Source organism: Megalobrama amblycephala, linkage group LG4 (assembly GCF_018812025.1).
Source record: "Megalobrama amblycephala isolate DHTTF-2021 linkage group LG4, ASM1881202v1, whole genome shotgun sequence".
Taxonomy (NCBI): domain Eukaryota; kingdom Metazoa; phylum Chordata; class Actinopteri; order Cypriniformes; family Xenocyprididae; genus Megalobrama; species Megalobrama amblycephala.
Genome location: NC_063047.1, coordinates 17,443,023 through 17,571,911, shown reverse-complemented (window position 1 = coordinate 17,571,911; position 128,889 = coordinate 17,443,023). Strand labels below are relative to the sequence as shown.

Genomic DNA, 128,889 nt, shown 5'->3' with positions numbered 1-128,889 from the left:
CTATGGATGTTAAAGTTCCTCAAAGAACCATCGATGCCAATAACCTTTAAGAGTGTATTAAGGCAAATACAGTTTCATGGCTGAGAGAGAAATATTTCTGGCATCAGCTGCCAATGGCAGGTGTGGCAACACGTTAATTTTAGGCCCTGGTTCTGCCGTTACAGATCTTTACCAGCCCACAAAAACATCACAGAGGAAATTCTCCTCCTTTCTCGTTGTCTCTCTCTGCGTCTAGCTGTGCGCCGCTGAAAGCTGTCAGCAGATATTTGAGCATATGAACTTCAGCTGAGAGACGCGATAATGGATTTAAGAATTACCTGCTGTACAGAACACCGATATTTCTGTCTTTAACTGCGATACACACTCACACACATGCACAAATATTATCCTACACGCCGTCTGTGTTTGCTTTGCTCTGCGAGAGTGTGAGACGCAGGTTACGTGAATAAAATATTACGAGTCTCGGGGCTGAATGGAGCTTTGTTGTATTAAAACGGTAAGACGTTTCCGGTTCAGTCGTCGCCTTCATATTGAACTGTGGGTTCAGATTTGTGCGCAGCTATTTTTAGGGCTGAACTATGTGAGATGGTCTGTCTGTGCCGAGACTTTAACGTGTCTAAACTCTCGCTCATGATCTATATTCACACACTGACAGAGCCCAAATAGTGAACCCAAAATGACCCTTTTACAAACTTCTGTGCTTTGATATTAGTATTATGAGAGATCAAGATGTCCTTGCCCTTTTGAGTTCACTGTAAATTTACCATTTGTTCTTACTTAAATTGGGATGTAAAATCCACTTACTAACTACAAAATGTCTGTACTTCATTTGGTTGCACCATTTGTTTTTAATGCAGACCTTTCTGTAATAGCATTAGGATTTTCTGTTGATCAGTGCCAAAAAAGCCATGTTAAATCCTCTTTGATTCACACATGCATAATCACAAAATCACAAACTCTCCTTGAATGCATGAAGTTGAATGAATGCATGAATGTTTTGAGGAAAAAGCTCTATCTCTCAGGGTCACAGATCAACAGCACACGCTTTTGATTAAAGCGTTTCAGTGATTGAACATACAACATGTGACTACAAAATACACGTGATCACCATCAATGAACAAAACGCCAAAATATCGTAATGATGAAACACTCACAAACCTCATTCTGTGTTTGTTGGGTTCAATCCAGTAGTAATGTTTTCTGATTTTGTTTTCATATATTTCACAAACACAAACATCAGTATGTTCCAGAAACTCTGAGATCAGTGATGGATGATGCACATTTTGAGATATTGTTCTTGATTGTGCGCGAGCTAAAAGGAGGTGTTTACAGGTGAGGGACAGTCAATATATGATACACATCTACAAAAAATATTACACACACAAGTTTGTGTACTTTGTTTCCAAACAACTTTGTTTGTGAAACTACGCTGATTTTCCTCAAACATTCGGCTCAGGGTTTGATCTAAACCTCCAACATGAACTTCTGCAATTAATTAAATGTCAACACTTATTATCTGAGCACACTCAGGCTGGTAAACACCTTCGAACTACCATGTCTGTGGTGATGATGTAATAGGTGGGTGTGGCTCTGAGGCTCCGCCTTCTTTAAGGTGTTGAGGCCCGTTCACACCAAGAACGATAACTATAAAGATAACGATAAAGATATAGTTCTAAAAATCATTCTAAATATAAAAGAATAGCAGCGTCCACACCACAGCTATAATGATAACTATATAGAGAAATAATAATATTCATTCTAATTTAAAGGCTCGAGCATTTAAAATGGCAGACGACATCGCGGAGAAATTAATCGCAGAAAAATCCTGTTTGACAAGTCAAACCCCCTTTTCAATGATACTTTAAAGAAAATGGATATATGGAAAAGAATCAGTCATACTCTGGGAATAAATGGTGAGAAGTATTAACGATGAGATCATTATGCCAGGCTAGCAAACAGCGTAACATAAAATGACCTCAGGTATCCAGCGCTAGATTCGACAACATTGTCTTGCTTTCTTTGAAGTTGCAGTGAAAAAGACTAGGTGTTGTTTTTATTCCACTATATTGATGTCGTCAGCTAAATTCACTGTAAGATCAGATCGATTACACTAGCTATTCACTCGAAACATAGCCTGCTGAGGACATCTGCTGGTTAAAGCCGTGTAAATGCAACAAGAACAGCAAAAACATGTTGTACACACTTTGAAACCGCAGCGCGAACTTAGAATAAACAGACTGTTATCGTTCATTGATGACGACGCAAATATAGTTATCGTTACAGTTATCGTTATAGTTATCATTCTTGGTGTGAACGGGCCTTTAATTTTCTCCAGTTCATTTCTTCTGTCCTCTGCTTGATTTTAAGCAATCTATTGTGTAAAGTGCTATTTAAATAAACTTGACGAGTGACTGGAGTGCTGATGCTGCCTTCACGAGTTATCGGAAATTTCCTACTTCCCACTTCTGAAGTTGTGATTACGAGCTCGTTGTGTTCAAGTGCTTTGATGTCAGAAAGAACAGGATTCATGGAGGACACCAGGTTTATTCTTGCCTATTTATTGTGAAAATCTTATTAAAGTTAAAATAATATATGCGTCCCATTCATTGACAACCGTATAAACATTCGCTGGACTATCGATTCTGGAATTAAAGTAAAATTCATAAATATTACACCATTTAAACATTATTTAAAGTACATACGGAGTGACTGAACCAATCTAAGTCATAGAATACACTTCTTTGTTCGCAATGTTTTTATTTTCAAGATCTGAGGTGAATTAGCCAGTGTTGTTTTCATTACAACTAAAAAGCTGGGAACACAGAATGATATTCAAACTCACATTAGACGCTTTTAACATTAAAGGTACAATATGTAATAATTTTGGCCCCTAGAGGTCGCTAGAAGCCTATTAAAAACAAAGGCGTAGCTTGATGACGCCAAGTTTTAGAGCGGATCATGGGACATGTGGACTCATTGGACGGTGCAAAAGAATTGGGATTGGACTCAGGAAGAAATCATGTTCATGGATGTGATTATTAACGTTACTGTAGTATGAAGCAGAGCAGGAGCGAGTGTTGTGGAGCTGAACGAGGAGCTGGAGCGATTGATCAACACACGCCTCACGAGCAGCGGGACTTTTATTATGTCACAGTCGCCGGCGCCGCTTCCGCTTTTCCGGTCATGAGTATGAGGTAACGCAGCTCTGTTTATCATATTAGATACATTTGAGAGTGTTGAAATTGATGTTATAACGTTACTCTGTGCGTTCGCTCGGCGGCTGCTGTGAGACACTGTTACACACTGCAGTAAGATAGATCGATTTTACCATATCATATTAAATGCTGGATGATTGTGTTGATAAATAGCATGCAATTATTTTAAAAACGTATTGTATGATGGAGAAAATGTTGTATTACTGTTACTAAAAATAAAGCTGCATCTGATTATGCTATGTTAGCTACTTCACAAAATAGTGTTTTTCTCTGAGGCATGGTAAAGCATGGTACTCGCAAAAAATCAAGAAATTTAGATTTAAACAATAAGACTAAACGTGTTGAGCTATATAACAACAATTCGTTTTCTGTCGATAAATATATCAAAACAGTTGTTCCCTTGTCTATTAAAACATGTAAATATTAAAGCGTCTTTGGTGTTTCCATGGTTTCTACAAAATAAACCGGAAACCGAGGGTAACGCGGGTATGACGCCATTGACAGGCGACTCCTCACACGTCCCGGAGGTAAAATTGCAATTTTCTCACGATTTACAAATAGTTGCAAACATTTGGGATGTTATAAGTACTCAAGTGAACAAAATATATAACACTGGCCTAGTGGTTTTTGGATATTTTACTGCAAAATTCTTACATATTACACCTTTAACATGGAAAAGATACCTTTTATCACGTGTCGCGTCGCGTGTAGTTAGGACATTGGTGTTAGAAGCTCCGGTTCCAATAGAAACAGTCAGACGCACGCTTTCTATAAAGACGCGCTTAGGATTGCCCATGCGCATTAGCTTAATCCAGCCTGAAAAATGCTGTTTTTGTCACAATTTGAGCATTTAGAAACAAAATCTATGACCAGATTTCACTGGTGATTTCAAATATGAAATTTAATCGAAAGCTTGGCAAACAGCTTTGAAGAATTTGATGTTTCCTCATTCAAAGAGATAGGAGCTGCACTTGCATGCCCGAGAGGCGTTTCAAAGATGGCCGCAGATTCAAACGACTTTTGGACTTTGCTTCAAACTTATCGCTGCCTCACCGTGTATTGCAGGGTTTCATGTGTGGTTTCAGTACTTTAGAGCGACTGAGACATGAGCTGTGTGTCATCTGAAGGTTCTGGATCCAGTCACTGTTCTCCGCCGGAGCTGCTCCTGTCAGTTTTGCTGTTTGAAAGGGACTTTTCAAGACTCACACCTGTTGGTAAATGAGGTTACTCAAGATGCAGTTCCAACATCCACCAGCAGAGAGCGGGAGTGACGTCTCTATGACAACATCATAACAGTCCGACACATTGATTGGATCGAAGGAATCGCTCCAAACATCTGTTTGAGATGGCAGCTTTATTATTGATATAAGCGTGTGGAAGCAGCTCTCCATAATAATATTTTTGAATCATATACAACAGTCCTGTTCCCTAAACACAAGAGACTTTGAAAATCCCTGACATCACCGGGGAAATCAGTCTTACAAGACATGTCTGTTTTTCTACGTAATGAAGGTACAAGGCATCCAGACTCCCTGCCTCTCTTAACCCTTACAGTCCTGGACTCTATTCACATCTATACTATTACAGATTCACAGATGGAGAGGACAGCAAAATTAATAAAATGTATATGTAAAGAGGTTTCAGCACATAATTTGTCAAATAAATTGCCTTTGGAGAGCATTTTGTAGTAAATATAATTCCACATAAACAAAAATAAATGATTGAAACTGATTATCCTAGGCCAGCGTAAAGGACCCGTTCACACAGAACACGTTTTTCCATTTCACTGCGCTGCACTTCCAATGTTTTTCTAAGTAAACATGAGCTAGTCGGTAATGGTGTTGAAGCAAATGTTTCACATAACCCTCTAGTGTTGTTCGGTCATTTTAGAACAAAAAAAAAATAATGTTTTGACTTCATCGGAATGGTACGAAACTCGATGACTTTTATGGAAAGAAAATCAATAATTCAGCCACAATGCAGTAAAAACACAGACACCAAGGAAGGGGTTACACTCTAAAACAGACAAACACACTCACACACACAAATGAACTGGTGTGGCTGTAACAATATGGCAAAATTGAGCCAGAAGACTCAAATAAGAGGCTGAAATCAGGTTGATTAACCTCTGATTAACCTAAAGCATTCCTGTTCATTTTAATGTTATGTGTAACAAAATGTCCTTGTGTGATTGACTAGTAAAATTAATGCAAAAACTGACACTTCAAATCAACATTCCAAACAAAAAAATCTAAACCTTTACAAAAAGTTGTCTTTGAGAATGTCTAAATATATATTCAAATCTATAACTTAAAATAAGAATTTATGTCTAAAAACAACTAGAGAATTTATAAGCCTTTTCATGTAAAGCTATATAGGAATCCAGTGGCATTACAGATGTTTTTCTTTTTTTACTCCCACCAGATGGCACTAATCTGCCTCAAAAATTGGATTTTAAAGGCATTGTCTCTACTTTAAAGGTATAATATGTAAGATTTTTGCAGTAAATATCCAAAAACAACTAGGCCAGTGTTATATATTTTGTTCACTTGAGTACTTATAACATCCCAAATGTTTCCAACTATTTGCAAATCGTGAGAAAATTGCAATTTTAACCAAGGCTCCGGGACGTGTGAGGAGTCGCCTGTCAATGGCGTCATACCCGCGTTACCCCCGATTTCCGGTTTTATTTTGTAGAAACCATGGAAACACCAAAGACGCTTTAATATTTACATGTTTTAATAGACAAGGGAACAACTGTTTTGATATATTTATCGACAGAAAACTAATTGTTGTTATATAGCTTAACACGTTTAGTCTCATTGTTTAAATCTAATTTTCTTGATTTTTTGCGAGTACCATGCTTTACCATGCCTCAGAGAAAAACACTATTGAAGTAGCTAACATAGCATAATCAGATGCAGCTTTATTTTTAGTAACAGTAATACAGCATTTTCTCCATCATACAATACGTTTTAAAATTAACTGCATGCCATTTATCAACACAAGCCATCCAGCATTTAATATGATATTGTAAAATCGATCTATCTTACTGCAGTGTGTAACTGAGTAACGTTATAACATCATTTTCAACATTCTCAAATGTATCTAATATGATAAACAGAGCTGCGTTACCTCATACTCATGACCGGAAAAGCGGAAGCGGCGCCGGCGACTGTGACATAATAAAAGTCCCGCTGCTCGTAATGCGTGTGTTGATCAATCGCTCCAGCTCCTCGTTCAGCTCCACAACACTCGCTCCTGCTCTGCTTCACACTGCAGTAACATTAATAATCGCATCCATGAACATGAAATTAGTACCATGAAATTCTCTCAAAATACAAAATTAAAAAAAAAATACAAAATGAACAAAAATATATTACATTGATTTTACTGACAATTTCAGGTGTTTGGTCACTTTTGACCATGAACAAGTGTGATCCCTAAACGAACAATGGCAGAGGGTTAATCAGAATGCTACAAAAGCAATTAATTATGTCTGAAAATACTTTTATAAAAAAAAAATAGAGAAAACACAGCACTTTTTGCATATAGGCTATACAGGCATCTAGTGGTTGCACAGTGGTATTACACCTGGTTTTCTTTGTCTTTCATGCATTGGATTTTAATAACTTTAACACGGTATTAAATAATATGAACTTCCCAGTAAAAGTGTATTGGAGACTGTGTGATGTTAGTGTTGCACGATGAGTTTGTGCTGTGCTTTATGGATCATTGAGAAACACATTCCTGCTGTCAGACACAGATGACGAGACAGTACGAGTCGAGATGGATCAGAGGTGACTTAAGGACAATGACATCTGCTTCAGTCAGGAGCTCCAGCACTATGATGACTCTGTCTAGATGTGCTCATATTTGGAAAGATGTGAAATACATTACAGTTCTTGAGCTGCTGCTTGAGGTTTGGTGTGACTGTCAGTGGAGGAACATCACCCTCTAGTGTCTGAACACTCTCACAACCACTGATAACTGTGTGTGCATGTGATGGAGACTTCATATAATCTATTTAACAAACTGACACACACACTGTTCAAAAGTTTGGGATCGATCAAATTTATCATAATTTATCAGAATGATTTCTGAAGGATCATGTGACACTGAAGACTGGAGTAATGATGCTGAAAATTCAGCTTTGATCACTGGATATAAATTACATTTTACTATATATTCACATAGAAAACAGATATTTTACATTGCAATAATATTTCACTATTTTTACAGTATTTTTGATCAAATAAACGCAGCCTTAGTGAGCAGAAGAGACTCTTTCATAAACATCATTATTCCAAACTTTTGTATCACAGCTAAACAGCTCCAACCTTACACTGGTCACTTGCATAAAATTAATAATCCTGATTTATCATTTAGGGTTTATAGTAATTCTGGTGACTTTAAAGTGTTAATGAATCAGAGAACAAACAGAACAGAACAGAACAGAACAGAACTACTGACCGGATCATGACAGACTGCGACGGACACACAATAACAGGGCGAATAACTCAATCTGAACATCTCCCTTTTTTCATAAACCCCATAACGATGATTTAAACCGAACTACAGATGGGTCAGTGTGTGATGTGAAGCTGTCGTCTGTGTTTGGATCCTCACGGGGGTTTGAGGTGTCCATCTGCTGCCCGCTGGCCCTGACAAAACCACATAAATATTATAAAACTATGATGTGTATTTATTCAGACAGGGTTTGTGAATGTGTGTGTGTGTGTGTGTGTGTGTGTGTACCTGCTGTGTGGTGAGTTTAAGCAGGTCTTCATACAGTCTTTTCCATTGGTCCACTTCAGCCTGGAGGTCAGATATCCTCTCATCATCCCATCTGTGAGAAAAAGAGAAAAATCATAGCACATTTATAATATTATAAATTAAAAAATAAAATAAAAAGTGACCTTCTGAGGGGTTCTGAGGGACAGTCGGAGTTCACAGTCTTCCTGACAGCATCCAACTCCACCTGCAACCTGTTCACCTGCAGCTCCAGGGACTCCTTCTCACCTGACAGACAGTCCTTAAACCTGCACACACACACACACACACACACACACACCTGCTCACCTGCAGAAAACAGCTTGATTTCCCTTTTTAGGGGGCTGTTCACAGTTCACATGCATCCTAGCATTCAAAAACAACTGGATGAAACGTAATGAAACGTTTGTGCTGCTAAAAACACGAGATGCAGGTCAGCGGAATGAAAAAATTGCAAGGTCTAGAGATGTGTTTTTTTTAAATTGAGTGGCATGTTTTTAGAAAGCTGAGACGACGCAAAAGATGCGAGTGCAACAGTTAAAAATGTCCGTCTAGCACGTTTACATTGAAAAACAATGGAAAAGAAGTGCATTGGAATCTAAAAACGTGTTTCGTGTGACATATGCTCATTTTCAGCAGTTTACAAATGAGTGAATAGTTATGGTTTCTGCCAGGGAATAAAACATTTTAAAAGATAATTGCTACTTTTATCTCACAATTCTAACTTTTTTTCTTATAATTGCAAGTTTATATCTCGTAATTCTGTGTTGTGCGATTAGACATGTGCCGATATTCAGTAATGCGACATATCACGATAATGAATATGCACGATATTGTTATCATAGACAAAATATCGTAAATAATGATTACCAGTTATTAAAATTTTTATAATGCATTTAAGAATACTTTCCCTATCAACCGTTTAAAATGCATAACACCGCTGTATTCTGCGTCAAAGGGACACGCGCTCAGATGTAAACAAGCCCAACGTGCATGAGAAGCACATGGCGGAACGAGTGAAGGAGACGCGCTGAATGAAAGTGCACGTTCACAGCAGAGGGCGCTGATGGAACAGCAGAAATGCAGCGGTTACCCCGGAAACCCCACAAACAAAGCAGCTGCTAGTGAACAGTTTTTAAAGGTGCCCTAGAACTTTTTTTTAAAAGATGTAATATAAGTCTAAGGTGTCCCCTGAATGTGTCTGTGAAGTTTCAGCTCAAAATACCCCATAGATTTTTTTTTATTCATTTTTTTAACTGCCTATTTTGGGGCATAATTAGAAATGCACCGATTCAGGGTGTGTGGCCCTTTAAATCTCGTGCTCCACGCCCCAAGAGCTCGCGCTTGCCTTAAACAACATAAAAAAAGTTCAAACAGCTAATATAACCCTCAAAATGGATCTTTACAAAGTGTTCGTCATGCAGCATGTCTAATCGCGTAAGTACAGTGTTTATTTTGATGTTTACATTGATTCTGAATGAGTTTGATGGTGCTCCGTGGCTAACGGCTAATGCTACACTGTTGGAGAGATTTATAAAGAATGAAGTTGTGTTTATGAATTATACAGACTGCAAGTGTTTAAAAATGAAAATAGCGACGGCTCTTGTCTCCGTGAATACAGTAAGAAACGATGGTAACTTTAACCACATTTAACAGTACATTAGCAACATGCTAATGAAACATTTAGAAAGACAATTTACAAATATCACTAAAAATATAATGTTATCGTGAATCATGTCAGTTATTATTGCTCCATCTGCCATTTTTTGCTAATTGTCCTTGCTTGCTTACCTAGTCTGTTGATTCAGCTCTGCACACACAGACGTTAATACTGGCTGCCCTTGTCTAATGCCTTGAACATGGGCTGGCATATGCAAATATTGGGGGCGTACATATTAATGATCCCGACTGTTACGTAACAGTCAGTGTTATGTTGAGATTCGCCTGTTCTTCGGAGGTCTTTTAAACAAATGAGATTTATATAAGAAGGAGGAAACAATGGAGTTTGAGACTCACTGTATATCATTTCCATGTACTGAACTCTTGTTATTTAACTATGCCAAGATAAATTCAATTTTTGAATCTAGGGCACCTTTAAAAAGCCTCAAACAGCCGTTCATTTTTTTGTAAACTCAATGTTGTTCATCACAGCTAGCACCAAAGACTTATTAGGCTATTTATTTTCAAACTTAAACATTTTTATATTTTAATCTGGACTACAGCATGCTCTAATGATTAGAAATGTTGTGATTATTTGTTATTGTTCAGTAAAACTTTGAGACACAGGGCTTCATTAGTTAACATGTTAATTCATTATTACCAAACTAACAATGACAAATACTTATAAACCATTGATCATTCTTGGTTAATGTGAGTTTCTTAGTTACTGTTTAATAACATTATTATAATCAAAAGAACTTATTTATTGGACCTGAGATAAAACCAATGATCAGTTGTATTTCTTAACTAACATTAACAAAAAATAATACTTTCTGTAACAAATGTAGCTATTGCTCAATCTTAGTTAATGCATGAAATAATGAGACCTTATTGTAAAGCCTAATTCTTTTGCACTTTAATCTGTTTGAAAATTTTACTTTATATATTTTTTGTGTATTGTATTTAAACATTCAGAGTTCTTTTTGTTATTATAAAAAGAGTTCTTAAACCTGTTATACTATGACAACACTTTTTTTGGCAACTTATTTCAATTTCGTGGTAATACCGTAAGCTTCAGCAATTAATTGAAAAAAATGAAAATTTGATACTGTCACATGCCTATGTGCGATAAAAAGTCGCAATTACCTTTTTTATTTTTATTCAGTGGCAGAAAACAAGCTTCCATAAATAGTGGTGGGAGAAACAAAGCTTTGCGAAACTTTGAATCAATTGAACCAACTGCTTCGCAAAATGATTCACTGTTTTGAAACTGTCAAAACGCCAAACGCTGGTCAGAACGGTGTAAATGCAGCGAAAACTCAGCCCAAACATGCATAAAAACACCTTTTATAAACCAATTACAAATGTTTTATTGAAGGTATAATCTATTATTAAATTAATAAATCATATAATATGATTAAAGATTAAGCGTCCTTATAATGTGTGATATTTTATTAAATTATAGATTGGTTAATCAGACCAATAAGTGACTTTTAACTACAACTCTTCCTTTATATTATACAAATGTGTCATGAAATTTCTACAAAATGATCCGAGATCAGGTAAAATCATTTAGAGTCGCTGGTTCGTGGGTTCACGAAGATCATCGCCCCCTAGTGGCGAACCATTGAAATTTTGTAACAGTTATGATGTAACGAAGCCTCGTTTATTGAAATCACACTACTTTGGCAATCGATACGTGCTCCGAATCCCTGGTTTGAAACAAACGATTCGCAAAGGTTTCGAAGCTTCACGAAGGATTTTCCGAAATAGAGCAAACAGAACCTCTTCACACAGCTCATCCACCTCCGCTGCTGCTCGCACAGCCACTCGAACTGTTCGGCCGTTTCACGGAGTTTGCCGAGACTCTCTGAATTCTCTCGCCGCAGTTCCTCCACCGCCCTCTGGTGGGCGCTGTGCTGATCACACAGATCCTGCCGCAGGGCTTCATGCGACATCTGCAGCTCCACCAGCTCCAGGGATTTACTGATCAAGCAAAAATACAATGTGTCTGTCATACGGTCTGTGAAGATCATGTTTGATATACAATAGCTGTGTGTAAAAGAATCATGTTTTTTACACGTTTCATGCAGTGAGATACCTTTTTAGCTGCATCTCTAAGTCTTCTACTAGCTGTGCCTTTGACTGAGTTTCCTCGTGGAGCCGCGTCTCCAGAACCTCAGCTTGCTGGGCTCTGAGCTGGGCCTCCTGGTGCAGCTCGTCCACCAGGCCCATCAGCTGCGTCTCTGAGCCCTGCAGCTGCTGTAAATCACAGCTCACCTGCTCCAGCTGCAGACACAGCAGTGACGAGTCTCTCCGCCTGTCCTCCGTCACAGAGAGCACACGCTGCTGCAGGACATCAGCCTGTTCCTACACACACACAGGTTATATATGGACTGCTGCCATACTGCACATTATTTACTGTACACTGCATACGTTTTTAATAGTATTGAACTGTGTGTAATATTGCTACAATAAGCTTTTAAACAAAATAACTTCCCCTCCCACTTGCAGCAACATCTCTTCTCTGATGACATGTTTACTGGCACGAGGGCGGGGCAACCTGTCACTCACATGTGCACCAATAGCAAACCATCTAATCAATGGACTATATGCACGGTTACTTCCTGGTTGTCGTTAAGCCAGCTCGGGCATTCTATATATCGACCCACAAAACCATCAATGTTTGACTTTTTAATGTTGCATTCATATTTAAATGCAGTTATCGCATTTACCTAATTTGCCAATAAACCAGTTTTATTGATTGCGATAAAGATGAAGCTAATGGGACCGTTTAAAAACGCTGTGTCTGTAATTAGACACACACACGCATTAATTCCACACTGCAAAAAATGCTGTTCTTACTTTGAATTTTTGTCTTGTTTCTAGTGATCGACCAATATTGATTTTTTTATAACCGATACCGATTATTTGCATGTTTATGTACCTGATAACCGATATGCAGAACCGATATTTATTTACTGTTATACTTATGTTTTTGACAATTATTACAACATAAATGAGCTGAACAAACCATTTTATTTATAACAATCACTCCCTCCTTGCATACAAAAAAAAAACTTTATATTTATACACAAATAAATAGAGGGGTCTGAGTCCAAAAATTAAAGTGCACTTAACAAATTTAATCTAACGTTAAATCATGAAATGCCAACTGACAAAGTGCTGTTTGACTATAACTTAATCAACCGCGATCGCGCATGGAGATAATAAATAATTAATTTCCACAAAGCGGTAGGCTATATTTATATGTGTATTAGCGAAATAATTGTTATGTAGTAAATGATAATATAATCTAGGGTGTTTAAACAAGATAATCTTGTCAAAAGTTTCATTCAGTGGCCGTGCTTAAGCCTCCTGATCATCCGTCAGTTGCTAAGCAATATGAACGAACTTTTTCTTCTAGACTAATGGTGAGCAAATACAACAGATAGAGAATTAAATTCAGCGCTTTTATTTTCAACATGCACTCAATATCGGTAAAATATCGAAAAATATCGGTAAACAGATACATCGGTCGATCACTACTTGTTTCTAGTCAAAATATCGTAAAGTTCTTAAATCAAGAAGCATTTTCTTGACAAATACAAATTATTTTCTTGTTTTCAGGAAAAATAAGTCAAAATTAAGTACGTTTTTCCTTAAAACAAGCAAAATAATCTGCCAATGAGGTAAGCAAAATAATCTTATTTCAAACCAAGAATAAGATATATAATCTTGTTTTCAGTTTGGACTAAGATTATTTTGCTTACCCCATTGGCAGATTATTTTGGCAGATTATTTTGCTTGTTTTCAGGAAAAACGTACTTAATTTTGACTTATTTTTCCTGAAAACAAGAAAATAACTTGTACTTGTCAAGAAAATGCTTTTCGAGCTGGCTTATATTAATGCGGAAGTTCTAAAGAATGCTCAGTGCATATAGTCAATTCCCCAAGGACAAAATCAAGCCCCGCCCTACATTTGTTCTTGTTCGAGAGGCCGTTTCACTCGATATACGTCACAACATGGAAGTAAAAACGAGTGCAACTTTTGTTTCATGAATTTATAAGTTCATATTTTGTAAGTAACTACTTTTTTTACAGTGTACAGTCTCACATATTAATATGGTTTGTGTTCGGCTGTACCTGCTGCTGCTGAAATCGCTCCAGCAGTTGCTCGTATTTGATGCTCAGCTCAACGCAGATCTGCTCCTTATGACACACTCGCACTGACAGAGCCTCCATCTCCGCCTGCAGAGCCTGCTGCCGCTCTCGAGACACCAGCAGCTCGCGCTGGAGCACTGCTGCAACACACACACGCATGCGCACTGCATTACTGATCAGCGATCGCTGCGAATCCGGGGGGGAAAAACTGCAAAATCAACTGAAATCACAAACTAACCCTAACTAGTCATTTTAGTTGTGTGCATAACAAAAATTGCTTAAGCATTTCAAGCACAGCTGCGCATAATGAGAAATTGTGTAAAAATAGTCAAGTAAAGAATGTTCAATAATGCAAATAAACGCCTAGCCTAATTCTAACAAAATGCTAACACTTTACAATAAGGTCCCAAAATATGAATTAACAATAAAAATACTTATAAAGCATATATTAGCATTAGTTAATGTTAATTTCAATAACTTATTTGTTAATATTATTTAAAGGACCTGAGCTAACATTAACACAAACTATCCCTTTAACACAGTTGTGTTTGTATTAAAGGGATAGTTCATGCAAAAATTAAATTTAGTCACTCTTCAGTTGTTCTAAACCTGTATGAGTTTCTTTCTTCTGTTGAACAAAGAAGAAGATATTTTGAAGAATGTTGGTAACAGTTGCTGGCCCCCATTGACTTCTATAGTATGAAAAAAAAAAAAGAAAAGAATACTATGGAAGTCAATGGGGACCAGCAACTGTTACCAACATTCTTCAAAATATCTTCTTTTGTGTCCAATAGAAGAAAGAAACTCATAACGGCTTGGAACAACTTGTGGGCGAGTAAATGATGACAGAATTTTCATTTTCTGGTGAACTATCCCTTTAAGAAATTGCTGTAACAAAAGTTTTGCTCATTGTTATTGTTAGTTAATGCATTGATGAAAGTTAACAAATGGAACCTTACTGTAAATTGCCGCCAACAAAATATAAAATCGCAAAATAAGCCAAATAAAGATTGCTACAGAATTGTAGCAATTAATACATTTAAACAAAAATTAATATTGCTGTTTTCAGCTCACTCATTAAGCTGATCTACGTGCATCATCTTAACTGGTTTGTGTCAGTCTAAAACTTGGTTTCCATCTTTGAATTTGATCATTTGGACTCTTACCTTTCTCCTGAGACAGTCGGATGCATTTTGCAGTGAGATATTGAATCTGTCCGTAATCTTCATCTCTGTCAACTCTGAAAAATCTCCTCATAACCTCCAGTGTGTTCTGATCTGATCTGTTCGTCTCTCAGTCCTTCACTACAGCTCTGAAACATGTTGATGGATCTCTTTTGCTTCAGGGGGAAGAAAATGCTCTTTCTTTCTCTCCAAATATTCAAATGCACACACACATTCACACACAAACTCTCATGAAACCTGTCAGGAATGTGTCCCACTCATATTTCAGTGCAAAATCATTTAAAATAATATAGCTGCAAGCAACAATTAAGGGGCCAAACATAAAAAAGCATGTTGAGTTATGCAAGCATGGCTGGGAGCTTCACAGCAAAACAATGAGTAATTAAAGACATTTTTATATTATATTAGTCAAAATGGCACAAATACAATCACTTGTAATATGATTAAATTGCTTATCACTTTTGACCATTAGGTGGCGCTGTTACCAAATTGATGATGTGTGGTCAGCGTAAGGAGACAATAGCTGCATTTCCATTACCCTTTAAATTGAGCAAATTGTAATTTCAAATTGAAATTATGCTCAATGGAAACACGTGAATTTCGCAAAAAGGTTTTTATGCTCGCATGAGGTGGTTTTTCAGGCAATTCGAAAAATAAATATTTTGCAAAAACTGCAATGGAAACAGGCTTTTTTTTTTGCATTTACAGGTCACCTGACATACAGTCACATCATCATTCTGTAAAGATAGCAAATAAAGCTCTCAGAAAGAAGTATCTTTTAGAAAATTACTTATCGCAAGAGGAAAATGACTCTTCGCGAGAGTTTTAGTCGCATAACATCAGTTAATGGAAACGCCATCATTTTGCAATAGTTTTTTATCAACATTTAGAAGATATCGCAAAAATTTTGCACAAATCTGTAATGGAAACGCAGCTACTGACAAATGCAAAGTTCGGTGTCAATATGGCAAAGTGTTGCTGAGTTACAGTCCCAGAATAAGCTTGGCATCATGCCAAGCTGATTTTAGTGAAAATCATACCAACGGTCTAGGAGGAGTTCGAAAAAATAGTTTTTTTTTAAAAAAATCAACATGGTGGACAGAAAGTTTGACTGAGTATAGCATAATTGGTATCATTGTTCTCAGTATGACTCAATGGATATACCAAGACCATTTCATTCAAATGAATCAAAAGCTAACATTTATTGAAATTTCATTATAAATTGACCAGAAAGTGGTGCTGTTCTGAAACTTTTTGAGTCCCTTCAGGGCGTGGTTCTGATGACACATACCAATTTTCGTAATAATACGCTAATGCGTTTGTAAAATACAGCATTTTATTACAAAATTCAAAATGGCTGTTATGGGAAAATTGAGTATCATTCATCTCACTGAATTAAATGTTCATGATTTTTGGGCAAACGGTCCAGAAGTTATAAGCAAAAATAGACAGTTTTCATATCTCTTGATCAGTAGGTGGCGCTGCACTGAAATGCTGCCTCAGGTCATGCTTGTGATGACGTACCAAGACTCGTCTCAATATGCTAAAGCATTGCGAAGATTTGCCCTGCGTTCCATTCTGAAGGGCTCATCCATATGCCCTAATCCCTTCAAAGGGTTTACCCTCCGGAGTGAGAGCTTCAAAGGCATGAAGGGTGTAGGGGTCAAAAAAAAAAAAAAAAAAACTCTTTTTTTGTAACACACTTCTGCATCTTCTTAACAAGACAATCAAGGAGGAGTAGATTATGCAAGCTGCACCTTTTGTTTAACATTAGTTTATTCATTTATTTATTTTTGGTTTATCGCACCATATTGTATATTTGAAACATTTGAATGGACTAATAAAGGGAGCTGTAAAGTATTTTTGTTGAAGTAAATTATCGTTTTGACCATAATAATGTACCAAATCTAACTCGTATAAATATTACAGTAGGCCTAGTATAGAAAAATACATTTGTAGGTAAAATCGAACTCCGAGCCTCCTGTACCCATTCTGTGACGCCAAACAACTTCCCTGTGCAAAGGATTATGAGGGCCCGAAGTGTCCATCAGTTGTACCCTTCGAAATCCTTCATTCCGAAGGGCCCTTTGAAGTGGCCAGTTTTGTGGCACTTCGGTTTGGAACGACCCTTCAATATGGCGGCCATGATTATTTACACTCTGAAGTGCCCTTCGGAGGGCGATATATCCCGTTTGGAACGCACCGATAGCCTTACATCCAATTTGGCGTTCTCTTCATCAAATTTGTTTGTGTGTTATTCAAGAATGGTTGGGTTAATTAAAAAGCTTTTAATAACTTTTTGCCAGCATGGTTTAAAGATCATCTGATCCAATTTTGGTGAAAATGGACAAACCGTCCAGGAGTTTGAAAAAGTAGGTCAAAATTCAAAATGGCAGAAAATTTATTGAATAAAGACAGCTACAAAATTAAAGTAAATCATAAGTAAGTAAGAATCATAAGTATTGTACAAAATAAGTAAATCATCCAGGTACAGTTATCAGAATTTTGGGTGAAACTGGCATGCAAGTCTTTGCATGTTTTATATTAGATTAATGCAAATGTGAATTATTCTTGAAATCTGAGGTAAATCTCGCAGGTGTTTCTGTAACGCAGGCGTGTTGCAGCGACTCTCCCTCATTCCACACTGACAAACCCATACCATACTGACAGAAGAGAAAACCTGCCTAAGGCCTTTGTGTTTCAAAATTGTATATATTATTATTTGTGTGATTATTAAAGGATGAGGTCGCCAGCAAAATCTGAACAGGAACAGTGAGCAAAGGTCAGAGGTTGTGTACAACAAAAGTAAAATTCTTTTTTTTTTTTTTTCAAAAATGGCATTTATTTAAAAAAAGAACAAGAGGGGGAGAAAGTCACAATGTTACTTGTGCCGTTTCTGCACAAACAGTGAGATATAAAATAACAGAACATCTCATCAAAGCGTTAAAGTCAACATGAAACTGCATTTACAACCCATTCAAACTCTGACAACAGATTTTGTGGAAAAGTATACTTGATTTTATCCATGAGGAATCAGGTAGTGGAGAAAAGTATCTCTACATCAGTTTAAAAACATTACATTTTGATTAAAGATTACGAAGGCCAACTTTTTTTTGGAATAGTGTGCCCTGATGAATCATTGACAATATGAGCAGAAATGAGTGAAAGTCAGTTGGGTCCATGTTGATTTCATGTTGACTTTAAACCCTCGGCATCTGGAAACACAGACCAACTGCTTCTTCATTAGTTTCGGGGGGATTTATAGAAACTCGCATGATTTTGTGTTTATTTTTGAATTTACACCTTAAATGATGAATATAAGCTAGTCTACATGCTTTTAAATCAATCATGATCTCAATTTCATAGTTAGCTGATAAAGTTACTGATTTTTTTGTTTGTTTTGTTTTTTAAAGAAACGTGTCTGGGAAATCTGGAAACCTCACAATGCCTAAAGCATCACTATGCAATAAAAACAAACTAACAGAATCATTCAAATCAACATGAACATAATGAGCTTCATTCTACAATCTCATGTTTAATGCGCCATCAAAGAGAAAACAAGAGTGACAGGAACAAATAAATAAGTTCTGAATAAAAAAAAGCAAAGCTGGTAACAGAAAAGACATCAGAGTCATAAAGCTGAAGACGGATGAGACGCTGAAATGTTTCCGGTTTCAGACAGAAGGAGCGCGTGCGTACAATGAAATGCTCGGACGAAACAATCTGACGTCACCAGTGTTTGTTTGACCACCTGAATTCAGTCGTGCATGAAAAAAAATAAAAAAATAAAATAAAACAATCTGATGTCAGACAAATCTAAAATCAAACAAAATTATTGCACTGATTTCTTGCATCTATCAATGGGCGGCAGTTATAAATAAAAACAATAATGTCAGAGTAAAACAAACTGCTGTAACAGTATCATAGTGACGCTGCATCGAGGAGAAACAGTCCAGACGCGGCGCCGCGCTTCACCACTGCTGCCAACTGAAGTCATCGTTCGACCCAAAGACCAGGAAGAAGCCCAGGATGGTGGCGAAGATGACGATGTTTCCCGTCAGGACGAGCGCACAGGCTCCCCACTCGATCTGCAGACAATCACATTAAATATTCAGGCAACCATCTGGAAATCAATCTCATCAATCCATGCTTTCACATTTAAAGAGTCAAGGTGACATCAAACGGCCTGAGATCACTGCTTGATATTTATAGGGCTGGATTGACAATATCCATTAACTGATCATGAATGAATGCTCCGTGTGTGGTTTGTTTCACATGCTGCGACAGACTTTTCTTTGTGTCAGGTCAGGGCCACAATTTAATAAACAATAAGTTTATATTAAGTGACTTAAAATGTAGAGACAGAGTCTTTGTTTTGCTCGGTTTCGCCAACGAAAATAGTTCCAAAAAATAGTCTCTGCAGCAACGCACAGGTATTTTGTTACCGAATTAATCTGTATGTTTGAACAAACTGGGTGAGTCAATGATTCAATGACTCATTTTTTAAGACAGCGACTTTCTGCCACTGATTTGCGGTTTTTGGTTCATTTTTAAAATATTCAATTTTTTCCTATCATTCCTATATTCCAAATTTTAGATTTAAAACGGTAATGACATTTTTTACGCAATTTTAATTGCAGTGTAAATGCATGCACAAAATATAAATCACCCCCAATATCCTTAAACAGGAGGGAACAGCCATTTGTAGTGGTGTCCGAAACCATAGTGGACATTATCAAATGCACTCATTCAATCCCATAATGCACCGCAATAACAAGCGTACAACTGATGTACCCACAACGACTAGATAATACCCATAATGCACTGTGAGAGTCAAATTAATTGCCATGTCTGACCAGAAGATGGCGCCCGCAGCTGAATCATCCATCCTTTCGTTCATTTTCCAAACCGCTGGTCCAATGTGGGTACAGCGTAAATTCATTTTTAATTGATTATTAAAGGGGACCTATTATGCAAAATTCACTTTTGAACATAAATGTGTGTTGGCAGTGTGTGTACACAACCACCCTATAATGATAAAAAAAATTTAAATCCCCATAAATCATAAGCAGCGTCTCAGAACAAGCCGTTTCCAGATCCCTGGCAGTGTGACGTCACATTAGCCACAGGCCCCGCCCACAAATGTTGACAGACACTGTCGTTTTAACATAGAACCGCCCTGAGCGAGTTCACAGCCAGTTGTACAGTCCGCCATTGCTGCACTGACGAGAACGTCTCCCAAGCGTTTTAGGTGTTCTGTAGCTGGATGGATTAATCCACATAGCTCTCTCCATTTACTCCCTAAATCTGAGCCGCTGAAGACGAGGTGGATTCATTTTGTTTCTGAAGAAAATGCTCCCTCAAGTCTACTGAAATTTGTTTATGTCTGCGCAAATCATTTCATACCAGACTTTGTGAACGAATGTCAATACAAAGGGACAATACAAAACAGAGGTTGTGCTAAAAAATTGTTACTCAAGGATAGATCAGTACAAACTGTTTGTGATCCAGCTTACAGCCTCCAGAGTGATACTGGATACGGCAGTAATGAAGGTGAGAGCACTTTATTACAGTTCATCGGAGTTGATTTACGGATATAAAGTTTACCAGTTTATTAAGCACCACCCGAAAAAGCATAAGGTCTTTATATATTTGTTTACTGTTAGTTGTAACAAGTGTTTGTGTTCTTCGCTGTGTATGTTGATGATAATGCAAGGGAGAGAGAGAGTTTTTGCTCAACTCCAAAAAGTGGCAATTTTAACATGCTATAAAAAATTATCTGTGGGTTATTTTGAACTAAAACTTCACATACACACTCTGTGGACATCAGAGACTTATTTTACATATTGTAAAATGGGGCATAATAGGTCCCCTTTAAAGGGTTAGTTCACCCAAAAAGGAAAATTCTGTATCAATTCTGTATTAATTACTCATTATTTACTCACCCTCATGTCATTCTACACCTGTAAGACCTTCATTCATCTTTGGAACACAAATTAAGATCTTTTTGATGAAATCCGATGGCTCAGTGAGGCCTGCAACGCCAGCAATGGTACTTCCTCTCTCAAGATCCATTAATGTACTAAAAACATATTTAAAACAGTTCATGCGAATACAGTGGTTCTACCTTAATATTATGAAGTGACGAGAATACTTTTTGTGCACAAAAAAAAACAAAACTAATGACTTTTTAACAATATTTAGTGATGGCCGATTTCAAAACACTGCTTCATGAAGCTTCAGAGCGTTACGAATCTTTTGTGTCAAATCAGTGATTCGGATCCTGTATCAACCCGTCAAACTGCTGAAATCACGTGACTCTGGCGCTCCGAACCGCTGTTTCGATTCGTAAAGCTCCGAATCTTCCTGAAGCGGTGTTTTGAAATCGGCCATCACTAAATAAAACGTTATTTTGTTTTTTTGCCGCACCAAAAATATTCAACACTTTATAATATTAATATTGAACCGCTGTACTCACATGACCTGATTTAAATATGTTTTTAGTACATTAATGGATCTTGAGAGAGGAAATGTCATTGCTGGCTATGCAGGCCTCACTGAGCCATCGGATTTCATCAAAAATATCTTAATTTGTGTTCTGAAGATGAACGAAGGTCTTACGGGTGTGGAACGACATGAGGCTAAGTAATAAATGACATTATTTTCATTTTTGGGTGAACTAACCCTTTAATTACGGTTTATACATGGTAGTTTCCATGACAGACTTCAAGATTAATCATTTCGTTACTACTGGAGCTGCCAGTTTGCTAAGTTTGAATAGATTATTAAACAGCACAAACTATGCAAACACTCAGTGTCTGAATTCACTCACTCGTTTTCATGCACCCCTTTAAGTAAGTGGTCTATATTAGTGGACTAATGTAAGGAGTAGTGAAAGAGGGAGTAGGGGGTGATTTCAAACACAGCCAGTCACTTACTTCACTGAATGAATCAGCCATTTTGAACAAATCGATTGAATCGATTGAGCGACTTGCCGCCACCTACTGGTGCTTTTTGTTTCACATTTAAAATATTCTATTTTTTTCTATCGTTTCTATATTCCAAATTTGAAACGGTAACCTCACAACATTATTTATGCAATTTTAATTGCAGTGTAAATGCATGTACAAGTGCTCCTTAAGAACTATAAGTGCAGAGACAGAGACAACATCAGCAGAACAGAATATGAAGGAGAAATGGACTGATTTTCTCTAATGTCTGGTATACTCACTTTGTGGTCATGCATTTGTGTTGATGAGTATGATAATCTGTAAGCAGCTTCCTAATGTCCCAATAACAGCTCTGTTGTAGATATTAAACCCATGTTTGCCTTGATAATCAATTCCAAACATCCCAACATTTACTCTTGTTGAATATGCTGTTCCACCTGACAGAACTCAACTGTGCTTCATGTTGACTTTAACAGGAAGGTCTGATATTTACCACAGCGGCGCGGGCGAATATGACGGGCAGGCCGAAGGCCGACACGACAATCCCCGTGGTCAGGAATATGGCCAGTTCTTTGCAGGCATTACTAGCCGAGTCAGTGTCGTCCACCACGCGTCGAGAGATGCAGTACGGGATGGGTGACAGGATGTAGAAGAAGAGCAGGAACAGAGGCCAGTATTTACTGCACAGAAACACCAGCGCATGAACAAGCAGCACACACATGCAGCAGATCACATGACCACCCCAACATCATGTGACACTTACTTATAAACGGGCAGAGCGCAGCCCAGCATGAGGAACATCAGGCCGATCGCTCCTCCAAACGACAGACTGATGAGAGCTGAGAGAGCAAGAGCAGATATAAGTTTTAAATGTCAGTTTAAACTCTAAATAAATATATGTGTGTGTATATATATATATATATATATATATATATATATATATAATATATATATACATACACACACATATACATACATATAATGTGTGTGTATTTATATGTATGTGTGTGTGTGTATATATATATATATATATATATATATATATATATATATATATATATATATATATATAAATACACACACATTATATTATATATATATATATATATATATAAATACACACACATTATATTTATATATATATATATATATATAAATACACACACATTATTTATATATATATATATATATATATATATATATTCACATAAACATTAATGAATGTTTCCAACTTTATAGGACTATAGAAAATAGGTCACAAATATATTGAGAATTTACGTTCAAATTTATGTGTTTCTTTAATATATTTTCAATTCAAATAGAGGCGATGTTTGTTTGTGTTTCGATGGAGGATGTAAATCTGCGGCCGCTAATAAACATCAAACATCTTTCGCTTCATTAATACACACTCTCACACACACAGCTTAATGTGCTCACCTTTAATTCCCGCCATTGCGTAGATTCATAAACACACTAATTAACAGTTTGAATAATTAAAGCTAAAGAAACTCCTCGCGATTATGATCCTCTGCAAGGCTAGCGCTGCCCTCCACACTGCGCATGCGCCAGACTAGACCACTTCCGGTGACCGCAAAACAACACAACAAATCAAACATTAAAGTGTAACAAACGTTATATATTACAATAAAATTACTGACAGATATACTTATTACATGAGAATATTTTTAAACAAAGATCGATGCGATGTTAACAACACATTATTTCCGACAGAAATTATTTTTCTAAACCCTTTTAATGTCAATAGTCGTAGAAAATTAAGCTGATTGATCCGCAACAGCTCTCAAATAGCTTATAATATAAATATGACAATTCTAAAGTATTAATTGTGTGCAAAAAACGCAGCTTGTCACCGGTAATGTGTCCGTCAGTGTGTCAGAGCGTTAACTAAAGGTTCCGCACTGAAATGGCCGCGGTGAGATGCTGCACTCTGGACTTTTTTCCCGAAAACATTTTAATTGATATTTTATCTTATTTAAATGTGCGAGAACTCGTGCGCAACTCCAGGTACAATATCGCGTCGAGTGTCGTGAAATAACTGTGTTAGTTACACGTGAGAGCAGTTCTGTCGGTAAAAGTGTTTTATGTTTATGTTTTGTTTTTATCGCATATAATGTTTCATAAAATGAATTGATTGAATGAAGAAACATCAGTTATTACTGATTTACTGTGACAGATGAGAGATTCTGTCGTTTCAGTCACATAATAGCCGGCGATCAGACAGCCGGAAGTCATCAAACACAAACAAACAAACAAAAGCGTGTAATTTCATAAATGAATATATGAATATATGTGTGTGTTTGTAGGGTGTGCAGGCGCTGGAAGCAGCTGGTGAAGGACCAGAGACTGTGGAGAGCTGTCGATCTGTCCGCCTGGAAAAGAGTGAGAGTTTTGTTCGTCAATTCAAGATCTTTATTGTTTTATATTACCATCTGTACTTTAGTTGAACTGAACTGGGGCCCGTTCATTATATTATAGTGAATTTCTCTGAGATGTCACAGTTTTAAGTCTGGATGTCCTGTGAAGAACACATTCAGGGCTTTTCATAGATACCAAATGTTTGGAAGTTTCACCATGAACACTCCTTGGTCTTTATAATGACTGACATTAATTTAGTGATCAAATTTAACAACCTTATGGAAATATGAAATTATTTTGTAATTATCATTTAAATCTGACTAATTTACAAATTGTTTGTCATAAATCAACATCTCAGGAAAATGTTATGGGGTTTCAAATCAAAATTTGACTTTCTGTTATGAAACATAACATTGATTTCATACATGACGGCTGTAGAGGACACCAGGACTTAAAGGGTTAGTTCACCCAAAAATGAAAATAATGTCATTTATTACTCACCCTCATGTCGTTCCACACCCGTAAGATCTTCGTTCATCTTCAGAACACAAATTAAGATATTTTAGTTGAAATCCGATGGCTCAGTGAGGCCTGCATAGCCAGCAATGACATTTCCTCTCTCAAGATCCATTAATGTACTAAAAACATATTTAAATCAGTTCATGTGAGTACAGTGGTTCAATATTAATATTATAAAGCGTCGAGAATATATTTGGTGTGCCAAAAAAACAAAATAACGACTTATATAGTGATGGCCAATTTCAAAACACTGCTTCATGAAGCTTCGGAGCGTTATGAATCAGTGTGTCGAATCATGATTCGGATCGCGTGTCAAACTGCTGAAATCACGTGACGTTGGCACTCCGAACCGCTGATCCGACACGCTGATTCATAACGCTCCGAAGCTTCTTGAAGCAGTGTTTTGAAATTGGCCATATATCTTTGATAACATAGTTGAGAATCATCTTTATACAAAGTTTGGTATAAAAATACTGAAACCTAAAAATGTATTGCCGATTTAAAAAAAAAAAAAAACTTTTTCATGTCTTATTTTATTTTTTAAAAACTGAGTCATGGTGTCCACTAGAGAAGGCATAGCATAACATATGAATAAAATATAATTTTCAATTTTCCCATTTTATTTCTTATGCTCTAAACAATGTAATGACATGAAAAAAATACTAAATTCACAAAACTTTTTTTTTCTGGTAGTCAGGAGGCTATACACAGTCAAACCAATAATTATTTTTCAGACATTTTTGATTATTTTTGATAAGTAAGTTAGGATAGCAAAATAAAGTAAACTGTGACATATTATATCCAAAAATTCTTCATACAGTGGACAACCAGTAAATTGATAAAAATTTGGGACCAAAAATTATTCAGACACTTTGACCTGACCTTGTTTTGCTCAAGTATTTTCTGACATAATTAAGATTAATTTTCTGACACAGTTTAACTCTGAGATCTTGTCATATTTTATTACCATTTTTTAACTATAGTGAATAAACTGTATTAATGAATTAAATGTTCAAGGTGTCTGAATACATTTTGGTTTGACTGTATATATGTTGTGGTAGATTTTCCCCTACGCCCCTAAGCGTCTCCTAATTGAAGCTTAAATAATTTGAACATGATCACTTGGGAATAAGGTCTCTAGTGTTAACAAAAAACAGACAGACTCCAGACTGTGCCTTAGAATATGCTTTAATCACGATAAGGTTAATCACCTCGTATCAATCACAGAGAATCCCAGCAGCAGTTTATATAGGATAGAAGCATGGCAAAGCATTCTGCAATGTGATTGGTTCTTCATGTCAAACCCTTCTGTTACTAAGTAAAGCAAGATCTGACCAAATCATGTTTATTAGTTTGCTGGTTACTCAATATCATGGGGCTGTTATATTTATATAGTTGTCTAACTTTCTCTAAGTTTCATTTCCACTTTTCTTATATTCAGATATGACTCAGACACACGCTGACTTCACACTGTCCAAGTTTTGAGGACATTTAGGTTTCAAAAGCATATAAATATTAGTCCTGCAAGGAAAAATAAATGTTATTTATGATTAATTAAAAAATTCCATCATAATGTGCGTATATATATATATATATATATATATTATTGTAGGCCTATATATTGTTATATTGATAATTTGGTCTTAGTTTACTCCTGCATTTAGTTTTGGGGCAGTTTTTTTACTGTCCATTGTCCCTATCAAATAAAGAATTAAATAAAAAATAGATAAATAAATGCTTTAGTACAATGAAATTCTTATTTCGTTCATTCCTCTTAAGAAAAACATGGTACAAGGCCATAAGAAACCGTAGAACACTAAGACAATAAATATACTTTTTAAATTTGACTTTATACATTTTACTTGTTTAACCCTCTGGTGTTCCTCTTAGGGGATAATATTCACCTCTAAAATATGCATAATTTATATTTACATATCAAAATAAGTGGTGCAGATTTCTATATAAATGTCATATTTCTAAATAAATATTAGAATATAAATAATAATAATTTCTATATAAATATTTCAATTCAAATATTAGTAAAAAATACAAAATATCTATTTATTTGTATAAAATAACAAGATATTTAAAATCCAATGCATGGAAGGCAGATTGGCGCCATCTGGTGGGAGAAATAAAATCATTTGTAATACCATAGTGTAACCACTAGATGTCTGTATAGTCATATATATATATATATAATTCACATATAGAGACACTTTTCACTATCCAATCAATTCAAATAAAGTCCTGCCCTATTTTTCTCCCATCCTGTTTGACTTATTTCACTGTGGTTCATCTGTTCTCGTGTGTTTTAGGTGACATCTCGAGTGCTATGGATTTTACTGCGTCAGTATCTGGGTCATGGACTGCGACAACTGCGCCTGCGCGGCCTCCTGCTGTCTGCGCGTGGCGGCGCCTTCCTCACAGAGTCCTGGCTGCAGGCGCTGCGCTCAAAGTGCCCACGTCTGCGCAGACTCTGCCTGCTGCACGCAGACCTGCGCGGTTTAAGCAGCTGCCGCCTGCTGCCTCCTTCATTAGAGGTGCTAGAACTGCATTTTTGTGAAGTCCCGTCCGGATTCTTTGCACAGGATCCCTCCGGATCCACCGCAGACACCATAGAAACGCTCATCCTCGACAACGTGCCGTCTTTCTCCGATCAGCACCTGCGCAGTCTCAGCTCGTGGCAGCGATTAAAGCGTCTAGAGCTGCGCGATCTCATCCGCGTGACCGTAGCCGGTCTGAAGAGCTGCGTCCCGCCCGGCGCGCAGACGCTCGCGCACCTCAAACACCTGGAGCTGGAGACGTGCAGCCGGATGCAGATGGTGGCGCTGGGTCTGGGCGAGGGATGGCCGGGTCTGGAGCGGCTCAGTTTGGGCGGGAAGGAAGTCAGTCCGGGCCTGCTGTCTCTCAGCCGCCTGCCGGACCTGCGCTCGCTGCGTCTGCGCACATGCAGACTCACGCAGATGATGGTGCTCAGAAGTTGCAGGTGGGTGGAAAAAATAGACATGTATTTTTATATCTTTTTTTACACTCGTTTATTTTAAAGTTCTGTGGTTTGACAGATGGATAAAAGTGGAATAATTATAATTGGAAAATGTATAGTTTTTTGTTGTTTTTAAAGGAACACTCCACTTTTTTTGAAAATAGGCTAATTTTTCAACTCCCCTAGAGTTAAACAGTTGAGTTTTACCGTTTTTGAATCCATTCAGCCGATCTCTGGGTCTGGCGGTACCACTTTTAGCGTAGCTTAGCATAGTTCATTGAATCTGATTAGACCGTTAGCATCTCTCTCAAAAATGACTAAAAGAGTTTCGATATTTTTCCTATTTAAAACTTGACTCTTCTGTAGTTACATCGTGTACTAAGACCGACGGAAAATTAAAAGTTAAGATTTTCTAGGCCGATATGGCTAGAAACTATACTCTCATTCTAGCGTAATAATCAAGGAACTTTGCTGCCGTACCATGGGTGCCGCAGGCGCAATGATATTACGCAGCCATATCATAGTTTCTAGACATATCGGCCTAGAAAATCGTAACTTTTAATTTTCCGTCAGTCTTAGTACACGATGTAACTACAGAAGAGTCAAGTTTTAAATATCAAAACTCTTTGGTCATTTTTGAGCGAGATGCTAACGGTCTAATCAGATTCAATGAACTATGCTAAGCTATGCTAAAAGTGGTACCGCCAGACCCGGAGATCGGCTGAATGGATTCGAAAACGGTAAAACTCAACTATTTAACTCTAGGGGAGTTGAAAAATGAGCCTATTTTCAAAAAAAAGTGGAGTGTTCCTTTAAAGAGCCTGTTCTGCTCACAAACTGACGTGTGGTTTGATTGGCGCAGGTGTTTGACGCAGCTGCGCCTGCTGGAGTTCATCGAGGTGGAGTTTGTAGAGGACGAGGTGACACAGGACGAGACCGACAGACCGCAGGCGAGTGAAGACGATCCCGCGCCGAGCCTCAGGTGCGCGCTGCGCTCGATGCTGCCCGGATGCGTCACGAGTTTCACCAAATGTACGCGCACCGTCAACAAAGACTGACGCTTTTCATGAGGACGAGCTGGTGTGAACAGACTGAAAACAAACACCCTCGTCTTCACAAACCAGTTTAGAAAAGCAGAGAACATGATTTTTAATCTATAATAAATTATGTCTGAATACAGTGAATGCTTACTCGTTGTTTTTTTGCACTGCCTGTTATTTAAATTACTTTACATTAATGGAAATCTAATGAGAACTACAAATACATTGTTGATTGGCTGCTGGCCATGTTTTTTTAAGTATCCAAGACATATTAGAGGATATGTTAGGAAATCCGCCACAGAAAATGCATACCAATTTTCAACTTCATGGATCATATGGTTGTGAAGTTATAATGGTTTTAGTTGTAGCGCCCCCTATGGGCTATATGCACGGTTACTTCCTGGTTGTGGTTAAGCCAGCTCGGGCATTCTGTAGTCGCTGTACATCGACACAAAACCATCAATGACTTTTTAATGTTGCATTCATATTTTAATGCAGTTATCACATTTACTTAATTTGACAATAAACCAGTTTTATTGATTGCAATAAAGACGAAGCTATTAAGCTATTTTTAATGTGATGACCACAAACATTATTTGTTCATCCTTCTGAGATTGTCCCCATTGTAAAACCGAACGTTTCAAAATGTAGGAAATTCAACATTTGATAGAAAACGCTTATTTAAAAATAAAAAAGACAATAATTACCACTTTAACCAGCAGGTGGCGGCAAAGTAGCATTTATTTGCGCATATAACAGCCATTTCCTCTCATCGTTTTTCACCCAGTTTTTGACTAAATATTAAACATTATAAAATAACTAGGTTTAAAAATACATTTTGTCAATGTGAAGTATGAAGTCCTCAAAAAATCTCATGAAAAACAATAACTTTTCTTGTGAATGAATGACACAGAAGGCGAGCGCCGCTCTCTCTTTATAATCACAGCAGCTGTCAGTCAGAGCAGCACAAGATCAATGATTTCAGCACAATTGTAAAAACACACATTTTATTCAATTAATCTAACTAAAGTGCAAAATAAATATGTAATTTTTGAAGCTTTTTTTTTCACATAAAAGTGTGAAAACTGATGGTCGAATTGAATTTAGTCGAGGAGGAACACTGAGGTACGTCTTTATTTATTTATTATGCCCTCTTACATTTGAATAACTAAATGAATGCCATGCCTGACTATTTAAGTGTCTATATTCTGATTATAAACTAAGTATTACACTACTGATGCTCAACACACCAGCAAATGACTCTCACCAGAAGTTTTCCAGCTGGCTTATATTAATGCGGAAGTTCTAAAGAAGCATACAGTCCATTAGTGTAACTGCACGAAACTTGATGTGCATCCTCAGAATGTCCTGTTGTCTGGACATTGCAAGCTTGTTAAGCAGCTATAGGTCAACTTGTCCAAAATGGACGTTGTCTGACCAATTAACTTATAACTTTGCAATGCTTTGATGAATTAAAGTTCTTTTTGGTAACTTTTTGCCAGCACCGTGCCTAGTTGCTGTGTGCCACTTTTGGTGAAGACTGGATTAACGGCCTAGGAGGAATTCGATAAAGTAGGTTTTTAGGAAAATTCAAAATGGTGGGGAACTTTTGTAAGGCTTGATTCAAGGATATAGGGCAAAGAGCGTAGAAACCAAGAGGCGACACTTTTGATACTTTTTGTGTAACAGCCACAAGATGGCGCTCCGGTAGCGCGGCTGCCATTATGGGGTAAAAAATACTAACTGGACCATTGAATCGTTAACATCTTACGCACCCAAAATCTGCAAATTTCACTGCCAAATCAGAAGCGCAGAACAGTTTTTTAAATTAAGTCACCAGTAAATTGTATGGCTCCTACAGTAAATGTTGTATTGTCTTATAAATGTTTTATTTTACCAGTTGTGGAATCCAACCATTCATCTATTTGAGGTAATGTAGTTAGCCTACTTTATTGAGTATTTCCATTTTATGCAACTTTACACATTTATTAATAGTAAATTAATAATTAATAAATTTAAGATCATCATGTTTTCAGTGAACAATATATTTCAGACCTAGTGGAGTTACAGTGATAATATCTAGGTCTGAATTGAAATATATATATTGTACATTTTAATGGATCACGCTACAAACATAATGATCTTATAATTCATGATGCATTGCTGTGTCCGTTATCGCATAATTCACACTTTTGGACACTTTTGCTTTAACGGACATTAGACAACACTGCAAAATCAAGCTGTTATATTCATATATTTACTGTCCAACATTCCCAATTTTTCTGATGCATGCCCTTCATTTCATTTCATATGTTGGTAATAATTCAGTGTTTATAAGCCTTTTAAAGAATTCTAACCCAAACTGACTGGGTTTCTAGAGAGCAAAGGTTTTGTCAAAAGTGGAAGACTTAAAGGTGCTAAAGAGGATGTTTTGTTTTATACATTTTTGCAATATTACTTGAAACTGTTTTTACTAACTGATAAAAGACTATTTATTAGGTGCACTGAAAGGAATAATATTAATATGCATCATCTGTGCACGAGGTAGGGCCTTAAAAACATCGCGTCATCGCGTAAACGATTGGCCCTCTGGCTTGTCAATCACTGCCGTGACATTCCTTGTGAGAGACGAGTGCGGCTGCGCGCTCCAGTAACTTTCCACACTCCACAGGCGCCGCATGCAATGTCTTTGTCAGGAGACAGGAGTAACAACTGCAGATTATGAGTTACCTGCGGTGAGTCCGACATAATGAATCCAAAAAACACGACACAGCGAATGCCGGTGGTAAACACTCGTGTTCCAATACTCGTGCACGAATTTTGGGAGGCGTTCCCTCGAAAGGAAGGGGGGTTGTTCGTACGCATGCGCTCATTTCAAAAACTCAGTAACAGTCTTTGGTTTCTTATGCCGAGTTCAGACTGCACGATTTTCAAAGTAGTCGGGTCACTGTTCTTTTCACACTGCATGACTATCTTGGCCAGCATTCAGTCACTGCTATGTTCATACTGCACGATGGGTCGGCGACAGAAGGTTTCACACTGCATGACTTTACAATAGGAAGAATCGCCGACAACTCTGTCTGGCACGCAAACTACGTTTCACAACCAAACACACGCGAGACATGACAAGGAAACAACGCGCGCAAGACCAGAGTTCTCACGTGAGACTGGCTCTGTGTCTCAATCAGCTCCCTAGGTCGTGAATCAGTATATAATGAAAGTGAATGTGGCTGATACCCTGATCAGTGCCCTGACTACTGAACTAGGGAGCTGATTGAGACACACGGTGGGATTATTATTAAAAATAGTAGCCCGCAAGAAGCTTGAAATACGAATTGCCTGTGCGCTGATTTGCAGCGAAAACAACATAAAGAAAAGAAGAATATGGAGAAGGAAATGTTTGGGGAGACGCGAAGAACAAGGATTGTGTGTTCTGCAACGACAGTTGGAGCAAAATACATAACTTTTCAATGTGCTGCTGTTGATGGTCAAGCAAATGTTTGTGCTTTGCTTCTGTATGATAAAATTGTAATGTTTATCTGAAACGAAGCCATGCTTGCTGATACTGTGGTCTATAACTCCTCCCCGAACTCCCCGCTGCTCTGTATCTTGCTCTCTCATTGGCTGTCGGTCATCGCCGATGTAGTTTTCAGTCAGAACACTTTTCACACTGCAGGATTTTGAATCGCCGACAGGTCCAGATATTTAGCATGCCAAATATCTCACGGGTGTCGGCGACTCGTCGGCGATTCTCTCAGATCACGTCTTTGCTCATTCACACTGCGTGATTGTCACTCGCGTGAACGAGCACCGATTTGCCTGTGATTTCGGGCATTTGTCGGCGATTTCTCAAAACCTGTCGGCGAGCCAAAATCGGGGCTAAAATCGTGCAGTCTGAACTCGGCTTTAAAGCTGGGCATACACTGTGCGATATCTGTGCGATTTCAGCAAGGTTACCAACTCACACTGTACGAGTAGATCGCGTGCGATGGAAAGCCAAAACGCACGATTTATGTGCTCACACTATGCGAGACGTGACTTGACTGCTCACACTATAGGGCTGTCTCATTCGCAGAATCCTTCCAGGGCACTGAAACGTTCGCTCCCTGAAAAGTCCCACAATGCACCGTGAAAACCAGGGAGCATCGATGCTCACTATGCTCCCTTAACGGAAGTTCTGAAGCGCGAAACTTGAATCACGTGAGCCAACTCACTACACATAACGATACGGGATAATTGTTTTTAAAAATACAAACCGTTATTTTATTATATTTCAGCATAAACATACATGGCTAGACAGGTAATGAACATAATCTAGCTAACACTTATAATTTATTCACGGCTGAAATGTTGCACGTATAAGTAACAAGCAAATAATTAATCATAATGTAGTTTAAATAACATTACAAGTAATGTCAGAAAATATCAGCTCTGTTATTGTTCATAAATACCAGTAGTGATGTTGTACAATGAGGACGTTGTCACGTCGCCGGAAATAGAGTCATAAGTGTCCCAATGTGTAGTGAACCAGCATCTTTTACTGTCCTTACCAGTGCCCGAATTCGTGTACAGGATATACTGATTCACGAGCTCGGGAGCTAGGGAACTGATTGAGACACACCCTATGCGTTTGAAATATGCACGATAAACCCACGTACTGGGATGCGCCGATATGTGTTTCCAGAGAATATTGTCAAAAGCATCAGCTATGGATATCAAGAGGATTTAGCATTTCCAATTCATATATTAAATAATAATAATAATAATAATAATTAGCCTATTATTATTATTATTATTATTATTATTATTAGTATTAGTAGTAGTAGTATAGGGTAGGCCTATTTAATATTAAATTGATATTAGCTACAATTCATTCGGCCCGCAATATTTCATAGCGCATCACCGCATAACTGACGCGCTGCGAGGATAATAAAAGATTTGATTAGCTTATAATTAGGCCTACTCCTCACTGAAAATTATTTAAAGACATTTATACAATGAATTAAAGGCATATAATTAAAATTATTAACAGTAGCCTATGTCGCAGACTGCAATAATCAGTCAATGAAAAGCAGCTTCACTTCAAAAACAACCTGTTTAATACGAAATACTTCTCATTTTTTCACCCACTACATACAGTTTATGGGCCACAGGAGAAATATTAAGAAAATAAATTAAGATATATAGCCTACCGTTATCAGGTTGAAGTAGGATTTATCTTGTTGTCTCTGAGAGAATGTGCACCGAAAGCTGGTCGGTTTTACTTTTATTTTTTTGTAAAGGCTGGTGAATAATTGACAGGGGATTGAGACGTCTTCATCGGCATAACTCTCGCGCAAAGTTTGCACATTGCTTGTGTAATATAAAGTAGACACTGACTCGCCTTCCTGGTTTAAAATGGAAAAAATTCCTATATGAGACGTGACATTTTTCTTTATCACCAATTGCCAAATGATGGACAACAGTTCACATTTCCGCATTTAATAAAATTAAGTGAATATTAAATAGCCTACATGAGTAAATAGAAAGTGAAAAGCGAAACATATAAATTAATGATCAAGTAAATTAATACAGGCACCGTGGGTTTATCCATCATGCAACACGAACTGGAGGTAAGCAACATTTTGCTAAATTGCAGCTAGTTTGATAGCTACAGAACTTAAAGATCTCCCTCTTTTCGTTTTCTTTCTTGCTGCATTGAATATTGGTTTAATTTCTTTTTTCGCGCAGGCGCAGTGGGGGGGGGGGGGGGAAACACAGGGTTTAGGCAAGTCGGTTCGTAGCTCTGCTTCAACTGTGCGATATCCTCACGAGGGGCGACCAAATTTCTGACATGCCAGAACTTCATCCGACCATGCGATTGCCAGTCGGGAGAGGTTTATCGCCACTCGTTTCCCCGTGTACACTGCACGAACACTGCACGACAAACGACACACGACAAAGCTGAAAATCGGCCCGACTCGAAAAGAGTCGCACGAGTCAGAATTCGGCTCAAAATCGGACGAAAATCGCACAGTGTATGCCTGCCTTTAGTTGACGAAAAGATCCTTATGGAATTACATTTGATCCAAAAATAATGAACGTAACTTTTCAAAAAAACTAATAAAAATATAAATTGAAACTGAATAAAATGTCTTTGAAACTTAAAAAAATAAATCGCAGGCAAAATGTTTGACTTTGTTTTTAATACACTGCATGTTTTGCTAACAGTTTCTTTTCTTTCTTTCACTGATCTTTACTTACAAAAGCATTTCCAGAGTTTTCATTTATGCTTCTGAAGTTTTCGTTTACGATCCCAGAGTTTTCGTTCGTCTTTCTGGCACAAATCTCTCGCGGGGGCGGGGCCAGCAGTGGTGTGTTCTCATTGGCTACTGAGTTTTTGATTGACAGCTTCTACTTGACCTGGAAGTGAAGACGTCAGTTGCTTTTGCTTTTTCAGATGGAGAGGTATTTTAGAGCTCATTTAGAGCCCACTTTATACAGCAGTGTTGTGTTGATTTAACCCAATCATTACAGGATCTGGTTATGTACTGTACATACAGCCTTGGATTAGATCATATTTAAAGGGGAAAAGGTAGTCTTTAATAATAATACATATAAAGTGTATAGACATATAAAGGAAAATGACTGGAAGGCCAAGAAAACTTTCAAAATCTGATCAGAAGTTTCTCCTTTGAAAAAACTGGAAGTCCAGGAGGTCACATTAAATACTGATTTTTGCTTATAGAATCAATTTTGTTCAGATTTTTTTGTGTGCATATTTCCTGTATTTTCTGTTTGCATTGTAATAAAGACCAAAAAATAAACATGGGTGGTCATTAAAACATTGCTAAAACAACAAAGCTAAGACTTTTGCACAGTACTGTATGGCCAAATGCAAAACCTAATACATGAAAGTAATTATGGCTGAAATTATATATAATTTGTTTGAAATAAATATTTTAAGTTTGCATAATTTGTTATGTGGGAATTCAAAGCAGTTTGTATTGTTAGATTATAATACATCTGATTTCTTATTTTCCAGGGAGTGGAGCAACTTTTCCATTAACAAAATGCTGATGCTGACCCAGAGGAGGGAGTGGTAGCCCCAGAGATCCACTGTCCCCATCAGACAAGAATCTTATTTTGTTCAGACACATCACCTTTGACTGACTGGGATCTTGATCTTCAGACACCTGATATTATGCAAATATTTTAATTTTTTTGGAGCTCTAGATTAAAACAAGACACAGTTCACAAACACACAAGAGGTTGTACTTTATTCTTATTAGTCCATACTGATCTTGGATTAGCATACCAACAACATATGAATGTTAAAGTGAGAGTTCACCCCAAAAAAATTCTCATATATTTTACTCACCCTCATGCCGTCCATGATGCATATTACTTTCTTTCTACAGATAAACATGAATTAGGATTTTTAGGAAAATAATACATGTCTTCGAGTCCTAAAGACACCGTAATCCATGTGACCCAAGTGGATGAATGAAAGTGAAAAAATAGATGAGAAAAATACTAATAATTTAAACTGTTTTAATTATTAACAATCGTTTCCCACCAACCATCATAGGTGTATGGGTTACAGTCCACTTATGGGCTCACAGAGATGGACTATTTTCTTAAAGATATTTGTGCTTATGTGGAGAATGAAAGTCATACAGTCAAACCAAAATGTATTCAGACAACATGAACATTTCATTCCATTCATTAATACAGTTTATTCACTATATTTAAAAAAAATGCTAATAAAATGAATTTTATGAATTGTACACATGTATTCTATAATAGGTGCTTGTGCATTTTTATAGTAATGTACTGTATATCATGAGAATACTGTGCATTACATGAATATGCAGTTAGTGTTTTGTGGATTCTGGTCATTCTTTTCACAACATAATTGCATCCAACACTTTCACTTTGATACCTGTGTGTATGCTGTAGTGACAATAAAGAATTTAAATTTATTTGAATTGATTCATATTTTCATTTACATTTATTCAACTGTTTTTTTTTTATATATATAAGTCACAATTAAAACTGTTGATGACTGTTAAAAAAAATCTACTTTTATATGTTAGATGATAATGTTAACTAAATAAAATAACTAAGTAAAATTATTAGAATGATAAAAAATGGCAACAAGATCATTCTTTGTGTGGAGTACTGAAATGCCCTTTGAGGTCTATACCGTCTTACTGTTATTTTCATATTGTTTGAATCCTTCAGAATTGAGTGATCATTAATTGTGCTGGTGTATGTGTATGTGCTAACAATGGGTAGAGTGATGGCCATGGTTGCCAACCTTGATTACCTGGTTTGGAGTGAGACTTTCTTGACGGCTGAATATATACATGTATATGATACTAGTTTCTCTTGAAATTGTAACAGCACAACCTAATCAGACCCAACAATAGAGAAGAATCATCAGAAATAATCAAATATTCTCCGAAAACATAGGACATTATGCAATATTTTCAGTATTATAACCTTTAATGTACAATTAAACCTCAAGACATTCATTTTCTCTCGCGTTTGATCTCTCACGCTCCTGAAAGTTTATGTCGACAAAGTAGAAGCCGCAGATAAATACAGATCAAATTCAAAAACAAAACTCATATCTTTAAATGAAATAAGAAGCCGCTTACAGACGCTCACCTCCACACAAAGTTGACGTCTTCACTTCCAGGTCAAGAAGAAGCTGTCAATCAAAAACTCAGTAGCCAATGAGAACACACCACTGCTGGCCCCGCCCCCGCGAGAGATTTGTGACAGAAAGACGAACGAAAACTCTGGGATCGTAAACGAAAACTTCAGAAGCATAAATGAAAACTCTGGAAATGCTTTTGTAAGTAAAGATCAGTGAAAGAAAGAAAAGAAACTGTTAGCAAAACATGCAGTGTATTAAAAACAAAGTCAAACATTTTGCCTGCGATTTATTTTTTTAAGTTTCAAAGACATTTTATTCAGTTTCAATTTATATTTTTATTAGTTTTTTTGAAAAGTTACGTTCATTATTTTTGGATCAAATGTAATTCCATAGATCCTCTTTATCACCTTTAAACACAAACCCCCGGTTTCACAGACAAGGCTTAAGCTAGTCCTAGACTAAAATGCATGTTTGAGTTCTTTTAACTGAAAGCAACTTGTACTGACAGATCTTAAAATATGTCAGTGTCATTGTTTTGTCTCAAGATGCACACCAATACTGTGTTTTTCGAGTGAACATCTATAAAAGCTACTTAAATGCCCTAATTGAACTAAGGCCTAATCCTGGTTTAGGCTAAGCCCTGTCTGTGAAACCGGGCCAAAGTGTGTAAAATAAATCACTAGTGATAGTATTTTATTCTGTGTTGTCATCATTCTGGTTGGATTTCAGCTTTAATGTACGTTTTTTTTTAATAAAGCAGCTGATTGTGTGTGTGTGTGTGTGTGTGTGTGTGTGTGTGTGTTACTGCGCGCCTCCGCGCCGGCAGGTGGCGATATGAGCGCAGCGCTGCTCGAGGCGGAGACCGTTGCTGTAGTAACGCTGACGTGCGCGTCTGTGGCTGAACCGCTGAACATGTGAGTGTAAATAAATCTCTTTTCACTAAAGTTCATCTTCACTATATGATCCCTAATAAAGCAGAAGTGTCATTAAATAACTGCAGCACACACTTAAACGGTTTCGACCAGATTTAGAGACACACCGCGACTGTATGATGGGATGTCTTGTCTAGTCTGTGATGTTTGTACAGTTGTTGTGTTTGTGTTGTTGTTGTTGATACTGCAGGTCCAGGTGTGTTTGTGTGAAGGCGGGATGTCTGCGGTAAAGAGCCTCGTGCCCGCGCGCTTCCTCACGCTCGCCGCGCACCTGGTCATCATCATCACCATCTTCTGGTCCCGCGTGAGACACACACACACACACACACACACACACACACACACACACACACACACACAGAGACAGATCTAACATCTCTGCTCAAGAGAGTCACAGAACTCAGAATGTGTGTGTGTGTGTGTGTGTGTGTGTGTGTGTGTGTGTGTGTGTGTGTGTGTTACAGGAGAATAACATCCGGTCATGCCTGCCACTGGATTTCACTGAAGAACAATTCAGAGCAGAAGATACACGGTAAAACACACACCAGTTCAGTTCATATTCACATTTTTATTTGTCTCTCTCTCACACACACACACACACACACACAAACAAACAAACAAACAACCGTATACAGTACAGCATCTCCCTGCATAATATAAAAATGTTTCTAAGAATGAACACTGGAATAGAGCGGACATAGGTAAAAAAGTGAAAGAAAGAAAAGTACATAAACAGAAAATACAAGAAAAAAATAAAATGAATAGAACACATGAATAGGAATAGAAAATTTAACAGGATTAAAATTTACAAATGAAAAGTACATTGAAATAGAACAGGATTTATATTTAAATTATTTTTATATAAAAATAAAGAAAAATTCATAAGCATAACAGACAATAAACAGGAAATACAAGAAAAAATAAAATAGGACATCAGAATAGACCATTTAAAGTAGGAATAAAATTTATGTGTATAGAACAGACATGGGAATAAAAATAAAAGAAAAGAAAATGCATTAACAAGCATAACATAAACAGGAAAATACAAGAAAAAAATCAAATAAATAGCAGTAGCACATAGAAATAGGAATAGAAATTTTAACAGGAATAGAATTTATGTAAGAAAAAACAACTTAATAGAGCGTAAAAAAAACATTAACAAGCATAAACAATAAACAGGAAAAATACAAGAGAGAAAATTAAATCAAACATAGGAATAGAAAAGTTTACATAGGAATATAATTTTAAGAAATAGGAAACATGGGAAAGAAAATGGAAATGGAACAAACATACAAAAACTTATAAACATGAAATACAAGAAAAATTTAAATAAACAAGACAAAAAAGGAATCGAAAATTTATCAGGAATTTAATTTATGTAAGAAAAACATGTGAATAGAGGGGACAGGGAAAAAAAGACAAAAGAGCATAAAAAGAAAATACAAGAAAAAAATATAATGAATAGAACAGGAATTGGAAAGGAAAATTTAACATAGGGATACAATTTATGTAAGAAAGAACGTGATAATAGAACGGACATAAAAAGGAGAAATAAAAGGGCATTAACAAGCATAATATAAACTATAAACAGGAAAAATACAAGAAAAAAATAAAACAAGACATAGAAATGTAACAGGAATAAAATTTATGACTTGTAAGAAAAATGTAAGAAATAGAAAAAGTAAAAAAAAAAAACTGAAAGAAAGAGAGAAAAGAGCATAAAAAGAAAATATAAGAAAAAATCAAATGAATAGAAAATAGTAACTGGAATAAAAAATTTAACAGGGATAGAATTTTATGTAAGAATGAACATGATAATTGAACACATAAAAATAAAAGCAAAAACAAACAAAAAAAACAACATAATTCTAAATAATAATACAAGAAAAAAAATGAAATAAATATGACGTGGGAATAGAAAATGTACATATGAATATAGAAAACAAGAAAATGGGAATAGAACGGACATAGGAATGAAAAAGAAAAGATCATAAACAAGCATAACATACAAGAAATACAAGAAACTGTAAAATAAATATGAATACAATCAGTTTACAAACACATGTAGAAAATAGAAGTATATACAGGATATATGGCAAACATGCCGTTTTTTGCTGGATGTAAGCGTTGAGTCGATCTGATGATGCTCTTGTAGTTTTTCCTGTAGTAATATCTGACGTGTGTGTGTGTGTGTGTGTGTGTGTGTGTGTGTGTGTGTGTGTGTGTGTGTGTGTGTGTGTGTCAGGCTGGTGGTGGCTCTGTCTGTGACTCTGGCTCTGTTTGTCATTGAACTGGCTGGATTTCTCTCGGGAGGCTCCATGTTCAACAGTAATCAGGCCGTCCTGTGTATCCTTACAAATCATCCCGTCAATAACAAACTGAAGAATTAATTTCTGCTTTTCACTCTGGAATGTCTTTCCTCATAGCAAGTGCAACGAGTTAAAATAAATGATTTGTTCTGGTGATCAACATTATGTCACAAATATAGACTCTGAATCAGAAGAGCTGTGTGTGTCATTATTAACCGTCCTGATGGATTTACACTGAATAAATGTGTGAAGTAAATGTAGAGGATTGTGTCGCTGTCATCTGATTGGCCGAGGTGTTTCTCTGAACGTCTGCTCAGCTCTGGTCGCTCACTCCAGCGCCAGTGTCAGTCTGTCCTTCTTTGTTTTCCAGCAGTGGCCCTGCTGGACCTACTGGATCATATTCAGCCTCTGCAGGTCCGTCTTCTCACCCACATTTTTATTTATTACTATTAAAGTGCCCCATTATGCTGTTTCAGATATTCCCTGTCATGTAGTGTGTATTTCATGTCTGTTTGTGAATGTAAAATCTCTAAAAGTTTTAAAGATTTTTGTTTCCCAAGCTATTCTGAACAAGTCGTCAGTAATTTCAGTCTCACTTCCTGCTGAACCTATGTAGGTTTGTAACTAATTTGCATAATGCCCACCTCTGGTCTTCATTGGCTGAACAGTGTTTCCTTTGCCCCACCCTCAATCACTGTAGGTGTATCTGAGACGGGAAGAGTTTGGTTCGTGTTATTCATGTCGAAAAGATGTTTTTTTTTGCTTGATACGGTAAAAACAACTCCATCATTACTGTTCGTATCACTGTGTATCAAGCGCTGAGATTCAGATATGATAATGAGCATTTGGTTTCTGACCAATCACAACAGACTGGGCCATCTGAAGGCGGGGCTTAGAGAGACCGAATCTGTGAACAAACCATTTCAGACACTGAGAAAAGAGCTGATGCTGTAATGGATATTATGAGAGAATTAAAGTGTTTTTTGATGTTGGATGAATGTGAACATGTTGTAGGAGACTCAAAACAACATTAGGAGCTTTAAAACAGCATAATGGGGCACTTTTATAAGTATTATGAAAGCTTACCAGTATCTCAAAAAGGTTTGACTAACAAGTGTCCAACAAATGCATGATTGTAAAATATAAATGCATTATTTCTACATGTTGCTTTGGTATATTAAAATGGTTAATGTAATGAAAATGCCATCTGAATGGAGATGCGTTAGTCATAATTCATCATTTGTGTGTGTGACAGTGTGTTTCCAGCGCTCTTCGAGTTCATTCTGCTCATTTCACTGAAGTCAGTATGAAGGTTCTTCAGCCGAGGCTCTCGAGGACATGAAGACCCGCAGAAGAAACACTGATTACGCTTTTAGTGTGAGAGATTGTCACAGATAGAGATGGTCCCGTGTTTTACAGAACGTATCGCACGTCAACTCAGACTTCAGGAGGAGAAATGTAGAGATTTGTAGCTGATTATCTTTTCTCTGTGTTTTATAAAGGAATTAAACATACATTTCCACAGTGTGTTTGTGTGTGTTGTTGTCTTTTATAGTTTTGGGGACTTAATATGCATTTTATACAAAGACGTTATTGAAGCCTATTTCTGTCACATATGAAAATCATGCTTTGGTAAATCAATTGTTACACAAAAAGTAAAAATAATGACTTAAAATGTTGAAATTGTCATTTAATGTTGAAAAGATGTGATAAAAAGTTATAATTATGAGAGGATGACTATTAATCTCGTAACTATAACTTAGTATCTCATCATTTTGACATGTCATTGTTTCGACTTTTGTTATCAAAGCATTTTTTTGTCTCTTATGTGGCAGAATTGGGCTTCCATTACATTCACAGTTTATACAGTAATGGTAATATATGGGCCATTCTACAGAATTGGTGCAAACTGCTGTCCCACAACCAAAAAACACATTTAAAAAGCATTTAAGTATTCAAATTTTAGATGTTTACTAAGATCCTTATTATCTATTGAATATTAGTAAGCTTAATATATATAAAATCATCATTTATTGGCTAATTTCAATTGGGAGGTGTCTGTCCCGAACCCTAACGCCTAAATTTCAACTTGTGAAATTACTGAAATAATTTTTGCAATTTTTTCCGTTGTTGTTTTTTAAAATATATATTTAATTTTGTTTTTAAAAAGTGAGGTTAAAAAAATATATTAATTTGATATTTTTTTTTTAAGTCATGAAACTTTATGTAAAATATATATTATATTATTATATATTATATATTATATATATATATTATATATTATTATATATTATATTATTATTATATATATATGTCCCACATTTTCACATCATGACCGAAACTGTGTTTTCATTGTCTGAGACTGATTTTAACACACTTCTACATTTCTCATCAGGAAATATTCCAGTGCTCCTCCTTCTCACAGCCTCTCTTTCAGAGTAGATAAATCCATCATTCTGAGTTAAATGTGTTCAGAAGTCTGAACATCTGTATGGAACTTTAAGGAACGTCACTAACAAACACCTTTTTCTGCAATTAAGCAAACGTTTTTGGGTGTTATTCTATAAAATGTAGTTTTTATGTGTGATCAACTGTTCAGAACTGTGATAGATAACCATGTGATGATTAGCATCTTTGAGCGGCTCAAAAGTGTCTAAAATTGTCAATACCGAAACTTTCGGTACTGTTTCGGTAGTGACATCATTGTTTCGGTAGTGACGTCATTGTTTTGTTTCGGTAGTGACATCATTGTTTCGGTAGTGACATCATTGTTTCGGTAGTGACGTCATTGTTTTGTTTCGGTAGTGACATCATTGTTTCGGTAGTGACGTCATTGTTTTGTTTCGGTAGTGACATCATTGTTTCGGTAGTGACATCATTGTTTCGGTAGTGACATCATTGTTTCGGTAGTGACGTCATTGTTTTGTTTCGGTAGTGACATCATTGTTTCGGTAGTGACGTCATTGTTTTGTTTCGGTAGTGACATCATTGTTTCGGTAGTGACATCATTGTTTCGGTAGTGACGTCATTGTTTTGTTTCGGTAGTGACATTGTTTCGGTAGTGACATCATTGTTTTGGTAGTGACAAAAGGGAACATAATCATTTATTTGGGGGAAATAAACAAAATTTTAGTACAGTTATGCAAATCCTTAGAATTTTAGTATGTTTTATTATGCAAATCAATATTGTTTTAGTATTTGAGTTAATATTCTGTAATGTGATGTCGTCACTACTGAAACATGGGATGTTTTGTCAAAAATAAAGTATACTGAATGATCAACTAAGCTGTTATTATAGTGTTCATTCAATTCAAACTAATGAATCCTTCACTTTGAAATCAGTGTGATAAACTTTTACAAAGAAAGATTGGATTCAAAATACAACACATCTCATAAATTACACTTGAAATTAATTAAAATTGTAATTGTTATTGATTTACCTGTGAAAACTTTTTAATAAAATAGCAAAAAATATATTTACAATGTAGATGTAAACAAAATCTTAATAGGTCAATGTAAGCCTTCTTATTAAATTATTTATTATTGTGTTTCGGTAGTGACAAATTTGGGGAGAGGAAAAATAATCCAAAACTTTATGAAAATACAATATGAGAATTAACTACACAATTACTAGAAATGTGTACCTTGGATAATATACAGTTTTCATACATACAAAATTTGACAAAAGACGTTTCCAACTTTAAACCAGTTCTGTAGAATGACTCATATATTTATGTTGAGTACTACATTTATAAATATACAAGAAATAGATATATCTTAATTCCACACAGTATTAAATATTATAAAATTATATATATGATCTTCAAATATCCTGTTGTTTGTGTAAAATCTGTGAGGCGGGGTCAAAGTGATTGGCAGGTCTCGGCCCAATGAATGTTCTTTGTAGTGGACCAATCAGCGAGGCGTTCATGGCGGTTGGGCCAATAGCAGAACAGCTGGGTTTCATTTTAAATCCAGGCGGTTGAGAGAGAAACGGAAGAGCTGAAGCGCAGACCCAAGAACAGAAGAATCATCATCATGCAGGTATATTTATCGCATATTAATAATCTCATTTAAGTATAAGCGCATAAATATATATTTATAAGTGTGTAGGAGATGTTAGTGTAGCGAAGGGATTGATCTGTGAAGTCTTAAGCGTCATTGTCCGAGCGAAACGACGAGTGCTAAATCTACTCAGGCGTTATTAGCAATATTAGTATTTTTTGGATTACCAATATCTTGTTTTTATTAATGAAAGTGCTTTATTTGTTCAGTATGTTGAGTTTGAGATGTCTTTTGTGTGTGTTTTTAATCAGAATAAAGAGAACAGGGAACCCAGAGCTCTGCAAACACAGGTGACACAAACACTATCATGTCATTTCTGTTCATCTAGCGAGTTATAGAGCAGTTTACTGAGATCACGTGCTCCTCTGTAGCTGGACACGTCACTGATGTATGTCTGATGCTCATGTTGTGTGTTTGTGTTTCAGGCTGCTGGTGAGATGAATTCAGACACACACACTGTTACAGGTAAAACCTCAAGAACAAGAATTGTGCCTCGAACAAACCTTCCTTTATAAACTGACTATAAAGATGTGGATGTTTGCAATACGGTTGCTGTCTTGGTTTGACCTTTCTGCAAAGTTACTTTATTGTCTGGCAGGTGAATTTGTTTAGTGCACTAGATTTATAAATGATCTTAAAGGGGGGGGGGTGTGATGCTATTTCATGCATTCTGACTTATTTACACTGTTAAAGGGTTAGTTCACCCAAAAATGAAAATTCTGTTATTTATTAATCACCCTCATGTTGTTCTATAGCCGTAAGACCTTTGTTCATCTTCAGAACACAAATTAAGATATTTTTGATGAAAACCGATGGCTCAGTGAGGCCTGAGCAATGACATTTCCTCTCTCAAGATCCATTAATGTACTAAAAACATCTTTAAATAAGGTCATGTGAGTACAGTGGTTCAATATTAATATTATAAAGCCACGAGAATATTTTTGGTGCACCAAAACGACGACTTATATAGTGATGGCCGATTTCAAAACACTGCTTCAGGAAGATTCAGAGCATTATGAATCTTTTGTGTCGAATCATGATTCGGATCGCGTGTCAAACCGCCAAACTGCTGAAATCACGTGACTTTGGCGCTCCGAACCGCTGATTCGACACGCTGATTCGTAACACTCCGAAGCTTCCTGAAGCAGTGTTTTGAAATCGGCCATCACTATACAAGTCGTTATTTATTTATTTATTTATTTGGCGCACCAAAAATATTCTTGTCACTTTATAATATTAATATTGAACCACTGTACTCACATGACCTGATTTAAATATGTTTTTAGTACATTAATGGATCTTGAGAGAGGAAACGTCATTGCTGGCTATGCAGGCCTCATCGGATTTCATCAAAAATCTCTTATTTTTTGTTCTGAAGATGAACGAAGGTCTTACGGGTGTGGAACGGCATGACGGTGAGGAATAAATGACATTATTTTCATTTTTGGGTGAACTAACCCTTTAAAGAGTTGCATTCTCATGATAAACATGGCCAAAGTTTCAAAACATGAGTTGGACGTATAACAGAGTATTTCTGTGCCAAATACACCACTTCTGGATTTGGTACAGGATTCGGAGAGTGGTTTTTTTCCGAGTGTTTCCTGTATGACTTCAAAAGAGAGCGGAATTCCTCGTATAGGCACTTCTCCCTGATAAGCGTGCACACAAACATCACCCAGAGCAAGAGGAAGATCACGCCCATCAATGCGTTTCGTTCAGGATACGAAAGCTGAGAGATTTTTCAACAATGGTTGTGTCTTAGAAGGCTGCATACATCATGGAAGCAGTCTCATTGAAGAAAAATAACCGTTGCAACGTGAGAAAGAAATGACAGTATTTTACACCTCACAATGAATATCAGTCAATTTTAATACAATTACTTTTCTTAAATATGACCTCCTTGATGAAGTATGCAGCCTTCAAATGCGGCCTCCGAAATGAGACGCAGCTCCTGTCACCAAAGGAGTGTGTTTTTGGTTGTGAGGGAAAGATTACCTTTTTCAGCTTCCCAAAGAACCCAGCATTAAGTGAACAGTGGATGAAGTTTGTTTTTCCGGGGCAGCAAACGGATGTTTGTTTGTTCCCGAGAATTCGGTGACGAATACTTTGTAAACAAGTCCCAGTTCGGCACTGGATTTGCAGATTGCAGGCGGTGAGTAAAGCTGCATCAGATGTCTGTGTTTTGTTGGCAATCGATGCATATAATGTAAACAACACATTTTTGTTCCCTTTTTATTTATGATGTCACAGCTAGCATGCGATCTCTAGACAGAAGCTGCGTGCACTCGTTAGCTCCGCCCACGGCACTAACGGCAGACACGCCTCCAGGAGCTCGGCTTTTTTCAGAACGACTCGGTTTAGTGTATCTATCTTTTATAAATATGACAAAACTAAAGACTTTTTGGAGATGTGAAGGATGCATTGTTACTCTATATGTACTCAAGATTAACATGAGATTGGCAGAAACTGTGTGTGATACACCCCCTCCTTTAATTCATAGATTTAATAAAACACTATTTTTGTTGCATTGATTGATTTTTTTTTTTTTTTTTTTTTTTTAAACCATGATCACTGATGGATTTAGTTTTCTTTCAGGTCCTGGGAGAGTTCCAGTAAAGTCAAGCTCAAAGTGAGTTCACTTTAAAATTAATGCATGAATATGAAGTTTCACAACAACTTGAAACAACTTGCTTTTGGGGTGTTTCATCTTTCATTCCTGCTGAAGATCATGTGAATGTGTTAAAAAAAAATGGAAATGTGAACCCTTAAAGGTGCTAAAGAGGATGTTTTGTTTTATACATTTTTGCTATATTACTTGAAACTGTCTTTACTAACTGATAAAAGACTATTTATTAGGTGCACTGAAAGGAATAATATTAATATACATCATCTGTGCACGAGGTAGGGCCTTAAAAACATCAGCCAATCGTTTACGCGATCATCGCGTAAACGATTGGCCCTCTGGCTTGTCAATCACTGCCATGACGTTCCTTGTGAGAGACGAGTGCGGCTGTGCGCTCCAGTAACTTTCCACACTCCACAGGCGCCGCATGCAATGTTTTTGTCTGGAGACAGGAGTAACAACTGCAGATTATGAGTTACCTGCGGTGAGTCCGACATAATGAATCCACTAACACGACACAGAGAATGCCGGTGGTAAACACTCGTGTTCCAATACTCGTGCACGAATTTTGGGAGGCGTTCCCTCGAAATGAGGGGGGTTGTTCGTAAGCATGCGCTCATTTCAAAAACTCAGTAACAGTCTTTGGTTTCTCAGTCGACGAAAAGATCCTCTTTATCACCTTTTAAAGGGTTAGGTGACCCAAAAATGAAAATGTATCCCATAATCAAGCAATCCTAGGTGACTTTCTTCTTTCAGATAAACACAATCGGAGTTGCATTAAAACACATCCTGGCTCTTCCAAGCTTTATAATGGGAGTGAATGGAACCTTAGACTTTGAAGCCCAAAAAAATTGCATCCATCCATCATAAAAGTAATCCATACAGATCCAGGGGGTTAATAAAGACCTTCTGAAGTGAAGCGATGTGTTTTTGAAAAATATCCATATGCATTACTTTATAAACCATAATCACTGGCTGTCTGGGTGAATTAACCCTTCAAGTAAACCTAGTTAACTTCAGACTTCACTCGAGTTAATTACATTTACTGGAGAAGCAAAATGACTGTTAATGTTTCTGAGAAATTGATCACAGTTAGGTGAGTTTATGCTTTAAACAAGAACAAATATCTGCCAGTGAAGTTGGCAAAATAAACTTTTGTTTGTTCCTGTTTTATGCATAAACTCACTTGATCAGATTCTCAGAAAACAAGATTTTGCTTCTCCAGTAAAAGTTCATTTTTAAGTATGTCTAGATGTTTTTACTGGAAAACAAGACAGAAATACTGAACAAGAACATCAGTGTTTATTAATAATATCTGCTGTTCCAGAAAATTCACCATGAAAGACTTCGACATCGGCCGTCCGCTCGGAAAGGGGAAGTTTGGGAACGTTTACCTTGCGAGAGAGCGGAAGCTGAAGACCATCGTGGCTCTGAAGGTTCTGTTCAAATCTCAGATGGAGAAGGAAGGAGTCGAACATCAGCTGAGGAGAGAGATCGAGATCCAGTCGCACCTCAGGTGTGTGTTTGAGTTTTGTCAGGTGTGCCGCTGTTACTTCCTGTAGAAGCGGTTCATGTGGTGATCCTGATCTGTGTGTGAACAGGCATCCAAACATCCTGCAGTTCTACAACTACTTCTACGACGACACGCGTGTGTATCTGATTCTGGAGTACGCGCCGCGTGGCGAGATGTACAAAGAGCTTCAGCGCTGCGGACGCTTCGATGATCAGCGAACTGCCACTGTGAGTGATCAAACACACACCGGTTATCGTCTGTTGTGCGTCGCTGATGTTGATGCTGATCTCGTGTGTTTGTAGTACATGGAGGAGTTGGCCGACGCTCTTAACTACTGTCACGAGAAGAAGGTGATCCACAGAGACATTAAACCAGAAAACCTTCTGCTGGGCTTCAGAGGAGAACTCAAGATCGCAGATTTCGGCTGGTCTGTCCATGCACCTTCGCTACGGTAACAAGCATCCCTTAATACAAAAAAAAAAATAAAATATCTGCCAATGGGGGTCGGAGAAATGATCTGGTTTTTGCTTTAAAAGTTTATTTTTCTGACCCCTTTTTTTTGTTTTTGTTTTAAGCAAAATCTAACTTTATTTTGATGTTTTTCCACAAAATAAGACTTAATATCTGAAGTAATTTTGTTGCTCAAGTAGATGCATCTTGATTTAAGAATGTTTAGATGTTTGTAGTGAAACTCATCATCTCTGACCGTGTGTTTCAGACGCCGCACCATGTGTGGCACGCTGGACTATCTTCCTCCGGAGATGATCGAGGGTCACACTCACGATGAGAAGGTGGATCTGTGGTGCATCGGTGTGCTGTGTTACGAGTGTCTGGTGGGAAACCCTCCGTTCGAGACGGCCAGCCACACGGAAACATACAAGCGCATCACTAAGGTCTGTGTCGAGAACTACGTTTATTATACTCTCTCTTATTTCTACTGAAAATGCTTTTGTTTTTGTGTGAACAACCATTGCTGTCTGTCAGCAGAAATGCTTCAGGTTCTGAGGACTGGTTTCTCAAAAATCTTCTGAAGTTAAGAAATTTCTTACGGAAAATTCAAAGAAATTCTTAAAGGTCCCGTTTTTCGTGGTTTTTTCAAGCTTTGATTGTGTTTATAGTGTGCAATATAACATGTGTTCATGTTTCGCGTGTAAAAAAACACAGTATTTTTCACATAATTTACTTCTCTGTATACCGCTGTTTCCACTGTCATAAAAACAGGCTGATGACTTCCTTGTTCTATGAAGTCCCTCCTTCAGAAATACGTAACGAGTTCTGATTGTGCCAGCGGTTCCTGTGTTGTGATTCGACAGCAGCTCTTAGCGCATCTTGCCCGGAAAGGTCACGCCTCTTACCATAACGTGGAGATGCACGCGCTCAGTGTTATTGTAAACATGTCTTTAATTTTACCCTATCAATTTGAGCCGGAATCAGACCCGGTGATTGGACTGCGGGATGAAAATAACAGCGTTTCGACAACATGGCGACAAACACACTCTACAAACGCAACTCTTGTGTATTCCTGTGGGCGGAGGTTAGTCAAAAAACTGTTTTAGTGACGTCATTAAAGAAGGAAGTAGAGGGATGTAGTCCAAACTGGCCGTTCGATGTAGGCGACTTCTGTTAAATAAAATATCTCGCTTGGCATTGAACGTTGAGCTTTAAAATTTTACAGATTTTATTTATACTCTAACAACAACATTACACACTAACTAAAGTTTGAAACATGGGATCACGAAGAACGGGACCTTTAATGCTCTCAAGTGCAAGTGCGAATTCTTACGTTTTCAAATACTTTCATAAAATTGAATGTTTTGTGTGTTTTTTTTTGCATACATTTATATTCGATAACTCCACAAAGTTAAAAAAAAACAAAAGTCACATCAGGCAGAATGCTGTCTAATGAGCCATAACTGACAAAAATAATCATCAGTTTTAACCTTCCAGTCAAATATTGCGCTATAAACATCAAGCAGAATAAAATGACCATGGTGTAAGTGTTATATTCCAAGGCTAGCTGTGCATTAAAGGTGCAGTAAATGATTTCTGAGAATGTGGTAATTTCAAATCACCAAAACAGTCACGCCCCTACCCAAAAGGATCACATCTTGATAGCTCCACCCCACAAATTAACGAACACTCTATGCAACACAGGCACCTCCCCCTCTAATGTGTGTACGCCCCTTACTGCTGATTGGCTACAAGTGTTGTGGTGCTCGGTCCGATCCACTTTCAACAGCATTTCTCAGAAATCACTTTGAAACTATTTTAATGCACGACGTGATTCTTTATATAAACATTGTTGTCCAATGACTTGTTTGCATTATTTAGGTGTTTTATTTATTTGTAAGGCACTAGTTTTTTTGGGTTTTTTTTTTTTAGTATAATGAAAGTTGGCCATAGGAGTGTAAATTTGAATGAATTTTAAAACCTGCACTGGTTCAAACTACGCTACTGTACGTTTGATTCATGTCGAAGTGTTTGGGACATGGCTTTTAATGGTGAGACTTTTGTAATCAGTCAATATCATCTTTAATCATAAAAAAATTGGATTTAGATTTGTCGGCCAATATATTGATTATCGGCTTTCAAATATATAGAATTATCCATTTTATATACTATATATTATGCATCACTACAAATTGGAGGTTATTTATGATTTTTAAGAACATTCTTTTCAGGAATTCAAATTTTTAAGTTTAATCTTTGTGTTTTGTGCTCCTTTTCAAGTTTTTGCGAATGCAAAATGTTCTTAACTTGATACCTGACTGCTATTTTATTTAACGTTTCATGAAAGTGACCCCTGCTCATAGAGTTTAGGGCTGCAACAAACGATTATTTTGATAATCGATTAATCTGTCGATTATTGCACTGATTAATCAGTAGGCTTTGTTCGATTATTCTACTTTAGCAATTAGTTAAAATATTGAGTTATACTGTACTTTAAACTAGTAAATAAAACAAGAAAATCACTTCAGCTTTTAAAAGTGTATTTTTAATCATTTTTAAGCCAACTGAATAGACCAATATACTATAAATATAAATATATAAATATAATGTAATCATGTGGGGGTTTTTGTGAAAAATGAAACAACATGCATACATACACATATTACACATATATATATATATATATATATATATATATATATATATATATATATATATATATATATATATATATATGTGTACACACACAAACTATCGAGTTTATGGTCATTGAATGGCTTTCCTGAGGTAAATGTTACATTTTGTGTGATATATTTGTTTGCAAGTTTTATTGACTTCTTTCTGCGGTTAAAACTCCGATTAAGTGATTACAATAGAGATGGATTCATTTCAGTAAGTTCAGTAAGTACTTTTTGATGTTCATTCATGTTTATTTCGCGCTGTAATAGAGGGGAATAGGTTCACATGCCGCTTGAACCGAGGTGTTACAGCGATCTGCCACACAACGTTAAACAGTCACCACCACAAGTATTGTTTGAATCCCGTAGTAATATTGACTGAATTTAAAAGCTTAGACTTAGTTTTATATCAAAAGTAACCTGATCTGTCGGTGCGTTGCCGTTGTCTGTGTCCTCTTTGCTCTGCGATGCATCTTTCACTGTGTGAGAAAATGAACGTGTGGCGTGAGAACAGTGAGTTTGAATGAGAGTTGGTGGCCCTGCATGACAGTATTCTGTAGTTATGCTAAACGTTATGTTTGTTATGTTTATGCTATGTTAATCTCCCACATTTCACGGGTTCGACGTCGTTTGCACTATGCTCTCCAAAGCACTGACTTCTTTTATTGGATTGGATCCCGGAGGGCTGCATTACAGTATTGCGCTACAGCGCCCCACTGGTTACACCGCGTTATTGCAGGCCCTTCAAATAGGTCGTATGAGATCAAGAGACTATTCGACAACAAAAATATTTGTCGACAATTTATTGTCGACGTTGTCGATAATGTCGACTAATCGTTTCAGCCCTAATAGAGTTTCTCTTGTGTTTGTCACAGGTGGATCTGCAGTTTCCTAAAGTGGTTTCTGACGGCGCTCGTGATCTGATCTCTAAGCTGCTGCGTCACAGTCCGTCCATGCGTATGCCGCTCAAGAGCGTGATCGAGCACCCGTGGGTCAAAGCAAACTCACGCAGAGTTCTGCCACCCGTCTACAACCCACAGGCCGTCCCAAATCACTGATGGGATCTGCTCAAGGACCTGTTTGAGACATTCAGGAATCTGCTGGTCTGAGTTCACCAGTGGTTTGCGGTCTGTGCTGTCACCTGTGTGTGAGAAACATTAATTGGTTAAGATCTTTGACCGTTAATGAGCCTGATGTTTGATGTAAACAAACTCTAAGGTTGTTTTATTGCTCTTTTACACTGTCTTGTATAGCTGTAGTTCTCTGCTCTGTTCTTATTCATGTTTTTATTGTCTTCTATGAATGTGTCTTGTCAAATTATATTAAAATAAGAGCTTTCAAGGAGTTTGGTGTTGCGGTGTTTTGATTTGCACACTCAAGTGTTTGTTAAACTCCTGTACTGATGCATTCAGATGTTCACCAGTTTTGCCTGTTGGTGAAAATGTTGCTTACAGTAGTGAGTATCTCACATTTTCTTTGAAAACGTTAACTACATCTCATTCTGTTTGTGAGTGGTCACTGCCTTTGAAACAATTGTTCTGCCTTGATCTTTTGATATCCAGAATGACAGCTGTAGCCTTTCCTTCAGCCTGCTGGCTCATTCAGAATCTCATATTCATTTTGCTCTTTTTATGTAAAAATGTTTTACAGGTATAGAGTGTGCAAGAAGAACACATTCTTGTTGCTTTTGCGTAGTTTATGCTGTTTAATAATGAGTTGCATACTGCAGCTAATGAAAAGATCTATCTTGAACTCTGTCATGAAAACTATGTATAAACCTAATTAAACGATTTAATATTCAAAAATGAATTTATTCCTGCATGATATTGCGCTGTAGCCACATTGGACCAGCGGTTTGGAAAATGGATGGATGATTCAGCTGCGGTCGCCATCTTCTGGTCAGATGCGGGAATTCATTCGCCATGACCCTCACAGTGTATTATGGGATTTCTCTTACCATTGTAGGCTGCATCTAAAAACGAGGCTGTTGCCTTGCTGCCTTATCAGGCAATTTCTCTGCAGGCAGCGTTTGCGCATGACGGTACCTTACAAAAGGGCGAGCTTTGGTGAGAACTAAACAAATGTTTAATTACTACACTAGTAATTTCTTGCTAGAAATGAAATCAGAAGTGGTCAAAAACATACATTTACACTCAAAACTGACCAGAAACAACAACTTTAAGATGCCATATTTCTGTTTTTAGCTCAACTGTCACAGGATTGTGGGATATCAAAGGCAGAGAAGGATACATCAATGCTGCCTTCAGAAATCTACCAGAAGAAGGTATCTCAGGATCAGTGCTGCCAATTTAGTGATGTTGTCGCTAGATTTAGCGACTTCCCCACCCCTTTGAGACTTGAGCGCAACAAATCTAGCAACTTCTCGGACAAACCTTATCTAGATTCTGTGACTCGCCCACTGATCTCTATTTATATTATAGATTTTTTGTTATATTATAGATGTTTTGAAATCAGCCATCACTAGATACTGTTGTAAGTTATTTTGTTGTTGTTTTTTGGCGCACAAAAAGTATTCTCGTCAAGGTTGAACCACTGCAGTCACATGAACTGTACTAAATGTGTTTTTAGTACCCTTTTGGTCATCTGAAAGTGTTAATTGTCTTGTTGGTAATGCAGGCCTCACTGAGCCATTGGATTTCCTCAAAAATATCTTAATTTGTGTTCTGAAGATGAACAAAGGTGTGGAACGACATGTAATTAATGACAGAATTTTCATTTTTGGGTGAACTAACCCTTTAAGACAACTTTCTCTTTTCTTTTCTTTTTTAAACTCACATATGGGTAAATGTTGCATGTCAGTCGTCCACATCATTTACTTGCTGTACAGTAGTGCTGTAACCACAGCTGCAGTAATGTAGTATGAGTGGTAAGCTTATACAGGCATTTCAGTATCACTGAACTGCAGTTATACCGTATTTATACTTCATTATATTGCTTGCAAATCCAACTGTGCGAATACACCTGCATCTGAGACTTTTGAACACCAACATTTGTGTAGATGAATCTGTAGTTGGCATCCACTACAACCATCAATATGATGGAAAATCTTGATTTGTAATTGTAATACATGCTAGTGCTGTTGGCTGGGGGCTGAATGAAGACGTTTGTCCATCAATTGCTCCAATGCAATCAGGAAATTGCCACTTCACATCAAATTCATGTGCTATTTTCCTCCATTCTTCAGAAGTAGGTGTCTGAAAACATTTGTTTTATTTTTGCATTGAAATATAGAAAAGACAGTTGGGTAAAAACATTTCATTTATTTTCATTTATGTTGCATTTGAAACATGTCGGTAGTAAATATGATGGGATAGAGAGACCTAAACTGTCACTTATTTTATCTAACTTCTTCCAACATGAAAAATTGGGCTGGTCTAAATTGCCTCACTCTGGGTCGCTCATATAGATGTTGCCCAGATGATTTATCTATGGTTTCTGTCAAACAATAATCTAAAGGCTCTGAATAAGTTCACATTCAAGTTCCTATTATCCATGTTCACAGTCATAACAGTTCCATCACTTGTGTAGGCATACTGTCTTCGCCACTCTTCTCGCCTTTGTGGACTTTCTGCACGGTCCAAACAAGCAGCCAGGTGCACAGTAGCTGTTTTCCCATGGATCATTAGTATAACTGATGCTGCAAATATGAATATGAACAGGGGGATCTTTCCAAATGCATTTACCTGATCTCGTGGGACAACACATGGAATAATAACACGGCCATCTATTTCCATTCTATTCATCCCAAGATCCTGGAAAAGAGTCCATGCACTTTCTTCAGGGGTCACAGGGGATAGAAGGATCACTGGGATCTGGCAAAGGGTCCGGCTCACAATAATCCATATTGTCAGTCGTATTGTAAAACGTCCTGTTTGTCACTTGAATTAACCCATGAGCAATTGCAGATGCAGCACAGGCATCAATGCTGCAGTTCCACGGAGAGTAAAGAATGGTGTCTGTGATGCTGGGTAAAGGCACCAGGCCACCTGCTGGCATAAACTGGTCGGCAAGTGTGCCATGACCTACAAACACAATGTGTGTGTGACTTGCACCATCCTCTCTTGATTTCGGAAGATAGGGTCCCAACCTCTCCATAAAAAATCGTATTAGATTCACAAATTGAATCTGATTAATTTCTCTCTGAAGCCAGGAGACAACTGTGCTGTCTGTACATGTTCCCATGATATAATCCATTATGGTCCGTTCATTTTGATTCATGCTGAGAGAATATCCCCCCAAGTTCTTGATGAGGTTCTTCAGTTGGAACAATTTTTGGATGATTTCGCTGTAATGAGAAAAGTTGTACTGTGCATCAGTCAGTCACCTTCAGACCTTCATTATTGTTTGCGTTCTCAATATTGCGTTACTGTACAATTTCAGACAAATACAAGATATATTGGCTTTTGCCAAGACAGATAAATTAGTAGAAATTAAAAATTTGTAGGATATATCATACTGCATTGCATCCAGCTGTTCCTTTAGCTTTTGTCGGCCTTCCAGTATTTCCCTGGCTGAATCCCGTAGGAACTTGCTGGCCTCCGTGACTCGATTGCCCTTTACTAATTCTTCACTCTTCACAATCAGGTCATACAGACACATGCCTAAACCAATCGCACCCAGAACCTAGAAAGAAGCACAATCACAAAATCACTGTCATATGAGGTCAATACATTGAATTTTTAAAGGGTTAGTTCGCTCAAAAATGTAATTTCTATCATTAATTATTCAGTATTGGCTGACGCTGATCACGTGATCAGCATGATGCATGCGTGTGATGCTGACGCAGGAGCCGGCCAATAATGAGTCAAACCTGGAAGCGCTGGATGTAAGCAACGAATGAGAATGACACAGAAGAGAAGAGATTGTTGAATAAAGTCCTTATTTTAGTTTTGTTTTTGCGCACAAAAAGTATTCTCGTCTCTTCATAACATTAAGGTTGAACCACTGCAGTCACATGACTGTTTTAACAACGTCTTTAGTTCCTTTCTGGAGCTTGAATGTGTTGATTATATTGGACGAGTCATATACTGCTCGGATTTCATCGAAAATATCTTAAATATATTGTGTTCTGAAGATGAACGAAGGTCTTACGGGTGTTCAACGACATGAGGGTGAGTAATTAATGACTGAAATTTCATTTTGGGTGAACTAACCCTTTAAAACTGTTCTCTTAAATAATCAAAGAGGATTTCAAAGTTGCAATTTTCTTAAAATGGAATGCTTGAGAAAAGAAAGCTGATACCCTTGATCCTGCTTTAATGCCAATGCGTCCAATGTTCTCCACCATTTCTTCGGCAGATACCTTCAGGCTACTTGTGATCACAGGGGAACGAACGAGGCTCAGAGCTTGGCAAATAAAGCGCCAAGCTCTTGCGCCAGTTCCAACAGCTTATCTGCACATTCCTTTCGGTTCTCTATCCAGCGGAAGAGTGAATCACATAAAAGATTTGCTGCCTCCATGATTAGAGCAGGAACTGTGAGAAGAGAAAATATTTCTAATTTAAAGGTGCAATATGTAATATTTGTCCGCTAGAGGTCGCTAGAGGCCTATTCAAAACAAAGGCGTAGCTTGATGATGGCAAGTTTAAGCGTGGAATCATAGGACATGTGGTCTTCACCTCAACGGCCGTTGGAAAAGAATCAGGATAGGACTCGGGAAGAAATCATGTTCATGGATGTGATTATTAACGTTACTGTAGTATGAATCAGAGCAGGAGCGAGTGTTGTGGAGCTGAACGAGGAGCTGGAGCGATTGATCAACACGCCTCACGAGCAGCGGGACTTTTATTATGACACAGTCGCCTTTTCCGGTCGTGAGTATGAGGTAACGCAGCTCTGTTTATCATATTAGATACATTTGAGAGTGTTGAAAATGATGTTATAACGTTACTCTGTGCGTTCGCTCGGCGGCTGCTGTGAGACACTGTTACACACTGCAGTAAGATAGATCGATTTTACAATATCATATTAAATGCTGGATGATTGTGTTGATAAATGACATGCAATTAATTTTAAAACATTGTATGATGGAGAAAATTCTGTATTACTGTTGCTAAAAATAAAGCTGCATCTAATTATGCTATGTTAGCTACTTCACAAAACAGTGTTTTTCTCTGAGGCATGGTAAAGCATGAGACTCGCAAAAAATCAAGAAAATTAGATTTAAACAATGAGACTAAACACGTTGAGCTATATAACAACAATTAGTTTTCTGTCTATAAATATATCAAAACAGTTGTTCACTTGTCTATTAAAACATGTAAATATTAAAGCGTCTTTGGTGTTTCCATGGTTTCTACAAAATAAACCGGAAACCGAGGGTAACGCGGGTATGACGCCATTGACAGGCGACTCCTCACACGTCCCGGAGCCTTGATTAAAATTGCAATTTTCTCACGATTTACAAATAGTTGCAAACATTTGGGATATTGTAAGTACTCAAGTGAACAAAATATATATGGCCTAGTGCATGTTTTTGGATCTTTTACTGCAAAAATCTTATATTGCACCTTTAATTCTACAGGTTGTAGATTTTTCTCTGAGCCACATAGACACAAAATCATTCATGACTCACAAAACGCTTTACAACCAGAGTACTGTACTCAAACAACAATTAGCAAAGTCTAGTTTGGAAATTAGGAAAAGTAAACTAGTTAGAAATAATACAGATAAGAACTTGAAGTGAAATGAAGTAGACAGGAGAATAAACGAGTAGTCAAACACTACAAAAATTAATTAAGAATTTACCGTAATCTGTTAAAATTTAGGAAAATCCAGCTGAAGTCCTAAAGATTCTTGAAGATGATCTCAAAAATATTAGGGAAGGCTTTACTTCATGAAACTGATTGCTTTTATTTGTAAAAATGTACTTACATATCTTCTGTTTCTGTAAAGTAATCTGTCTTCAAATGCCAGCAGCCTGAGAACATGAACCTTCACTTGATTTGACTCTGAATTACAGCAACCACTCCTTGACAATTTACAAGTACAAAGTACAAGTTTGTGCAGAGGTGGACAAAGTACATAACTCTATTACTTGAGTGAAAGTAGTGATAAAACTGGTGAAATAAGTTGTAAAGACAGATTTTTACTTAAGTAAAAGTAGAGAAGTACTGTGTGACGTATTTGAAATGATAACTGGTAAATTTTATTATGATTTCACTTGTTTAACTTAAGTAAGTGTGTAATGTTGCTGTTTGATCATAAACAACATCTGCAAAGTTACGACGCTCAAAGTTCAATGCAAAGGAGATATTTTCTTTTAGAGAATTCGCAGTTTAAAGGGATAGTTCACACAAAAATGAAAATTTGATGTTTATCTGCTTACCCCCAGCACATCCAAGATGTAGGTGACTTTGTTTCTTTAGTAGAACACAAATGATAATTTTTAACTCCAACCGTTGCCGTCTGTCAGTGGTATAATGCATTGAAATGGGAACTTCATCTATAAGAGTCAAAAAAACACGACAGACAAAACCAAATGAAACCCTGCGGCTCGTGACGACACATTGATGTCCTAAGACACGAAACGATCGGTTTGTGCGAGAAAACGGTATTTATATCATTTTTTGATATAAAAAATTTGTCTGTGCATGTTTGTTTTTTTTACTCTTATAGATGGAGTTACCGTTTCAATGCTTTATACAACTGACAGACGGTTGGAGATAAAAAAAAAATAAAAATTGTGTTCTACTGAAGAAAAAAAGTCTTCAGCTTCTTCCTGGGTTAGTGACATCACAAACCCCAAAATTAATATAAACCCCGCCCCCGAGAACACACAACAAAGGGAGTGAGGCCATGTTGGGCTGCTTTAGAGAAGAGGAAGAGTTGTTGTAGTAGAGTGTTGTTGACATGCCATTGAACCTGTTTCTCTGTGGAGAGAGGAGAACAACCATCTCTGCAGCCCTCCATCAATCAGCCTGTATGGTAGAATGGCCAGACGGAAGCCACTCCTCAGTAAAAGGCGCATGACAGTCCGCCTGGAGGACTCTCAGAACCTTCAGGATAGACAGGATATGTCTTTTGATATCAAATGTTTTCCCATTTTTTTTGGCATCACACAGTCTTCCTCTGAGAGCTTGCATAAAAGTCTGTTTCTTTAAACGTGTCACATGATCACGGTCTGACCCTCAGGAGTTGCTGCAGAACATTCTGGAGAAGTTATTCATGATGTCCCATGGTTCAGTTGTGACATTAAATATTATGTAACGAGACCGCTAACAATACGGGTCTAAGTTGCCATATGCAGTGATTAAAAAGCTGTGCTATTTGTGTTAATTTCAACACAACATTCTCAAGCTTTGAAATATTATTTTGGCATAATCAGATCCTGAAATGAAACATGCATTTGATACTATTATTTAAAACCATTTTATTATATGTCAGTAATGCAGCTGGACCAATCAATCCCCTTTCTGTCCAGAAAACAGTTCAATATGTAATATTTAGCATCTTGCATGTGACTCATATAAGAGAGGAGGGCTGACCATGAACCTCAGCACACAAACAATGTGTCATAAAGCAGCTAATTTACACCAATTTAAGTAACTTTTATATTGTGTCTACACTTAACTAACAAGAATTCATATGTTCATTCATGTGATAAAACACACCCAGATGGTTTTAGAAGGCTGTTGCTATAATAACACCCCTCCTGACCTCATCACATCATGTGATGTTGCTCCATCAGGATGATGTTGGTGGACCAGGCCAGCAGAACATGTGTTGGGTTATTTGATGAATAACAGTAGACCTAAATCTTACACATTTCAAATGTTCCCTGAAAAACTCCAAAGATCAGACATTTAGTTTGCTGGTCTTAACTGGCCACCAATCTGATTTCCATTCCAACATTACATGTCAATTAAAAAATGAAAAAAAATATTTAGTTTTATTTTTGTAATGTGCTTCGTAAAGTCATAATTTTGTTAAAATATAGTTTTTATCTTACAATGGTTACTATTTACTATTTTTCATATAGTGTGATTTTTCTTGCGAATCGGATTAAAACATAATTATTAATATAATTATTACAATACAAAAACGTATAAAATGCATTCTCCCCATTTTTTAATTAATAGATAATTAAAAGTGAGATTTCAATTATATTTTTATCTCTGAACTAGGAAATGTCCCCGTTTTTCATTTATGAAATCACCTTAGAAGAAGGTGTTCGGTGTTTTAGCAGAATCAGGCCATAAGCTTTAAATTCAAATTCATGCCATCTTTATTAAGGTCAGGTTAAGTCAGTTAATTTCATTTGAATTGCTCTTTTCACAACCCATATCGTTTCAAAACGGCTTTACTGAATATAAAACGGCTTTATTTTTAAAAGCATGCTAAAATAAACTCAGGGCCTTTTATTATGAAATTGCTGTACGCATGGCGCGTGTTTTCCGTTTCTGGCTCACAGTCGCAGCCGTCAGTATTCACGCCCGTTGCAACTTGCAAATCTCAAAGAATATAAAGTATTTATTAATCAGTCTGTTATAAATGCAGAAACTATGAAAATCTTTGAAAGAGCTACACTTCTGGCCTGTTTTTGCGATATATGAGTTTATCTGTCAGGATGGCCGAGCGGTCTAAGGCGCTACGTTCAGGTCGTAGTCTCCCCTGGAGGCGTGGGTTCGAATCCCACTTCTGACAAGCTCACTTTTCTTCATCGAAATACATCTTGTAACATAATGCTACTATATCACACAACACCAGTAAGTCCTGGAGAGGCTGATGGAAGTGTTACCCATTCCACAGAACATGAGCACATATATTTTATAAGTTGTGTTTGTATATGTTCTGTTTTTTTCTCCAAAACATCTAGGCACAGGAATAGTTTTTTTCCCAAAGGCTATTCCCTCTTGAACAGTTAAATGCCCTTAAAATGCAATACTCCACTGTTTAGTGCAATATCTTCGTAAAATGTATTAATCCTATTTATTCATAATATTATTCACAATACTTTAAATATGTTCATTATCTGTAAATGTTTATTCTGACTAAATCTATCTGTCTTATACTTTATATATTTTTTAATTTATTCTAAAAGCAATATATGTTTTGTTATATTTTTATGTGTGCACTAAAAGCTTCAATACCAAGTTAAATTCCTTGTGTAAATTCCAGTGGCAATAAAACTACTTCTGATTCTGATATTTTTCACCTCTGAACTAAGAAATGTCCACGGTTTTCATTAAGGAAACATTAGAGGAAGCTGTTCTAAGATGTTTTAAAAGCCCTTAAGCTTCGTAACAATGTCAAATTCATGCTATCTTTATTTAGGTCAGGTCAAGTCAATTCGATTCATTTTATTTGGATTGCTCTTTTCACAGTCCGTGTCGTTTCAAAGCGGCTTTACTGAAAATTGTGCTCTGCAAAATAAACTCAGGGACTTTTATTATGAAATGACTGTACGTATGACGCGTGTTTACTGTTTCTGGCTCACAGTCGCAGCCGCCAGTATTCACGCCTTTTGCAACTTGTAAATCTCATTGAAAATGTTATAAACATGCCGACTGTAAACTTCATAGTCAGTGACAGAACTGCCGCATCAAAGCTCGTGTGTCAGGATGGCCGAGCGGTCTAAGGCGCTACGTTCAGGTCGTAGTCTCCCCTGGAGGCGTGGGTTCGAATCCCACTTCTGACAACTTTCTTTTTCATTGAAATAAAGTCTATAGCGTCAATGCGACTATACCACACAACACCAGCAAGTCCTGAAGAGGCTGATGGAAGTGTTACCCATCCTACAGAACATCAGCACATTTCTTTTACAAATTGTGTTGATATGTTCTGTTTTGTCTTCATTGTACTTCAGGACACACCCAACCATTCAAATATATACAAGCTCCCCCTTCCCTTTTTTCCCCTTTGTGGCATCACAAAGATGCTGCAAAAAGCACAGAGTTCAGATTACAAAACACCATTCAATACCCAGACTAATGTTACAGCCCTTGTCTAACATTGGTTCCCTTTCTGTGGTGCTCATGAAATATTTAGGTACAAATTGTTGGGCATTTTTAAATTAACTCACCTCAGCTAGAATGATAAATGGAGTAACACTGTGACAGCTAGTCCCAGGCTCCCTTATTTATAGTCTAAAAATTATTTTTTTTCTATACTTTTGTGTGATATATTATCTTCAGCATGCTTGCACAGAAAGATTTTGAGTGAACTTTGAGCAGCTCAGCCTCGGGAAGGGTTTGTTTAATGTCTGTGGGTGTGGGAGAAACAGAGTTCAACACTATAGTGTATAATGTAAATATCACATTAACCACGTAATAAATAATGTTAACATACTGTAAATACATTCACTTTTAAATATGACTGAAGTCCATTCATTTTAAACGGTGCGAACAATGTGCACATAAATATTTCACGAGGATCCTGAAAGCACAGTTAACATGATAGTCCGGGTATTGAATGGTGTTTTGTCATCTGATCTCAGTGTTTGAAGCATGCTTTCTTCAAGTGCTGTGACTACAGTGACGACAGACAAGAAAGAAAGAAGCCTTGCATGTATGAACATCTATTTTTCCTGCCTGAATGCATGGGTGTGGGTCGAAATGAACCTCTCTATACATCACACGACAGTCTATACTGAGCATTTATAAAGACAGAGATGTCAAGACATTCATTTACTTTTTCTTATAGAGTATATACTTATAACCTGGCATTGATAAAATAATAGTCATGGCTCATGTTTGTCTGTTTCTGACCTCTGATAACCCTTTGATGCATGAATAGAGCTGTCCAGTTAGAAGGTCAATCAGAAGACTAACTTATGAAGCCCCACACATGACAAACAGGAAAAAAAGAAAGCAAAATCGTGCTCAAGATTTAGCAAACCGAGCGAACGAAATAGTAAATCGTGCTCAAGATTTAGCAAATTGAGGGAACAAAATAGTAAATCGCGCTCAAGATTTAGCAAATCGAGCGAACGAAATAGTAAATCGTGCTCAAGATTTAGCAAATCGAGGGAACAAAATAGTAAATCGCGCTCAAGATTTAGCAAATCGAGCGAACAAAATAGTAAATCGCGCTCAAGATTTAGCAAATCGAGGGAACGAAATAGTAAATCGCGCTCAAGATTTAGCAAATCGAGGGAACAAAATAGTAAATCGCGCTCAAATCAAGGGAACGAAATAGTAAATCGCGCTCAAATCGAGGGAACGAAATAGTAAATCGTGCTCAAGATTTAGCAAATCAGGTGAACGAAATAGTAAATCGTGCTCAAGATTTAGCAAATCGACTGAACAAAATAGTAAATCGTGCTCAAGATTTAGCAAATCGAGCGTACGAAATAGTAAATCGCGCTCAAGATTTAGCAAATCGAGCGTACAAAATAGTAAATCGCGCTCAAGATTTAGCAAATCGAGGGAACAAAATAGTTAATCGCGCTCAAATCAAGGGAACGAAATAGTAAATCGCGCTCAAATCGAGGGAACGAAATAGTAAATCGTGCTTAAGATTTAGCAAATCGAGTGAACGAAATAGTAAATCGTGCTCAAGATTTAGCAAATCGAGGGAACGAAATAGTAAATCGCGCTCAAGATTTAGCAAATCGAGCGAACGAAATAGTAAATCGCGCTCAAGATTTAGCAAATCGAGCGAACGAAATAGTAAATCGCGCTCAAGATTTAGCAAATCGAGCGAACGAAATAGTAAATCGCGCTCAAGATTTAGCAAATCGAGCGAACAAAATAGTAAATCGTGCTCAAGATTTAGCAAATCGAGTGAACGAAATAGTAAATCGTGCTCAAGATTTAGCAAATCGAGCGAACGAAATAGTAAATCGCGCTCAAGATTTAGCAAATCGAGGGAACAAAATAGTAAATCGCGCTCAAATCAAGGGAACGAAATAGTAAATCGCGCTCAAATCGAGGGAACGAAATAGTAAATCGCGCTCAAGATTTAGCAAATCGAGTGAACGAAATAATAAATCGTGCTCAAGATTTAGCAAATCGAGGGAACGAAATAGTAAATCGTGCTCAAGATTTAGCAAACCGAGGGAACGAAATAGTAAATCGTGCTCAAGATTTAGCAAATCGAGGGAACGAAATAGTAAATCGTGCTCAAGATTTAGCAAACCGAGGGAACGAAATAGTAAATCGCGCTCAAATCGAGGGAACGAAATAGTAAATCGTGCTCAAGATTTAGCAAATCGAGTGAACGAAATAGTAAATCGTGCTCAAGATTTAGCAAATCGAGGGAACGAAATAGTAAATCGTGCTCAAGATTTAGCAAATCGAGGGAACGAAATAGTAAATCGTGCTCAAGATTTAGCAAATCGAGCGAACAAAATAGTAAATCGCGCTCAAGATTTAGCAAATCGAGCGAACGAAATAGTAAATCGTGCTCAAGATTTAGCAAATCGAGCGAACAAAATAGTAAATCGTGCTCAAGATTTAGCAAATCGAGTGAACGAAATAGTAACTCCTGCTCAAGATTTAGCAAATCGAGCGAACGAAATAGTAAATCGCGCTCAAGATTTAGCAAATCGAGCGAACGAAATAGTAAATCGTGCTCAAGATTTAGCAAATCGAGGGAACAAAATAGTAAATCGCGCTCAAATCAAGGGAACGAAATAGTAAATCGCGCTCAAATCGAGGGAACGAAATAGTAAATCGTGCTTAAGATTCAGCAAATCGAGGAAACTAAATAGTAAATCGCACTCAAGATTTAGCAAATCGAGGGAACAAAATAGTAAATCGCGCTCAAATCGAGGGAACGAAATAGTAAATCGCGCTCAAGATTTAGCAAATGAAATAGTAAATCGTGCTTAAGATTTAGCAAATCGAGCGAACGAAATAGTAAATCGTGCTCAAGATTTAGCAAATCGAGGAAACGAAATAGTAAATCGCACTCAAGATTTAGCAAACCGAGTGAACGAAATGGTAAATTGCGCTCAAGATTTAGCAAATCGAGCGAACGAAATAGTAAATCGTGCTCAAGATTTAGCAAATCGAGCGAACGAAATAGTAAATTGCGCTCAAGATTTAGCAAATCGAGCGAACGAAATAGTAAATCGTGCTCAAGATTTAGCAAATCGAGGAAACAAAATAGTAAATCGCACTCAAGATTTAGCAAACCGAGTGAACGAAATGGTAAATTGCGCTCAAGATTTAGCAAATCGAGCGAACGAAATAGAAAATGTGCTCAAGATTTAGCAAATCGAGCGAACGAAATAGTAAATTGCGCTCAAGATTTAGCAAATCGAGCGAACAAAATAGTAAATCGTGCTCAAGATTTAGCAAATCGAGCGAACGAAATAGTAAATTGCGCTCAAGATTTAGCAAATCGAGCGAACGAAATAGTAAATCGTGCTCAAGATTTAGCAAATCGAGCGAACAAAATAGTAAATCGCGCTCAAGATTTAGCAAATCGAGGGAACAAAATAGTAAATCGCGCTCAAATCAAGGGAACGAAATAGTAAATCGCGCTCAAATCGAGGGAACGAAATAGTAAATCGTGCTTAAGATTCAGCAAATCGAGGAAACTAAATAGTAAATCGTGCTCAAGATTTAGCAAATCGAGCGAACAAAATAGTAAATCGCACTCAAGATTTAACAAATCGAGGGAACAAAATAGTAAATCGCGCTCAAATCGAGGGAACGAAATAGTAAATCGCGCTCAAGATTTAGCAAATGAAATAGTAAATCGTGCTTAAGATTTAGCAAATCGAGCGAACGAAATAGTAAATCGTGCTCAAGATTTAGCAAATCGAGGAAACGAAATAGTAAATCGTGCTCAAGATTTAGCAAATCGAGGAAACGAAATAGTAAATCGCACTCAAGATTTAGCAAACCGAGTGAACGAAATGGTAAATTGCGCTCAAGATTTAGCAAATCGAGCGAACGAAATAGTAAATCGTGCTCAAGATTTAGCAAACCGAGTGAACGAAATGGTAAATCGCGCTCAAGATTTAGCAAATCGAGCGAACGAAATAGTAAATCGTGCTCAAGATTTAGCAAATCGAGGGAACGAAACAGTAAATCGTCCTCAAGATTTAGTCATTTGAGGGAACGAAATAGTAAACCGTGTGCATGATTTAGTACTTTTTTCCTGCATGTCATGTGTGGGGCTCCGTACTTTTGAAAGAGTTGGTCAAATAGAAAGTAAATGTTCTTGAGGTACTGGTGTACGACCACTTTTGTCAGCCATATGTATATTTAACTGACACTTTTATCCAAAACAGACAGATTAGGAAAATTACTTTGATACCACTGAAAGTCTATTTACCCAAAACTCTGATGGTTCAAAATGTTCATGAAGAGAGCGTATAATAAATCCATGAATCAAGCAGTCTTCTGTCTTCTGTCAAGTCTTCTGAAGAGACATGATCACTTTATCTGAAGAACTTTTTTATTTGTTGGTAACCAAACAGTTGGTCCCCATTGACTTCCAGGATTTTTTTTATTACTTTACTATGGAAGTCAATGGGGACCAGCAAAAGTGTCCTTTTGTAAAAGTTGTCATGTCCTGACTTGTTGTCATGTTGTTGAATCTTACTAACTTGAGAATATCAATGCCTTAAATCAGAAGCTGAAAATGGAGGACTATATTTCATGATAACTTGTATGTGCAGGTGAGCAGAGAATTAACTTTTCAGTGTATTCATTGGCAAATGTCATTTCAGGACAAGTCAGCGGCCGAATGAAAATACACTTACAGTACACGTGTATGTTTGCTATATGGTGTGTTAGGGTGATTCTGCACTTCTGTGACTGGAAGAACCAGTTCTTGATTAATCACTGCAAACGCGGCCACAAACACTGATGAAGATTTACATACAGATTGAATTGTTTGCATTGGTTTTTCCTTTCACTGTTGAAACTTGCAAGTCACAGTGAACAAATAAAAGGCTAAAAATGATTAAAGGCAAAAAGGGCAGAGTTTGCATGCTACTCGCAAGTTAGGCTTAGAAAACAAATCAGTCAATTAACTTTTTTCACATTCCTCCATAGAGCATTTTGTTGTTAAGTACACAAACACATCCATCTCCTTTTTAAAGTAAGAGTGAATGTGTCCATTTGAGGGCGTATGAATCAGACAATCAGAAATCAAATGGAGAGACATGTGAAATTATAATTGACCGATGACCTAGATATAATGCCTCTTAGCTAATAATTCATTTAAAGACCATAAATGTGACCATAAACAGGCATTGCAAGCACATATTTGAATTACTTGCAGAATATATCCCTAAAACTTATTTAGCTCCCAAATGTTGAGATTACAGTAACTAGTCTGTTTATGCAGGGTTAGCTAATAATAGTAATCTCTTGTGCTCAGAACTGTTTCCCGGAGCAACAGGAGACAGAAAAACATTATGGGAAAAGCTTAAATGTGTCAATGATTTAACACGGATCATATTAATAAAAATACAATGCAAGACATGAGAAAATGGTGGAAATGGTGCAATTTGTGCTTGAAAGCCTTAGGAAATTGTTAAGAATTTAATTTGGAAACTTAAATTTTTCTCATGCACTTACATAGCAGGATGCGTCTAATATTATTATCATTATTGGTAAACAGATATGCATTTTTAATGGACTCTCAATCCTTTAATTCATCATGAAACTGAACAAATGTAGGGCGGGGCTTGATTTTTTCTGTGGAGAATTGATTGGATGGTTGTGGTTAGCTATTGGCGGATCTCATGTGAGTGACAGGTTGCCCCGCCCTCGCCACCAGAGAATGGAAGAGATGAGGGGATGTTATTCTTATTCAAGATTACAAGGAACATGAATTTATCAAAATGATCAATTATAATAAACACTGCAATATTACATAAAAAAACAAGAACTGTAAGTTTTGATTTAATCTCCTCTGTCTCTCGCTTCTGTGTCTGTCGTTAAACAGCTTTTTGGCCAGATAAACTAGGAGAGGAAGACTTGAATCTGTTCCAGTAATGAAACAAAACTTGGCTTGTGAACTAGTGAGATGACAATCAACAACCCCACTTGACCTGAACGGTCTTTACTTTACTTTTGTACTTTTTCTCAAAAAGTTGGTTGTCTCCCAGCATTTTAGGCTACAGAACAATGCAAAAAAACAAAAAAATAAAAAACAAATACCAACAATTCGATACAACAATACAAAAATACAATAATTTATTACACTCTCTGTCTCTGCTGCATGGGTTTACAGCTGCTTGGACTGATCTGGATGAATCCCCGATTGACCAAATACTAAAATAATATGCGAGTTAATTCTCCACGATAAAGTTGTTGCGTAACCACTGCTTTCATTGGCAAGTGACATGATGACTTTATACTTTACCTTGCTTCAGAGTCAGGAGAAGCTAAATATCTCCAGGAACTGCTTGAAGACCTTGCCCCCTATTAAAACATTCACAACAGTTATGATCGAATGACATGAGAATTTAAAAGGCTTAAGGTTAAATTTAAGTTTTTAAGTGCATGCATCTCACAACCCACACTTATGTACACACTTTCTCTAATGCATTTTGTTCAAATAAAGCGACATTTAATGGATGTAGCTCCTCATAAAGATTATGGTTTTCCTGCTTGAATGTTGATTATTTTCCTCATATTCTCCATTGTTGCAGCTCCTCTCTTCCCAGTCTGTCAGTAACGCTCTGTTTAGTTCCTGTCTCTATGAAGCCCCTCCTTCTGAAAAGCACATTGAGCTCTGATTGGTCGGCTGGAGCAGTGTGTTGTGATTGGTCATTTGGGAAATGTCCCGCCCCTTACCATAACTGCCAGTTTCAACACACTACTAACTAACTCAACCAGGCCCCGCCCCTTTATTCTGCGTATGAATGATTCAAATGAGGAATATTGTGAAGATGGAGGCGTTTCAGGGAGTTCAGAAACACTGACACTGATATAGAGAAGAAGACTTTTTCATGCTCAATCAGCAACATTACACACTAAAGACAGATGAAGATGGAGAAAAGCATTATAGGACCCCTTTAAATAATGTCTGAACCCTTTTCCCTCTCTGATCATGTAAATGGATCAACTTGAAGGCCTACATCCAGACAACATTTTTACACTGTCTACGCAATTTAGATTGTGTGCTTTATACATTTATACTGTAGTCTTTAAACTTGGTGTATAATGGTGATTCTGCACTTTTCCATACATGTCTGTATTCACCTCCACAATGAGGACTGAACAGGAAGAACCAGTTTTTATGAACAGCAAAAACAATCCCAACGACTGACTGACATACACACATGAGCCCAGACAAGTAGTGAATATCTGTCAGATTTAACAGATACATGTATAGATTATGTTTGGGTTGCATAACAGCCTTTTCTTTCATATTGTGCTGTATATCTGAGAGAAACAAGAACAAATGTAGGGCGGGGCTTGATTTTGTCTGTGGGGAATTGATTGGATGGTTGTGGTTTGCTATTGGTGGATCTCAAGAGATGTTGATGCAAGAGGGAGGGGAAGTTATTCTGATTCAAGATTATAAATCATTAATAATAAATACTGCAAAATTCCATTATTAATAGTTCAAGACTTTAAACATTGCATTTGACATTCCTGCTTCAAACTCTACAGTGCCAAACCCTGGTTTGTTTACATCTGGTTGGTTACAGTAAGTAATCTCCAGTGCTCAACGCCATTACCCATGTGTGATGAGTAACAAGCTCCTCTGAGATAAATCACGAAGAGAAGCACTGATAGTCTCTTCATTGCAAGCAATAAAAAATCTCTGTCTCTCATTTCCTCAAGCTGTTTGGCCAGCTGTCTAAAATGGATTTTGGAGACTTGACTCTGTACCAGACCAATGCAATCAAAAATACTCGGCATGCAATGACAATAAATGTCCTTATCTGACCTGAACTGTGTTGGCTTTCCTTTTCTCATTTTCTTTCTTTGCTTTGACTTTTGAAACTATGAAAAAGACATGCAAACTAAACCATAATAAACCAGATTCAATCCCAAACGAGGAAAATTCCAGTAACTACAATGCTACAAGTTAAGTTCTTATAAGTTCATGTGCTCTTATAAGGTCTAAGTCCATGCAATATTTTGAGATAGTTGATTTGTCGGACTCAGACATTCCACTGTGTGTGATATAAATACAGACATTATGCTAATACAAGATTAATGAATTAATCCCTCACTTTATTTCTACCCTTTAGGCATTATCCTTATAAAAAGTTACACTTAATAAAGTTCAGATGCTCAAGCTTAGCCAGAACATATTTCTGAAATGCTTCTTTAAACAGCAATCAATCATACTCTTTTATTAGAGTTGTCATCATGAATGCAGTACACTACAACATACTTTGTGCGCTAATAGGGTGCGTTCGTGACTCATCAAAAAACTTAAGGCTTATAAAAGGAGCCTCGTGCACACTTCTGTTCACTGCACTTTTCAGGAGCACAGCCTACAAATCACACCCGATCCTACTACACGAGTAAGTACATTATGGCTGTTTACAGCTCTCATACACTTCTGTGTTCAGCTTCAAGTGCATATGATCGTGCTTTAGATCTGCCATATGTCATATGCATTGCTTGCTAATATTTGCATTGCGCTGCTGCAACAAATGATTCACGGCGTCTGAAGATATTCATAGGGGTTAAATGTTTAGTTCACCCAAAAATGAAAACTCTGTCATTTATTACTCATCCTCATGTCACACCTGTAAGACCTTCGTTCATCTTCAGAACACAAATTAAGATATTTTTGATTAGATTTTTTAATCCTCCATTGAAAGCAACAAATTTACAACATTCAGTGTCCAGAAAAGTAGTAAAAACATCGTTAAAATAGTCAGTGTGAGTACAGTGGTTAAACCTAACGTTATGAAGCGACGTGCTGCTCACATGATCAGGCATCGGCCAATACTGAGCCGCCGTTCGGACGTAGAACCTGGAAGTGCTGCAACATAAATAGCACAGCAGAATGAAAGGGAGAGACTAATTTGTTGAATAAAGTCATTATTTTTATTTTTATTTTGCGCACAAAAAGTATTCTCGACTGTTTTAACGATGTCGTACCTTTCTGGAGCTTGAATGACGGTAATTACGTTGCTTTCAATGGAGGATAAAAAAACCTCTCGGATTTCTTCAAAATATCTTAATTTGTGTTCTGAAAATGAATGAAGGTCTTATGGGTGTGGAATGACATGAGGGAGAGGAATCAATGACTATTTAAAGAGTCATTTCAGTGCATGGATATCAAATCTGAGCTGTATGGGTTTTAGAACTGTAATATGTGCTATTCTTATTTTCATTTTGCATGACATTTTTTCATCGTATGTATATAATATGTGCTCAAATGTGATCACACTGAATGGAGGAAAGCGTTACGTAATGCTCAAATGCTCGTGCATGAGGAAAAAGACAAGGGCGGTGTGAATGGAGCACTACTAGTATGCAATTCAGTAAACATTATATCGTGTAAATCTGCCTTCGCAATCGCTGCTTTACATTCCATCTGATGACTTCCTTTTACGCTGCTTTCACATGATCTGCAGTTTCCTCTCTTAATTGTTTTCCTCCGTTTTTTTTTGCAGTGGCTCCCTACACACTCACATACTTCGCGCTCAGAGGTTCGTATGAAAGGCTGTTTCTTTAATCTTGTCACATGATGCATGTCTGACCCTTCAGAAAAGTCTGGAAAAGTTTTTGTGACGTGGTTCAGTTGAGACAGCTGGAGCTGCAAACAAAAGAAGTGCTAGTTTCATGCAACACAAGCCATATGCAACTATTAAAAAACTCTTACATTTTAGTAGTTGATTGAATTTGCATGCAACTTTAGCAATACTTAAAAAAAAAAAAAAAAAAAAAATATATATAATATATATATATATAATCTTTGGTTATCCAATCAGACATTTGTCTGAAGGCATTTGCCCTAGATAGGGGAGGAGGAAGAAAGGCAGTGAACTTCAGCCCACATGCACTCCATAACACAGCTCCTCATGAATCATGGAATGAGTTTACTTTGTCTAAAGCAGTGTTTGCGTTATCATTGAGTCTAATGTGCACTTTTATACATGTGATTACACACTAAGATGATTGTAGAATGCTGTTGCTATAGTAACGCCCCCTGACCCCATGTCATGTGCACCTCACAGGCAGATGTGGTGCCTTGAAGATTATGCTGGCAGACAAAGAGCAGCAGCTGAAGGAGAACCTGGTGACCTTTGAGGAGTGGGGAAAGGGTGAAATAAAAGCCAGCTGTGTGAGTTTTGTTTTTATATATAGGATTTACCATTTGAATTTTGCACCGGAACTGTTGTAAATGTAAACAATCTATGCATGGTTTAATGCAGTTTAATGTAATTCCCTGGTCTGCATATTGATAGTGTGTTACTTGATTTGTTTTTAGCTCTTTGGACAGTTGCCCAAGTTCGAGGATGGTGATCTGGTCCTGTATCAGTCCAACACCATTTTAAGGCATTTGGGTCGCAAACATGGTAAAAAAAAAAAAAAAAAAAAAAAAAAAGTTAGATAGTTGACCAAAAAAAATGATCATTCTCACCTTATTTATTCACTCTCACATTGTTCCAAACCTCTATTCATTTCTTTCTTGTGTTGAACATAAAGGAAGATATTATGATTTAGTTGTTGGTCCCCATAGTAAAGAAAAAATACTATGGAAGTCAATGGGGACCAATGGCATACTACTGTTTGAAATCTTTATTATTGCATGATGAATACTGTCTTTTTTAAAAACCATATACAGTATGTAGAACAGAACTGTTATAATTTATCTTTTTAAACATTCAGGTGCATATGGAAAAAACGACTGCGAGGCTTCTCTCATTGACATGATGAACGATTCAGTTGAGGATCTGCGCCTAAAATATATTAAGCTGATCTACCAGGAATATGTGAGTACTGTAAATCTCACAGATTGTAAGTTGCTTTGGATAAAGCATCTGTAAATGAATAAATGTATTATTTTGTCCCCATCTGTAGGAGACTGGTAAAGAGGCGTTCATCAAAGATCTGTCCAACCAGCTCAAACCATTTGAAGCCGCTCTGGCCAAAAACAAATCTGGATTCCTAGTCGGTGATCAGGTGAGACATCCAGAAGAAATACTAGGAGGATAACTGATGTAATTTAGTACTTGGTAAATTCTGACCCCCATCTACGTTTCGTGTCTCCTCACAGATCTCATTTGCGGACTACAACCTGTTCGACCTTCTGCTGAATTTTAAAGTCCTTTGCTCCACCTCTCTGGACTCCTTCTCTGCGCTCAAGAGCTATGTGGATAAGATCGCTGCGCGGCCCAAAATCAAAGCCCTGCTGGAGTGTGACGCCTTCAAGAAACTTCCCATCAATGGCAACGGCAAACAGTAGTTCTTCAGGACACTGATAGATCATTCTCAAGCAATGGCACTTGATGTTAAAAGGCCTTAACTGGTGCTCCCACGTCTTTATATGAATATGTATTTTGTATGTTTAACTGTTTTTACTAACAGAAACTAATGTATCAATTATTATTATTATAAATAAAATAAGATTAAACATCCAGAATGGTTTCATTGCTGCTTATATATACCTTGTTATTGAACAACTCTAAAACATGTTTTAAATTGCATTAAAATATAACAAATTTATTAGAATTCATTAGAATTATTTTGAAGCACTGTCATGATGATCCCTACTGGATATTCATGTTTATAAATAGAAATTATGTATAAAATGGACCAGTGATGAGCATTTGTTACTGAGTTTGATAATATAAAAATATTTATATGGTTATATTACATTTTCATGTTATATATTAATATAGTTAATATTAATATATATCATATATGCATATAATAGCCTATATTGCGTTTTTTTTCTCAGTTACAGAACAAAAGTGTCAGACATGTTTCTTACTCCTTCAGATGACATTTTCCGGTGAAAATTGTTATTTTGGTGATGTTTAAAAGACGTAGAATTTGTGATTCTGAAGCAAACATTAGATTCATCCGCGCTGAGGAGCCGTGTCGATGCACAACCCACGTAAAGATGATAAGTCCGCAAATAACTGCAAATGCAGGTTTCAAACAGAGATGGCGACAAAGAGGCAAAACTTACAGACTGCAGCTTTAAACAGCAAACGTAAGAATAATCGTAAGTTACAGGTACTACAACATGAATGACCCACTGGAAATCATTCATACTCTTTTATGAGAGTGTTGTTATGAATGCAGTTGTATGCAACCACAACACACTTTCCGTGCTTCCGGGAATGACTCATCAAAAAACGTAAGGCTTATAAAAGGAGCCTCGCGCACGCACTTCTGTTCACTGCACTTCAGGAGCAGCTCGCGCACACAGCTTTCAAACCGCACTCTATCCTGCTACTACACGAGTAAGTACCTTATGACTGTTTACAGCTCTCGTGCACTTTTGTGTTCAGCTTCAAGTGCATATGATCGTGCTTTAGATCAGCCATATGTCATATGCATTGCTTGCTAATATTTGCATTGCGCTGCTGCAACAAATGATTCACAGCGTCGTTGCAGTCAGCAGTGTGTCTGAAGATGCTTAAGCTGATATTACATAATATAGAGCTATTTAAAGAGTCAATTCAGCGCATGCATATCAAAACTGAGCTGCATAGGTTTTAGTACTGTAATGTGTGCTATTCATATTTTCAAGCATTTTGCATGACTTTTTTTTCATCGTATGTTTATAATATGTGCGCAATTGTGCAAGTGTTACATAATGCTTCAATGCTCGTGCATGAGGAAAAAGACAAGGGCGGTGTGAATGGAGCACTACTAGTATGCAATTCAGTAAACATTTATATCGTGTAAATCTGCCTTTGCAATCGCTGCTTTACATTCCATCTGATGACTTCCTTTTACGCTGCTTTCACATGATCTGCAGTTTCCTCTCTTAACTGTTTTCCTGTTTTTTTGTTTTTTTTTGCAGTGGCTCCCTACACACTCACATACTTCGCGGTCAAAGGTTCGTATGAAAGGCTGTTTCTTTAATCTTGTCACCTGATGCATGTCTGACCCTTCAGAAAAGTCTGGAAAAGTTTTTGTGACGTGGTTCAGTTGAGACAGCTGGAGCTGCAAACAAAAGAGGTGCAAGTTTCATGCAACACAAACCATATGCAACTATTAAAAAACTCTTACATTTTAGTAGTTGATTGAATTTGCATGCAGTTTTAGCAATATTTGAAAAGAAAAATGTGTGTGTGTGTGTGTGTGTGTGTGTGTGTGTGTGTGTGTGTGTGTGTATATGTATATATATATATATATATATATATATATATATATATATATATATATATATATATATATATATATATATATATATATATATATATATATATATATATATATATATATACACACAGTACAGTACAGTCCAAAAGTTTGGAACCACTAAGATTTTTAATGTTTTTAAAAGAAGTTTCGTCTGCTCACCAAGGCTACATTTATTTAATTAAAAATACAGTAAAAAACAGTAATATTGTGAAATATTATTACAATTTAAAATAACTGTGTACTATTTAAATATATTTGACAAAGTAATTTATTCCTGTGATCAAAGCTGAATTTTCAGCATCGTTACTCCAGTCTTCAGTGTCACATGATCCTTCAGAAATCATTCTAATATGCTGATTTGCTGCTCAAGAAACATTTATGATTATTTTCAATGTTGAAAACAGTTGTGTACTTTTTTTTTCAGGATTCCTTGATGAATAGAAAGTTCAAAAGAACAGCATTTATCTGAAATACAAAGCTTCTGTAGCATTATACACTACCGTTCAAAAGTTTGGGGTCAGTAAGAATTTTTATTTTTATTTTTTTGAAAAGAAATTAAAGAAATGAATACTTTTATTCAGCAAGGATGCATTAAATCAATCAAAAGTGGCAGTAAAGACATTTATAATGTTACAAAAGATTAGATTTTAGATAAACACTGTTCTTTTGAACTTTCTATTCATCAAATAATCCTGAAAAAAAATATTGTACACAAATATTTTGTACAATTGTACACATTAAATGTTTCACAAATAAAATGTATCACAGTTTCCATAAAAATATGAACCATTTTCAACTGATAATAATCATAAATGTTTCTTGAGCAGCAAATCAGCATATTAGAATGATTTCTGAAGGATCATGTGACACTGAAGACTGGAGTAATGATGCTGAAAATTCAGCTTTGATCACAGGAATAAATTACTTTGTGAAATATATTCAAATAGAAAACAGATATTTTAAATTGTAATAATATTTCACAATATTACTGTTTTTACTGTATTTTTAATTAAATAAATGTAGCCTTGGTGAGCAGACGAAACTTCTTTTAAAAACATTAAAAATCTTAGTGGTTCCAAACTTTTGGACTGTACTGTATATAATAATATTATTATTATTATTATTATAATATAGCTTATTATTTAAATCTATTATTTTGCTATATGATGCACAACTGTATGAATGCACTCTCTGTTCAGAGAATGAAGAGTTGAATATTCTCCACTCCATCGATAATCTTTGGTTGTCCAATCAGACATTTGTCTGAAGACATTTGCCCTACATAGGGGAGGAGGAACAGCAGTGAACTTCAGCCCACATGCACTCCATAACACAGCTCCTCATAAATCATGGAATGAGTTTCATTTGTTGTCCGTAAAGTCTAAAGTAGTATTTGCATTATCATTGATTCGAATGTACACTTTGATGCATGTGATTACACACTTACTGCATCTCATTCCAAAAGCTGCGTCCTCCGGAGCTCACATTTGAAGGCTGCAAATTAAGATTGCAATGTAAGAAAGAACGAAATCGCAGTATTTTACACCTCACGAGGAATAACAAATTTTATTACGGTTACTTTTCTTAAATAGGACATCCTTGATGATCTATGCAACCTCCGGTGGACGCAGCCTCCGAAATGAGATGCAGCTTCTAAGATGATTGTAGAATGCTGTTGCTATAGTAACGCCCCCTGACCTTGTGTCATGTGCACCTCACAGGCAGATGTGGTGCCTTGAAGATTATGCTGGCAGACAAAGAGCAGCAGCTGAAGGAGAACCTGGTGACCTTTGATGAGTGGATGAAGGGTGATCTAAAAGCCAGCTGTGTGAGTTTTGTTTTTATATAGAATTACGATGAGAATTTTGCACTAGAATTTAGCTATTTTAATGTAGTTTCATGTAAGTCATTGGTCTGCATATTGTTTTAGGTCTTTGGACAGTTGCCCAAATTCGAGGATGGTGATCTGGTCCTGTATCAGTCCAACACCATGTTAAGGCATCTGGGTCGCAAACATGGTAAAAAAAAAAAAAACTTGCCCAGAAATGAAAATTCAGTCATTATTTACTCGCTCTCATGTTGCTCCAAACCTGTATTAATTTCTTTCTTGTACTGAATCCAAAAAAAGCTATTTTGAAGAATGTTGGTACCAAACAGTTCCTGGTCTCCACTGACTTCCATAGTATTTATTTATTTATTTTGTTGGTTGTCAATATTCTTCAAAATATCTTACTTTTATGCAGTTTCAAAACAGACATGCAGGTTTAGAACAGGTAAGGTAATTAAGGTAATAAACACATAACGGTTCATTATGTAAGGTCTTTATACACCACTGAAAACATAGTTATGTATATTATATTGCATTTCTGTCAATAGATCCTCTTAAAATTTACACATTGCACCTTTAAGTTTGTTTTATAATGTGACAAGGTCTTGACATGAACTTTTTTGCTCAGCAGCCACTGTGTCTAGTGGTTTTCCAAAGTCACTAGCCACTCAGCATTTTCACTGGCCACAATTTTGACTTCAATACCATGGGGAAAAACTGCCATACAGATATTTTTAATATCATCTCATAATTTGTCAGCAGGTTTATTAGGCTGCTGTCACTTTAAGAGCTGATGCGCGGATCCATTATACTGTTACACATACGTTTTCTTTCTCAACTTTTTACGTTCACTTCAAACATAACTGACTGTGTTTACATGAATACTCACCAAGACCGGCATTTTGACATTATTTTGTGTGTATTTGACTGTTTAAGCGCAATAAGCAGCGATAAAAGAACTCAATTTAGTACTGAGAGGCAGGTTTATTTGGCGCACTGTGGGCGTGAGAACAAAATCTGCGGGAATGAGTAAAATTATGCAAAATTATGTGGATTCCCACACCGAAATTCAAGCCTTGTAACACCAACAATGTTCATCCGGAGCAAATGAAACGAATGTAACTCACTGTTGGAGAGATGAGAGAGTGTGTCTATTCTGCGGAAAATGAGTATTGGAAGCGTTTCAGATATTTCAGTTTCGCTAAAAAATTTTATATTTTTGGCAACACTACATTGCACTTATTTTATTATTTCAGATGCCTTTCTGAAAGACTACAATTGAAAAATGTATATATTACATATAAAATTCAACCTGGGTTAACTGGGTTACACGCCACTGCTGAAATACACCTGTAATACATACATCATTTATCCTTTTACACATTCAGGTGCATATGGAAAAAACGACTGCGAGGCTTCTCTTATTGACATGATGAACGATGGAGTTGAGGATCTGCGCCTAAAATATATTAAGCTGATCTACCAGGAATATGTGAGTACTGTAAATCTCACAGATTGTAAGTTGCTTTGGATAAAGCATCTGTAAATGAATAAATGTATTATTTTGTCCCCATCTGTAGGAGACTGGTAAAGAGGCGTTCATCAAAGATCTGTCCAACCAGCTCAAACCATTTGAAGCCGCTCTGGCCAAAAACAAATCTGGATTCCTAGTCGGTGATCAGGTGAGACATCCAGAAGAAATACTAGGAGGAAAACTGATGTAATTTAGTACTTGGTAAATTCTGACCCCCATCTACGTTTCGTGTCTCCTCACAGATCTCATTTGCGGACTACAACCTGTTCGACCTTCTGCTGAATTTTAAAGTCCTTTGCTCCACCTCTCTGGACTCCTTCTCTGCGCTCAAGAGCTATGTGGATAAGATCGCTGCGCGGCCCAAAATCAAAGCCCTGCTGGAGTGTGACGACTTCAAGAAACTTCCCATCAATGGCAACGGCAAACAGTAGTTCTTCAGGACACTGATAGATCATTCTCAAGCAATGGCACTTGATGTTAAAAGGCCTTAACTGATGCTCCCACGTCTTTATATGAATATGTATTTTGTATGTTTAACTGTTTCTGATAGTTTTTACTAATGGAAACCACTGTTATTATTATTATAAATAATAATAAAAAAAAACACATCCAGAATGGTTTCATTGCTACTTTTATATACCTTGTTATAGAATAACTCTATACCTGTATAGAAAACATGTTTTAAATTGCATTAAAATATAACAAATTCATTAGAATTATTTTGAAGCACTGTCATGATGATCCCTACTGGATATGCATGTTTATAAATAGATAAATAGAAATGATGTAGATAAAATGGACCAGTGATGGGAGTTTGTTACTCTGAGTTTGATAATATAAAAATATTTATGATTTATATTACATTATTATATTATATATCAATATAGTTATGTTAGATAAATTTATATATTATTCAAAATATATTTATACAACATTGTTTTAAAATATTCTATAATATTACACCCCCCCCCTCCCCCTTTTTGTGTGAAATTATGACACACTTAAAGGGTTAGTTCACCCAAAAATGAAAATAATGTCATTTATTACGCACCAAAAATATTCTCGTTGCTTTATAATATTAATATTGAACCACTGTACTCACATGAACTGATTTAAATATGTTTTTAGTACATTAATGGATCTTGAGAGAGGAAACGTCATTGCTGGCTATGCAGGCCTCACTGAGCCATCGGATTTCAACAAAAATATCTTAATTTGTGTTCTGAAGATTAATGAAGGTCTTACGGGTGTGGAACGACATGAGGGTGAGTAATAAATGACATTATTTTCATATTTGGGTGAACTTTAGGTCATAACAATAAGATAAAAGTCTAAATTATTAGATTAAAAAGTCGAAATTCTATACAAAGTCATAATTACGACATTAAAAGCCTAAATGATGATATGCTAAATCGTAATTTTGACTTTTTATGTCACGGTGACTTTTATGTCATAATTATTAATTTTAATGCAATAATTCCGACTTTTCATCTCATATATACCACTTTGTATGCCATAATAACGACTTTTTAATGCCATAATTATGATTTGCAAAAGCTCTTATGTGGCGTAAATCTTCCAGACTTTTATTTTGAAAGCCTTCAGGATCAGGCGCGTCTCTGCCTTCACGCTTCTGTCAGCTCCATAGCCATCTGCACAGTTAGCAAGTGCAGTCTCTACAATGTCTTCTGTTGAAGAAATGTCCAACTCCTTGGGGGAGAATTTGGAGGAGGACGGAGTAGAAGAGGAGAACCCGGTGGAGGAGGCGGAGATGGAATATGAGGAGCCTGTTAAAGGAGGTTATGTCTTCTACAGGTGAGGTTAGCAGCTAGCTTAGCATGATAACTCAATGTATGTGCGGCGAATCACTTCAATTACAGATGTTTTATTTATTTATCCTCCTCTTTATTATGTTGGACATCAGCTTTTAATGATGTTTTCGATTACATCTAATTCGTTAAAGCATCAGTGTACAGGCAGCTGTGTTAGTTATGTTTATGAGTGATTCACATAAACTGAATAAAAGATCTGAATTAAAATGGTATGAAAACTCGTGAGGAAGTTTATATAAATAGTGTAATAACCACTAAAGATGTGTTCTTATGTCAGTTCAGAGTGATTCATATTCACTTGAAATGAATCAATACGTCAGAATGATTCATTTGAACTGAGTTAAGAGAATTGAGCAGGATTTAATCAAAAGTAGGCTTTTTGATCACCCACTGATTTTTGTTTTGGCCACTTTCATTTCTCAATTATTATTATTATTATTTTTTTTTTTTTGAGTGATTCACATGATCTGAATTAGGAGTCTTTGTAATCCTGGGCTAAAGAAGAGTCGTTTTAATCCAGATCAGGACTATTAGAGTCTGTTTAATCCTGAGTTTCAGTAAAGGGAAGTTTCTCATCATTGATTCTGAGTGATTCACACAAGATGAATCCATAAAAATGAGCCTAAAGAAGTTTTTTTTTTTTTAATGTTGAAACTTGTTTGATGATCACTTTACCCATTTTCTGATTCAAATGAACTAAATTCAGCTGTCAGAAGTTTGAGAATTAAGAGATTCAAATGAACCGTTTTCTTTATTGATTCATTCTATTGACTCGTTGCTGACTCCCATGTTCTTTGTCACTTCTCTTGATTTCTGCCTGATTTTGAATAAAACTTAAGAGAATCATGACGTTTAATATGAGCTGAATCAAAATAAATAGGTAGGATTAAAATATCTGGCATGAAACAGAAGTTGCGCTCGTCTTTTCTTCCATATTGTTTTGTATATCCGAATGAAACGTTTCTCAAACAAGAACAAATGTAGGGCAGGGCTTGATTTTGTCTGTGTGGAATTGATTGGATGGTTGTGGTTTACTATTGGTGGATCTCATGTGAGTGACAGGTTGCCCCGCCCTCATCAGAGAAGAGAAGAGATGCTGCAAAAGGAGGGGAAGTTATTCTGATTCAAGATTACCAGGAACATGAATTTAAAATAATGATGTGCACCGATAAATCATAATAAACATTGCAATATTCCATAAAAAAACAAGAATTGTCCATTTTGGTTTCATGGTGACTTTAATCCAGATGAAAACAAACAAAGTTGGTTTCTATTGATATTATTCTTGATGGCAGCTTATTCAAAATAAATGTCATATAGAGTCATATCACATTCAAAATACAAACTGAATCACTTCTTTGGCTTTATTAATTCTAAAGAGGTCCATTTGAGTCTTGGTGAAATGAATGGGCCCTTTAATGTGATTGTTTTGTTCTTTTAGGGACAGAAAAGAGTGGGCGGATCTCGAACCCGTTCCTCAAGATGATGGACCGAACCCTGTGGTGAAGATCGCTTATTCAGAGAAATGTAAGTACCTTTTATTCAATGAAGCTTGAACCAAAAACAGCTCTATTTTTAGTATCACACATTATCATTGATTCCTCATCTTTCATGTCTCTCGTATCACACTTTTTCTCTTCTCACATAATAGAATAATCTCAGTTTATGTCCATCGTTCTATTACATGCCCATTTATTTATTTAAGTAGTCATGTGATGATTAATGGGATAATGTTATAAACCAGTTCAGTGTGAAACACGACCCGATCATGCTGTCAGGGTTTATTCAGGTTAATGACTGTATGCTGTTAGTTGCTCGTTTTATTAATGTGAATGTTAAATCTGTCATCTGCAGTCACAGACGTGTTTGACATGTTCAGAGCGCTTCTGAAGAACGATGAGAAGAGCGACAGAGCATTTGCACTGACCGCTGAAGCCATCGAGCTCAACGCCGCAAATTACACAGTATGGTGAGATAACTGATAATTAAATCAGCTTATAAATGTGAATGTTACGGTAAAAACTGTGAAATATTATTACAATTTAAAGGGATAGTTCACCCAAAAATGAAAATTTATTACTCACCCTCATGTCGTTCCACACCCGTAAGACCTTCGTTAATCTTCAGAACACAAATTAAGATATTTTTGATGAAATCCGATGGCTCAGTGAGGCCTGCATTGACAGCAATGACATTTCCTCTCAAGATCCATTAATGTACTAAAAACATATTTAAATCAGTTCATGTGAGTACAGTGGTTCAATATTAATATTATAAAATAACGACTTATATAGTGATGGCCGATTTCAAAACACTGTTTCAGGAAGCTTCGGAGCGTTATGAATCTTTTGTGTCGAATCATGATTCGGATCGCGTGTCAAACCGCCAAACTGCTGAAATCACGTGACTTTGGCGCTCCGAACCGCTGATTCGACACGCTGATTCGTAACGCTCCAAATCTTCCTGAAGCAATGTTTTGAATCGGCCATCACTAAATAAGTCGTTATTTTGTTTTTTTGGCGCCCCAAAAATATTCTCATCGCTTTATAATATTAATATTGAACCACTGTACTCGCATGAACTGATTTAAATATGTTTTTAGTACATAAATGGATCTTGAGAGAGGAAATGTCATTGCTGGCTATGCAGGCCTCACTGAGCCATCAGATTTCATCAAAAAATATCTTAATTTGAGTTCTGAAGATGAACGAAGGTCTTACGGGTGTAGAACGACATGAGCGCGATTAATAAATGACATTATTTTCATTTTTGGGTGAACTAACCCTTTAAAACAGCTGTTTTCTATGTGAATATATAGTAAAATGTAATTTATTTCTGTGTTCAAACCTGCATTTTCAGCATCATTACTCCAGTCTTCAGTGTCACATGATCCTTCAGAAATCATTCTAATATGATGATTTGCTGCTCAAGAAACATTTCTGATTATTATCAGTTGAAAATAGTTCATATTTTTATGGAAACTGTCATACATTTTATTTTTCAGGAGTGTTTGATTAATATAAAGTGCAAAAGAACAGCATTTATTTAAAATAGAATCTTTTGTAACATTATATAAACGTCTTTTACTGTCACTTTTAATCAGTTTAATGCGTTCTTTGCTCAATAACTATTTCTCAGTCTGCACTGGGTTGCAGATTTAAACATCTGGTTGCTTTGGTCTGCAGAAAGCAAGTGCAAGAAACCTGCACTAAAGTGTGACTTTTGATGTCTGTAGGCACTACAGAAGAGTTTTACTGCAGGCTCTTGATAAAGACCTGAGAGAAGAGATGAAGTATATCACAGCCATCATAGAAGATCAGCCTAAGAACTACCAAGTCTGGTAAGTCCATCTCAGCCTGTAGGTACAAATGAGTTTGAAGTTTATTTAATAGTGATGTTAGTGTCAGTGTTTCTGAACTCCCTGAAACGCCTCCATCTTCACAATATTTCTCACTTAAATAATTCATACGCAGAATAAAGGGGCGGGGCCTGGTTGAGTTAGTTAGTAGTGTGTTGAAACTGGCGATCATGGTAAGGGGCGGGACATTTCCCAACATTTCCCAACACACTGCTCTAGTCGATCAATCAGAGCATATTGTGCTTTTCAAAAGGAGGGGCTTCATAGAGACAGGAACTAAACAGAGCGTTACTGACAGACTGGGAAGAGAGGAGCTGCAACATAATGATTATTTGTTAAACAATCTTCAGGCATCACAGGCGGATGGTGGTGGAGTGGCTGAACGACCCGTCGGATGAGCTGCAGTTTGTAGCAGAAATTCTCAGTCAAGATGCCAAGAACTACCACGCGTGGCAGCACAGACAGTGGGTCATCCAGGTACAGATTCACAGCCGCAGTGTGGCGTGTAAACTGTTTGCTGATCTGCATCTGTTCATGGTCTGTCTCTGTGTGTCACAGGAGTATAAGCTGTGGGACGGAGAGCTGGAATATGTGGAGGAACTGTTAGAGGAGGATGTGAGGAATAACTCCGCATGGAATCAGAGACACTTCGTCATCAGCCACACCAGCGGATACTCCGACCCTGTCATCCTCGACAGAGAAGTGCAGTGAGTCTTATTCATTGACACTACCAAACCAGAGCCTTTTTGCTCAAAGATTTTTCACAATGATCACAATTCAGTTTTGTTTTCGTTCTTAAAGGATTAGTTCACTTTCAAATAAAAATTTCCTGATAATTTACTCACCCCCATGTCATCCAAGATGTTCATGTCTTTCTTTCTTAAGTCAAAAAGAAATGAAGGTTTTTAATGAAAACATTCCAGGATTATTCTCCTTATAGTGGACTTCAATGACCTCCAAACGGTTGAAGGTCAAAATTACAGTTTCAGTGCAGCTTCAAAGGGCTTTAAACCCTTTAGGGCTTTAAATTCTACTTATGGAACGAATGCAGCGCTAGTTAAATTTTTTCCGTAAGTAGAATAGGGAAGGCGTAGGACATACAGCATAAGCTTTTTGAAGAATACAAAAGTGCGGTTTTGGCGAAAGCACTTACAAATCCGATCATTTGTTATTATAAAGCATATACATTTACATTTTTTTGGAAAATGACTGATGGTTTCGCTAGATAAGACTCTTATTCCTCATCTGGTATCATTTAAAGCTGCACTGAAACTGTAATTTTGACCTTCAACCGTTTGGAGTCCAGTGAAGTCCACTATAAGGAGAAAAATCCTGGAATGTTTTCATCAAAAACCTTAATTTTTTTTTAACTGAAGAAAGAAAGACATGAACATTTTGGATGACATGGGGGTGAGTAAATTATCAGGAATTTTATTTGAAAGTGAACTAATCCTTTAACTTGTGATACATCTGAAAAAATTACAATAATGAAAAGTTTAAACTGATTTCGTCCATTGGTCAAAAGGAAATCTATGTATATTTTTCATCGCATACCATCATAAACACTTTAAAATGCCTTTCATTTACATTAACAAAGATTTATATCATATTAAATGGATCATTAGAGTCATATGAATCACTTCAAGCTGCTTGTGTGAAGAAGACACAAGTGTGGTTACTCTCCAAACAAATACTGCAAAGTGTGAATGTTTATTTGCTTTTAAAACAAGAATTTCTGCAGAATCCACATACAGTACAGTCCAAAAGTTTGGAACCACTAAGATTTTTAATGTTTTTAAAAGAAGTTTCGTCTGCTCACCAAGGCTACATTTATTTAATTAAAAATACAGTAAAAACAGTAATATTGTGAAAATTTAAAATAACTGTTTTCTATTTGAATATATTTCACAAAGTAATTTATTCCTGTGATGGCAAAGCTGAATTTTCAGCATCATTACTCCAGTCTTCAGTGTCACATGATCCTTCAGAAATCATTCTAATATGCTGATCTGCTGCTCAAGAAACATTTAATGTGTACAATTGTACAACATATTTGTGTACAATATTTTTTTTCAGGATTATTTGATGAATAGAAAGTTCAAAAGAACAGTGTTTATCTGAAATCTAATCTTTTGTAACATTATAAATGTCTTTACTGCCACTTTTGATTGATTTAATGCATCCTTGCTGAATAAAAGTATTCATTTCTTTAATTTCTTTTCAAAAAAATAAAAAATAAAAATTCTTGCTGACCCCAAACTTTTGAACGGTAGTGTATAATGCTACAAGCTTTGTATTTCAGATAAATGCTGTTCTTTTGAACTTTCTATTCATCAAGGAATCCTGAAAAAAAAATACACAACTGTTTTCAACATTGAAAATAATCATAAATGTTTATTGAGAAGCAGATCAGCATATTAGAATGATTTCTGAAGGATCATGTGACACTGAAGACTGGAGTAACGATGCTGAAAATTCAGCTTTGCATCACAGGAATAAATTACTTTGTCAAATATATTTAAATAGTACACAGTTATTTTAAATTGTAATAATATTTCACAATATTACTGTTTTTTTACTGTATTTTTAATTAAATAAATGTAGCCTTGGTGAGCAGACGAAACTTCTTTTAAAAACATTAAAAATCTTAGTGGTTCCAAACTTTTGGACTGTACTGTATATAAAGACTATTATTTGTTACTGGTACGTAAAAATGGCATAATTAAAACCATGCAACGCCTCTCTCTGTCTTTAGGTACACGCTGAAACAAATAAAGAAAGCTCCTCACAACGAGAGCGCTTGGAACTATTTAAAAGGGTGAGTGCTGCAAATTCATCCGATTTCTCTTTCATACATGCAACCAGCAGATGGCAGATGATCACCACTAACAGAAGAATATAAACAGTTTTCACTTGAATGTAAAAATATATGGGCAAAGCACAACATGGATCATTAATAGTGTTTGCCAAGGCAAGCATTACTATTGCTCATAATTGGAGATACATAAATACCGTTTTTTTTTTTCATTGCATGTTTATTTTGATTTATCTCAGAGCATCATGATGTATGTGTCGGTTCTGTGACTCAGGATCCTACAGGATGGTGGTCTGTCCTCATATCCTGGACTGCTGGAGCAGGTGACAGAGCTTCAGGACTCGTGCAGTTCTCCATATCTCGCCGCCTTCCTGGTCGACCTCTATGAAGACGCTCTGGAGACCAACAACTCCAGCCATGACCAGCGTGAGGCGCTCAACAAGGCCTTGGAGGTGAGCTGTGACTTCACACATACAGAAAACAAGGGCAGTGTTTACATGTGCATGTAAACTTGCTCGCTGTGAAGTTTCCATTTTGTGTGTGTAGCCACTGCAAATAGCTGCTTTATCGTTGAATAATCATCAAAGCTTATCATTGATGCTGTTGCAAAATGTGCCTGAGTGCAACATTACTATAAGGACTGAGTTTTTCATCATAAATATTTCATTAGCTCATATCACATGTAAAGCGTTTTCATAAAGAATATGTAGTTTTATCCGTTGGCATACACTCAATAATGTTGGCTCAACAAATAAAATTAACGCAACAGTTTGTATCAATTTTTTTGAGTTATGACAACTTTGAGTGAATTTACGTTCCACCAACAAGCTACACTGAGTTAGAGGAACTTAATTTGTAGCATAAACACAAATTTTTAAGTTGATTACTCAAAAAAATTAAATATAAAAGTATAAATTTTAATTTTTAACTTGAATTTATTTAAGTTAACAGGTCCCCTGAATTACTTCTTAGAGTGTAGTGATTATATTTCATCTCTTGTAGCATTCAGGTTCATTCACGGATATCTATATTTTATAGAATCTGTTGAATATTTCACAGTTTGGTGGTTCATACAAAACACTAGACATCATCCACGTCCAATGATTAAAGTAATTAGAGACTTTTGGAATTCTGTCTTTAGCTGAAAGCCCTGGTCTCTAAATATTAACTCAACACAACTTTAATAGATGTTAATTAATTATTGAACTATGGTTCCATTTCAGTAAACTAAATGCATATAAAACATTACATGGCTGTCTCCTCACGTCAAAGAGCTTGTCTGCTCCACGAAGAAAGGAAAGTCGGAACAGAGAAAGTATTATTCGTCTCTTGAGTATTTCTCCGTGACAGGCCTTGTGTTTTCCTCTGCAAATGTGCGGATGTTGTCTGAGTTGAGGTTAATGAGATTTCTTTGCTGTGGGTTTCTCATCCTGATGATGGAGTTGAAAATGATTTTCTGTTTTGAAATTGAGGCCATGTGTATGTGTTTAAAAAAAGCTGGTTCAACCTTTCAGCTGCAGTCAGAATCACAAGCATATGAGATGAGGAATATGAAAGAGTTCAGAGGAAAAATATCCACGGATATGAAATGGATAGTTCTTCTGTGCCAAGACAAAAATGAAACTTTATAGTAATGTGGAGTGGATGGCATTCGAGGAATTGCATAGTTCTAGAACTGATTGTATTCTCTTACAATGATCCTCATATGACTGTAGAACCAATTTTGTTTTGGAACACTCTTCTCATAAAGTCATCGCAGTTGTAGAGTGGATGTAGAAAGGATTTTTCATGATTCAAAAAATTGTGCATTGGAACTCTCACATGGTTCTAGAATGGATTTAAATGGTTATTTATTGTAACACTCAAACAGTTCTAGAATGGTTCTTTTGTGGAACCCTCACACAGTTCTCAAATATTTCACAACGGTTCTAGAATTGTTTTGATGGGATCTATAGCGGAACCCTCACATAGTTAAAGAATATTTGTGATAGTTTCTACAGTGAAGCTTTTACAGTAGTTCTAGAATGGTTCTGAGGGGTTCTATAGTGAAACCCTCACATAGTTAGGCTATAAAATATTTGTGATGGTTTCTTCCGTGAATTTTTTTTTACAATAGTTCTGATTGGTTCTTTTGTGGAACCATCACACAATTCTATCATTTTTGTGATGGTTTCTATAGTGGAACCCTCAGAATAGTTCTAAAATGGTTCTGGGGGTTTCTATAGTGGAACCCTTACATAGTTATAGAATATTTGTGATGGTTTCTACAGTGAAACTTTTACAATAGTTCTATAATGGTTCTGAGGGTTTCTACTGTGGAACCGTCACACAGTTCTAGAATATTTGTGATGGTTTCTATAGTGGAACCCCCAGAACAGTTCTAGAATGGTTCTGAGAGGTTCTTCTGTGGAACCCCCACACAGTTCTAGAGTATTCGTGATGGTTCGTGAACCCTCTGAACAGTTCTAGAATAGTTCTGATGGGTTCTGTTACTCTGTAGTGGAACCCTCACATAGTTATAGAATATTTGTGATGTTTTCTACAGTAAACCTTTTACAAAAGTTCTAAAATGGTTCTGAGGTGTTCTTTTGTGCGACCCTCACACGGTTCTAGAATGGTTCTGATGGGTTCTGTAGTGGAACCCTCACATAGTTATGGAATAATTGTAATGGTTTCTATAGTGGAACCCTCAGAATAGTTATAAAATCGTTCTGAGGGGTTCTATAGTGGAACCGTCACATAGTTATAAAATGGTTCTTATGGGTTCTATTGTGGAACCCTCACATAGTTATAGAATACTTGTGATGGTTTTTACAGTGAATCTTTTAACAATAGTTATAAGATGATTCTGAGGAGTTCTACTGTGGAAACCTCACACAGTTCTTGAGTATTTGTGATGGTTTCTATAGTGGAACCCCCAGAACAGTTCTAGAATGTTATTCTGAGAGGTTCTTCTGTGGAACCCCCACACAGTTCTAGAGTATTCGTGATGGTTTCTATAGTGGAATCCTCTGAATAGTTCTAGAATAGTTCTGATGGGTTCTATAGTGGAACCCTCACATAGTTATAGAATATTTGTGATGGTTTCTATAGTAGAACCCTCAGAATACTTCTAAAATGGTTCTGATGGGTTCTATCGTGGAAACCTCACACACTTATAGAATATTTGTGAGTGGAACCCACAGAATAGTTCTATAATGGTTCTGATGGGTTCTATCGTGGAATGCTCACATAGTTAGAGAATACTTGTGATGGTTTCTACAGTGAATCTTTTCCAATAGTTATAAATGGTTCTGAGGGGTTCTACTGTGGAAACTTCACACGGTTCTAGAATATTTGATGATTTGATATTTGATTCTAGATGGTTTCTGCAGTTCTAGAATGGTTCTGAGGGTTTCTATAGTGGAGCCCTTACACAGTTATAGAATATTTGTGATGGTTTCTTTAGTGGAACCCTCAGAATAGTTCTAAAATGGTTCTGAGAGGTTCTTCTGTGAAACCCTCACACAGTTCTAGAGTATCCGTGATGGTTTCTATAGTGAAACCCTCTGACCAGTTCTAGAATAGTTCTGATGGGTTCTGTAGTGGAACCCTCACATAGTTATAGAATATTTGTGATGGTTTCTATAGTGGAACCCTCAGAATACTTCTAAAATGGTCCTGAGGGGTTCTACAGTGGAATGCTCACATAGTTAGAGAATACTTGTGATGGTTTCTACAGTGAATCTTTTCCAATAGTTATAAATGGTTCTGAGGGGTTCTACTGTGGAAACTTCACACGGTTCTAGAATATTTGATGATTTGATATTTGATTCTAGATGGTTTCTGCAGTTCTAGAATGGTTCTGAAGGTTTCTATAGTGGAGCCCTTACATAGTTAGAGAATACTTGTGATGGTTTCTACAGTGAATCTTTTCCAATAGTTATAAATGGTTCTGAGGGGTTCTACTGTGGAAACTTCACACGGTTCTAGAATATTTGATGATTTGATATTTGATTCTAGATGGTTTCTGCAGTTCTAGAATGGTTCTGAGGGTTTCTATAGTGGAGCCCTTACATAGTTATAGAATATTTGTGATGGTTTCTTTAGTGGAACCCTCAGAATAGTTATAAATTGGTTCTGAGGGGTTCTTCTGTGGAACCCTCACAAAAGTTCTAAAATGGTTCTGATGGTTTCTATAGTGGAGCCCTCGAAATAATTATAAAATGGTTCTGAGGGGTTCTTCTGTGAAAACCTCACAGGGTTCTAGAATATTTGTGATGATTTCTACAGTAGAACCCTCACAACAGTTCTAGAGTTCTAGAATGGTTCTAAGTGATTCTATAGTGGAAGCTTCACAATTCCTGAAAGGTTCTAGAAAGGATTCTGCTCATGTTTCTGGAGAATTCCTCATCAGGTCGAGCTAGAGAACTCAGACCGCTGACCTTTCCATGAGACTGTGAAGTGCAGAATATTGATGAGCATAACCAGCAGATTTCCTTTCATAAGGTCTGAACTGGCTTTTACTGCTGCTCAGAGGGAGCCGGCGGTCTCACTGCTGTACGCAGGCGCTCGTTACGTGGGAAAATGTCAGAGCTGCATTTAGACTTCTACTCCCCTGTTGTTTTACAGAGTCTGAAATATGTACAGCGTTCACTCAATGCCTTAGAGTTTAAATTCCATGTCTTTTAAATCTTCTCGTCAGAATCCTGCTTTCCAGCCACATCCCTTGATTTTGTGCTGCTCACAATTACACCCGTTTGTGTTTTTTAGCTCTGTAAGTTCCTGGCCGAGGAGAAGGACACCATTAGAAGGGAATACTGGAATTACGTGTCCCGCTCTCTCCAGAACACATATGGTTCAGGTGACCGTATCACCTCCTCTTCTGACCCGCCTCCTCCCTCCTCCCAGCAGCCCGACGTGGAGCCCAGTGACCCCTGAGGAGAAGCGCAGATCTGGACACTTGCTTAGAGGGAGGAAGAAGAAAAACTGAGACATGATAGACTCTTTACCTTTGTATGAGTGTGTGCGTGTGCACAGCCACGCTTTAACAGAAGTGCTTGCAAGTCCGAACGGCATAAAACTCCAAGTAGCCATATGCTTAAACGCTCTCAGAGTGAGCTGTACAGTTACCTTACCGTGAATGAAATGGGCTGTGGGAGTTTGGCAGCAAATCATACCAGTCATACTCATGTTTTAGACTAGAGTTTGTTTTTTTTCAGCGGTCAAAAGTGTCATTTATTAAAGCAAATACATAACTGACATGCTTCAGGTGTAGTCAGAAGCTTTTCTTGCCAAAGCATCTTCTGGTCTGTGTTACCAAACTCTGCTCAGACTGTGACTGTACACGCTTTTTGTATGTTCAGAAATAATAATGATTAATGCTGAACGACTTTCATTTTCTTTGTCTTGCATTTCCTGGTTGAAATGAGGATCTTGTACAAGAAAAAAGTAGTCATGTTTGAAAGCGTCGCCTGTAGTGATTTATGGACAGGTTTCAATACCATTTTTAGAAGATAGATGACTAACGTGACGCCCAAGCTTTTGGAAAATTAATTTTATACGTCTACGAACATGCTTAACTGCACTAAAACAATTTACGTTTATATGTACACTATTGTTCAAAAGTTTGGGGTCAGTAAGATTTCTATTTCCAATACATGCTGTTCTTTTTAACTTTCTGTGCATCAAAGAATCCTGAAAAAATGCATCATGGTTTTCACAAAAATATTAAGCAGTGCAACTGTTTCCAACGTTGATAATAAATCATCATATTAGAATGATTTCTTAAGGATCATGTGACACTGAAGTAATGATGCTGAAAATTCAGCTTTAAACACAGAAATAAATTACATTTTACAGTGTATGCAAATAGAAAACAGCTACTTTAAATTTTAATAACATTTCACAAAATTATGTTGTTTTTTTTTACTCAAATAAATGCAGTCTTGGTGAGCAGAACTTTCAAAAACATCCAAAAAACTTCTAAAAACGCAATCTTCTTAACGGTGCACTTGAGTGTTAATAGTTATGATTAATAAGCCGACTACACTTCAGTGCTTTAAACTTTGTTAAAGACTGTAAGGTTTCAGTTCTTAAATTTGCTCTAAGAACAATTAAGCTGTGTACATTACCAGAGGTAATGGGGAACAAATCATTAAATAAATGATTTCTAAAGGTGTTCACACTAACAGCAATTTGCACAGACTTAAAGTCATTTGTTTTTACCAAGAATCATTAATTTGCAGAGACAGTGGCCATGACCAATGATTTTAATCGCTGTCCAAGCGCTCCTTAAGCCGTTTACATGATTGATTGTAAAGCCTAGTGATATCAAAACCAGAGAAAAATCTAATCATTCTATCACATAATTTTTAGTGTTTTGTTGTACATTTAAACCCTCACTGTCGTCAAGAGCAGCTTATTGCTTTTCTGTTTTTGGGCAGTACATGTATGAGAAAGTCTGTCCTTTATAATTTCCTGTGAAGGGTATTTCTGCTTCATTAACTGAAGCTACTGTTTGCTATGATGAGTCATTTTTGTTACTAAGCACAGGTCGCATTTACTCTACCCAGCCCTGAGATCTGCGCGCAGAGACCGGGGTCAGATCAGGACAAGCTTCCCTAAAGTACAAGGGGGTAATGATCCTCGTTCAAGGGCACTCGTCTGATGAAGAGCCCCGTGGCGGGATCTGAAGTGTTTATGGCGCAGAGCTCCTGGCAATGAGACCTCCTTGCTGTAGCATTAGAACATTACAGTATTGAATCAGCACTATGATGATGTATTTTTGTAGGACGGACCATAAGTCAGCATCACCCTGGTTCCCTCGACCAAAACCCAATAGGATTTTTCCATTGGCTTTTGGATTATTGCAAAAAATACAAGCCTAAATACAATCGCCAGAAGATAATCACTAAACGTAGGCTATATATGAACTACACCACGGTCACAACAACTCTTTCAGTCTTTATTTAAATAAATTTTCCCTAAAAGTTTGAGTTAGAAGAGTTTGCAAGAGCATGATCTTGTTAGTGATTAAATTTGGGGTTGGACTACTTTTGAGTGCAAAACGCTTTGGCCCTGTTTACAGCTGGTATTAAGATGCGTTTTGGTTGATTGGATCACAAGTAGACGAAAGAGAAACATTCCCGTTTACACCTGGTGTTTTAATCTAAGTCTCTTTTGTTCACTTTCAACCACTTCTGTCCTGATGTCTTCGAGGGGAGGGTCTATGGGCGGGTAAATGTATGGATTTTTTCAGATCTTTCAATCTAATGGATGAAATAAGTTCACACAATTTATATATGAACACAACTGGAGATAAGAAAAACACATTCTTTAATTTCCTCCAGTCGAACGCGGTGAATGCGTGTTAGAATATATATATATATATATATATATAACTATGAACGCATAGTTTATATAAATAAATTATCTACTCCAGTCGAAAATTTTTGGAGGATGACCCACCCACATTTTTTTTGCTTCCGACGCCCATGGTTAGAAATCAGGAATAGTAATAGAACTTTGTGCTTGGTACGTTTTTCATCCTCAAACCAAAATTGGGTCTTGTAGGAGGAGAGTAGATGTTTTTTTTTGTGGCTGTTCGAACACATTTGACCACATGAGCATCTACACTATGAAAACAATCCAGTCAAATGCGTTTACCTCTAGAAGTGGTTGAAAGTGGACAAGCTCAAAACATTTTGGAGCCCGTTTACACCTGTATTTAGCGTCGTCCACTTGTGATCCAATCGACCAAAATGCATTTAAAAGGTTAGTTCACACAAAAATGAAAATTCTGTCATTTATTACTCACGCTCATGTCGTTCTACACCCGTAAGACCTTCGTTCATCTTCGGAATGCAAATTAAGATATTTTTGATGAAATCCGATGGCTCAGTGAGTCCTGCATAGCCAGCAATGACATTTTCTCTCTCAAGATCCATTAATGTACTAAAAACATATTTAAATCAGTTCATGTGAGTACAGTGGTTCAATATTAATATTATAAAGCGATGAGAATACTTTTTGGTGCGCCAAAAAAACAAAATAACGACTTATTTAGTGATGGCCGATTTCAAAACACTGCTTCATGAAGCTTCGGAGCATAATGAATCAGCGTGTCGAATCAGCGTTTTTTCGAAAAGCTTTTAATAAAATATCTTCAATCAGTTTCCTTTAGATATTTATTTGAGTTTAATCTTTGGTTTGATGTGTTAACTTTGCACACTCACTGCCTGATTTTGACATTAGTATTTCAGAGTTTAAGCACACTTGAGTTCTGTGTTGAGGTTTCATTTAATACTGCAATTTAAAGTCACAAAAACAATACTGGAAAACATTTTCACTGCAAATTCTAGACACCTCTTTATGAAAGGAAAGAAAAGAGCAGTCAAGGTGGCTCTTCTTTGCCAAGCGAGTGTGCTTAGACCACAGCTCTTAATTGAGATGCACAATAGTGTGAGAAAAGAGGACTGTATCTCATTTCCAGATGCAGACGGGATCTGGAAATCGACTGTCCACAAGAAGAAAACAATGCCTCCCAAATGATGCAGAGAGAGCTGCGGAATACAGAGCAGGACGGGAGCTCGCGGAAAGGTAACTTTCCTTTGAACTTGGCTGCATCCTTACTCAGGCAAACTTGAAAAGAATGAGGTTTAGATGCGGCTGGATGATTTTTGGTGTTCGATGAGATTTCAGAGGCAAGTGATGGCGGTGGCCCTATTCGCTTTACAGGTGTAGATGTTGTTCTGTCTTTTCCTATTCTTTTTTTTAATGATCTTTTTCAGGGCTTTGAACGCTCCTTTTAAATCAAGCTTATTCTTTTCTTGTTTACTTTTATTACCTCCATGGCTGTGTTCTGTTCAGAATGGAATATAAGCATTCTATGCCGTATGTATTCTGAACTATTTAGTAGTATTTTGCAACTGCTAAACTACTAGTTTTATGATCTCCTTTATAACCTTTTTGAAGCATCAAAGTGTCGGTTGCATCGCTGTCAATGTAGGGACAGAAATCTCTCAGATTTCATCAAAAAGATCTTCATTTGTGTTCTGAGGATGAATGAAGGTCTTACGGGTGTGGAGCGACATGAGGGGGAGCAGTGGCGTATAAAGTACTCGAAAACCATACTTGAGTAAAAGTATAGATATCTTATCAGAAAATGACTTTGGTAGAAGTCAAAGTCACTGTTTAGAATGCTACTTGAGTAAAAGTTGTGATATTTTTTTTGTACTTAAGTACAAAAAGTATTTTTTTGATATTAAACGTACTTAAGTATTGAAAGTAAAAGTACAAGTAAATGTAAAATACAAAAGGAGCAAAAAATATAATTAAAAATTGTTATATACAGTTTGAGCAGCATGATTATGTTCAGTTATAACTCTTTCTTACATTTTGTTTCTTTGAATTAAAAAATGGCTAAATGTTTATTGTAATTTTTAAATATAAAAATACTAATATATTAATTATACATTGATCGTTCATGTTAATTCATAGTGCATTATAACTAATGTAAGAGACATTAAAATGTAAAAATGTAAATGTCGAAATTAACAATGTATTACAAATGGACTCTTATTGTAAAGTGTTACCATTTCATAACAGTCATGCTTAAAAATGACCATCTTTACACACAAAGGCATAGCATGTGTCTATTATATGTATACTTTCACACATTATTTGCCTCTATTTTAGAAAACTTGATGATTATCTAATGAAAATATGTGTTACAGTGCCGATAAAAAAGAACTGAAATCGAATACATTTCAATTTATGTTTCTGTCGCTACATGATGAGAATACAGTTTAAATATGCAACTACGCTGGATAACGAATGCATAACAGTGAACAAATGGACATAAACTAATGCAAATGAATGGTAAAAATCGTGACATTAAACAGTTGGTGTTTTTGTCACATTGTTTTAACCGCTTAAGGTACTACTAATGTTAGCATCCTCTCGGCCTCGACGGCAAACATACTGCTGTTCTCCACTAATGCAGCATCTAGTCAACAAACTAATTACTTTATAATGATATGAAAACATGTACTGTAGTGTATACTGTATAACATACCGTTTTGTTGTCCGTTTTAAATCCGTTTTTTAAGTGTCCCGCTCTGTGCAGCGCAGCCACACGTCACGTGTCAAAACAAACTCTATGAGGCATCGTGATAGTTTTTATTTCACCTCTAGAGGTCGCTCTCGTAATGTCTCGTAATGACAGCGCACTCTTCTCAGCCGCTCCAGCAACGGACACAACCCGGAAAATGAAATAAACCGCGGTTGTGCGAGCACTTGTTTGCACATGCTTGCTTGCAGTCTGTGCTCTTCCGACTTATTTTGTAGTAAGTAACGAAAATGCTATGGGAAAATGTATCAAAGTAAAAGTATACATTTTATGTAACAAAGTATTATTACTTCGTTACATTACACCACTGAGGGTGAGTAATTAATGAAAGAATTTTCATTTTTGGGTGAACTAACCCTTTAAAGCCAAGCAGATTTCTGTTTGTCAATGCTTCCATCCATACTTTCTTTCAAAGAATAGTATGCAATATGCCATTTTTAAACACACCCCCTGGCTTTTGACGTTAACCCCGCTAGAAATTTTACATTCCCAGAACAACGTCCCCAATGGTGTTAAGGACGTTGCCTAGTAACGTTCCCAGTACGTTCACAGACGGTCACGATGTGGAGTTCTTTTAAGGTTTGGGGGACGTTATTTGGCGGACCTTCACAGAACATTCAAGATGTTCTCTGAACATTTAGGGAACCATATTTTATTTGGAAATGTTCTCAGAACGTCCCTGCTACCCTTGTCAAAAAATTGAACGTTACTAGACAACGTCTTCAACACCAGTGGGGACGTTCTGAGAATGTAAAAGTTCTAGCGGCGTTAAACTGTTACCTAGTATCGTTCCCAGTGCGTTCAGAGACGGTCACAATGTGGAGTTCTTTTAAGGGTTGGGGGACGTTATTTGGTGGACCTTCAGGGAACATTCAGGACATTCTGGGAATGTTTAGGGGACTATTACTATAGGACGTTCTGATAAGTTCCCAAATGTCCTCTTTGTAACTTTCTTGCATGACCATAAAATAACCAAAATAGAACATCCTCCTAAACTCATATCGGGAACGTTATTAAATGACCAACAGAAGAACGTTCTGTTAACGTCCCAAATATCCTCTTTGTAAGTTCTTTTTTGACCATAAAATAACCAAAATGGAACGTCCCCCTAAAGTCATATAAGGAACCTTGAACTGCAGCACTTTCATTACCAAAAGAGGACGTTTTAGGGACATCCCGAATGTTCTGTAAAAGTTCGGAATTTTCGTCACCTTTAGAGAACTTTTAGAGAACGTTGCACAAGGTCCTGAGAACGTCGCCTTCTATGTGGGAAGAAATGAACAGATTATAACTTCTCAACTACTCCAGTCATTTTGGCTGATTCTGAAAAACAGGCATCCATTACAGCAGACGAAAACCTCGGTTAAACAAAGCTGGATGGAACGAGATAAAATATATCACCCTTCCGAGTCCCACGCGGCCTTTATCAGAACCTGACACGGGACTGCAGGGGCGCAGAACTTTAATGAAGAACAAATCCACGTTAATCACGTCTCGTCAGACCCCAGTGTTTCTAATACCGATTCCACACTGTAAATCCTCAATTTGCAAGTACGCCGTGACAGGATTTTACAGACATTTGTGTGAGGTGACATCATGTGCAGCTGGATTTCATGGTCCGTTTCATAACCTTTCCATCCAGCAATACACTGCAGCAGAAAAGAAACCCTCTGAATGAGAACGAGAGAAAGCGAGCCATATCTCAGCCAGCTTTAAAGAGTTCCCGCGGGAAACGGCAGGAACATGATCCTAAATGAGGCAGAAACTCATCAGAGGAGGTCCGGGGGAAATGCCTTGTGCCGTTCCGTGCGTAAATAACACCCATCCATTATTAATTGCAGCCTGTGCCAAGACCTGCATCCCGACGCATACAGCGACGCCAGAGGTCAGACAGCTCATCACCTGCCCTGCTGCCTCACAGGTGTGCGCGTGACACTCAGCTGTGAAATATCTGTGCTAAGCAAACCAAGCAACTGCACAGTTTTTTATTTGTCCTCCTCACGCTAAACTTTGATACTTGATGGTGGTTGCTAGGCGACACTGGGGTAAAAGTTGCTTGATCATAAAGTCATGTCTGTGTGTGCATGAATGAGATCTCAAGCATCAAATGCAGCTGTTGGTGGGCAGGTAAACCTTTATCTGTTGTCGAGCTCAGGGAGAGAATACTAATAGAACATAAAGCCCTGTTGACGGAGATCAAAGTCAGTTTGAAATGGGAAGATGTGATCCACATTGTAGAAGAATATCTGTTTAAAAACAGCTGTGAAAGTTAATGCAACATTTAGGATGTGCAGTAAAGGCCCAGTTACAGAAAGAACTTTGACTTACCACAGTTTGACAAGTCCAACTCCCTTTTCAAGGATACTTTAAAGAAAATAAAACAATCAGTCATACCCTCGGAATAGAGATCATTATGCCAGGCTAGCAAACAGTGAAAATGACCTCAGGTATCCAGCGCTATAGTTTCGACAACATTGTCTTGCTTCCTTTGAAGTTGCAGTAAAAAAGACTAGGTGTTGTTTTTATTCCACTATATTGACTACGTCAGCTAAATTCACTGTTAGATCAGATCGATTACACTAGCTATTCACTCCAAACATAGCCTGCTGAGGACATCTGCTGGTTAAAGCCGTGTAAATGCAACAAGAACAGCAAAAACGTGTTCAATAACTTTGTACACTCTTTTGTGGAATCTTTTGTGGAACAGTAAAGAATATATGTTTTTGAGAAATGTTTTTGTCCATGCAATGGAAGTCATTGGGATGTTCAACGATGTTGACTTTCTTCAAAATGTCTTCTGTGTTGCAGAGAACAACAATAAAGTTTTGGAATGATGTGTTGATGTTGGGTGGACTATCACTTTAAGATCACTACTTTGAAAGTCCTTGAGTTGGTTTTGTGTGTTCGGACATTAAAAAGCTCTTCATTTTGCATCGTGGGTTCTTCAGATCAGTGTTTTAGTGTCTAATTTTTTAATGCACCAGTTTAAGATGGTTTTCCACTTCTGTGCCAGTGTGTTTGAGCAACCAGTGCATGATGCTTATCTGAAGAAATAGAAAATAACTTACTTAAAATGTCTCTTGTTTTGACAATATCTTATTTTGAGAAATATCTTCCATACAATGGAAGTCAATGGCACAAATGTTTGATTCCCAACACTCTTCAATATGTCTTCTTTTGTGCTCTACAGAAGAAAGAAAGTCATACAGGTTTGGAACAACATGAGGGTGAGTAATTTTCATTTTTATATAGATTTTATGATCACCACTTTGTAGGGCCAAACAATAATAAAAAAATAAAACCATCTCGAGATTAAAGTTGTTAAATTTCGAGAAAAAACTCATTAAATTTCGAGAAAAAAATCGAGATAAAATGTTGAGAATAAACTCATTAAATTACGAGAAAAAGGTCGTTTTAATTACGAGAACAAATGTGTTAAATTACGAATTTGTTCTCATAATTTAATGACTTTTTTCTCGTAATTTAATGAGTTTATTCTCATAATTTAATTACTTTATTCTCAACATTTTATCTTGACTTTTTTCTCGAAATTTAACAACATTTTTCTCATAATTTAACGAATTTGTTCTCGTAATTTAACGACATTTTTCTCATAATTTAACGAATGTTCTCGGAATTTAGTGACATTTTTTGTCATAATTTAACGAATTTGTTCTCGTAATTTAACGACTTTTTCTCATAATTTAATGACTTTATTCTCAACATTTTATCTCGACTTTTTTCTCGAAATTTAACGGCATTTTTCTCATAATTTAACAAATTTGTTCTCGTAATTTAACGACTTTTTTCTCATAATTTAATGACTTTATTCTCAACATTTTATCTCGACTTTTTTCTCTAAATTTAACGACATTTTTCTCATAATTTTAACGAATTTGTTCTCGTAATTTAACGACTTTTTCTTGTAATTTAATGACTTTATTCTCAACATTTTATCTCGACTTTTTTCTCGAAATTTAACGACATTTTTCTCATAATTTTAACGAATTTGTTCTCGTAATTTAACGACTTTTTTCTCGTAATTTAATGACTTTATTCTCAACATTTTATCTCGACTTTTTTCTCAAAATTTAACAAGTTTTTTCTCATAATTTAATGAGTTTATTCTCAACATTTTATTTCGACTTTTTTCTCGAAATTTAACAACTTTAATCTCGAGATGCTTTTATTTTTTTATTATTGCTTGGCCCTAATCCTCTTCCGTAACTTTGGATGTAAAAATGGTTCTTAAGTTAGTTTTATGTTGATGTCTCTTGTTTTGACAATATCTTATTTTGAGAAATATCTTCCATACAATGGAAGTCAATGGCACAAATGTTTGATTCCCAACACTCTTCAATATGTCTTCTTTTGTGCTCTACAGAAGAAAGAAAGTCATACAGGTTTGGAACAACATGAGGGTGAGTAATTTTCATTTTTATATAGATTTTATGATCACCACTTTGTAGGGCCAAACAATAATAAAAAAATAAAACCATCTCGAGATTAAAGTTGTTAAATTTCGAGAAAAAACTCATTAAATTTCGAGAAAAAAATCGAGATAAAATGTTGAGAATAAACTCATTAAATTACGAGAAAAAGGTCGTTAAATTACGAGAACAAATTAGTTAAATTACGAATTTGTTCTCATAATTTAATGACTTTTTTTCTCGTAATTTAATGAGTTTATTCTCATAATTTAATTACTTTATTCTCAACATTTTATCTTGACTTTTTTCTCGAAATTTAACAAAATTTTTCTCATAATTTAACGAATTTGTTCTCGTAATTTAACGACATTTTTCTCATAATTTAACGAATGTTCTCGTAATTTAGTGACATTTTTTGTCATAATTTAACGACTTTGTTCTCGTAATTTAACGACTTTTTCTCATAATTTAATGACTTTATTCTCAACATTTTATCTCGACTTTTTTCTCGAAATTTAACGGCATTTTTCTCATAATTTAACAAATTTGTTCTCGTAATTTAACGACTTTTTTCTCATAATTTAATGACTTTATTCTCAACATTTTATCTCGACTTTTTTCTCTAAATTTAACGACATTTTTCTCATAATTTTAACGAATTTGTTCTCGTAATTTAACGACTTTTTCTCGTAATTTAATGACTTTATTCTCAACATTTTATCTCGACTTTTTTCTCGAAATTTAACGACATTTTTCTCATAATTTTAACGAATTTGTTCTCGTAATTTAACGACTTTTTTCTCGTAATTTAATGACTTTATTCTCAACATTTTATCTCGACTTTTTTCTCGAAATTTAACAAGTTTTTTCTCATAATTTAATGAGTTTATTCTCAACATTTTATTTCGACTTTTTTCTCGAAATTTAACAACTTTAATCTCGAGATGCTTTTATTTTTTTATTATTGCTTGGCCCTAATCCTCTTCCGTAACTTTGGATGTAAAAATGGTTCTTAAGTTAGTTTTATGTTGATGTTGCGTTATTCGGATCAGTGTTTTAGTTAATTAGTTAATTCTTTGCATGTGTGTATAGGGTTGGGTATTTGAATGATTCTGATTCTTATCGATTCCTAATTTCGAGTTCAATAAGGTAAAAAAACAAAACAAAACAAGAACAACAACTTAGATATCATTCCCATTTATTCTAAGTCTTTTTGCAAGATATTTCATTGTAGCTGGTTAAACAGGCTAAAGAACACTTACACAAGGAACTTTTGCCTATGGTTTAAAAATACATTATTAAAGCATTATTAAAGACAAGTAAACACTTAATAATTAAAAAGAACAAATAAACAAATTAGCAATCCCACAAATAAATACAACTGAACAAAGATGCAAATGAAATAAACAGTGTTTTAAGATTTGCAGGTATTCAGGTACAGACACTAATCAAATAACACTACAAAATAAAAAATATACATTGCAAATATAGTTAAAAACATTATTCAGTCAAGAGCAGCGAGTGAATTTTCTCATTGTATTTTGTTATTTGATTAACATCATTATAGAGACGGCAGCAGGAATATTAGGCTGCTGTCACTTTAAGAGCTGCACGGATCCAATGTACTGTTACACATGAGTTTTCAACTGTTTACATTCACTTAAGACATATTACGAGTATATTATGACATATTTTTGTGTGTATTTGTCCGTTCAAGTGCAAAAAGAGGTGGAAGAGAACTCAGTTCAGTATCGCGCACTATTCAGTATTAGAGGCGGCTTTCTGTGTGTGTTCAGTCTTGTATTTTTGATATTCTGTTTTTTGCTGCTAGTGGCACATAATAACACTTACCTTGGAGGAGAGCTGTAGTCTTGCGTTCAGTATGTAACATCTCTGATTTGTGATTAATATGGAGGTCAAGTTGTCTCTTCTCTCCCTCCTGTGTGAGTCACATGTCACTGTAATATAATTAGTCCAAACAGTTAGTCAATATAAAATGCATTCTGCTTTCATTGTGGCTTGACCTTCTGGTTGACTCATCGCTGTCAGATCCAATGAGTGTGTGTCATGGAGGGAATGAGTCGTTGCTGCTACTTTTGAGAGAGTGAATTTGTTAATAACAAAGCCTAGATAAACTGCACATAATTGCTTTGGATAAGACATGGTAAGACACAAGGAAAACAAGATTATGTCTATAATTAGTAGTGTTTGCTAAGTAAAGCATTGCTGTTATTATTGAAAATAAGTGATTCGAACAAACCCCTAACATACAGTGTTAAACTTTGACATGTAATGCATCCTGCATGTTTGAGCTCCAGACATGAAAGATTCTTCAAATGATGAGTCTTTGTTACTTTACAATGAAAGTTGACTGGCATGTTCTCAGAACTTTAGCTAAGGTTCTCTCAAAGTTACAAACAAATGTTCTTCCAGTAACGTTATTTCAAAGTTATCTGGGGCCTCATTTATAAATGCACAGATTTGATCTTAGAGTGTGTGTACGCTTAAGTCTATGGCAATGCTCATAAAAACGGTCTTTGGTGTGTAAAACGGACGTATGCACTTTTCCTGGTCAGATTACTGCAGGTTTTTGGGAATCTAAGCTATTCTTACAGCTTGCTTATAGGATTTGGACAGTGACTGGTGATCTTTTATATGTAAATGACATTATTTGGGGGAAGCGGAGAACAGAAACCATTCAGCTGCGTGCAAGTTCAAGAGTGATTTATAGATTTCACATCTGAAAGAGAGGCATATGCTTGTTTTCTGTGTGTACGTTCATTCTATGAATCACACGTGCGCACATCTGAGAAATGATCGTAAGATCAAATTTAGGACTGATCAAATTTATCAATGAGGTCTTTAATAATGTTTGATAATGTAAAATCATGCAACATTTAGTTACCTGAAAGATTTAGCTGGATGTTTTTAAATGATTCTGCTTGTTTCAGAACATTCCAAAAACATTCAAAAGTAACAATAATGTTTGCAAAATGATGAAATGGAATGTTCCCTTAACATTCTAATAACCAAGAAAAAACATTTTAAAAACATTCAAAAAAGGATGTTTTGAACGTTTAGAGAACATTCAGAAATATAATTTTTATAACTTAATTGGAACATTAGCAATAGTGAGTATCGTTGGCTCTTGTGTGATAAATTGCTTTTGATGATCCTCATCTGTAAGTTACTTTGGATGAAGCATCTGCTAAATCATTAAATATAATGTAAAAACCACTTTGATCACACAGAAGTGTCCTGGAAACATTGCTGCAGAGTTCTGTATTAGCAAACACCACTCACATATCTACTTAAATTTGTTATTTTTTTTATTTTCGTACAGCATTTCATACCCTAAATATGTCTAAAGCATCTGATGTGTTCGTCCCACCAGACACCGTAGTCTTTTTCATTTAATTCTGCTTTTAAGGCATGCATCTAGTTGAGTCCTCCTGATTTTGAACAGTGAGATTGCTGTTGTTGTTAAGTTATTTGGCACTTCTGTGTCTCTAGCTTCCTGTTTGTTTCTCCTGGGATTTCTTAGATCTGCCGGTGCTGCCAATGAGCGTCTGTGCCGGAGAAGAGAAGTGAACACTTTACACGGAATTGTTCTGTTCACTCTTTCCCATGCAATTATAATAAATGGGGACTGAAGTTTTCCAAGTTAAAATTTACACAAAAAGCACCATTCAGATATAATAAAAATAGTCTATATGTCTGTTATACTTCAAATCTTATCAAATTATATGAAAGCTTTGTGTGAGAAACAGACAGAACCCTTAATCGTTGTGTCTATTTGTGTAAATAGCCTGTCTTCTTGGTATATACAATAACTCCAACCACCAATGTCTGGTTGGGCCACACAAGATTAAAAAGACATCTGTCATTGAACATCTGCAGTGCCGTATGCCGTAGGGAGTGTAACGCACGTGTCTGACGCGATCGACCAGAGTTTGAATCTGCCTTTTGCCGAGCTCACTCTTCTCACTTTTTCCATCACTTAAAGGTACAATATGTAATAATTTTGTCTGCTAGAGGTCGCTAGAAGCCTATTCAAAACAAAGGCGTAGCTTGATGACGCCAAGTTTGAGTGCTGAATCATGGGATGTGTGGTCTTCATCTCAACGGACGGTGCAAAAGAATAGGGATTGGAGTCGGGAAGAAATCATGTTCATGGATGTGATTATTAACGTTACTGTAGTATGAAGCAGAGCAGGAGCGAGTGTTGTGGAGCTGAACGAGGAGCTGGAGCGATTGATCAACACACGCCTCACGAGCAGCGGGACTTTTATTATGACACAGTCGCCTTTTCCGGTCATGAGTATGAGGTAACGCAGCTCTGTTTATCATATTAGATACATTTGAGAGTGTTGAAAATGATGTTATAACGTTACTCTGTGCGTTCGCTCGGCGGCTGCTGTGAGACACTGTTACACACTGCAGTAAGATAGATCGATTTTACAATATCATATTAAATGCTGGATGGATTGTGTTGATAAATAGCGTGCAATTTATTTTAAAACGTATTGTATGATGGAGAAAATGCTGTATTACTGTTACTAAAAATAAAGCTGCATCTGATTATGCTATGTTAGCTACTTCACAAAATAGTGTTTTTCTCTGAGGCATGGTAAAGCATGGTACTCGCAAAAAATCAAGAAAACTAGATTTAAACAATGAGACTAAACGTGTTGAGCTATATAACAACAATTCATTTTCTGTCTATAAATATATCAAAACAGTTGTTCTCTTGTCTATTAAAACATGTAAATATTAAAGCGTCTTTGGTGTTTCCATGGTTTCTACAAAATAAAACCGGAAACCGAGGGTAACGCGGGTATGACGCCATTGACAGGCGACTCCTCACACGTCCCGGAGCCTTGGTTAAAATTGCAATTTTCTCACGATTTACAAATAGTTGGAAACATTTGGGATGTTATAAGTACTCAAGTGAACAAAATATATAACACTGGCCTAATTGTTTTTGGATATTTACTGCAAAAATATTACATATTGCACCTTTAACAGATCGGAAAGGCATTTATTTCCAATAAAAATGAAAATATTTGAAAAGTGGAAATAAAGTATCTAACGAGTGTTTAATAACCATTACAAAAACCACAAACTGACATAAAAAGCACGAGTCAAAGTGCCCAACTAAATGAAACACTGATCATCATAATGGTGACCAAACATTTTCAATAGAACATCCAAATCTAAACCTGGTTAGTAATAAGATAGATTTAATGTCTTTTCAGTTGATTTCATCTGAGGCGGTGGCTGAAGTCAGTTGCACTTACTGTGTTTCTCTTCCTTCAGTGATTCAGCTTATCATCATCAGGTGTCTTCAATGCTGGCAATAAAAAATAAAGAGTTCTTAATTCATCTTTGATGTCTGTCTGTTATTCAGATATTTATTACTTAAATTCTACTCATTTTAAATGGTTGACTTAATAAAACTCAATTCTAATATGTTATTTAATTAATAATATTGCTTGTAATCTGTTTTATTGAGCAGATTTTACTTTTTACAGTGTAAGTATAGTTCATCAGTCACATACTGTTTGTTTTCATAAATTCCATTTTTTTTTTCTCTTTTGTTTGACCTTGGGTTGTATTTGTCAGTCTGACAAGAGTTTGATGATGTTTAATATGAAAACAAAAGTAAAAAATGATAAAACAGCTTGTTTGGAGCAGATTTATCTGTTTTTCAGACAAACTGGCAGACAAAGGGATGGGGGGGAAAAAACTGTTGACAAAGCCTTTGCCTACTGATGCTACGAAACAAAGATATTTTTTGATATTGCTCACAACTTGTCCAAAAGCTTGAAGTGTACTCTACACATAACCCTGTTCTCAACTTTTAGTCCTTTGAAGCTTTACTCGGATGAGATGATAGTGGTAAGAAGCGAGCCAGGACAGGTTCAGATAAGGGTGACTCATGTCCATAGTTCCTGTCTCTATGAAGCCCCTCCTTCTGAAAAGCACAATGTGCTCTGATTGGTCGGCTGGAGCAGTGTGTTGTGATTGGTCATTAGGGAAATGTCCCGCCCCTTACCATAACCACCAGTCTCAACACACTACTAACTAACTCAACCAGGCCCCGCCCCTTTATTCTGCGTATGAATTATTTAAATGAGGAATATTGTGAAGATGGAGGCGTTTCAGGGAGTTCAGAAACACTGACACTGATATAGAGAAGAACTCCTGCTGGAGAGACTTTTTCATGCTCAAACAGCAACATTACACACTAAAGGGAGTTGAGAATATATAAAAAGCAGAATTTAAATGGTTAATTTAAATGGTTGATATCACCTTGAGCATGTGGTGCATGTAGCAAACTCACATTCAGATCTGGCTTCGGTCTGGTCTGGAACAGCACTTTTCTGATGGATATTCTGCTCTACTAAGTGTATGAAACTTGCACAAAAAAATCCATGTTTCCAGACCAGTTGCTATAAGAACAATCTTTTTTTAGCTTAAAAAAGCATCAACATGCAATGTCCTGGGAATTGCACTGGGATCGTTTTCATGATGCTTCGTGTTTGCGAATCCCAGGACAAAGTTCTATCTTTACAGCTGAAGCTCATGCTTTGGAAAACAGAGAAAAAGGACATTCAATTTCTTGAATATTCACCGTCTCAAAATCCTGCCTTCAGGCACTTGAATCTGTAAAGACTGATCACCCCATAATTATAGCCTAAGTATATTAGCTAAAGTAGATGTTTTATGCAAGAAAAACTTCAGAATCTTTTTCTGCTAGGTTCATATTGGTTTAGAAAGCAGACATCGTTCAACATGAATATTTAAGAGTGTCAAATTCCACCCTCTGATCTCAGACCAGTAATAAACTCTTATATTAATAACATGTGGCAGATGGAATGGGATGAATGAGTTACATGAAATAAATCCTAGAGTAAGAAGGTGTTTTTCCTAGGTATGATCAAGTTGTTTTTATGCCGTTTAGGTCATACAAGACATAGACAGGCTATTTATTTAAAGGTCAAACTACACTCTGTCAGTTTAAATCTAGACTAAAAACACATCTCTTTGCTCTTGCATACACATAACAGATTATCAATACATTAACATTTTTCAAATCCGTTAAAGGATTGTTACGCTGCAATAATTATGTCGGCCGGAACCGAGAACATTTCCTATAACACTAGATATACCTGTACATCAGAATAAGAATGGCATCTACGCTAATATCTGTCTCTCTGCTTATCCTGAGGTTTTCCGGGTGCTGGATCCAGGCCGTATCCAGATCAGATGGAGAACCTGTGTCTGGACCTGACTACAACGTAGCCCAGGAGACAATGGGCCTACAGATCCAGTTCTGGCTGCATCTATAATTCAGATTTTTAATCCCCGTATCCGCTTACATATATTTATATATAATCTATTTTTAATCTCTATAATAAATATGTATAATTCAGATTTTGATCTCCATATCCATTTACATATATTATATATATCTTCCAAGGGGTTTTTTCCCTCCTAGGACTTTTTTCCCAGTGTTAGCACGCTGGGTTTTTCTCCTAGGGGGGTTTTTCCACCCCTGGGAGTCAGCCGACATTGGCTTAATGTAGCACCATCTTGTATATGTTACATATTACCACGCTTGTTTGTACAGCTTATTTTTAACCACTTCCCTTTTTTCTGTGCTTCAAATATGTAAAGCTGCTAAAGCGCTATATAAATAAATTTGACTTGACTTGACTTGACTTGACTTGACACTGACTGTTAAACTGGACCTTTAATGTAAATAGACAATGGTTTTATTCAGTTTAACTAAAAAAGCATCACCTGAATGTGTTTTAGAATTTTTTGAAAATTTGTTCTAAAGCTTTTGTTAATTGAATGAGTTGTTGTTTCTCCATGAAGATGACATGGTGTTAAAAATAAATAAATAAATCATGATTCTTCGTAGTCTTGAATGTTGTGTTTTGTCTCGGCATGAGGTGCAGACATGAGACGGCCTCTCACCCAGAACAGCATTTAATTGCGGTGATTACCAGCATTACGGAGATAATTGTTCGAGTCTATGGTTCAGATTGGAGCTTTTGGGGATAATTTGCACTGTTTTAATGTGTATGTATTGGCTTGATGAACTGCTTTCTCCAGGGAATGGAGAAACAGCCCTCCTCTCTGCAGGGGCTTGAGGGAATCAGCCAGTCCTGAAATTGCCAGTCCTAATTTCACTTCTCAACTTCACATCACTTCGTATGAACTTTAAGCTGTGACTATCAGTACCATATTTACTTTTAAAGAGGATCTGTTCTGCTTTTTTCACATTCATCTTTCTTTAGTGTGTAATGTTGCTGTTTGAGCATGAAAAAGTCCCTCCAGCAGGAGTTCTTCTCTATGTCAGTGTCAGTGTTTCTGAACTCCTGAAACGCCTCCATCTTCACAAAATTCCTCATTTAAATAATTCATATGCAGAATAAAGGGGCGGGGCCTGGTTGAGTTAGTTAGTAGTGCGTTGAAACTGGCGGTTATGGTAAGGGGCGGGACATTTCCCAAATGACCAATCACAACACACTGCTCCAGCCGACCAATCAGAGCACATTGTGCTTTTCAGAAGGAGGGGCTTCATAGAGACAGGAACTAAACAGAGCGTTACTGACAGTCTGGGAAGAGAGGAGCTGCAACAATGGAGAATATGAGGAAAATAATCAACATTCAAGCAGGAAAACCTGTTAAAAAAACACCCCTTTAATATGGATTTCTGTAACCAAGAATAATCTTTTGCTGCAGCAGTTGCAGTCATTTACCAAAGGCATCATTACAATTTGAACAACTTGCAAACCAATTAGCTGTGAAATCCAAACTTTCCTGCACTGTACATGTTTTTTTCCTTTTCATTTGGAAAGCTCTGATTCTTGGCTTTGTGGAGACAAAACATATGCTGACAGTAGTTTTTCTGCTCCATATGATGTAAAAGCATATCATGCGACTCCAGCAGCCAGTAGAGAAGAGTGTGTTCATGTGGATTTGGTGCAACATGCTCATTTATGAGACAAAGAGTCAATTTTCCGTCTGCGGCTCCGTCTCAGGGGTGTGTGCAGATGAAAATCCGCTGCCATCAAACACCTTTCAGCATCACTTGCTGCGACACACAAGGCTCTCCCAAAAATAGGATGCGTGTGGTTGCGCATGCGGGACACGTCTGCTCTAAAGAGCCCGTAAAAGATGAATCATCTGCACATCAGACACTTTTTTTAGAGGTGATGCAGAGACTCGCTGAAGATCCACCCAAACAATCTGAAAGGTCCTGCTTGAAAAAATACAGCCTTTGTGACTTTCTCTTCCCATTTTGCAAACAGGTGCATTAGAGATGTGGCTGAACCACATGAAAACACTTTAGATGGTCTGCAGACTGTCCGTAGCTTTCCATTGCATTTTAACTTATTTGAAAGTTATATCAAAGAACGCTCCCTTTACAATCGCTGGAGCTGTCAATCAAACTATGCGAGTTTATCAGTGACTGAGTTCTGGACTCGCACCAAGTTTTATTCAACGAATCTCTTAGTTACATCGCGTTTGCACTGTTAGTTATGATGGAAGCATTCGTTAGTGTGCAGAAATTGAGTTGCGATGATGAGATCACTGCTTTCATGAGCTCAACAACATGATCGACTACATGATCATCACTGCAACCTTTCATGCCACGATCTAAATATAATGTTATAGATCTAAATGTAATGCAACACTTTTCACGATTAGTTAGCTGTAACAGTAAAAACGTGCTAAAGTTTTCGAGAGAGTAATACTTAGCTACTTCATATTCAAAGATGTCAGCCAATCACAACACTGAAGTCTCACAGCAGACACGCCCCTTCAGACAGAGCGTTCAAATCAGATGCTAAAACCAGGGTAGGAAAAATGCCTTTTATTTCTAAATTATGACAGTTTTTGATGTAAAAATCATACTAACATTATAAGTGCTCCACAGGAAACATTATAAAACAACGCAGTTCATGACCCCTTTAATTATTTTAACTTTTAAAGCTCTAATGACTACACAGATATTGCACTAATTCAATTGTAAAATTCCCCGTCACACTACAGGTCTAATTAGCTAGTGATTAAAAATGTGCTGACCAACTACACTGCAAAAATCATGTTCTTCCTCAGTATTTCTGTCTTGTTTTCCAGTACAAATATCTAAACATTCTTAAATCAAGATACATTTACTGGAGAAGCAAAATAACTTTAAATATTAAGATAAAAATATTTATGCTTAAAACAAGAAAAAATATCTACCAATGGGATAATAAAATAATCTTGTTTTCCCTTTGAATTAAGGTTATTTTTCTGACCTCATTGGCAGATGTTTTTCTTTTGCTTTAAGCATTAACTCGCTTCATTTTGACAAATTTATCAGTGTAAAATATACACTTTTCTTTTATGCATTTTAAAATTGTGATCCTGATTTGTGCATTAACATTTACATCTGTGGTCCAAAACCCTGTAAATACTTTTATTTTACATTTTTTCTAACAATTTGAGTGAAATATTGAATTGAAAAACCACACTCTAAAAAAATGCTGGGTTAAAAACAACCCAAGTTGGGTTAAATATGGACAAATCCAGCAGGTTGGGTTAAAGGGCACCTATTATGCCCTCTTTCACAAGATGTAATATAAGTCTCTGGTCTGGTCAAGTTTCAGCATAAAATACCCCACAAATTTGTCCCTGTTTGGGGGTGAGCAAAAACATGCATTTTACTATATTACTATATTGCTGGCTAAAAAAATAAAATTGGTTGAAAAAAATGGCTGGGTGAAAACAACCCAATCCCTGGGTTTGTCCATATTTAACCCAGCAGTTTTTAGAGTGCAACGTGTTTCATTTTTGAGAATGTTCATAAACTTTTATTTTAAATTTTAGATTTACATTTGTATTTATGCATTTGGTGGACGCTTTTATCCAAAGCAACTTAAGTTGCATTTAAGATATTGAAATTGAAATGGAAAGGAAAAAATCCTACTCTTTAAAAAAAAAAAAAAAATGCTGGGTTAAAAACAACCCAAGTTGTATTGAAAATAGACAAACCCAGCAATTGGGGTGTTTTGACCCAGCGGTTGGGTTAATTGTTTGCTCAACCTGCTGGGTTGTTTAAAAAATGACTGTATTGCTTGCTTAAAATGAACCCAAAGTATGTTGGAAATTACCATTAATTAGTATGTTTAATAAATGAACATTTATTAAAAGGTTTAATGAATATTTTGTTGTTATATTGTCTAGTTGTTATTTATTAACACATGTTCATCTTTTGATTATTATTGTTGTCTCTAATTATGTGTGTGATTTTTAATTTCCAACCATTTTGGGTTAATTTTAAGCCAGTCATATAGTCATTTTTAAACAATAGTTGAGTTAAATAAAACTACTCAGCACGTTGGGCAAACATTTAACCCAACCGCTGGGTTAAAAAACAACCCCATTTCAACCCAACTTGGGTTGTTTTTAGCCCAGCATTTTTAGAGTGTAGATTTTCAATGAGTAGCATATATATATCCGCTGCATATGGAGCTCCTGATGATGATGATGATGATGACACGCTGTTATCGTTGTTATATTTAAACCGAGACGGTAATTTAGAAGTGTGACATCACGAGGAACAGTGCGCGAGCCTCTATGACACGTTCAGTAGTTGGTAAGTGAGACCAGTAGGGGGTCGGATCGCTTTCCCCTGATCTCCAGCCTCCAGCTCAAGTTCGGTCTCAGTGCTGCATGAACGCGCGGCGAGAGAGGGAGGAGGACACTTCCCTCTCCAGCATCAAACGCGAGGGATGCGCTTCATCGCCTTAGGGGACTGGATGGATGGAGCGACAGGGTCATGAAGGTGACCACAACCTCTGGGTTGGATTTAGGGGGCCGTTACCGCAGAAGGAGCCTATCCATAATTAATAAGAGCGAGTCGGAGATCCTAGAAGCGAAGCGCAACCACCGGCGAGTCATGTCACCAACTGACAGCGCTTCCAGAGGAGCTGACGAGGAGGACAAAGGAGGATGAAGGAGGCAGAGGAGGATTATAATGAAGCTGAGTGGCAAAGGACTGTGCACCATCGTCTCCAGCAGTCTGCTCTTCGTGTGTGCCGTGAGCACCGTGGTCGTGGGATTCAAATGCATCGCGCTGGGCTCCAGGGTGCGAGCGCACTTCCACCTGGGCACCGCGGCCGGCGCGTTCTACTCGGGCATCCTGGTGGCGCTCGGGCAGGTGCTGATGGGGGTGGCGCTGGTCTTTTGCCGGGGCAAGCCCAGGTGTGCGAATTTCTTCCTCTTTGGGATCTTAGTGTTTCTTCTGGGGGTCCTCACGGCGTTCTCGGGCGCGGTGGTGGATGGCGACACGGTGTCCCTGGTGGAGAGGAAGTACGCGCACTATTGCCTGGACTCTGTGGATGTAAACCCGGCGTGCGACGGGCTCAAGGTGTACCAGCGGGGGCTGGTGGTCTCCACCGTACTTAACACTCTGGAGTGCCTCCTGGGGCTGATGAACCTGGTTATCATTAAGCGCTACCAAGCGGAGCGGATTCTCCGGAGACGCCGGACGCAGCGGCGGAGCGCGCGGATTATCCTCAACGAGGAGCGCGACTTCGCGGTCACGGAGTTCCAGCCGGTGTCCTACATCAACCTGGGGGTGTTTCACGCGCTGGACGAGGCGGACGGGGAGGTGCAAAGCAGGGGCCACCCGTGCATGGAGCTCCCGGGCTATTCGCCCACCAATCCGGAGCTTAATCACTCGTACCCGTTCTCTTACCCGCTTCACATCGAGTTGCCACCCGCCTACGAGGACATATTCCCCGGAGAAGAGAGCAGCAAATAGCAAAGGAGCCGTTTTGCAGTGACAATCACGCTGAACTTGGAATTGACGCGTTTATTTCGAGTTGCCTAATGCACTTTTTATTCGCTGGAGGTTATACACTCGAAACCCTACAGTTGTGCATATAAACTACAAAACGAACAGGATTATGTGCAACATTTGTTTTTTTTGACCCTCCTGACTGACTGATTGTATTCTCGGTTCATCCCATGTCAAAATCCCAAAGGTTTGTGTACAGGATTCCCATTGGAATTTTTGTCATATAGTTTGGAGTCTGTCCTAAAGGATCCTGATTTTCTTACAGTATTCCAGCAGGGCACAAAACTAACAGAAGTTACCAACTGAGCAAAAAAAGAACATGTGAGAAGGTAAACGTAATAGAAGTATGCATTATTATTTCAGTTTTTCTGATTGATTGTGTTCCCAGTTCATCTCTAGTCAAAAAGGTTTATCTACAGGATTCTTATGGAATTTTTTTTTGTTGTTGTTATAATCGGACCCGTTATACAGTATTCCAGCAGGGCACAAAATGAAAAGAAGTTACTTACATATGAGAAGGTAAATGTTCTGGAAGTATGCATTATTTACATGCAACAATTGATTTTTGTAGACCTAATCAATAGATTGTGTTTCAATTCGCCCCTAATCAAAGTCCTAAAGCTTGTGTGTGTATAGTAGTATTAGTATTCCAACAGAAAACAAAACAAAAACAAGTTCCCAGTTGGACTATTACGATTACCAACAGGATCAAATGTCCCTGAAAGGCCTGAAATGAGACGTCTCATGATTTGTTTAGAATCTCTTCATCTCTGATGTTTCACACAAAAAGCCATTGCTGTTGGTGACATTAAAATGACAGGCATTACCCATCAGAGAGAACATTTCTGCTGGCCAGGATATGATTGTTTCTGCATCGTGTTGTTCCAGAGTAATAGGAGAACATGTTCAGTCAGGTTCTGGAGTTGTATGGTTCTCCTCTAGTCTAGTTTATTCATCGAAGGTTAACGCTTAAAACCTTGCCGGCGATGAAGTAAAGAGTGAAATAATTATTATTTAAATGTTTTTTATGACCATCATGACTGAGTCTGTTATATTATTCACTGTAAAAAAAGAATTGTTGGTTTAACTTAAAAAAAGTAAGTTACCTGCTTCACTGAAATTAAAAATTTGAGTTAATACAATAAAGGTGATTGATTTAATCAACAGAAACTCAAAATATTATGTTATCTGAAGTTGATTTCACAAAAGAAAAAATTTTGAAATAATAAATCATGAAAATAATTGTATTGGAATGTCTGTTATTTGACATTATTCCAATAGAACACAAAACACATATACTTTCCCAATAGAATGCAATCCACAATAGAAATAATATTCAATTTTATTCTGTATTATTATTATTATTAATAATATTATGCCAACAGATTAAAATGATCATGACATCAAAGAACACACATCACTGTCCAGTAGTTATTTTACTATCACTGTTTTAATATTTTTGAACCAATTTTTATTTTTTATATTTTCTGTTTTCACTTTAATTTTAGTTAATGTTTTAGTAATTTTGTTGTACAAATATGTCTATAGTTTTAAATCATTTTTATTTTAGTGTTAGTTATTTTAGTACATCACGTTAAACTAGAGGAAAATTTAAAATGTTGCATTGGCAACTAGTTGAACTAAATTAAGTTCATTTTATATCAGTTAAAGTTTATTTCATTTCAAGTGATGTTTTTTGAAACACTTTTCATGTGCATTCATAAAGTACATTATAATGCATTATATCTTTTCATAAGTAAATGTAACCAAAGGTAAATGCATTATAATATTTGCAGATTCCTTGTTTTAATGCTTTCTAAAGGTGTGACAATGAAGAGAATATTTATAATCTATTATGGTTGCAATTATTCATTAGATCATTGGATGCAATATAATTTGCATCACTAATAATGCATTAAAATATAATGCATTATAAAGGCTTACCATGCTTTTAGTTAACTCTAATAACCCTGCTGTCCAGTAGCAAGAAATCCAATCAAATCCAAGAAGCAAACAAAACAGAAAATTGCTTTTCAGACTTTTAGGATTGGCACTAAATTATGACTGAAATTTCATTGGGAATCCTGCCTTTTTTGACTAGGGATGCCCGTGTAGTTTCTCTGTGGCTCTATTGTTTTCCCTCATATTGCTTACGTTCAGCTTCTGAATAAAAGGTGTATTTACTCTCTCCTGATGTTGCTGTTGAGTCCAGGTTCACTAACATGGCGACAGCATGTCTGCCTGCAGCAGGTGTTGCCATGGTTCCTTGACCCTTTTTCTACCTGCGTGTAATTAGATATGTAACAAGCCGGGCTTTGAAATGCAGATTTGCTCGGTTTGTCAAGTCTGATCTGGTGCACAAAGCAAAGCGGGTTGTTTAATGCAACAAACAAATTCATACGTTTCAGTTTAGCGTTTTAGAAAGATCTCTTTGAATAGATTTCACTGGACACTTTCAAAGAGCTGCGAGGTATTATATGCATTACAAACACGTCGAGAATATATGCCTGAGTCCCGTAATTATTCTGAGAGGATATTATATGCTTTGGCACGACAACAAAACGTCTGATGAGGCTTTTTCTGATGAAAGAGATGCTTTTGTCTGAAACGTTACAGTCTCAAAGTCTGAGATCACTGGGGAAAATGCTTCTGTTTATTCAATACAAATGAAATTGTCAGCAGAAATGACAAGAATTTGAGAACATCTCAGTGCTTTTCTCTTAATGACAGCAGTACTGAAACACTTACGATCGTGATTTGAGATGCTCCAAGAAGCAATTTGAGCTTAAATGCAAGTAAAGTTGCACTCATTTACTTAGGCAAGTTTTGCGAAAGAGTCTCTTCTGCTCATCAAGGCAGCATTTATTTAATCAAAAATACAGTAAAAAATTTGAAATATTATTTTAATTTAAAACAGCTGTTTTCTATGTGAATATATAGTAAAGTGTAATTTATATCCAGTGATCAAAGCTGAATTTTCAGCATCATTACTCCAGTCTTCAGTGTCACATGATCCTCCAGAAATCATTCTGATATGATGATTTGCTGCTCAAGAAACATTTCTGATTATTATCAATGTTGAAAACAGTTCATATTTTTGTGGAAGCCATCATACATTTAGATATAAATCTAATATGAACAGGATTTATTTGAAATAGAATCTTTTCATAAACATTATAAATGTTTTTACTGTCACTTTTGAATAATTTAATGCATTCTTGCTGAATAAAACGATTAATTTCTTTAAAAAGAAATCTTTATTCTAAATGCCGAAACAGTTTTCCAGATTTAAGGTGAGACACTCCAGGCAAAAACCTGTCAGTTTTGAGATTTTGCGGTTTTCGACTTTTCATAAAGTGTTTTTCAGACTGGTGGAAAGAAAAAATTCAAAATACACTTTCAAGTGTATATTTTATAGCACTTATAGCACTTTATTCCTAAAAAAGATGTGATTGTTTTTTCTTTCTTTCTGGCTGTTGACAGTATTTTCTGATTTATAGTGTGATAAAATGAGATATCCTCTGTAAAAACCTTTAACTCTAATATGTAAAAAAAACCTGGCTTCATCCAATGTTAATTTTTGTTCTAGAAATTTATGCAAATTAGTGCATATTTAATTAGATAATGCCTCATTTGCATATTTAAACATAACAGAAAACTTGCAATACAGTAAATGTTTGCAATTCTTAATGTAATCAATCAACTGGGGAAGAACGGTAATATCTATTAATTAATTCTTTTACCCTATTCACCTGGGGTGTCTCGCCTTAAAGGGTTAGTTCAAGCAAAAATGAAATTCTGTCATTAATTCCTCTCCCTCATGTCGTTCCACACCCGTAAGACCTTCGTTCATCTTCAGAACACAAATTAAGATATTTTTGATGAAATCCGAGAGGTATATGACTCGTCCAATAGAATCAACACTTTCAAGGTCCAGAAAGGAACTAAAGACAGTCATGTGACTGCAGTGGTTCAACCTTAATGTTATGAAGAGACGAGAATACTTTTTGTGTGCAAAAACAAAACAAAAATAACGACTTTATTCAACAATCTCTGTGTCATTATCATTCGGTGTTTACGTCCAGCGCTTCCACATCAGAACGGCGACTCATTATTGGCCGGCTCCTGCGTCAGCATCACATGCATGCGTTGTGCTGATCACGTGATCAGCCTCGGCCAATACCGAGCCGACATTCGGACGTAAACACGGAAGCTTCACTGTGGATAATGACACACCTAAGAAGGGATTGTTGAATAAAGTTGTAATTTTTGTTTTGTTTTTGCGCACAAAAAGTATTCTCGTCTCTTCATAACATTAAGGTTGAACCACTGCAGTCACATGACTGTTTTAACAACGTCTTTAGTTCCTTTCTGGACCTTGAAAGTGTTGATTCTATTGGACGAGTCATATACCTCTCGGATTTCATCAAAAATATCTTAATTTGTGTTCTGAAGATCTGGAACGGGTGTGGAACGACATGAGGGAGAGTGATTAATGACAAGAATTTCATTTTTGCTTGAACTAACCCTTTAAATGAAGACAGATTTTCAACATGATCTCAGATTTTTTTGGACCCTATACTCTTGTGAACATTATCAGCAATTTAAAATGTGTTTTCAGGGGAAACTGTGTGAAGCCTGTGATGGTGTACAGCATCTTTTCATGTATTTTTCTGAAAGGCCTAAAATGAGACGCCTCTTGATTTGTTTTCCTCTTCCCTGAAATTCTAAAACAAAAAGCCACTGCTGTTGGCGACATTAAAATGGCCATTCAGACAGAACATTTCTGCTTATTAGCGTTGTGACTGTGGGATATGATTAATGTTTCTGCATCGAGTAATAGGAGAACATGATCCTGAATGAAACAGCAATGCTTCTCTTCTCAGCAACTTGTTTGTTTGGAAAGATGCATCATTTCTGCCATCAGCGGCAAATGGAGGCATGTTAACGAACCAAACTTTGACCTCTCGAATGTGAACGGTGGCGCTCAGGTATTCAAATCGGTCTCATGCATGATGGCAGTTGTAAATAATTTAAGCAAAACATTATGCATGATATTTATGTCATGCTTTTCTTCACAATGTCACCCCTCTCAAGTTCGATTAGCTAGTGAGATCTAACAGTTCACATTTGGAGTGCATACTTCCCAATTTCCCCGAGAGGATTCGCTCATCATTAATAGAACTGAAAGAGCTCTGAATATGTATTAATAGCCTAACAGCGAAACGCTGGCCCTTTGAAAACGGCAGTCGTGCAGAATAACAACCGCATGATGGGAAACCGAATATTGTTCTTCAGATGTGAGATGCTTCCGACTGTGAAAAGTGCCTTTTGAACGAGTCCTTTAAAGATATATATTTTGATGAAAATTTGACGTAAGGTAAGGGGAAACATTAGAAAGCGCAGCTAAATTTAGGTTGCGTGCGCTGGAAGTGTTTCTGAAGGTCAGTGAAAGTTCTGAGATGACTTGTGCTGTTGACTTTTCCCCGTTCTTTTATGGCAAATCTTCAAAAACGGTTTAATTTAGCTAATGGAAGCGAGCGACGTGTAATGCAATTTGCTTGTTGCCTCATTCTCAGCCCATTTTCTATCTATTATTCAAATGACCAGGACAAGAAATCACCACGTTCTGCCCATTTTCATTTATTATTATGCTTCTTTTATTTATTTTTTTCATATATATCTGCTTGCGGCCTTTAATTTTGATAATGAAAAATACTGTCTAGTGGTTAATGCAAAATGCAATACATGTTTGTCAGACAAAAATGACTGTTTAAATGTGTTCTTATGGCCTTTTCCCTGGAGTGTCTGAGATGTCACGATTTCTCTCTCATCGTTGTTATTCTCCAGATTCATTCCTGTATTCAGACTGAACGTTATAATTGTACACATCAGCGGTGCGTTCACACTGACTACAATTACAGCCATTCTCATTCAATCACAACTGTATTTTTAAACTTCAATGGCACAAATGACTTGTAAAAAGCTCCTCTTGATTTAAAGACTTCTTCTGTGATGTGACATTTCTGAGCAAAACAGGATATTCGACTAGACAAAAAAAAAAAAGGCAGGATTTTCTCCTTGGGAATGCAGTGGATTGTAGAAAAGTGGCTGTTATTTATCTGTCTCAGAGTGAAAAAGGAAGTGGTCATATTTCGACAAAAGATTAAAGTGTTTTTCTTTGGAATATGGCAATGTGTTTTTGAAAGGACACTATAAAAAGTAATACACTATATCTACTCCGTAAAATTTTGGCAAGAGATTACAAGCAATATTATTAGTTAAATTCAACAAAGAGTTAGAATTAATCAAATTAATTCCTTTAATGTCAACCATTTAAAACAAGTAAAATTTAAACAAAAATATCTGAATAATTGACAGATGTCAAAGATTAATTAAGAACTATTTTTTTATTGCCATCATTAAAGACCCCTGATGATAACAAGCAGAATCACTGAAGGAAAGAGAAACACAAGAATTAACAGAGGTTTAGATGTTGATTTTATTGAAAATGTTTAGTCACTATTATGGTGATCAGTGTTTCGTTTAGTTGTGCAGTTTGATTCTTTGCTTTTTATGTGAGTTTGTGGTTTTTGTAATGGTGCTTGCTAATTTTACACATTTTAAATGGTTGACTTTTAATGAATTAATTTGATTAATTCTAACTCAATTCTTATATGTTGAATTTAATTAATAATATTGCTTGTAATCTGTTGCCACAATTTTATTTATTGTTTATTGGTAGTAGAATTTTTTTCTACTGAGAGCATTAGAAACACTAAGACTGTAAAGACATACACTACCATTTTAAAAGGTTGGTGGAAGAGTTGTAATGTTTTTAATGAGTCTCTTCTGCTCACCAAGGATGCATTTAATGAAAAATACAGTAAAAATAGTGAAATATTTTTACAATTTAAAACAGCTGTTTTCTATGTGAATATATAGTAAAGTGTAATTTATTCCTGTGATCAAAGCTGAATTTTCAGCATCATTACTCCAGTCTTCAGGGTCACATGATCCTTCAGAAATCATTCTGATATGATGATAAAGAATAGTTGCACTGCTTCAGATTTCTGTTGAAACTGATACATTTTATCTTTCAGGATTCTTTAGAAAGAACATTTATTTGAAATAGAATCTTTTGTAACATTTTTAACATTTTTACTGTCACTTTTGATCAATTTAATGCATCCTTGTGCAATAAAAGTTAATTAAAAAAAATCTAACTTTTGAACGTTAGTGTGCATTTTGACTGTACGGCGTGTGTCGATGGAGGTTTGAGCAGCAGCAGTGATTGCTGGGACTCACAGGTGTGTGTGATGCTGATTTGGCTCCAGCTCTGCAGTGAAATCTGTCTCTGCGCAGGTGAACAGTTTCCAGCAAGGCAGATGATGAAAGAAGCACCATCAGGGCTTCAGAGCAAACAGCGCTTGTTATGCACGATCCGCCTCATGGACTTTGATGCTTCTATTTTTAGGAGAGATATATTTGCCTGGTGTTTCACATGTGGCTGTGGGAATAAAGCGCAGGCTTGTGTAATGGAAGTTTATCGACACTTGAATCAGGCGCTTTGTTTCAGCGCTCTCTCTCTCTCTCTCTCTCTCTCGTCAGTGTGACGGTGTGTTTCAGATCTGCAGTGTGACGTTGCTGTCAGGAGCGTCTCATGGAAACATGTTCATGCAGGGCATATTTCAATAATATTGGAATAAGATTATCATCATGTTTTGCATAAAATATAAAGCATGTTGTAGGAACATCTTCATTTTTTGCATCCATCCGTCCATCCATCCATCCATCCATCCATCCATCCATCCATCCATCCATCCATCCATTCGTCTCTCCGTCCATCCATCCATCCATCCATCCATCCGTCTGTCCATCCATCTATTTATCCATCCATCCATCCATTCGTCTCTCCGTCCATCCATCCATCCGTCTGTCCATCCATCCATCCATCCATCCATCCATCCATCCATCCATCCATCCATCCGTCTGTCCATCCATCTGTCTATTTATCCATCCATCCATCCATCCATCCATCCATCCATCCATCCATCCATCCATTTGTCTCTCCGTCCATCCATCCATCCATCCATCCATCCATCCATCCATCCATCCATCCATCCATCCATCCATTTGTCTCTCCGTCCATCCATCCATCCATCCATCCATCCATCCATCCATCCATCCCTGTCCATCCGTCTGTCCATCCGTCTGTCCATCCGTCTATTTATCCATCCATCCATCCATCCATCCATCCATTCGTCTCTCCGTCCATCCATCCATCCGTCTGTCCATCCATCTATTTATCCATCCATCCATCCATCCATCCATCCATCCATCCATCCATCCATCCATCCATCCATCCATCTGTCTATTTATCCATCCATCCATCCATCTATACATCCATCCATCCATCTGTCCATCCATCCATCCATCCATCCATCCATCCATCCATTTGTCTCTCCGTCCATCCATCCATCCATCCATCCATCCGTCTATTTATCCATCCATCCATCCGTCCATCTATCTATCCATCCATCCATCCATCCATCTATACATCCATCCATCCATCCATCCATCCATCCATCCATCCATCCATCCTTCCATCCATCCATCTGTCCATCCATCCATCCATCCGTCTATTTATCCATCCATCCATCCATCCATCCATCCATCCATCCATCCATCCATCATCCATCCATCCATCCATCCATCCATCAATCCATCCATCCGTCTATCTACTCATCCATCCATCCGTCTATTTATCCATCCATCCATCCATCCGTCCATCTATCTATCCATCCATCCATCCATCCATCCATCCATCTGTCTGTCTGTCCATCTATCTATCTATCTATCTATCTATCTATCTATCTATCTATCTATCTATCTATCTGTCTGTCTGTCTGTCTGTCTGTCTGTCTGTCTGTCTGTCTGTCTGTCTGTCTGTCTGTCTGTCTGTCTGTCTGTCTGTCTGTCCGTCTGTCCGTCCGTCCATTTTTAAAAATGAATATGTTGAAGTATGTATGTATTATAATATAAGAAATATAATTTATTGTTACTTTGTTTTGATTTTGGGGTGAAATGTGTGTAGGACATTTTGTGTTTGTGAGATTTTTATGCTTTGCAATATAATTTCATGAACGTTACGCACATTTTATTCCCAAATTCTAATTACGTTCACTTCTGCATGTTTGTTGTAATCTGTTTCAACCTTTTTTGGGGTTGCATAACAGTAATGAGATCTGGGGAAGACATCATGTCACAATACAAAAAATCTTATTCTTAAAAATGAGCTTCATTTTCCTTTGCCCAAATATAATTTCCTATTTCTTTTTCTCATTTAGTGTTTGTAAGTGAAACACACTCTGACTTCCTGATGAAGTTGGTGAGATTCACCCTGTTGTCTTCAGTGTTTTGAGGTCATGGAGTACAGTGATTATCCAGCAGCTGGCATATAAATGATACAATGCAGTATTTTTTATTAATCATGCTGTTAATCATGCATTTAATTAGATCATTCCGCATGGACATGGATTTATAGTTGCTCGTACTGACTCATGTGTTCTGTAAGCCTGGAGTGATTGTGTGTGTGTCAGATCTGCGATCTCTACTGCGTCATGCTGATAAACCTGGACGCCGTCCAAGGTCCCGGCTCCCCTCGTGAGCTCGCGTTCGTGTTTTCAATTTACCCTGGCTGAGAATAGAAGGATGAGCAGAGATCTTATTCCTGCTATGACTACTTTTACAAGCGTTAATATGTTCATTCAAAATGAATTACAAACTCAATGAACATTTAATTCTAGAAATATTTAGATTAAATATAAGCATGATTTCATGTTTGAAGGGTTTTTTAAAACTGGGGTCTGGAGGAAAGCCTATAGAAAATAAATGAAAAGCCTATAGAAAATAAATGAAAAGCCTATAGAAAATAAATGAATACAATAAAAATTCATAAATATAATACAAAAATATAAATATATTACATTAGATTAAAATAATTAAATAATTTCTATTAATATAAACAATAAAAATTGTAATACAAATATTTTTAATGAAAACAAATAAATAAATAACAGTACATTACTATAGTCAGTAGAAAGAAGATATAAAAATGTAACTTAATAGAAACTAATTTTAATGCATAAAATGGGTGTTTGTAAAAGATAGATGCCTTTTAAATTTTAGGATGGTGGTCCTTCATACAGGATGGTGACATTTTGGGTTTGAGTTATAGAAATTAAATTACAGTTTTTTAAAGTTATATTAATGTCAAAATCATGATAACAATTGAATTGGCAGCAAATTCATCGACAGTAAAGACTTTTCCACTGAACTTTCTAACAACGCTTGAACTTTCCATTCATCAGAGAATCCTGAAAAATAAAATGTATCACAATTTCCACAAAAATATGAACTGTTTTCAACATTGATAATAATCAGAAATGTTTCTTGAGCAGCAAATCAGCATATCAGAATGATTTCTGAAGGATCATGTGAAGACTGAAGACTGGAGTAATGATGCTGAAAATTCAGCTTTGATCACTGGATATAAATTACACTTTACTATATATTCACATAGAAAACAGATATTTTAAATTGTAATAATATTTCACAATTTTTACTGTATTTTTGATCAAATAAATGCAGCCTTGGTGAGCAGAAGAACCTCAACTTTTTGAGCGGTAGTGTATATTCTGACTAAAAAAATGTTCATGCATCTTGAATATTTCATTATTTCACCATGTTCTTTTTTTAAAAGCATAAAATGTACTTTTCCCCTGCTGGTCTTCAACAGCTCAGAATAGTCACTTGTGGAGGGTTTGCAGCTGTGTGTGTGTTGTTGTGGTGACATCATTTTCCTTTGGTTAGTCACACGGTATTTAAAGCTCAGCTGATTGGCTCATGTTAGAAGTCCGAAATCTCAGAACATGATGTTTTTTTTTAACTAATTTAGCTTGAGTTGGCCCAGTGAAATCAATGATCCGACTCCTGTGAAGGCAGGAGATCTTAGAGAGGAAAGCAAAGACAGTTTCAGCTCTCATCAGGAAACACATCCATTACACCGACCGTTTGTGAACCTAACGGCGGCAGGTTTATTCCTTCTTTAAGCTATCCAACCAGAATCCGGAATGCATGGAAAGCCTGTTAATTCCAATCAGAGGTTTAATGAAACATGTTTGTTCAATTTAGCTTTATGGTGTTGGTTATTGCAGCCGTTTGCTTCGGGCAGCCGGCTTAAAGTGCCTTATGAAGACAGAATAGACTCCTCCTCCGTCAAAGCAAACATAAATAAGCTTCCCTGCGCTTCATTTAGCCGCATTAGTGTCGCACTAATACTGTTTGGGCTCCCGCCAGCAGCTGGAGTCTGCAGAGGTGCACACGCTCTCTCTGAGTTTGGGTGAGATTGGCTGAACTCTGTCCTGGATGAAAGCAAACAACAGCTGTGCTGAAAATACAGGTGTCAGGAGGGAATGTTTTGGGTTCGGTGGAGGTTTGAAGGAATAGTTCAACCTAAAATGACTTTTCTGTCATCATCTATTCGCCCTCATTGTATGACTTTTTGTCATCTGGAGCTTTTAAAGAACTGTACTGCTCGCTTTGTAATGTAGAGTTAGTTCACAAGAGGTTGGACGTAAAACGGATACAAAAAGAGCTCTGTGTGATGTGAGTGTTATGTGAGGAACATTCCCACATTTACTGCTAATCTTCCCCTGGAGCTGCTCAGTGCTGTGAATGGATCATTGAGCTGAACTTGAGAGTCAAATGAGTCAAATTCACGAGGAAATCATTCAAGACAGTTTTCTGAAGTGATGCACTGAAAAAAACAAATGATTTGTTCAGAAACTGGACGTTGCTGCTTCTCTGATGAACTCCACACTCTTAAAAATAACGTGTTTCACACTGAAGTCACACGGTGTTCTGTTTCCCAAAAGAAGCTTCAGTGATCAGATCTTAAGAGATCCTTTAGTGTGAAGAACATCTGAATAAAGATTCTTTATACCCCCTTATTCCTTCCTTCCTTCCTTCCTTCTTGTTTTCCTTCCTTTTTCCTTCCTTCCTTCCTTCCTTCCTTCCTTCCTTCCTTCCTTCCTTCTTGTTTTCCTTCCTTTTTCCTTCCTTCCTTCCTTCCTTCCTTCCTTCCTTCTTGTCTTCCTTCCTTCCTTCCTTCCTTCTTGTCTTCCTTCCTTGTTTCCTTCCTTCCGTCCTTCTTGTCTTCCTTTTTCCTTCCTTCCTTCCTTCCTTCCTTCCTTCCTTCTTGTCTTCCCTCCCTTTTCCTTCCTTCCTTCCTTCCTTCCTTCCTTCCTTCCTTCTTGTCTTCTTTCTTTCTTTCTTTCTTTCTTTCTTTCTTTCTTTCTTTCTTTCTTTCTTTCTTTCTTTCTTTCTTCCCTTTTCTTTCCTTCCTTGCTTCCTTCCTTCCTTCCTTCCTTCCTTCCTTCCTTCCTTCCTTCCTTCTTGTCTTCCTTCCCTTTTCCTTCCTTCCTTCCTTCCTTCTTGCCTTCCTTCCTTCCTTCTTGCCTTCCTTCCTTCCTTCTTGTCTTCCTTCCTTCCTTCCTTCCTTCTTGTCTTCCTTCCTTGTTTCCTTCCTTCCGTCCTTCTTGTCTTCCTTTTTCCTTCCTTCCTTCCTTCCTTCCTTCCTTCCTTCCTTCCTTCTTGTCTTCCCTCCCTTTTCCTTCCTTCCTTCCTTCCTTCCTTCCTTCCTTCCTTCTTGTCTTCTTTCTTTCTTTCTTTCTTTCTTTCTTCCCTTTTCTTTCCTTCCTTGCTTCCTTCCTTCCTTCCTTCTTGTCTTCCTTCCCTTTTCCTTCCTTCCTTCCTTCCTTCCTTCCTTCCTTCCTTCTTGTCTTCCTTCCCTCTTCCTTCCTTCCTTCCTTCCTTCCTTCCTTCCTTCCTTCTTGTCTTCCTTCCCTTTTCCTTCCTTCCTTCCTTCCTTCCTTCCTTCCTTCCTTCCTTCCTTCCTTCCTTCCTTCCTTCCTTACTTACTTACTTCCTTACTTACTTCCTTACTTCCTGTCTTCCTTCCCTTTTCCTTCCTTCATCCCTCTTCATTTTCATGGGATAGTTTGGGATGGCCAGGTGTAATGGGGCTGTTCTTGTTTTTTCCATAATTTTATTAATCTGAAAATAAAACAGCAGGTTGTGATGATGTTTATGTCATGCACATACTGTATATTGTAATTGGATATCTGCTTGTTTTGTCTTTTATAAAGGTTCCATATGGAACCATCAATGCCAATAAAAACCTTTATTTTTAAGAGTGTATTGAAAGTCGTACAGTTTTGGAATGACATGGATGAGTAAATGATGAAAGAATTGTCAATTCTAGGTTAATTAAATGAAAAGAAGCTCAAGGGAGCATCTACAGTATAATTTGACTGTAATCTCTCAGTTTATGAAACAAACAAAAATCAAATGCTTCAGCACACTTACAATGAAAGACTTGCTTGAGGGTTTAAAACTTGAGTTACCTTAATGAATTAACTGATGGGATCTTATTGTAAAGTGTTACTGAGATTTTTTTCACTCAAAAATGTTTTTTCTAGAATTTTGAAAAATGTCTCAGTAGGGTTCAGTTTTGACTTTCAAAATATTTTCCTTTGTGTTCCACTGCTGTCTTACATGGATTCACCTCTGGTTATGGACACGACAGGAAATTATAAACTGGATATGACTTTATATTGACTTGGTAGCTTTGCCTCAGGTTCGGCTTGATATATATATAAGAGAAAAATCATCCCTTTGAGACAGAACAACTTTCACTTTTGACCATTGTGGAAGACAAAAGCAGATAGC

At 36.8% G+C, this 128,889-nt stretch overlaps 10 protein-coding genes and 2 non-coding genes across 20 annotated transcripts; 9 read left to right on the top strand and 3 right to left on the bottom strand.

Annotated features, from left to right (window-relative positions):
* Positions 1 to 7,425: 7,425 nt before the first annotated feature.
* LOC125266900 (cingulin) lies at positions 7,426 to 15,204 on the bottom strand. Of its 3 annotated transcripts, none has more exons than XM_048188018.1 (7): positions 14,978 to 15,204; positions 13,794 to 13,951; positions 11,749 to 12,017; positions 11,454 to 11,633; positions 8,135 to 8,257; positions 7,974 to 8,064; positions 7,426 to 7,879 (listed from the first exon to the last, which is right to left on the bottom strand). In XM_048188018.1, exons 1-7 carry the CDS (start codon positions 15,066 to 15,068, stop codon positions 7,841 to 7,843), a joined length of 951 nt encoding a protein of 316 aa, XP_048043975.1. In that variant the 5' UTR covers positions 15,069 to 15,204; the 3' UTR covers positions 7,426 to 7,840. The 3 variants fall into 3 exon arrangements, with proteins under 3 accessions (XP_048043975.1, XP_048043974.1, XP_048043973.1); XM_048188017.1 differs by having other exon boundaries at positions 11,433 to 11,633; positions 13,794 to 13,948; positions 14,978 to 15,203; XM_048188016.1 differs by having other exon boundaries at positions 11,433 to 11,633; positions 14,978 to 15,202.
* A 2,605-nt stretch (positions 15,205 to 17,809) lies between these two features.
* Positions 17,810 to 23,540, bottom strand: leprotl1 (leptin receptor overlapping transcript like 1). The gene is made up of 4 exons (XM_048188014.1): positions 23,383 to 23,540; positions 22,709 to 22,784; positions 22,439 to 22,625; positions 17,810 to 19,083 (listed from the first exon to the last, which is right to left on the bottom strand). Exons 1-4 carry the CDS (start codon positions 23,396 to 23,398, stop codon positions 18,967 to 18,969), a joined length of 396 nt encoding a protein of 131 aa, XP_048043971.1. The 5' UTR covers positions 23,399 to 23,540; the 3' UTR covers positions 17,810 to 18,966.
* Positions 22,794 to 29,005, top strand: LOC125266898 (F-box/LRR-repeat protein 12-like). 2 transcript variants are annotated; one of them, XM_048188013.1, is made up of 4 exons: positions 22,794 to 22,817; positions 24,270 to 24,345; positions 27,159 to 27,829; positions 28,689 to 29,005. In XM_048188013.1, coding segments are annotated over exons 1-4 (945 nt in total). In that variant the 5' UTR covers positions 22,794 to 22,815; the 3' UTR covers positions 28,885 to 29,005. The 2 variants fall into 2 exon arrangements, with proteins under 2 accessions (XP_048043970.1, XP_048043969.1); XM_048188012.1 differs by lacking the exon at positions 22,794 to 22,817 and adding an exon at positions 23,829 to 23,970.
* A 9,316-nt stretch (positions 29,006 to 38,321) lies between these two features.
* tmem107 (transmembrane protein 107) lies at positions 38,322 to 42,281 on the top strand. Its single transcript, XM_048188011.1, has 6 exons — positions 38,322 to 38,427; positions 38,636 to 38,749; positions 38,910 to 38,977; positions 40,691 to 40,791; positions 41,072 to 41,168; positions 42,010 to 42,281. The coding sequence occupies exons 2-6, from the start codon at positions 38,663 to 38,665 to the stop codon at positions 42,062 to 42,064; spliced, it is 408 nt and encodes a 135-aa protein (XP_048043968.1). The 5' UTR covers positions 38,322 to 38,427; positions 38,636 to 38,662; the 3' UTR covers positions 42,065 to 42,281.
* Positions 42,282 to 44,686: 2,405 nt separating this feature from the next.
* aurkb (aurora kinase B) lies at positions 44,687 to 53,427 on the top strand. 4 transcript variants are annotated; one of them, XM_048188007.1, is made up of 9 exons: positions 44,687 to 44,798; positions 45,071 to 45,109; positions 45,245 to 45,284; positions 47,415 to 47,448; positions 48,770 to 48,958; positions 49,044 to 49,182; positions 49,258 to 49,406; positions 49,674 to 49,848; positions 52,959 to 53,427. In XM_048188007.1, the coding sequence occupies exons 1-9, from the start codon at positions 44,793 to 44,795 to the stop codon at positions 53,139 to 53,141; spliced, it is 954 nt and encodes a 317-aa protein (XP_048043964.1). In that variant the 5' UTR covers positions 44,687 to 44,792; the 3' UTR covers positions 53,142 to 53,427. The 4 variants fall into 4 exon arrangements, with proteins under 4 accessions (XP_048043964.1, XP_048043965.1, XP_048043966.1 ...); XM_048188008.1 differs by having other exon boundaries at positions 44,709 to 44,798; positions 45,245 to 45,251; XM_048188009.1 differs by lacking the exon at positions 45,071 to 45,109 and having other exon boundaries at positions 44,739 to 44,798.
* A 1,772-nt stretch (positions 53,428 to 55,199) lies between these two features.
* On the bottom strand, positions 55,200 to 59,036 carry LOC125266088. Its single transcript, XM_048186558.1, has 4 exons — positions 58,978 to 59,036; positions 57,347 to 57,578; positions 56,561 to 56,727; positions 55,200 to 56,389 (listed from the first exon to the last, which is right to left on the bottom strand). The coding sequence occupies exons 2-4, from the start codon at positions 57,389 to 57,391 to the stop codon at positions 55,882 to 55,884; spliced, it is 720 nt and encodes a 239-aa protein (XP_048042515.1). The 5' UTR covers positions 57,392 to 57,578; positions 58,978 to 59,036; the 3' UTR covers positions 55,200 to 55,881.
* Positions 59,037 to 61,666: 2,630 nt separating this feature from the next.
* Positions 61,667 to 61,749, top strand: trnal-cag. The gene has a single exon. It is a non-coding gene; the product is annotated as a tRNA-Leu (tRNA).
* Positions 61,750 to 62,660: 911 nt separating this feature from the next.
* trnal-cag lies at positions 62,661 to 62,743 on the top strand. The gene has a single exon. It is a non-coding gene; the product is annotated as a tRNA-Leu (tRNA).
* Positions 62,744 to 71,395: 8,652 nt separating this feature from the next.
* LOC125266894 (glutathione S-transferase P-like) lies at positions 71,396 to 74,574 on the top strand. Its single transcript, XM_048188006.1, has 7 exons — positions 71,396 to 71,500; positions 72,605 to 72,640; positions 73,169 to 73,275; positions 73,423 to 73,510; positions 73,824 to 73,927; positions 74,016 to 74,117; positions 74,212 to 74,574. Coding segments are annotated over exons 1-7 (627 nt in total). The 5' UTR covers positions 71,396 to 71,499; the 3' UTR covers positions 74,401 to 74,574.
* On the top strand, positions 71,483 to 80,293 carry gstp1.2 (glutathione S-transferase pi 1.2). Of its 3 annotated transcripts, none has more exons than XM_048188004.1 (7): positions 71,483 to 71,500; positions 75,973 to 76,008; positions 78,038 to 78,144; positions 78,247 to 78,334; positions 79,533 to 79,636; positions 79,725 to 79,826; positions 79,921 to 80,293. In XM_048188004.1, coding segments are annotated over exons 1-7 (627 nt in total). In that variant the 5' UTR covers positions 71,483 to 71,499; the 3' UTR covers positions 80,110 to 80,293. The 3 variants fall into 3 exon arrangements, with proteins under 3 accessions (XP_048043961.1, XP_048043960.1, XP_048043962.1); XM_048188003.1 differs by lacking the exon at positions 71,483 to 71,500 and adding an exon at positions 75,235 to 75,406; XM_048188005.1 differs by lacking the exon at positions 71,483 to 71,500 and having other exon boundaries at positions 76,000 to 76,130.
* Positions 80,294 to 81,277: 984 nt separating this feature from the next.
* fnta (farnesyltransferase, CAAX box, alpha) lies at positions 81,278 to 93,051 on the top strand. Its single transcript, XM_048188001.1, has 9 exons — positions 81,278 to 81,493; positions 82,952 to 83,037; positions 83,365 to 83,479; positions 84,746 to 84,850; positions 85,219 to 85,345; positions 85,427 to 85,575; positions 87,624 to 87,686; positions 87,958 to 88,135; positions 92,436 to 93,051. The coding sequence occupies exons 1-9, from the start codon at positions 81,360 to 81,362 to the stop codon at positions 92,601 to 92,603; spliced, it is 1,125 nt and encodes a 374-aa protein (XP_048043958.1). The 5' UTR covers positions 81,278 to 81,359; the 3' UTR covers positions 92,604 to 93,051.
* A 20,670-nt stretch (positions 93,052 to 113,721) lies between these two features.
* On the top strand, positions 113,722 to 117,283 carry LOC125266891 (transmembrane protein 271-like). Its single transcript, XM_048188000.1, has one exon. The coding sequence runs from the start codon at positions 114,271 to 114,273 to the stop codon at positions 115,057 to 115,059; it is 789 nt and encodes a 262-aa protein (XP_048043957.1). The 5' UTR covers positions 113,722 to 114,270; the 3' UTR covers positions 115,060 to 117,283.
* The last annotated feature ends 11,606 nt before the right edge of the window (positions 117,284 to 128,889 follow it).

Coding starts and splice junctions, on each gene's coding strand:
- LOC125266900 (XM_048188016.1), bottom strand. CDS start 15,068: ATGAGGAGATTTTTCAGAGTTGACAGAGATGAAGATTACGGACAGATT. Junction 13,952..14,977: donor CCGACTGTCTCAGGAGAAAG/GTAAGAGTCCAA, acceptor TGTGTGTTGCAG/CAGTGCTCCAGCGCGAGCTG. Junction 7,880..7,973: donor TTAAACTCACCACACAGCAG/GTACACACACAC, acceptor TGGTTTTGTCAG/GGCCAGCGGGCAGCAGATGG.
- leprotl1 (XM_048188014.1), bottom strand. Junction 22,626..22,708: donor TGCGCTCTGCCCGTTTATAA/GTAAGTGTCACA, acceptor GTTTCTGTGCAG/TAAATACTGGCCTCTGTTCC. Junction 19,084..22,438: donor TATTCGCCCGCGCCGCTGTG/GTAAATATCAGA, acceptor GATTGTCTGCAG/ATCGAGTGGGGAGCCTGTGC.
- LOC125266898 (XM_048188012.1), top strand. CDS start 23,870: ATGGCCGCGGTGAGATGCTGCACTCTGGACTTTTTTCCCGAAAACATT. Junction 24,346..27,158: donor ATCTGTCCGCCTGGAAAAGA/GTGAGAGTTTTG, acceptor CGTGTGTTTTAG/GTGACATCTCGAGTGCTATG. Junction 27,830..28,688: donor ATGGTGCTCAGAAGTTGCAG/GTGGGTGGAAAA, acceptor TGATTGGCGCAG/GTGTTTGACGCAGCTGCGCC.
- tmem107 (XM_048188011.1), top strand. CDS start 38,663: ATGTCTGCGGTAAAGAGCCTCGTGCCCGCGCGCTTCCTCACGCTCGCC. Junction 38,750..38,909: donor TCACCATCTTCTGGTCCCGC/GTGAGACACACA, acceptor TGTGTGTTACAG/GAGAATAACATCCGGTCATG. Junction 41,169..42,009: donor ATCATATTCAGCCTCTGCAG/GTCCGTCTTCTC, acceptor TGTGTGTGACAG/TGTGTTTCCAGCGCTCTTCG.
- aurkb (XM_048188007.1), top strand. Junction 45,110..45,244: donor CCAGAGCTCTGCAAACACAG/GTGACACAAACA, acceptor TTTGTGTTTCAG/GCTGCTGGTGAGATGAATTC. Junction 47,449..48,769: donor CCAGTAAAGTCAAGCTCAAA/GTGAGTTCACTT, acceptor CTGCTGTTCCAG/AAAATTCACCATGAAAGACT.
- LOC125266088 (XM_048186558.1), bottom strand. CDS start 57,391: ATGGTGGAGAACATTGGACGCATTGGCATTAAAGCAGGATCAAGG. Junction 56,728..57,346: donor GCATTAAAGCAGGATCAAGG/GTATCAGCTTTC, acceptor GCTTCTTTCTAG/GTTCTGGGTGCGATTGGTTT. Junction 56,390..56,560: donor GAACAGCTGGATGCAATGCA/GTATGATATATC, acceptor TTCTCATTACAG/CGAAATCATCCAAAAATTGT.
- LOC125266894 (XM_048188006.1), top strand. Junction 73,511..73,823: donor GCATTTGGGTCGCAAACATG/GTAAAAAAAAAA, acceptor TTAAACATTCAG/GTGCATATGGAAAAAACGAC. Junction 73,928..74,015: donor AGCTGATCTACCAGGAATAT/GTGAGTACTGTA, acceptor CCCCATCTGTAG/GAGACTGGTAAAGAGGCGTT.
- gstp1.2 (XM_048188003.1), top strand. CDS start 75,250: ATGCAACCACAACACACTTTCCGTGCTTCCGGGAATGACTCATCAAAA. Junction 75,407..75,972: donor TCTATCCTGCTACTACACGA/GTAAGTACCTTA, acceptor TTTTTTTTGCAG/TGGCTCCCTACACACTCACA. Junction 76,009..78,037: donor CACATACTTCGCGGTCAAAG/GTTCGTATGAAA, acceptor TGCACCTCACAG/GCAGATGTGGTGCCTTGAAG.
- fnta (XM_048188001.1), top strand. CDS start 81,360: ATGTCTTCTGTTGAAGAAATGTCCAACTCCTTGGGGGAGAATTTGGAG. Junction 85,346..85,426: donor ACAGACAGTGGGTCATCCAG/GTACAGATTCAC, acceptor TGTGTGTCACAG/GAGTATAAGCTGTGGGACGG. Junction 88,136..92,435: donor CGCTCAACAAGGCCTTGGAG/GTGAGCTGTGAC, acceptor TGTGTTTTTTAG/CTCTGTAAGTTCCTGGCCGA.
- LOC125266891 (XM_048188000.1), top strand. CDS start 114,271: ATGAAGCTGAGTGGCAAAGGACTGTGCACCATCGTCTCCAGCAGTCTG.